Source organism: Cebidichthys violaceus, unplaced genomic scaffold (assembly GCF_023349555.1).
Source record: "Cebidichthys violaceus isolate CVI_PGR_0920_01 unplaced genomic scaffold, fCebVio1.0.p SCAF_23, whole genome shotgun sequence".
Lineage (NCBI taxonomy): Eukaryota > Metazoa > Chordata > Actinopteri > Perciformes > Stichaeidae > Cebidichthys > Cebidichthys violaceus.
In genome coordinates this window covers 5,138,793-5,278,548 of record NW_027176406.1, presented here as the reverse complement: position 1 = coordinate 5,278,548, position 139,756 = coordinate 5,138,793, and the positions used below count along the sequence as shown (strand labels likewise).

The 139,756-nt window shown below is 41.2% G+C and overlaps 8 protein-coding genes and 1 long non-coding RNA gene across 13 annotated transcripts in view; 4 read left to right on the top strand and 5 right to left on the bottom strand.

The window, feature by feature from the left end:
* LOC137878443 (myosin heavy chain, fast skeletal muscle) overlaps nt 1-5,281 on the bottom strand; it is a 12,743-nt gene extending 7,462 nt beyond the window's left edge. Inside the window, exons 1-16 of the mRNA XM_068718744.1 lie at nt 5,063-5,281; nt 4,730-4,873; nt 4,486-4,642; nt 4,366-4,393; nt 4,171-4,276; nt 3,994-4,086; nt 3,841-3,904; nt 3,633-3,731; nt 3,449-3,552; nt 3,222-3,360; nt 1,341-1,459; nt 1,106-1,255; nt 856-1,026; nt 456-762; nt 142-212; nt 1-58 (exon numbers count right to left, since the gene is read on the bottom strand). The exon at nt 1-58 is cut by the window's left edge and continues 30 nt beyond it. Of these exons, the coding sequence (XP_068574845.1) occupies nt 1-58; nt 142-212; nt 456-762; nt 856-1,026; nt 1,106-1,255; nt 1,341-1,459; nt 3,222-3,360; nt 3,449-3,552; nt 3,633-3,731; nt 3,841-3,904; nt 3,994-4,086; nt 4,171-4,276; nt 4,366-4,393; nt 4,486-4,642; nt 4,730-4,873; nt 5,063-5,281 (2,029 nt within the window). The remainder of the gene's footprint in view (nt 59-141; nt 213-455; nt 763-855; nt 1,027-1,105; nt 1,256-1,340; nt 1,460-3,221; nt 3,361-3,448; nt 3,553-3,632; nt 3,732-3,840; nt 3,905-3,993; nt 4,087-4,170; nt 4,277-4,365; nt 4,394-4,485; nt 4,643-4,729; nt 4,874-5,062) is intronic.
* A 13,933-nt stretch (nt 5,282-19,214) lies between these two features.
* On the bottom strand, nt 19,215-30,368 carry LOC137878442 (myosin heavy chain, fast skeletal muscle-like). Its single transcript, XM_068718743.1, has 40 exons — nt 30,320-30,368; nt 29,959-30,196; nt 29,536-29,679; nt 29,242-29,398; nt 29,082-29,109; nt 28,821-28,932; nt 28,635-28,727; nt 28,486-28,549; nt 28,002-28,100; nt 27,808-27,911; nt 27,590-27,728; nt 27,363-27,481; nt 27,108-27,257; nt 26,850-27,020; nt 26,453-26,756; nt 26,131-26,201; nt 25,960-26,047; nt 25,754-25,871; nt 25,539-25,662; nt 25,303-25,439; nt 24,930-25,185; nt 24,457-24,699; nt 24,170-24,346; nt 23,925-24,070; nt 23,721-23,811; nt 23,238-23,627; nt 22,923-23,049; nt 22,719-22,837; nt 22,356-22,552; nt 22,069-22,252; nt 21,824-21,989; nt 21,604-21,728; nt 20,958-21,266; nt 20,663-20,866; nt 20,444-20,569; nt 20,164-20,334; nt 19,930-20,034; nt 19,766-19,861; nt 19,529-19,660; nt 19,215-19,334 (listed from the first exon to the last, which is right to left on the bottom strand). The coding sequence occupies exons 2-40, from the start codon at nt 30,175-30,177 to the stop codon at nt 19,317-19,319; spliced, it is 5,823 nt and encodes a 1,940-aa protein (XP_068574844.1). The 5' UTR covers nt 30,178-30,196; nt 30,320-30,368; the 3' UTR covers nt 19,215-19,316.
* Nucleotides 30,369-32,583: 2,215 nt separating this feature from the next.
* On the top strand, nt 32,584-39,063 carry xab2 (XPA binding protein 2). Its single transcript, XM_068718749.1, has 19 exons — nt 32,584-32,721; nt 33,082-33,230; nt 33,522-33,645; nt 33,745-33,942; nt 34,201-34,335; nt 34,433-34,597; nt 34,749-34,893; nt 34,974-35,125; nt 35,258-35,377; nt 35,484-35,615; nt 36,142-36,273; nt 36,464-36,577; nt 36,691-36,853; nt 36,976-37,166; nt 37,477-37,599; nt 37,713-37,884; nt 38,083-38,209; nt 38,331-38,443; nt 38,580-39,063. Exons 1-19 carry the CDS (start codon nt 32,686-32,688, stop codon nt 38,639-38,641), a joined length of 2,553 nt encoding a protein of 850 aa, XP_068574850.1. The 5' UTR covers nt 32,584-32,685; the 3' UTR covers nt 38,642-39,063.
* Nucleotides 39,064-41,630: 2,567 nt separating this feature from the next.
* On the top strand, nt 41,631-65,000 carry camsap3 (calmodulin regulated spectrin-associated protein family, member 3). Of its 3 annotated transcripts, none has more exons than XM_068718748.1 (18): nt 41,631-42,103; nt 48,435-48,697; nt 55,420-55,560; nt 55,807-55,893; nt 56,293-56,325; nt 57,128-57,266; nt 57,354-57,493; nt 57,598-57,682; nt 57,795-57,837; nt 57,940-57,995; nt 58,266-58,302; nt 58,388-60,485; nt 60,581-60,705; nt 61,120-61,412; nt 61,515-61,599; nt 62,155-62,273; nt 62,371-62,489; nt 62,596-65,000. In XM_068718748.1, the coding sequence occupies exons 1-18, from the start codon at nt 41,971-41,973 to the stop codon at nt 62,893-62,895; spliced, it is 4,296 nt and encodes a 1,431-aa protein (XP_068574849.1). In that variant the 5' UTR covers nt 41,631-41,970; the 3' UTR covers nt 62,896-65,000. The 3 variants fall into 3 exon arrangements, with proteins under 3 accessions (XP_068574849.1, XP_068574847.1, XP_068574848.1); XM_068718746.1 differs by having other exon boundaries at nt 58,230-58,302; XM_068718747.1 differs by lacking the exon at nt 56,293-56,325 and having other exon boundaries at nt 58,230-58,302.
* A 167-nt stretch (nt 65,001-65,167) lies between these two features.
* nr5a5 (nuclear receptor subfamily 5, group A, member 5) lies at nt 65,168-69,137 on the bottom strand. 2 transcript variants are annotated; one of them, XM_068718751.1, is made up of 8 exons: nt 68,875-69,137; nt 67,958-68,061; nt 67,588-67,729; nt 67,199-67,281; nt 66,527-66,778; nt 66,237-66,356; nt 65,971-66,118; nt 65,168-65,824 (listed from the first exon to the last, which is right to left on the bottom strand). In XM_068718751.1, exons 1-8 carry the CDS (start codon nt 68,966-68,968, stop codon nt 65,577-65,579), a joined length of 1,191 nt encoding a protein of 396 aa, XP_068574852.1. In that variant the 5' UTR covers nt 68,969-69,137; the 3' UTR covers nt 65,168-65,576. The 2 variants fall into 2 exon arrangements, with proteins under 2 accessions (XP_068574852.1, XP_068574851.1); XM_068718750.1 differs by having other exon boundaries at nt 66,527-67,281.
* A 1,589-nt stretch (nt 69,138-70,726) lies between these two features.
* soul5 (heme-binding protein soul5) lies at nt 70,727-72,803 on the bottom strand. Its single transcript, XM_068718752.1, has 7 exons — nt 72,751-72,803; nt 72,535-72,594; nt 72,359-72,440; nt 72,150-72,255; nt 71,548-71,687; nt 71,245-71,408; nt 70,727-71,129 (listed from the first exon to the last, which is right to left on the bottom strand). Coding segments are annotated over exons 1-7 (642 nt in total). The 5' UTR covers nt 72,753-72,803; the 3' UTR covers nt 70,727-71,041.
* A 3,094-nt stretch (nt 72,804-75,897) lies between these two features.
* Nucleotides 75,898-77,338, top strand: LOC137878452 (uncharacterized). Its single transcript, XR_011103615.1, has 3 exons — nt 75,898-75,978; nt 76,273-76,303; nt 77,152-77,338. It is a non-coding gene; the product is annotated as an uncharacterized lncRNA (long non-coding RNA).
* A 2,472-nt stretch (nt 77,339-79,810) lies between these two features.
* Nucleotides 79,811-82,836, top strand: zmp:0000001048 (retinol dehydrogenase 8). 2 transcript variants are annotated; one of them, XM_068718578.1, is made up of 7 exons: nt 79,811-79,978; nt 81,008-81,141; nt 81,237-81,398; nt 81,495-81,674; nt 81,763-81,856; nt 81,970-82,153; nt 82,275-82,836. In XM_068718578.1, exons 1-7 carry the CDS (start codon nt 79,974-79,976, stop codon nt 82,482-82,484), a joined length of 969 nt encoding a protein of 322 aa, XP_068574679.1. In that variant the 5' UTR covers nt 79,811-79,973; the 3' UTR covers nt 82,485-82,836. The 2 variants fall into 2 exon arrangements, with proteins under 2 accessions (XP_068574679.1, XP_068574680.1); XM_068718579.1 differs by having other exon boundaries at nt 81,233-81,398.
* A 3,373-nt stretch (nt 82,837-86,209) lies between these two features.
* notch3 (notch receptor 3) lies at nt 86,210-115,156 on the bottom strand. Its single transcript, XM_068718266.1, has 32 exons — nt 114,884-115,156; nt 113,724-113,796; nt 102,754-102,896; nt 102,317-102,652; nt 101,478-101,600; nt 101,149-101,382; nt 100,892-101,047; nt 100,590-100,775; nt 99,448-99,561; nt 98,204-98,317; nt 97,031-97,264; nt 96,740-96,850; nt 96,437-96,629; nt 96,122-96,267; nt 95,559-95,792; nt 95,256-95,408; nt 94,910-95,138; nt 94,586-94,787; nt 94,311-94,467; nt 94,033-94,217; nt 93,779-93,911; nt 93,309-93,679; nt 92,656-93,179; nt 92,234-92,560; nt 91,993-92,141; nt 91,680-91,905; nt 91,482-91,572; nt 91,158-91,326; nt 90,714-91,018; nt 90,455-90,602; nt 90,256-90,353; nt 86,210-90,157 (listed from the first exon to the last, which is right to left on the bottom strand). Exons 1-32 carry the CDS (start codon nt 114,942-114,944, stop codon nt 88,592-88,594), a joined length of 7,491 nt encoding a protein of 2,496 aa, XP_068574367.1. The 5' UTR covers nt 114,945-115,156; the 3' UTR covers nt 86,210-88,591.
* Nucleotides 115,157-139,756: the final 24,600 nt, after the last annotated feature.

Genomic DNA, 139,756 nt, shown 5'->3' with positions numbered 1-139,756 from the left:
AACGGACAAAATGAGGGTGGGTGCTCCTCAAGTTGGTCATCAGCTTTCCCAAGTTCTCCTGTGGAGCATCATAACAAGATAATAGGTCAACATTATTTGAGGTTTTTGAATTGTTATCCAAAGATATGAAACAATACATACTCTGAAAAGGGCAGACACAGTCTGGAAGGAACCTCCCTTCTTCTTTCCAGCCTTCTTGCCAGCAGCACCCTCTGTTTTGCAAAATATTTGAATTTCATTAATGGGACTGAATAAGTAACGTTTTATCAGTGTTTAAGCATTTTTCTTTGTGAAAAATGGATTTTGTAGTTCAGAGACGGTCTGAAAGGAACCATCCTGCCCGCCAGTTGGTTGTTCCAGAGAAGTTACAACAATACCACTGAATCATTGCCTTTGTTTCTGCTCAGGTTTTATCTCTTTACTAACATAAATTACCAGTTTGTATAACGTCTTACCTTCAGGTGCATTGTGGCTTAAATACAGTAATGCTAGCAGTTTGTTTGCAGATTTCTGGTAGAGCTGAATAACTGAGTCATTCAGGGGGTCCTTGTTCTTGTCCAGCCAGCCATTGATATTGTAGTCCACTGTACCAGCATAGTGAATCAGAGCGAAGTGAGCATCGGCCTTGCCCTTTCCAGGCTTTGGCTTCTCAAAGGCCTTGGTCTTGCCAAGATGCTGATCATGCAGCTTGTTCTTGAAAGATGTGTCTGTAGCCTTGGGGAACATGCACTCCTCTTCAAGGATGGAGAAGATGCCCATCGGCTGAAGAGACATTTTGTCATATTAGAAAGAATCAATAATTTAGCACACACTCAGAAAACAGGAATTTCGTTCTACCTGACAGATTTGTCTTACCTTCTCGATAAGCTCAATGCAGGCAGCCAAGTCCATACCGAAGTCAATGAACTCCCATTCAATGCCTTCTTTCTTGTACTCCTCTTGCTCCAGGACGAACATGTGGTGGTTGAAGAACTGTTGCAGTTTCTCATTGGTGAAGTTGATGCAGAGTTGCTCCAAGCTGTTAAACTATAATTACAGAAATATTTGATTTTATAGCAAAATGGGGTTGAAATTAAAACTGCTCAGATACTTTTCCGCAACTCACATCAAAGATCTCAAATCCAGCGATATCCAACACTCCAATGAAGAACTGTCTTGGCTGCCTTGTGTCCAGCATCTCATTAATACGGATGACCATCCACAAGAACATTTTCTCATAGACGGACTTGCACAGAGCACTGACAGCATTGTTGACCTAGAAATAAGGATTTTAGTGTGGTAATCTATCAGAATAGCCTAATATTTTCATATCAAAATGCAAAACTTTTTATTTTTGTTACCTGTGGCACTGTCTGACCTTTGGTCACCATCTCATTTCCAACCTTGACTCTTGGGTAGCACAGAGCTTTCAGCATGTCTGCTGAGTTCAGGCCCATGAGGTAGGCAATTTTATCAGCCTCTGAGTGAAAGAAATTTTTTTTTCCATTTATGCAAAGAAATGCACAGGATCTAACAAAACAATGTTAACACTATGAAGCAAGAATATGAGCTGTAACATTATTAAAATCCACATTGAAAACACTCCTAAAAACGTAGGCAAAATGTACTTAAAGTATCAAAAGTTGTCATAGTGCAGAAAAATGGTCCCAGGTAGTATTTTACTATTGTATGTTTTTTTTAAAGACATTATTACTGCTGCATTATTGTCATTTATTTGTCAATATCATTTTTCTGTTGTATGTGTTTACTGTTGTGCTGAGTCTAACTCCTTTATATCCTGTTAGGTATTTTAATCTACAGCAATGTATCATATTCTGTGAGATCATCATATGTTTTTAGCTCTCTCTCCTGTGAGAACCATGTATGCTGCATTCTCCTGGAATCAGGTGGAATCAACTTCTGGACAGCATCGGAAAAACAAACAGTCCGAAGGAATGCCAGGATGGCAAAAATAAATATGTACGACAATATCTTGCTATGGTAATAAATTACATTTTTTTTGGTTAATTATTTTCCGTAATTATTCTAGTAATGCATGTAGCTATATAAGCTTTCTCTGTAAATTTAGTCAAGAAGGACAGTTACCGTTGCCAGTATTCTCTGCCAGCCTCACCCAATTTTACTGTCCTGCTCTCGTCCACTATAATGATATTCGGTTCCAGTCCAAGAGGGATTTATCTAGTTTATAGGTTATGAAGGTGAAAAAGTCACAGTTTAATGCAGTAATTCTACAGCAATATACTACCATACTATATCCTTTTAACTGACTGTGAAGTCACAGTATACAGCTGTTATTCTACTATGATTTACTTTAAAAATGTCACAGTACGTTGCTGTGAAAGTAATATGACTAGAAACCAGTAGTTTACTGTACATTTACAATCAAATATTAAACAGTGAGCTTCTTGTACAAACAATACTATGTACTATAATTGTCTTAACCCGTGAAGGAAAACTTAATCCTTCAGTTTATCAGAATTCAAAGTTAAAATCACCAAATTTGGAGATACATGGTTTTCACTCGACAGGAAGGATGTGAACAATTTTAATCTGAAAAGTATCTAGTAACTACAGCTGTCAGACAAATCCAGTCTCGTAAAAAGTACAATATTTGCCTGTGAGATGTAATTTAGTAGAAATATAAAGTTGCATTATAAGGAAATACTCAAGTAAAGCAAGAGTAACTAGGATTTGTACGTAAGTACATTACTTGAATCAATGTACAGTTACTTTCCACCAGTGCATGTAGAATGTTTGTTGGCACTTAATGTCTTACTTTGGGCTGTTTGTCTGTCATATGACTTTTTGTTAGTGACAGCTTGTGACTGTTTTTTCTCTTTATTCGTGCAATGTGTCTGTTTGGAATATGTTATCATGCTGTTTTAGACTGTTCCCATGACATAGTATATCCTTTAACCGTTTTCATGATTAATGCTATTTTTTGGCCACAGATGAAATGGCATCCATACCGCTCTATAAGTTATCTCATGTTGCTTTAAAATCTCACACATCAGAGTGCCAGACCTTCTTTGTAGGTGAAATATGCATTCCACCAATATAATCCACTGTTGTAGCAGTGTGATTAAGTTGTGATTACATTCTTGCAGTATACGTTTATGCAAAAAAGTGAGGTGTTTGTATTTAAAGTTTACCTGCTTAATATCCTTTGATGTGATATGATGTAGTTTGATTATATAAAATCACACTATTAATACAATTACCCTCAGTGCCATCGGGTTCACCCTGCTCCTCGCGCTGTTTCTGCTTGAATTTCATGTTGCCATGATGCATCACAGCGCCGGTCAGCTTGTAGATGGCAACCTTCTCCTCACCAGTGAAGCCCAAGATATCAATAGCAGTCTGCAATTCATGCACAGCAAATCCTTTTTTGAAAATCAGTTATTCTAACAATCATCTACTGTTATTGTACAAATTACAATTAACTTACATCGGTTGCAATGAACTCCTCCACATCATCGATGCTTTTGACAGTGATTTCACCCTGACTGATCATGTGGTAGTCATAGGGGTTGGTGGTGATCAGGAGAGCCTCTGGAAGAAATGAGAAGAAATTGATAAGTGAGAACACACTCTTACTTTTTCTATTATATGTTTATTGTCTTATAATGTACCCAGGAGCTCAGGCTTGTGGCCAGTCATCAGCTGATAGAAGATATGGTAGCTCCTCTCAGCAGACAACTGGAAGGTGACACGAGACTTCTCCAGCAGATCTGAGAGTATTTGTTAGATATGAAGAATTGAGGATAAAAGCAAATCAAACAATTCAAGACATATTGGGACAATGCTGTCCACTACAACAGGAAAATAACTAGAACTTACATGTTTCAATATCAGCTGAGGACAGCTTCCCACTAGTGCCAAAGTGGATTCTGATGAATTTACCCTAAACATTTACCAGAAAGTGTCAGTTTGACTCGAGGTGACAATAAGCATAAGAAAGGCAATGTGAAGGTCCATAATATGAATACTTACAAAACGAGAGGAGTTGTCATTCCTCACAGTCTTGGCATTACCATAGGCCTCTAGTAGAGGGTTGGCTGCAATGATTTGATCTTCCAGCGAACCCTATGTAGAAACATTATGAGGCTGTATAAATTATTCAACAACAATCAACTGCAGCAAAGATTTTTAGCGAACAACAAATTTTACCTGGATTTTGCTAGTTTCTGCTTTCTTTCCTCCAACCACTGCAATTGTTGCAAAGTACTGGATGACACGCTTGGTGTTGACAGTCTTTCCTGCACCGGATTCTCCACTGGGTTAATTATAGGATATTTAGTTATACTTACGAAGATAGTCACAAAGTTCCTAAAGAATTGTCTTGACAATTTGTGTTGTACTCACGTGATAAGGACAGACTGGTTCTCACGATCTGAAATATAAGCATACACGCTCAAGTTAAACCTATAATTGAGATTCTTCTTCGTCCCATCTCCTCAAATTCTGTGGTAACTTTGATCTTACCAGTGAGCATGAACTGATAGGCATTATCAGATATTGAGAAGATGTGGGGTGGAGCCTCAATCCTCTTCTTGCCTCTGTATGCATTGACAACCTGAGAATCGTACACAGGAAGCCACTTGTAGGGGTTCACGACGACGCAGAACAGGCCAGAGTAGGTCTGTAACACCACAGATAGAAAGATTATCACCTTTGATGCACAGGCTTTACAGATAAACGAGCACTAAGTTATGAGATTGAAGCTTACATAGATCATCCATGATGAAAAACGCTCTTTGAGGTTATACAGCACAGCTGGCTCATTGAGGTGGGTCATCATGGCCATGTCCTCCATTTTATCATACTTGGGTGGATTCATGGGATGGATTTCATCCTCTTTTACAGTTAGAGTCTGAATTGGAAATACAATAAAGAAAAAAAATCTAAGGTAGTCATAAAGTCTCATATAATAGTTTAATAAAATGTATCTTGTTCTCTTTCGCTAAGAAAATATGTGAAGTAAAACAATAATATCTTAATGATTTAGAGAACTGTCTGTTTGTTTGGGGTCATTTGAGTTTCATTGCATGATTACACTTACCTTTGATGTCTTTCCCTCATATTCCAGTGTGTCAACTGTGGCTTTGCCACCCTCTCTTTTAGTGAGTTTACCCTTGGAATACATGTTGTCAGGATCAGTTACAAAGTAGGCTGTTTTGGCATCAAATGGAGAAGTTTGAGCCTCAATCCTCTCCCTCTCTGGTTTTCTGAGGTAAACGGCCGCAGGGCCATAGGCCTCCATCTCTGCGTCTGTGCTCATGATGGCACCTTAAGCGACTGCAAATAAAAAGAGGTCTACTAAATTTCTCTAGTATTTGTTAAAATACATGTTAACATGCTGTTAGTAGGCATTTCAGGTGAGGTATGTTTTGAAATTGTAATCACTTAAAATAAACAATAATTTACCTCCTTTGGTCCCAACAGAAGATGGAGTCAGGTCTGTTCTTTTTTTATCCTATTAATAAACAGTCAAGCATGAGTACATGAATCTATAAAGTAATATATTATTCACTAAACTATCCACAAATTATTGTAAACTATTTTCTGGCATCTAATTTGTGTACAGCACTTCAGTGGGAATAAATAAATTATAATAAATTAAATAATTTTCAATAGTGCTTCTAGGCACTGCAGCAAATACATGATTAATCAATTACTAATTACACAATACTGATCAATTGAAGCTGATGAACTTACCTGAGCTGGAAACCTACCAGTTATCGACAGAGTGCTGAGCAGCCTCTTTTATAGAGGGAGGATTGTCTCCTCGGTAGGTGTGCCCTGCTCAGTTTGGTCATGCATTCTTGTCATGTTGTAGCTAATCCTGTGACACTGACATTTACATTGATTGATATTACCTTGTACTCACATTTGTTGCAGAAGATATTTTTTGCCTGTACCCAAACTGATGGGTAAAAAACATTGCGTTAGTAAAATGATTTCAAATGTTAGCGACTTTTAGACTTTATGTTACAAATATATGTATTATAATGTATATATATATTATATAGTTTTCCAAACACATGACTTAGTTGTTGCATTACACATTTATTAATACAATTGCTTACAATACAGTTTATACATGAACTCAAAGTATAAAAGAGCAGGATTGACGTTTTTTATGTTTTTTAAATCTTGTTAAATATGTTATTGCAATCATTTTAAAAATGTGATACATTTATTTAAAAATGTTTAATATTGCAGCGATTAAGAATGATATACAATAAAGATAATGACTCAATCTGTTTATTTTTATTTTGGAGAAGCACTCAAACGTCACTGATGTAATGTTGAAGGACATTCACAAATGTCAGATTTAGTAGTCCAATAGAACAGGGTCATTCCATTCAGGGTCACAGATATAAAAAGTATCTTAAGACCCGTGGCTCTTATTGTTCTCTTTTCTAAAATGTATTATTAATCTATCTATCATTTCACAGTACAAGTGTAGATCATCAAATATTACTCAGTAATTAGTAGGACATTCGTTGGGGGTATATTTCAAGTGTTTGTATTCTAGAAAATAACAGACAGATCTGTCACCTACTTGTTTCAATAATACAATGTTATTTCCTTGATGATCGTCCATGTTAGTAATACTAATCTTTCTGAAGTGTGCCATGGCAGGCATAGTCTGTGGTCTTGGAGAAGCATGTAAATGTCACTGGTATACGGTTGCAGAACGACTGACCATGATGTCTGAAATAAAATTGAGGCTGACCACCATTCCATAAAAGCTGTGGAACTGCGGAACAGTGCCATCTAGACAAGGATAAGACTTCAAGTCCTGTGCCAATAAACAAGATGTTGGAGATTCCAGAACTGTGTGCTGATAAAAAATATCCTGCTTGATTAACTTCAAAGAATTAATGCAACTTTTTGCTTCAAACTGTATTATTATGTAGATCAAGCAAGACTAGTATTTGTATAAACTACTTAATTTGTTTTTCGTAAAGAATAATTTGCAAGTAAAGCCAACTTCTTTTTATTGTGTAGATCAAGCGAAACTTGTATTTTACAATGATTTAAAGCCGTATTTCTGATAGTATTGTTTGAGAAAATAATTATTTCAAACCAAACCTCAAGTTTCTATTAAGATCATTTTTAACATTGGGACAATTAGTGTTACTACCGCACTTACCTTTTCAGTGGTGCAGTGTTTGAGAGATATTTAACATCTACATCCACTCAGATTTATTTATTTTTTAACCATGAATGAAAAGCGTATCCAAGATTAATATAAGTTAAAATGAGTGAGGGAAAACAAATTTGTAGTTTTATTTTTTTTCCCCAATCCCTTGATAATGTATTTTCCAATCTGTATTGTTGAGTGAAGTTGTTTGAATGCCTGTTACATTTACCGAACATTCTTTCTTCAGAAATGGCGATGTCCTTGAAGAATGACACCTCAATAGATGGGCTATTGTGCAGACATGTGTTGCACACAAGTTATTTGAGTAAGGTCACAGGTCCTCAGTCATTGTTTCTTTTGACAACTTGTTACAGCCTTGGTGTGATGCTATTTTTGCACAACAGAGGGAGAGGATTTATTTGTTTAGTTATGGTTTAGCACTTTGCATCATACAAAGATGAGCCTGTTCTTCCATTATATTCATCTGGTAGCAAATGTTAATTTTTTAAGGCTGGTAGTTTGTAACAGATGGTATGTATGTATGTATGTATGTGTGTATGTGCTATATGTCACCTTAAATGCAGAGCACGTTGTGCACACAGGGCCCATTATACTGTCTCACTGTGACTGTGACAGAATGCATCAGCTGATTTAAGCTGGATTTAAAGCCTTGTTAGAGGTCAACAATGACATCCCAAACTAAGTTTGCCATGTAATTAGTATTGTGTATATGTTTTTGTTGTGCTTCAGTATGATAGTTATAACATTTTTAAAGTATAAGGGACACAATTATACAATTAGAAATAAAATAATTTCACTATGCAGAGTTCTTTGCATTCAACCAGTGTAACTGCCACCAGTGCTACAGGAAAACTCTGACCTGCTTAATTGCAGCATCGAGGTGCTACCTTACATTTTGATCTATTTTAATAATGACATGATTCACTTTATGGTTTACTTGCTATTTACTTGCTGGGGATAGGTTATGCTTCTCTCTGCTTACACTACCTACATTTTTGACGATTTTGATGATTTTGTGTTGCCAATTACATGTTCAATGCCACTTACATAATTTATTGTTTAATAGCTAAAATTCAAATGGAGCATTTGTGGAGTACATGCTAGCATTTGAATAAGAGTAAAAGCTAAAACATGTTTTGCATTATTACTGCAAGTTCTTAGTTAGGCCTCAGTGAAAAGCCCAAACTTCTTTTAGATGTAGGAGACAAATTGTTCTGACTTGTTCTCCTTTGTATGTCCTTGAGTCTAGTAGATGTTTATAGATGAGCCTCTGCACTATGCCCTTGAATTGAAATATGATATGCCTGATGCTTCTGGCAAGGAGGAGCCTGAGAAGGTTTAAAAGAGAGTTAGACTCCTCAACAACTGGGTAGTAACACGAAGAGAACTAAATGTGGTGTGTGTTAAGCTCTCTCTCTTTTTCTTTGATTGATTTGTTTCATGCTTTCAGTAAAAAAAGGTCACAGTCAGACCATGGGAGGATCCCTGGTGTGCTAACTTTTTACTGTTGACTTTACAGGATTTATGTAACTGACATTCTAGCTCGACAGTCTAACATGAAATGCAATGATTTGGGAAGAGATAACGAATTTGGAGGGAAAAGAAAGTTGGAGCGGGTGAGCCTAAGCGTAAAGCTGCCTGTGTGTGCTCCAGCAAAATATACAAGACAATTATAACTCAATGCTAATTAGCATGTTGTAACCAAAGCCTTATTTACATTCAAATGATATTGATTGTTGTGTTTTGATTTGTTATCTTTCATATAAGCACAATGGTTAGCTGGAATATTCTTAAACATAAACAAACAAATGTGTTTTTGATCATGAAAAAAATCTGGCATGAATTGAGGCTGATTAACAACTATGTTATGATTGAGACATGAGACAATATTAAACAGTAGTAATCATATCATTGTAGCATGCCAAAACAGTCATTCATTAAAGACATACAGACAGCTGTGTTGAATGGTCATATGATACTGTCTTTGTCATTCTTTCTTCATTCATTCAAAGGGAATTGTCTTTATGTCACATGCCTTGTTGGCGACTCCCCTGCAGTTGGCAATAAGAACAACAAAGCCAAACTCAACCCCTAAAAATATCTTGGCAGACAAATGGACACCCGGTTAGCCTGCAGTGCCCACATAAATAGCATCTTCTCCAAGGTCCAAGAACACCTGTGCTTCCTGTGCGTTTGGTGCCACAAAGGCAAGAGTACCTTTACCATGCTGTTAATGAATTATTCCTGGTTGTAACAATATATAACCTACTGTACACAATATAAAGTTACATCCATGTCCTTCAAATTGTGATGTTACACTTTGCTGTGCCAAATAAATAAATAAATCACGTAAAATCATATAATGGAAAATAATTATTAAATCAAATACGATGAAGTGGCACATCCTGTTACACAAAACACAACAACAACTTCTATAGTCCTGTAGATTTTTAATTTTTAATTTAATCTTTCACAGAAATCATTTGTATGGTACATCATGGTATGGTATCTTTCCCTCATACTTAACCTGGTCCTATAATCAAGTTAAACTGTGCTGCCTTGGTGCATTGAGTTCGGCTTTGGAGCAAACAAAAAAAGGAAGGCACAGTATATCACAATAGGTTGTTGATGTTTTATGAACTCTGTTAAAGGTTGTCCACCAGATGTTTTCTCGACTTCCTTTCTTCCAGCATTTTCAGATTGTTATGTAGTTAAGAAAAATAAGAAATTAAGTTTTCAAATCACACTGCAAGACTTGAGTTAACCTCTGTTTCATTTCATGTTTATGAATGGGACCTGTTGGCAAAAGGTGAGGATCTCTAATAATTTATTCTGACTATGGCCACTCTGAACACAGCCAAGACAGTACTTGAATACTTGCAATGGTTTTGAATTTATATTAAGCCAATTGTCATTCCATAACAGTGAGTGTCTCACTCTGACAAGTGTCATTGACTCAATGTTAAGTCCTACTATAATCTCAGAGAGCAATTTGCCAATGGTTTCAGATTTACATTCTTAAAGTGATTTGTGTGAGCTTGTAGTATGATGACCCTGGGAGATTGACGCACTACAAATTAAGTCAACATGCTCACTAGCATAGGTAACCGGGGGTGGGGGCTATCACCGTGGTGCAGAGTTTAGTAAGCTGACAGCTGAGGGGAAGAAGCTGTTCCTGAGCTTGTTGGTCCTGGAACGGAGATTCCTATAACGCCTCCCAGAGGGGAGGAGGCCAAACAATGGTAGGGAGCTCCCTCATGTCCTCCTGTCCTCTAAGAGCATCATCAAGATGCAGTTGACCATCCTGAAAACAAAAGGTCAGTCTAGCAAATTGTGATGTGAATGGTAAATCACATAATTATTAGCCTGTGACCTGAATATATCAATAAGAGATCAAGTCAAGTAATTTGTGCACAATTCTAATGTTATTATTGACCATCAACAGACTGAAAAGATACCTTTCTACCATCGTGGCTCTTAGCTCTCAGCTTGTTGACCTGGGACTCAGCGATGTCAGCACGCTCCTGAGTTTCCTAAAGCCCACCCGGAACCTTGGACATGCAAGTGTTGGCCTGCTCCTCGTGTGAAGAGATTGGACTACAACACCTCTACTGATATCAAAACTGTGGTCACTTCTGCTTTAAGCTAAATATTTATTTGTATGATCATGTAACATAAAGCTCAAAAGTATGACTATGGGCTTCTGACCATGAGTCTTTGATTTATTTGGAATCAGGCAACGGACACAATGAGGTGGGTGCTCCTCAAGTTGGTCATCAGTTTGCCCAATTTCTTTGTTTGGATCATCATAACAAGATAATAGGTCAAAATGATTTCAATTTGAGGTTTTTATAGACAGACTTGCACAGAGCATAGATAGCATTGTTGACCTAGAAGTAAGGATTTGAGTGTGTGATTTGCAGTGGTAATTTCTTAAAATAATATTTTCATATCAAAATGCAAACATTTCTCTTATTTTTACCTCAAAATGGAAGCTGATGAATTTACCGTAGAGAATCAGATCCTGATTAGCTTCACATTTGTAGCAAGTAGAAAAAGTCTCAGAATCTTACCTTGATGTACCACTTACAAAATGAGAGTCATTCCTCACAGTCTTTGCATTACCATAGGCCTCCAGTAGAGGGTTGGCTGCAATGATTTGATCCTCAAGAAAGCTCAATAGAAAACTGTAGTTATATAAGCTAAATATCCAAAAAAAATCCAAAAAAAAATTCCTCTCACAAACAGTTTTAACAACAAATTTTACCTGCATTTTGCCATCATTTTAAACTTTATAAAGTTTCAAGTTCAAGCCTATGTACACATTTCAACACATTTTAACATCGTAACTTTGCTCTTACCCGTGAGCATGAACTGATGAACTTGTAAGAGATAGAACAGATGTGGGTTGGAGCCTCAATCCTCTTCTTTCCTTTGTATGCTTCCACAACTACACCATCATGCACAGGAGTAGGTCTGCATTAGAGAATAACCCAAAAAATGCACATACAGATCTAAATGATAAATTTAATACTCATTCAAGCAAAGTAAAACTTTAGTAGATCAACCATGGTGCATGACACTCAGCTTTGGTGGGTTCCTGTGATGGATTCCTCTCGTCTTACAGGGATTGATACATATGTAGTGAAAAGGTTTTGAGATTTTGAGAGACGTTTCCTATACAGTTCACCAGTAACCTTGCATAATAGCATGGGTCTATGTATAGGGTCACCTACCTTTTCTCCATCTTTCTCAACTGTGCCTTTGCTATCCTGTCTTTTGACAAGTTTCCCCTTGACATTCATGTCATCAGGATAAGTCACAAAGAAGGCAGATGGCAGATTCGGCATCAAATGGCACAGTCTGGGCCTTGATCCTCTCCTCGTGGTTTTCAAAGGTAAATGGCCGCAAGGCCAAACTGCTCAATCTCTGCATCTTTACTCATTGTGGCATTTTAATGGAGCAAAGTAATTGTAAAGTGATACATTGAAGCAGCCTTTTATTAATATTATTAGAGACATTGGATGCCATTCAGTTGGAGCTGCTTTTATACACTCAGCTTAAGTGTCCCACACAATTTGGTAAGGGAATGCTTGACCTTGATGCTTGACAGTGATATGTTCACTACGTACTGTATAGATATTATAAAAATATAAATATCTTTTTAGTTATTTATAGTATTACAAAACAAAGTCAGTAAAACAACATCTAATGGGTTTAATTGAAAGTCTTATGATTTGTACCAAAATAAACATGGTACAGTGTCAAATGACTTGTATTTGTTAGTTTACTTTACATAATGCCTACATTGTTGATGTATAGATCTCAACTCAACACAAAATTGGAAATTGATATAATTGTACTCCTCGTGAAAAAGTACTGTCAGTAGCAGATGACAATATTATGAGTTTGACATATTTTGGAACTTGATTGTGCTTATAAATGCTGAGTACACCAGTAATGTCCGAAGTATACCCAGTGGTAAATTGAAAAAGAGCACTGCATCACTTGTGGATTATTTTGTCTAATAAATAAACAGTTTATGATGGGCATATGTGTCCTGTTAATTTTTATATCACAACCAGTGATGAGTTTTAAATGTGGAGAAGCCTTGAAATGTCACTGGTGTATAGTTACTGGATATGCTAATCTCAGATATCCGAAATCAAATTCTGGCCATGGTCTCTCCATTAACACTAGACAAGTGTCATGTATCTCCTGGGATTAGAAGGATTGCCAACTCAGATAATTTAACACCAGAAATATGTTCCTCATAAATAGCATGAATATTTTCCTGTGAGGGGTGAAAAAGAAGCAGTTTTTGAGTGGAAGAGTTTATACTGACTGACTGATTTAATGAAGGCAAACTCTGAGATCATCTCAAAGATTTACTTTCATTTTCAAGTTTGACCAGACTTGGCTCATTATTTGTCATCATACTTGAAGATCACAAGGTATTACCATGGTCAAAAATAAATCCAGCTAAGGGAGGGAGCAGTGATTTGTATTTGGCATAAAGAGAAGGATATATTTATAGGGCAGATTTAGTATGTTATTAACACCATATCAGAAGTTTAAAAAGATTTATTTTCTTAAATAATCTATTTATTTCTCAAATATAATATATATTTATGTATTTTGATCAAAAGAATAATGTATGTGTAGGTAAGATCAGGGCAATATGTTCTGAATGGTAATTGTTGTTGCCCTAGGATCGGGTAGAAGTGCCAGAAATGGGCTGAGCTGGCTCACAGAAAATGACTGACTTGTTTTTGTCCCTGGTATGTTACAGATAATGTATTGCTATAGAGCTCTGCCAGGTGTGCAGCATCAAGCGTTGCTGTAGTTCGACCTCTAATAAGAATAATGAAGGTTCTGCATTGTAGCCCGTGTTCTATGAGAACAGATGGAGTCTCCTTAAGGACTCCAACAGATTCTATCAAGAGAATGAATCTTCTGTTGTTGCATTTCCTTTCAAGAGGACACTGCCATGATAGTCACAGGAATTACGCGAAGACTAAGCAAGGCTGAGGCAGAAGAAAAATATTCAGTTTAAACAACAAATTGACATTAGCAAGGGAAGAATGGATAAATTGACTAGATTCATGTTTATGTTTTATGAGCAAGAGTTGAGAACTGAATAGAAGGCGTGTGGAGCTAGAGAAAACAAATGACTTCCAAGCAAAGCTGAAATAATCTAAGTGTTAAAAAACTGAACAGCATGACTGATCAGGAAGGTTTGGGTTGTCTTTTACTTCTGTCTTAATACTTAAGTATTAGTGTATGAAGTGGGCCTAACTCATATTTATGAAACACATTCTCCGTAACTTTTTGTTGTCCGTTAACAACTTTTTTTGTAATAATTAGATTTTAATTACTGGCTTTACTTTATTTACTAGATGGCTTTATTTATTATTAAAATAGAACTTCTTCAACTTCTTCAATCTCTTTACGTTTAACATACTGTTACTTAATATGGGTATGAGCTATGCTGTGAGGGGGATATCAGATCTTGTGAGGGGCTTGTGTATTATTTGATGACTGCCCACACTTTCAAGGTTGTACCGCATGATCAAAAATAGAAAGGCATCTGCAAGTCTGTCGTCGTGTGTCAGGAAGCATAAACCGATGACAGAGACAGAGAGAGTACATATAAGGTGGTATAAGGTGCTATATGCCTGTACTTTGCTGATTTCCTCAGTATTGTGTGACTGACTGTTTTAACCACAAGTACATGTCCTGGTTTGCTACATGGCCAATAGCCAAGGAATTTAGAATGTATCGCTTGTACATTTTGAAGAGGCCTTTTTACAATGTATGCACAGAAGTTTTGGCTTACATAATTGAGAGGAAAAAATCACTCAACTGATCCACGTAATCACATGTAAAGTGGTGATTAAGTAGTCGATTATTAAGTAGCCGATTAAGGTACCCATATCGCATCTTCAAAAACAGAGAGAGAAGGCTCTCTGTATTAAGCTAGTTCTAAGTGGACACAACAGAAAACAACCCTCTGATGACTGACAAGTAGATTAACGATGTCTATCTGAAAAAATTATAAATTGCTGTATTTCTGGGGTTTTGCAACCTGCTTTTTACAGTTAACCAAGCCAAGATTATTCATGATACCTACTCTTGTTCGATATGGTCAGTGAAGAAAAATGAGAGCTGCTTTGTTCTGAGCTACCTGTTGTTTTGATTACATGTACAGAAATCACTAAACAATGATTTAACTCTGATAGCATGCTTGCACTAATCATTTAGTTAAATAGCTAGGCATACATTTTCTACAATGTTTTATATCAGCCATGCCTCTGCCCATTTTTACCACGTGATTAATTTGGCTTTTCCAAGAAATTTTACTATCAACAGTGATCCCTAATAGCTTTGCATCTGTTACTTGTTCATCATCATATCGTCTATTGTTAAGTGTAAAAATGGTGTGACTCAAATACCATACATTTTGTCTTTTATATCAAGAACCGGTTTATTAATTATTGTTACCCATTCTTCTATTAACTTAATTCTTCATTTAAAATCCTACAACCTCCAGGTGAGTTTGCTGATGTATACATTGTATAATTGTTTGCATACATTCAGTGATTGCATCATTTTAGAGGTATATCATTTGTAAAAATGTCCTGAAACAACTTCCTTGAGGTACTCCTCAATTCTCTTACCCCAGAATATCTACCTTTAAAATGTACAGCTAATTGGTGTGCTATTTTTTTTTTTAATCTGAGAATGGTTCTTTACTGTTAGTGCTAGTGGAACAATCTTGGCTACTTTCCATTCTGAAGAACAGACACATTTTTCTAAACTTAAATTAATATTGTAAGAAATAGCTACAGGTCTCGGTAGCTTCACATCAAGGTTATCTGGCTTGGTTTCTTTGCACTATATATTCTTTAAGTTCGGGATCCAGCCATGGAACCATAACATTTTTCACGGTTTGCTCTCTTACAGGGGCGAGTTTGTCAATAACTGGCATTAACAAGTTAATAAAAACATCCAAAGCCAAATCAAGATCCTCCTCCCGAACTGCTGACCAGTCAATATTTCTTTCTTCATTACATTACAATAATTATTTTCATTAAAATATTTAAACATTCGCTTTGATAAAATTTCTTTGACCAAGTTTCAGAACGTTAGTCCTCCTTGCAATTGCAGTTAGATTTTGATCAATGCAGTCTACTGGAATCAATCAATTAGATCATTGCATGTTGATGATTTTGAACACTAATACACATTTAAGTCAACCAGGAAGTAAATCTCATTATTTATAATATATTTATATCACCACTTTGGAATCAGCCTCCGCTACTAGATGATCCGTGATTTTTTTATTCTTCCCTTTCTTACTCTCTTGCTGTTATAACAGTGACATGGTGTTTCAGATTGTTTCCATTGATAAAGAAGTCTGTAAGTTTATCTGTACAGTTCCTGCTTGCTGACTGCTCTGAAATTGCTTTGGTTCAAAGAAGAGATAGTACAGCATGCTTACAGAAATGGAAGGCCATTATTGTCAAAGTTCCAAAGATTGTTTATTTATCCTAAATTAGCTATAGACGCCACAATTGGTATTTTCACTGTGAAATGCAAAACATAAAAGTCTGTCAGTATTTTATATATATTTTATATATATATATTAACAATTCAGATTTTTGGCTGTAATTACACAATATGAGCTGATTCTTTTCTTTCTAGCATATGCATGCATTTATAATAAATGTGTATTGTTTTCCGATTTTAGCACAAACTGAATACCAGTGCAAAGTGACAATGCAGCTTTGGGGGACACTGTCCACATGGATCATGTGGTGTTATTGTGGCTATGGGGAACTTTAAGTAGAAAGCTCTCCTTGCCCTCTGTGAGCATGACTCATGGTTATTCAGAGTGAAGGAAAATGTTTAGCTGTAAGAGCTCACCCACCCAGCTAACCAAATACGCAGTCTACTGCCAAACGAGTCAACTGATGCTGCTTGACCTAACTGCTGGGTGACTTTTATAAATAAAATAGAGAGTGAATAAAGCGTAAATATTATTATTATATGAGGATACAGTTTTTGACATCACAAGAAAACATTTCAACAGCGAGTTCAAATTTCATGAATGCTGTCAAAATGCTCCAGAAGGATGTTGTTTCTTATTCAACTATATACGTCCTAAACTTCATATATGATGAGCATTTAAAGTATAAAATACATACCCTGGACTCCAGTTTCTGGAGCTGCTTCTTGCCACCCTTCATGGCGAGGCTCTCAGCCTCTTCCAGACGGTGCTGCAGGTCCTTGACTGTGACCTCCAGGTTCTTCTTCATCCTCTCCAAGTGAGCACTGGTGTCCTGCTCCTTCTTCAGCTCCTCTGCCATCATGGCAGCCTGAAATGATACGATGGTCTCGAATTCTTTCAGAATCTAAGTGTAATGGCAACTTATTTTACCGCCCTTCTTGGCCACTTCTTGCAGGATGTAAAGGGTTCTGACTCGTGTAGACTACCGTGTCCAATTTACGTGCTCTTGCAGGCTAAACTTTTCTTGTTAGCTGTCCAATGATGAGGCTCGTAGCTTGTAGTTAAAAGTAGTTTTATTCCATGTCAACAAAAAATAAACAAAATCCTTATGTAATAAATGGAATACCAAAACACTGACCTTCTGCTAGCTATAACTAAAAAGTCTATAATCTGCGTCTACAATCTGTGGTCTATAATCTGCAGAAAAATTGTTGCTCCACATCCTGCTTCATCAAAGCCTTACTAGCACTGAAAACCTACTTAAAGGAGTCAACCAAAAATTATCCAATAGCAGGACAGTGGAGCCTTTATCTTAATAGGGCAAAGCACATATGTCAAAGCACATTTTGCAACATGACCAATTACCTTAACTATATTGTATAGTAAACATTCTAAAGGACATAACAAATATACTTTTGCAATAAACATAAAATACAAAAAACTGTTAACAATATATAATGGCTCTTACACTAAAACTTAAGACCTCATTCTGCTCCAAGATTCCAAGTCAAGCTTTAATTTCTTCCAAGAGATAGGATGCAAAGACTTGCATGACTTGGCACCCTACATCTATTTATCGCCTGTGACATCCCAAATAGAGCATTGCATGGATGCAGTACAGGACACATCCTTTTTTGAGTCCTAAGCAGAATTTGATTTGCTCTGATCTGAGATAAAATAACCAGGTCATTTTTCTTTTTCTTTTTTTGATGTCTTTTAAATTGAAAATACTGTGGTCTATGGTTCAGGTAAATCTAGATTTTGAGGGTTAAGGAGGCATTAATAACACCATCCTTGGAACTCAAAATATGTGAATAATTTAGTCTAACAGCTGCACACATTATAATGGAGATTGCCATGTAGGATGGATGTAATAGAAAATCATAATGTAAAATTCAGCCAAAAATTGAAGAAAAATGTTCACATGATGTCTCTTACAGATAATAATTTTATCATAATATTATCCTTGCACCATATTGCAAATCTAAGGTTCCACTTCCCAAACACATGTATTTCCATTTTGTGCAGGTTTATACTCAACAACATTTCAGAAGAACGTATTGTACACCGAGTGTAAAGTGGTCGGGATTAGTCAGTACCTCCAATTCTGAAGCCATGCTTCACTGTCGGAAATCATGGGATCGCTACCTCTAGGTTGGGAGTGAGTCACTGCCCCATGCTAGGGAGTTTAAGTATCTTAGGGTCTCATCCGTGATGTAGGGGTTTACTGGACGCTGTGGTGAAGAGGGAGCTGAGCTGAAAGGCAAAACTCTTGATTTTCCATGTCTATCTACATTCTTACCCTCACCTATGGTCATGAGCTTTGGAAAGTGACCGAAATGAGCTTCTTTTGTTGGGGTGCTGGGCTCAGCCTTAGAAATGGGTATACCCAGAACACACTGGAAGGATCGTATATATCGTCTGGCCTGGGAATGCCTTAGAGTTCCCCAGGAAGAGCTAGACAACGTTGTTGGGGAGAGGGACGTCTGGAATACCCTGCTGAGCCTGATGAAGCTCTACCGTAAGTTCAGTCAGGAAGACTATACTCTTGTATACCTAAGCCCGTAGTTTTGCTGCTGTCTCTTTTTAAATATGATTGTCTCTCTACCTTCAGTACGTTCATGCTGCTGTTACGCACCCCTCTACCTCCCTATCAATGCCCAGTCTTCGCAGACTTCATCAACTCATCATTCTATCAGCCTTATCAGCCATCTTCTATCTTGCTGCTGCTCAGGGCAGACGCCCCTCAATTACACATCTCCCTGTAGAGTCCAAGCACCAAAGACTCTGTCAGGACTTTATCATCACATATCATCTGTATAATAATAAACTATTATCTTTTCTGTTATCTGACTTGTCTTTCCTGATTGAAATTCCCCTGCAACCCGGCCCGGATAAGTGGAAAGAAAATGGATGAATGGTATTGTTCTTACACACTCATAGTGCTGCCGATACAATAAGATAATACAAATTGTCTTATTGCTTGAAAGAGTTTAGTTGTCAGAAAGGAAATGACAGGATTCTGGATTGTGATGGCAATTATCATCTTTATTAATAAGTTAAAGATCCCCCAGCCACTGGTTCATATTTAATGAACTTTGTTGGAAGGCCTCAACTTGATGATGACTCTTACTCAGCAGAATCAGACTAAAGAAAAAGAGAGGAAAATCAATTAGCATAGTTATTCTCAGGTGGAAATTCAAATATGTAATGATTGGGTACAATATAAGCTGTGCTATTGATTTACACTGTCAATGGTGAAAGTGCACAGCATCAAATAATTTTACTGACTTCTTGTGTCAGTACAATTGATACTGTGATCATGCAAAGAGCCAAGATACCTTTACAACTTCACGGCTTTTGGCTCTCAGCTTGTTGACCTGGGACTCAGCGATGTCAGCGCGCTCCTGAGCTTCCTCCATCTCATGCTGGACCTTTCTGTGCCTGGACATGTGAGTGTTGGCCTGCTCCTCCTGTGAAAGGTTTGAAATTATATTGACATAGCTACAAGGCAGTTAAGAGTGATGTTATTATTATATCAACTGTAAATTATGTGTCACATTATCTATTTCACTCACAGCGTCCTCGGCCTGTCTCTTGTAAGCCTTGACTTTGAGCTGCAGCTTGTCCACCAGATTCTGAAGTCTGGTCACATTCTTCTTGTCCTCCTCAGTCTGTTCAAATAAATATTTTTTACCGACGGATTCAAACCATGATAGTTACCAGTTAAATAATAATTTACCTGGTAGGTCAGCTCCTTCACTCTCCTCTCATATTTGCGAACACCTTTCACAGCATCAGCGCCACGTCTCTGCTCGCTTTCAACTTCAGCTTCCAGCTCTCGCACCTGTAATGTGATGAGAAATAATTCATCAAAAATATTAGTGAAAAAGGCTGAATTCATTCTACTCATTGAATGTACAATATACGTCCTAAACTTCATATATGATGAGCATTTAAAGTATAAAATGTATACCCTGGACTCCAGTTTCTGGAGCTGCTTCTTGCCACCCTTCATGGCGAGGTTCTCAGCCTCATCCAGACGGTGCTGCAGGTCCTTGACTGTGACGTCCAGGTTCTTCTTCATCCTCTCCAAGTGAGCACTGGTGTCCTGCTCCTTCTTCAGCTCCTCTGCCATCATGGCAGCCTGAAATGATACAATGGTCTCTAATTCTTTCACAATCTATAATACATATTGTCAGTGCATGGAGGTAGAAAAAAAACACAACATAGGTGAGTTAGAGATGTAAACTCACGTCAGTGATAGCCTTTTTGGCTTTCTCCTCAGCATTTCTTGCTTCCTGAACTGAATCATCCACTTCACCCTGAACCTGGACAAGATCAGCCTCCAGCTTCTTCTTGGTGTTCATAAGACTGGTGTTCTGAATGTTAAAAATAAGGAAGCCATGTTTAATATAATGTTTTTTTATTGTATTTTTTAAATATGAATTTCTTGTGAATTATTAAAAACAAACCTGTGAGTGAAGCAGTCCCACACGCTCACTAGCATCAACCAACTCCTGCTCAGCCACTTTGCGTCCTCTCTCTGTCTGCTCTAGAGCGGCTCTCAGCTCCTCAATCTCAGCCAGCATCAGGCCATTTCTGCGCTCCACCATGGCAACCTGCTCCCTCATGTCTTCCTGTCCTCTGAGAGCATCATCAAGGTGCAGTTGGGCATCCTGAAAACAAAAAATAAAAAGACATTTTTTTTACTTTTTTGTTTCGTCTTCAACCTTGTTTTTTTTCATTCAGAAATCCAACCAAACCCACCTTGAACTGTCCCTGGATGTTCCTCAGTTGTTTCTGGGCCTCAGCCGACTGCCTGTTGGCATGGCTCAGCTGAACCTCCATCTCATTCAGGTCTCCCTCCATCTTCTTCTTGATTCTCAAGGCATCGTTCCTGCTCCTGATCTCAGCATCGAGAGTGCTCTGCATGGAGTCAATCACCCTCTGGCTGTTCCTCTTGATCTGCTCCATCTCCTCATCCTTCTCTGCCAGCTTCCTGTCAACCTCACCTTTGATCTGGCTGAGCTCAAGTTGAATACGGAGAATCTTGGACTCCTCATGCTCCAGTGCACCCTTGGTGTAATTTCAACAGTTAAATTATGAAAGTTAATAACTCATAAAAGATTTCCTCTAAACATAATATCTCTTTTGTTGTGTGATGAAAGAAAAAAAATTCTTGAGAATTACTTGAACAAATCAGCATTCCAAAAGGTCACCCAGACATGAAAATGACAAAATTATCAACTTTCTTCTGTAGGAGCAAGCATATTCGTTTTAGTTTTGTATATGTGCCAAACCAAAGTAAACTTGAAGAGCCAATGTCTTTTAACATTGTCAGTATGTTTGATTACCCACACTAAAAAACTGACTGTTTTTTGTGAGTCCCTGTCAACTTCTGATGTTGTTGTACCTCAGCTTCCTCCAGGGCTGTCTGAATTTCAGACTTCTCAGTCTCCAGAGTCTTCTTTGCTTTTTCCAGCTCGTGGATAGTTTTTCCAGTCTCACCAATCTGTTCAGTCAGGTCTGAGATCTCCTCTACAGGAAAGATAATACAAAACAAAACAAATTACACTTTTAGAAGCTGCTCTACAATCAGTAGTATTTTCCCTCAAGTATAACTGTTCACATACGTTGCAAGTTCTTGTTCTCTCTCTTCATGGTCTCCAAATGATCCAGAGCCTCCTCATAAGAGTTCTTCATCTTGAACAGCTCAGTGCTGAGAGAGCGAGCCTCTTTCAGGGATCCTTCCAGCTCTGCCTGGCTCTCCTCATACTTCTGCTTCCATTCTGACAGGACCTAGAATTATATACATGAGGAAACATTATTGGTTTCATTTTAATAAATCTGGATTTGTTTTTTTCTAACATTTACGTACCTTATCAAAGTTCCTCTGCTTCTTGTCAAGGCTGGCAGCCAGAGAATTAGCTCTCTCCACATCAATCATGAGGTCCTCCACCTCACCCTGCAGCCTCTGCTTGGTCTTCTCCAGAGAGGCACACTTGGAGTTCACAGCTTCAATGGATTCCTCAGCATCCTGAAGGCGCTGGGCAAGCTTTTTCCTGTAAAAGAAGTGTATTTGATTTTGCCAAACTATCTAAAAAGTGGTAAAATATTGAATTTAAAACATATATACATTTGAAGACATAGAAAGGTTTTATGTACTTTGCCTCCTCCAGCTCCTCAGTGCGCTGGATAGCATCAGTCTCATATTTGGATCTCCACTGAGCCACCTCACTGTTGGCCTTGGACATTCCTCGCTGCAGCTCAGCCTTGGCCTCTTGCTCCTCCTCAAACTGCTCTCTGAGCAGATCACAGTCATGGCGGGCGGACTGAACAGCATGAGCCAGAGCGTTCTTGGCCTGTTTAACATGAGAAGAGACCTTATTTACTGACCTACATATACACTGCAAATAGGAACTCTCGGTACTAGGGATAAAAGATTCTTGGTAACTTCCACAAGATGTTTGTTTCACTATTAGTCTTAAGTTGTGGCGTATTTTGTTGAGAGAATGGGTATTATAATACCTTCACTTCCTCGTCAATGTGCCGCTTAAACTCCTCAATCTGCTGAGTGAAGGCCTGCTTGCCCCTGGTCAGCTGGGAAACCAGAGCTTCTTTCTCCTCAACTTGACGGGAATACTCACCTGAAGGACAATGTATGAACTACTTTTTGAAAATGGTTAACCCACCTACGAAGTGCTTTTCATTACAGGTGTACAGGTGACTTACCATTCTCCGTCTGCAGTCTGGCCCTCTGTGTATTGATGTCATTCAGTTGGCGAACATTCTCATCATTTTTGGATTTGAGCTCACTCAGCTGGTCCTCAAAAGTTCTGCACATTTTCTCCAAGTTGCCCTATGAATAATAAATGTGGTACATTTGTATTCAAGCAACACAGACATTTACTGCTTGTCAATAGATCATTTTTGTATAACTATTCTTGGTATTATCCTGTCATATTCATCTAAAGATAGTAAATATGTTAATATCTTTAAACCTAAGGCTACAATGCTAAAACATTGACTTATAAACAAACCCCACACCTTTGCTTTGGCAACAGACTCCATGTTGCTTGAGAGGTCATCAATCTCCATCTTGTACTCGCTCTTCTCCTTCTCCAGCTTCTGCTTGACACGCTGGAGGTTGTCGATCTGCTCTCCCAGCTCTGCAACAGTGTCAGCCTGCTTCTTGCGGAGAGCTGCTGCGGTAGCTTCATGCTGCAGGGTTGACTCTTCAAGATCCCGACGCAGCTTCTGAAACTCAGCCTCCCGCTTCTTGTTCATCTCAATCTGAGCTGATGTTGCTCCACCAGCTTCCTCGAGCCGCTCACTGATCTCCTCGAGCTCCCTGGAGAGGTCAGCCCTCTGCTTCTCTACCTTAGCCCGAGCTGCCCTCTCAGCCTCAATCTCTTCCTCCAGCTCCTCAATACGAGCCTGGATTTGATGATAGTAATATCAATGCAACATATTAACCTTAACATGTTTGTTTTGATTCACTGAGTGTAATATTCATGTCAAATACATTACCTGGAGTTCCTTGATTTTCTTCTGAAGCTGGGCACCAAGAGACTGTTCATCCTCAATCTTGCTGAGGAGCTGACTGGTCTCAAAGTCCTTCCTGGAAGAGGAGACCAAGAAAAATGTCACTGTCATAGTTTTACTGTTGTTTGAGTGTAATGTGTGGTATGCTGATACGAGGATTAATAAACTTACAAACAAACAAAAACTTACTTTTTGATTTTCTCGTCAGATTGCTGCTTGTCATTCTCCAGATCCATTATGGATTCCTGGGCCAGTTTCAGATCTCCCTCAAGCTTCCTCTTGGCTCTCTCAAGGTCCATGCGAAGCTTCTTCTCTTGCTCCAGTGATCCCTCAAGCTTTTGAAATAAAATGTTTTGTATTTATACAATGGAACATCAATCCTAAAACCCAAACTGATTTATAGTTTCATAACTTTGAAAGCAATGTTTCCTCACATCGTCCACTTGCTGTTCCAGCTTTGTCTTGGCCTTGCTCAGAGTGTTGACTTTGTCTTCCTCTGCCTGGAGATCATCAAGTGTTTGCTGGTGAGACTCTTGGAGGGCTTTCTTCTCCTTGGTTAACTTGGCAATGGTCTCATCTTGAGATGCCATCTCCTCCGTCAGGTTTTTCACCTTAAAAAAGGAATGAAGGATACACTTTAGTATAACTTAATCCATGCATATGTGATTTTGTAGACATATTTCATCAGTTTGTATCAGTGTATATTTCAAGTTATGTGAACCTTGTTTTCTGTGGCATGTTTCTCCTTCTCCACTTTAGCCAAGGTGAGCTCCAAGTCATCAATGTCTTTCTTCAGCTCAGAGCATTCATCCTCCAGCTTCCTCTTCTTGGCAGTCAGCTCAGCATTCATTTCCTCTTCATCCTCCAGTCTCTCAGCTGTCTCTTTGGCTTTGGCCTCAAGCTGGATTTTGCTCTTAATGAGCCCTTCACACCTTTCTTCAGCATCAGCGAGATTGTCCCCTTCCTATATTTTTAACATACATGTGGTAACACATTTTAGATTATCCATGAAAATATGAGTTTATTATTTAGTTTTTGTTTAATGTATAATATCAATTATTTATATAGTAGATTGACTATGCAGAAAGGTTAGATATTTGGTAAAGCAGGTACATAATGCAAACCCTGCATTTGGTCTCCCAGTATCTCCTGAGAGATCTGATTGATGAATTCAGTCCAAATAACTTCACTTACCGAAGCCATTTGCAATTGCAGGTCATTCTTTTCCTGCAGCAGAGAAACCATCTTCTCCTCCAGTTCCTTCTTCTTGGCTAATGCAGCAGCCAGGTCTGTTTTCATCTTATCATAGTTCTCCTTCATCTGTTGCAGCTCCTTCTCAGTCTCAGCACTCTTAAGAAGAGGCTTGACCTTGAAGTACAGTTTCAGCCATGGCCAGTTCTTAACATTCATGAATGAACGGACATTGTACTGGATGGAAAAGATTGCCTCTCTAAAAAAAAAATATATATATATATATATATATTAACAAAACTTGTATTGTAATATGATTATGTAGAAATGGGGAGGATATCAATATATCACTTAGGATAGTGCATGTTAATTGTACCTTCTCTCCATCATCTTAACAAACTCCTTTCTCATAACATATCCTCTGCAGAGAGCCTGAGTCATGGTCACCAGCGTAGCCAGTTTGTCATCTCTCATCTCCTCCAGGGTACCCAGCAGACCAGCTTTGAAGAACACCTATTATGTCAAGTGAAGGAAATTAGTCATTAGCACACATGGATGAAACAGGACAACTGCATTCGTGAAAGTCTGTTAATATTGTCCAAAATAATGTACCTTTGTGTGCCCAAACTTGTACTGAGTGTGGTCCACATCAATGGACCCCAGCAGCTTCTCTGAAGCTTTTTTGTTGTCAATGAACTGTCCCTCAGGGATGACACTAGCATTCAATACTTTGTATCTACAATAGAATTAATGGTGTTACTTATACCTCACTCATCAGCCCCATGTATTACTTCATAATCACTTGAATTACTTCTACAGCCAATTACCTCTGCTTAAAGTCACCATAGAGGACTCTGCTGGGGAAGCCCTTTCTGCAGATTCTGATGCCTTCCAGCACACCGTTACACCTCAGCTGGTGGATGACCAAGTGGTTCTCCATAAGACCTGGTAATTGCAAACACATATTGGGTAGAATTTCTCTTTTTTTATTATGTTTCACAAAGTGCAGAAAGAAGTATTATGAATGTCTTACCTGGGGTCTTTGATTCATTAGGAATCAAGCAACGGACAAAATGAGGGTGGGTGCTCCTCAAGTTGGTCATCAGCTTTCCCAAGTTCTCCTGTGGAGCATCATAACAAGATAATAGGTCAACATTATTTGAGGTTTTTGAATTGTTATCCAAAGATATGAAACAATACATACTCTGAAAAGAGCAGACACAGTCTGGAAGGAACCTCCCTTCTTCTTTCCAGCCTTCTTGACAGCAGCACCCTCTGTTTTGCAAAATATTTGAATTTCATTAATGGGACTGAATAAGTAACGCTTTATAAGTGTTTAAGCATTCTTCTTTGTGAAAAATTGATTTTGCAGTTCAGAGATGGAACCATTCTTCTTCTTACGCCCACCAGTTGGTTGTTCCAGAGAAGTTACAACAATACCACTGAATCATTGCCTTTGTTTCTGCTTAGGTTTTATCTCCTTATTAACATAAATGTATTAATTACCAGTTTGTGTAACTTCTTACCTTCAGGACCACGGACTAAATACAGTAATGCTAGCAGTTTGTTTGCAGATTTCTGGTAGAGCTGAATAACTGAGTCATTCAGGGGGTCCTTGTTCTTGTCCAGCCAGCCATTGATATTGTAGTCGACTGTACCAGCATAGTGAACCAGAGCGAAGTGAGCGTCGGCCTTGCCCTTTCCAGGCTTTGGCTTCTCAAAGGCCTTGGTCTTGCCAAGATGCTGATCATGCAGCTTGTTCTTGAACGTTGTGTCAGAGGCCTTGGGGAACATGCACTCCTCTTCAAGGATGGAGAAGATGCCCATCGGCTGAAGAGACATTTTGTCATATTAAAAAGAATCAATAATTTAGCACACACTCAGAAAACAGGAATTTAGTTCTACCTGACAGATTTGTCTTACCTTCTCGATAAGCTCAATGCAGGCAGCCAAGTCCATACCGAAGTCAATGAACTCCCATTCAATGCCTTCTTTCTTGTACTCCTCTTGCTCCAGGACAAACATGTGGTGGTTGAAGAACTGTTGCAGTTTCTCATTGGTGAAGTTGATGCAGAGTTGCTCCAAGCTGTTGAACTACAGTAAACAGGTAGATAATCAGTTAAATTGGCATGCAGTGTTCATACTATATATCATCTCTACTTATGTGTTTTTGTAACTTACATCAAAGATCTCAAATCCAGCGATATCCAACACTCCAATGAAGAACTGTCTGGCCTGCTTTGTGTCAAGCATCTCATTGATACGGATGACCATCCACAAGAACATTTTCTCATAGATGGACTTGCACAGAGCACTGACAGCATTGTTGACCTAGAAATAAGGATTTTAGTGTGGTAATTTATTAGAAAAATATTTTCATATCAAAATGCAAACATTCCCCTATTTTTTAAAAACCTGAAATCTTCTATTTATTACCTGTGGCACGGTCTGACCTTTGGTCACCATCTCGTTTCCGACCTTGACTCTTGGGTAGCACAGAGCTTTCAGCATGTCGGCTGAGTTCAGGCCCAGTAGGTAAGCGATTTTATCAGCCTCTGATGGAGAGAAAAAGAAGGAGTACTGATTACATATTCACTGGTATGGTATTTTACACACCAGAAAACTTGCATGATGAGAATAGTATTCTTTTTTTAAACAATTACCCTCATTGCCATCGGGTTCAGCCTGCTCCTCACGCTGCTTCTGCTTAAATTTCATGTTGCCATGATGCATCACAGCTCCAGTCAGCTTGTAGATGCCCAATTTCTCGTCACCAGTGAAGCCCAAGATGTCAATTGCTGTCTGAAATGTAAATTAACCAAAGTTATTTGTATGGGAAACATTTTCCCCAGTATATCTATTTCACTAATTGTTGTCTTACATCTGTTGCAACAAACTCCTCCACATCATCAATGCTTTTGACAGTGATTTCACCCTGACTGATCATGTGGTAGTCATAGGGGTTGGTGGTGATCAGGAGAGCCTCTGGAGGAGAACAACAGAAATACATAGTATTGTTTAGAGTTTTTTCTAGCATTGTTTACATTTCTATCTCAAATTTGAGTTGTAACATACCAAGGAGCTCAGGCTTGTGGCCAGTCATCAGCTGATAGAAGATATGATAGCTCCTCTCAGCAGACAACTGGAAGGTGACACGAGACTTCTCCAGCAGATCTAAGATTAACAAATCAATGTCAGATTACAGTTGACTTTTAATCATACTATTATTATTGATAATATATAAAAAAGGAAATATTTGACACATATAAATGTATGCACATCCTCACCAGGAGGCATCGTATCTTTGTACAATATTGCCAAAAGCATAGAAAAAAAATAAAGCTCAAGATTTTAGGACTCTAGGAATGTTTCCAATAGATAGTTGAGTTTAAGGCTTGTACCTAAAACTATTCCACATAACTGCTGCCTTATATATTACATATTGCATATATTATCATACAGTGACAACAAATATTTTTAAGCTATTTGCAAAACTACCACCATACCAAGAGCAAATTCAAACAAATGTCTTATAGCAAAATGTAGAAAAATGACTTACATGTTTCAATGTCAGCCGAAGCCAGTTTGCCAGTGGTTCCAAAGTGAATTCGGATGAATTTACCCTAAGCATATCAAATTAAAGTTAGCAGGATTTTTGACACTCAGTTCAAAAAGTTAATGCTTATTTGATGCCCTTTTAACACTTACAAAACGAGAGGAGTTGTCATTCCTCACAGTCTTGGCATTACCGTAAGCTTCAAGCAGAGGGTTGGCTGCGATGATTTGATCTTCCAGCGAACCCTACAAAAATATAAAAAACATATTGTAGATTGCAAAGAATCTATTAACAAACAATTACTTTTCCATTTTTTCATTGAAAGTGACCATATATACCTTTATTTTACTAGCTGCTGCCTCGGTTTTCTTTCCTCCAGCCACTGCAATTGTTGCAAAGTACTGGATGACACGCTTGGTGTTGACAGTCTTTCCTGCACCGGATTCTCCACTGGGGGAAAGAAGAGGGGAGGGAGAAAACTTGAGTCATATCAATGTCCTATAATATATTATATAGATACATAAAATATAATATTATATAATATTATATATTTTATATATATACATATATATTATTCTGTTATATGTGTATTCACTCACGTGATAAGGATAGACTGGTTCTCACGATCTGAAATGAACAAACAAATACCATACATTGTCGAACTACAGTCACTTTTGAGGTCATAAATGCTATGTCTTGTTTAGGGTTTTCACATGAAGATAAATTCATCTGTCGTCTTCTCAAAATACGATATCTTACCAGTGAGCATGGCCTGATAGGCATTATCAGAGATTGAGAAGATGTGGGGTGGAGCCTCAACTCTCTTCTTGCCTCTGTATGCATTGACAACCTGAGCATCGTACACAGGAAGCCACTTGTAGGGGTTCACGACGACGCAGAACAGGCCAGAGTAGGTCTGGAAAGGGAAGACGGTTCACTTTTGACTTCATTGCTTCTACATCTGACATACTGTATACATAAATTCAATCTGAATTTCATTTAGAGCAGTGGCTGTAGAGATAGAAAAGTTTTAATGCAGATCTAAACACTCACATAGATCATCCATGATGCAAAACGCTCTTTGAGGTTATACAGCACACAGGGTTCATTGAGGTGGGTCATCATGGCCATGTCCTCAATTTTATCATACTTGGGAGGATTCATTGGATCGACTTGATCTTCTTTTACGGTGAGAACCTAAAAAGAAAACGCAGTAAAAAAATAAATTAGGATGGATTTCATCCAATTTAATTTTTAACAAGAAATGTATAGAAAGCATGTATTCACCTACCTTTAATTTAAATAATATTAGTCAAGTCACATAGTCATAGTCTCATATAATAGTTAAATAAAAAGTATCTCATTCTCTTTTGCTAAGAAAGTCTGTGAAGCAAAACAGTAATACCTTAATGATTTGAAAGAACTGTCATCAGTTTGTTTGGGGTCATTTGAGTTTCATTGCATGATTACACTTACCTTTGGTGGCTTTCCTTCATATGCGAGTGTCTCAACTGTGGCTTTGCCACCCTCTTTTTTAGTGAGTTTACCCTTTAGATACATTTCAACTTGATCGACCACAAAGTAGGCTGTCTTGGCATCAAATGGAGTAGTTTGAGCCTCAATCCTCTCCCTCTCAGGCTTGCGGAGGTATATGGACGCAGGCCCATACTGCGCCATCTCTGCGTCTGTACTCATGGTTGCACTTTATTTGGGGCTGAAAAGATAAGAAAGAATATGGATTACTTTCAATAATTTCACTGTGATAGTATTTGGTGGTATTATATGGTAGTATTTGTATCTGACTGTTGTGGAGGTTGTGTTATTGATGATGTCTTACCTCAGTTTATCCCAAATGAGTGCCACAGCTTGTTGCCTTAGAATGCTGTTAAAGGCAGATTGACTTGATCATTGAAGAGGTAAGACAATTTTAATATTTTCCACTATCTAAACAGCAGTCACGCTACATGAATTTTAACCTGTTACAGCAAACCTGCATGGCTCCATAAGCTTTTATTGCTGCATTGTAGCATTTTTTCTTCTTCTTTTTTTCTCCCATTCTTTTTGGTCTATCTTGATTGATTTTATTTTGCTTTTTGTTGTCCCTTTAATAACTTTATTTGCCTATAACACCCTTTGAATTGCCTCTGTGTTTAAATTGTGCTATATGAATAAATCTGCTTTGTCTTTACAATAACGTCAGTTATATAAGCTCCTACACGACTGTTTCATAGTATCTCCAGTGATCCAAAGCTATTTGGATCATTAAAATAATATCAAATAACCAACTTTTCTAAATTCACTATTATTAGTTGCAAAATATATTTAGCAGCTTGCTTTACAAAAGAAAATAACATATTCGTGTATCCCTTATCATTTCAAGACTATTTGACATGAAAAAACATGCAGACAAAGAGTCACATTACATTAATGCAATTTTGATTGTAAGCAAATTAGATGAGCATAAACACACACAAAGCACTAACCTGTGATGCCTGTCAGTTCTTAGAAGAATCTGAAGCTGCTGCTGCTTTTATAGAGGCTGGAACTGCCCAGTCAGCAGCAGTCCCCCTCTCGATTTGGTCAAGCATCCCTCTCATCTGAGACCTATCTTAGTAAGCTTTTTACATGTTTAAGATTCAACATTGGTTAACTGTCAAAAAATAAATAAAACAAGAAAAATTAAATGTTAAATGAATCCAGCACGATGGGATCAAAACTGTTATACAATTATTTACAAAACATAGCTAATTCGACAAATACATATTCATCTATTTAGTAAATCTTTTGACTTTCTTTTGTGAACCCATTAGCTCTTTGCCCTTAGTGAGATGAACTCAAATGTCATTGGTGTTTAGTGTCGGAGCTTGTCCACATTTCAAATCTTTGAAATGCAATTAAATTTAATATCATTGGAGAGTATTACAAATATAAGTAAAATAAAACTTAGCATTGTAGCTTACAGTCCCTCACACACCATACAAACATTTTGAAGAGTATGACATGTAGTATTAATAATGTCATGCACATGTTTTAAAGAGAACTAATGGACTTAACCAAAGTCCAAAGTATGTCCCAAAATAGATGCTGTGCAACATGTTTGTGTTTATGTTATTTGTTTCAACAAATAATTTAGTCAAATAATTAAATAACAAATGATTTAGATTGCAACTTAGCCTACTTGAGAAGGATTTCATAATTTTATAATAGAGCTTGTTTCTATGTGCCCTCGCAATTAAACATGACCATAGCCAGAAATGGAACTTAATTTTGGAGAAGCACCCAAGGGGTGCTGGTATACAGTTGCAGGACATTTGCACGGCTCATGTTGCTCTGGTAAAATTGAATGTAAGGCCCTTTCCATAAAGTTCAAGTGATATTACACCTTGCCTTAAAAGGAATACAAAAGTGTTTGCCAACAAGGCTGAGATAAGACCTATAATAAGTTCCACTCAGATGTCAAATTTCTTTATCCTCGTGCTACATTTGATAGGATGTTGTTGCTGTTATGGAAACACAATGTCCTTAAAAACTATGTCACTGTGGTTTTGAGACAGCAAATTATACACTAATAGGGTTTTTTTTACAAAGTAAAAAAGGTTTACCTTATAACTTTAAAACTGACTTTACAGCATTCTTAACTTTTGGAAATTCGCTATGATATTTAATTTACATAATGTTGTATATGTTGTCATTTGAGCCACACTAACTTTCTTACTGTAAGTTTTATACTAGACCAAACTGTCTCATTAAGACTGGGTCTGTTCTGGCTTCAGGTTATCACAACAGTCACTCCAGTATCATGCTGTATGATATACCCTACCAGATACCTATCTATTACGACCTTTACCAAAATCAAAATATACATAAATTAGTGTGCACTACTGTATATTTCAGATGTAAACCTGATGTCAGCAGTATGCTCAAACAACTGGCCAATTTTGTCAGTGGTAAGTTGACACAATATGATTTATAATACTGACTTTGTAATACGCAGATCAAGCACAACTACGACATTTGTTACAATATCCATATTTTTGCGCACAAGCTAATGGGATCTGACGTTACTGTGACGTAATATGACGAAGCCGGAAGTATCCCACCTCCACCCGACACGCTTTGAGTTGTCTGCAACCGAAGTGTTAGCTACAGTTAGCATTACTTTTCTTTTTAAAACTATTGAGCGGCTATTCTCCCCTGGAAGAAATGCCTTCACTAAACGGAAAACCCGATGTTATGTTCGTAAGTTACACCACTACATATTATTATCTAATCGCATTTATTGACAGGGAGTGTTAGCTAGTTAGCCAACATTAGCTAACTTTTACTGAAGCGCTAACGTTAGCTTGGCCGTGTGTATGTGTGTAACAAGTTAGCTTGTTATGGCTCGTAAGCTATGAATCATAGAGATTTGTTGTCAGGCATTCTTGGCTCCCAACTAGTGGCTATTTATTTATGTTTAACTTACAATCTGTAAACGGATGTATTGTTAACGTTATAGTGACGTCGTGCTAATGCTAGCTTTATCAAACTCTTTCCAAGTTAGTCATGTTTATAGTTGTTACGTTACTCGACGTGTTATGTGCTTTGTGGCTCTAATAGGAGGACGATGATCTGCCGTACGAAGAGGAGATCATCAGGAACCCATACTCGGTCAAGTGCTGGATGCGTTACATCGAATTCAAACAGAATGGAGCCAAATCCACCCTCAACATGATCTACGAGCGCGCTCTGAAAGAGCTGCCTGGCAGGTAGTTAACATGACAGGGGATCATTATAAACAATAACAACATTGTACTGAAAAGCAGTTGGGTACGATTACCTGCAAATCCAAATTATAGCAATCACATTAAAACATGCATGAATATTTTGCCTTTGCGATTGAGACTATATGAGACTAAAGACTATTGTTATAATAATTTTATACCTTGTTTTTTTATTTAGGTGATGAGTGGCCTGATGGCTATACCAGGTTTTAAATTGTGCACAACTACTACTTGCTTATGGTCTAACCTTTTTCTTTATTTCTTTCCATTTTACAGCTACAAGCTGTGGTACAATTATCTGAGAGAGAGACGGAAACAAATCAAAGGGAAATGTGTCACTGAACCAGGATATGAAGAGATCAATAACTGCCATGAAAGAGCATTGGTGTTCATGCATAAGGTAATACTGAACCACTTGACAGTACAAAATAACATTCCATTGTGGTCTGTGTGTTGTCAGCTGTGCGTGAAACTTAACACATGTCTTTCCTTAAACTAGATGCCCAGAATATGGCTTGATTACTGCCAGTTCCTTGTATCTCAATGCAAGATCACAAGAAGCCGGCAAACATTCGACCGGGCACTCAGAGCTCTTCCTGTTACTCAGCACCCACGTATCTGGCCTCTGTATCTCCGCTTTGTCCGTAACCTTCCCCTGCCTGAGACAGCAATCCGAGTGTACCGCAGGTACCTTAAGGTGAGCGCATGGTACCAAAGCTAGTCCCATAAAACAGCTGTTATTTAGGAGGAACACTAATAGTTGTATTTGTGCACTGTCAGTGGCAACTAATGGAAGTGAAAGGCAGCTGGATTTACTGATTTTTGTCTTGAGAATGTTTTACCAATTATCCAAAAAGCTTTAACAGCATCAGATGTTGATAAAGAAGCAAAACACACTTATTTAGAAGAATGAAAATGTCCTTCACATGTGCTGTCTGCTATTTGTACCATGCAGCTTTCTCCAGAAAATGCAGAGGAGTACATAGACTACTTACGGTCTGTTGGCCGCTTGGATGAAGCAGCTGTGCGACTAGCAGCTGTTGTCAATGACGAAAGCTTTGTGTCCAAAGAGGGCAAATCAAACTATCAAGTAAGATTTTAATATCCTAGGCACTTCCAAATTTGCCTGTTTTTTCTTAAGCTGACTAGCAAAATTGATCTTGTTTCTACGTGTATTTGTTGGACAGCTGTGGCATGAGCTGTGTGACCTGATCTCCCAGAACCCTGATAAAGTGACGTCACTCAATGTAGGGGCCATCATCCGAGGAGGCCTCACTCGCTTCACAGACCAACTTGGAAAACTCTGGTGCTCTTTAGCCGACTATTACATTAGGAGTGGTCACTTTGAGAAGGTGTGTATCGTCTGAATAGCTTCAATTTCTACATATCACACAGCACTTCATCGTATTGAAATATATTTAAACAAAATACGAGATACCGCTGCTTAATATTAAGCTAGTTGACTGACTGTCTATGACGATTTACGTGTCTTTACTTTCTCAGGCCCGTGATGTGTATGAGGAGGCCATCCTTACAGTGGTAACAGTACGGGATTTCACACAAGTGTTTGACAGCTATGCCCAGTTTGAGGAGAGCATGATCGCAGCAAAGATGGAGACCACAGCTGAGATGGGGAAGGATGAAGATGGTGTGTGTGGATTCATTAATATTGCAGAAGTTTCACTTTTCTTGTCATGCATGCCTTACTCTCTGTCCCTCTCCTCCCAGAGGACATAGACATGGAGCTCAGACTGGCCCGCTTTGAGCAGCTGATAGCCCGGCGGCCCCTCCTGTTGAACAGTGTTCTACTGCGGCAGAACCCTCATAATGTTCATGAGTGGCACAAGCGGGTAAAATTGTATGAGGGCAACCCACGGCAGGTACGTTTTAGGTCTTTTTATTTTGTATACACAATTCATACTGGTATAACATTTAACAAATGTTACACAGGTAAAATTGCATTTATTTTGTACTATAATAATATATCTGTACTCGCTGTATACCTTCTGCAGATTATCAACACATACACTGAGGCGGTGCAGACTATAGATCCAATGAAGGCCACAGGGAAGCCTCACTCTCTCTGGGTTTCCTTCGCTAAATTCTATGAGGAAAATGAGCAGCTAGATGATGTAAGTCATTGAGGGTTTTCCACGGGCATTATGGAATCCCTCTACAATTCTGAGATGCTCTTTTTTTATTCCTGATATTTCTTAACGTTTACCGACTGTCACTCAGGCCAGGACCATTTTTGAGAAGGCTACCAAGGTGAACTACAAGCAGGTGGATGACCTTGCTGCAGTGTGGTGTGAATATGGAGAGATGGAGCTACGCCATGAGAACTATGAACAGGCACTGCGCATACTGAGGGTGAGACGCATAAGTTATTATTACCGGTGCCATCAGTAAAATAGTAGCACTATTTACACTAGATGTTCGGGGACATCTAGTGGCAGGACTGAGAAACTACAACAACATTGGCATATTTTTACTTCCTCAAAATGTTTTTTGAAAGCATATTCTCTGTCTTGGTTTATCTTATGATTTTCAAACTTAACACTTGGTAACAGATACAGCAGTCCATAGATTTTACCCGAGGCTGCATGTCATAATGGTGTTTAGTGTAGTGTTCGTCATTAAACTTGAACAATAGCTTGACTTGTGACTAGAAAAATCATTACATACTGTTGGTCGCAGAAGAGATTTGGGGCAAAGTTGAAATCTGAGCAACAGATAAATGACGAGCATGATTTGAGTCCCTGCCAATGAATTATGGCAATTCTGAGCAAGGACTGGAATATTACTGATTGCATGTGAGACCACTTGTGTATTTGTGTATACATGTTTTGTGGATATAGAGGTAAGACGTGTTTTTCTTTCAATTATTTGAATTTAGAAAGCTACAGCAATCCCATCCAAGAAGGCGGAGTACTTTGATGTATCTGAGCCGGTCCAAAACCGAGTTTACAAGTCTTTGAAGGTCTGGTCCATGCTGGCGGACCTGGAGGAGAGTCTCGGCACTTTCCAGGTAAATTCACTGTTTACAGGTGTATGTTACTACACATGAGCCAATACAGAAGGTAACATGACAGGTGAATTCTAAGATATTAAGTATTGGGTTAGAATTTGGATCCCCTGGGTCTTTGAAACCATTCATCTCTGTGAGTGGTATATGTTTAGTTTAATTCTTCCTCCATTTTCCTTTTTTTTTTTCTCAGTCTACCAAAGCAGTTTACGATCGCATCATTGACCTCCGCATCGCCACGCCGCAGATCATCATCAATTATGCCATGTTCCTCGAAGAGCACAACTACTTTGAGGAAAGCTTCAAAGTAATAACATGCCACTAATGAACTAATTCAATATTGTCAAAATGTATTCTAGCCTTGATCAACGTACCACCTGTTTAAACAATTTTTCCATGTCTTTGTTGATACCTCTTTAGGCATACGAGCGCGGTATTGCTCTCTTCAGGTGGCCAAATGTTTATGACATCTGGAACACTTACCTCACCAAGTTCATTGATCGTTATGGGGGCAAGAAGCTGGAGAGAGCCAGAGATTTATTTGAACAAGCCCTGGATGGCTGCCCTGCCAAGTTTGCCAAGAGTAAGTACCTTTGTCAAAATGTATTGACAACGTGTATACAGCATAGTCTTCATTGTTTCTAAAAAATGTTTCCTTTATTAAATGTATTGATGCTGAATGTACCACTGTGTTTTGCTTTCCAGCCATTTACCTGTTGTATGCCAAATTGGAGGAGGGATATGGATTAGCACGACACGCCATGGCTGTCTATGAAAGAGCAACGCAGGCAGTAGACACTGTTGAGAGACATCACATGTTCAATATCTACATCAAGAGAGCAGCGGAAATTTATGGAGTCACGTATACCAGAGCCATTTACCAGAAAGCTATCGAGGTACATGTGATAAACATCGATGCGTATGACAACATGTGGTGTTGACGTTTTTTTTTTCTGTTGAAATAAAGGAACAGTGTGTAGCATTTAGGAGAATATCGGCAGAAATGAAATATAATGTTAATATTGATGACAAATCCTACACAATAGACCTTTTAATAAGATTTCTTTCAATACGTTCAAGTTATTATCTATGCATTACAACACAAATTCTTTTACTATTTCTTACTCATCAAAATTACAACGTTTGCTGTTGTATTCATTATTGAAATAACTCAAATCTGAATTATACCTTTTTGATTTTAACCAGGTCCTTCCTGATGAGCATGCAAGGGACATGTGTCAGCGATTTGCTGACATGGAGAGTAAACTTGGTGAGATTGATCGGGCCAGAGCAATCTACTCCTACTGCTCGCAGATTTGCGACCCGCGGGTAAGATAAACCACCTCCTGCCGTTGCCCGTTTCTGAGTGAAATGCCACATTTCCATCAGTGATGTGCACATTGTAATTCCTCTTGATATATTTTTTAACTTGGGTCTTTCAGGTGACTGCAAATTTCTGGCAGGCCTGGAAAGAATTTGAGATCCGCCATGGAAATGAGGACACGATCAGAGAAATGCTGAGGATCAAACGTAGTGTCCAAGCCACATACAACACCCAGGTCAACTTTATGTCCTCTCAGATGATGAAGGCAACAACAAGCTCCACAGGCACTGGTGAGGGAGCTTGCACTAACTTGTTAGCCGTGAGCTGAATAGGCAGTACGGAACTTTGGGAGGGGATGTTTCATAATATGGATATGGTAGCCATGCATGCTATTTTTCCAATATCCTGAGGTTTCCCCTAAGAACAGCACACAAATGAATGTTCTCATGCTATGTTTCTGTTTGTCCAACCATTTGTTTTGTAACCAGTGTCAGATCTTGCTCCAGGCCAAATGGGAATCGATGACATGAAGATGCTGGAGCAGAAAGCACAGCTGCTTGCTGCAGAGGCCGAGCAGGACAAACCTAAGCCCAAAGAGAAGATTCTCTTCGTCAGGTCGGTCTTTTGACTTTTTGTTTTCTCTTCTGAAAAGTTATGCCTTTTTAATCAAATTGGACTTCACGCTCCAACCTAAATGGAGACACATGAATCTTATTCTCTTCGTGTGCCTTTGCAGGAGTGACACCTCTCGCAGCGAGTTGGCTGAGCTGTCCAAACGAGCCAATCCGGATGAGATTGACATTGACGATGATGACGAGGATGAAGGTGATGAAGACCAGGGACCAGAAGGTGAGTGACGGACACAACAGGCCTAGCCTCAGCAGTAAAACAGGAATATGTGGTGTTTGTTTAAACATTCATGCAGACGTGTTTTATTCATGAACATGCATTTGTAAATTGTTGTTTTCCTCCTGTCCTTTTGCAGAGGTGCAGCTTGAACAGAAGAGTGTCCCCACGGCCGTCTTTGGAGGCCTTAAAGAGGACTAAAAGATTGCTCCCTCGCTGTATCTCTCAAAGATGCAATCTTCTGATTTCTCTTGTAGATATTGAATGTCATTTTTTTCAAATTTGTGTAATTGCTTAGTTGTATCAATTTACTTTATAGAATGGCAGCATTTTTGCCTTTCTTCCATCCTGGTGGATTTTTGTAGTACAGTACACAAATACAGGAACTTGTATTACTTTTGGCCATATGGTGTCAGTCTTTCTCAAGTATGGAGCTCAAGATAATTGTGCAAATGAGCAGTCTTCTGTTACAAAATACCAATATGTGGTTACATGATAACTGTAACTGAAGTCTGGTGAAGTTCTTGTTTCCGAATAACATTTTGTAAAAGAATTAACACTTTTGTACACTTAATAAATGCAGAACTCTTTTTCTGACAGGAAGCTCTGCCCTAGAAAACAAAGGGGAGGAGCATTGTTTTGTTTTTTTTCAACGGGAGGCATTCATTTGAAAGTGGAGCTGAGCATTCAAGCCTCACATTGTTGGCTCGACGATCTCTAGTATGCGAGTGTCTGGCAAAACCCAATGATCCTGAAAAGATTTCAAAATTAGCAAAAGTTCACCATCCAAATATTAAAATAAGTTTCTGGTTGTACATGTATTGTACTAGTACACTAAAGGAACAGCTTGTATGACTGAATTGAATAATAGGAGGGCCGTAAAGCATTTAAAACGTATAATTTAATAGCCCTGCAGTCAGTTCGTCATGCCCACTTTTGGTGACAGGTGCAGGTGTTTACTTTCCCACTGATCATTTTAGACGCTGTAGGTATTAATGCTGTAGTTTCTGTCAGTCGGTGCTGTCTAGGGTCTGCTTGTGACCCAATGCAGTATGATAGTTTTTGGTATAGACTGTTACCAAAAACTGTTATTGTCACTGCATAAGAGTTTGCGAATTATACACCATCAATTCTAACTGACAAGCTGGTGTCTTCGAATGTCTGAAACTTTATTTACATGTCTTGAAATTGCAGTTGTAATAAAAATTGATTTATATCTGTGCAAAGCAGTGACTTTCATCTGACGGGAAATTCTGCACTAGAGTAATTTGTTTTTCTTTCAGAAGGCACATTTCATTTATAGAGGAGCATTCAAGTCTCACAGTCACTGAATAGTGGATGCCTTGCAAAACTCCTTTCTTTAGTCGGACACTAAACACATTAAGATTGATGTGCTCCAATAATAGATGTGCAAAATATTTGTCTTTTGAGATTAAATATGATGTACATCTAGTTCAGTATTTAATGTAAAAGGCCTTTTAATTGTTTTCATCCCACCATAAGAGTTAAATGAAATAAGGGATAAATTGCTTCTTTCATAATTAGATTGAAATAGCTGAGAGGTAATCCTCTTACAAAGTTACTGCAGCCGGGCACTGAGTGCTCTTGGAACATCATGTGATGAGGCTCTCTTGAGATTTCAGTTGTTCAGTGGGATGGTGCTTCTGGAAACAACACTTCAAAACCAATTGAAAAGAAACTGTTCTGAGTCAAAATTCTAATTCAAATTAGAGGCAAATTGCACTATTTTCATAACTATTTCCATTTTCCCCTCCTGTATAGATTTATCTACAATACTATATTTACTCTGTTCCTCTCGTTTCAGCCTTTCTGTTTATACACCAGGCTGCTTTTAAAGTGCAGCAAGGTATGTAAACAACTGAACATATTTGCAGTTTTTTGACATTTCTGCTAATCTATAACTATTATTGTTAAATCAGGAGCTGATGTATCCTACTGATAACCCAGCATTGTAATGTGTCATATGCCTAGCTCTTTATTTATTTTTTGCATGTTGTTGGGCTCTGGAGAAGAAGAAATAAAGGACCAATTAATGTGTTCAATTTACATTGCATGCTGACATATGACCTTATATTGTACTTTAATTCAGGACAAACTTAAAAGAATTGACTAATACAAGCTGCTTTGGTTATGGTGGTTTCTAAATGTCTTCATCTCAGCAATAATTGGTCCAAATATTTTTTTGTCAGAACACAATGGGATAAAATGTCATATTTCTATGGTAATCAAAGTCATTAAAATAGCTTTCCAAAGATTGTTAATGTGCTTCAGTGATCTTGGGTCAGAGTTTATCTTTTTCTTTTCTGTCTGCAAGAGGTCAGGGTCCTTTACAGCAGCACCCCTAAGGCTGATGGAGTTTGCCCAGGTCACTGCAGCACGGCTGGTGTTTTATGGTGTTTAACCGGGGTCATCACATCTGAGACACTCATAAACAGAAAGCTAAAGACCTACATTTTTGCTGTGTATCTTGACCCTGAATTTACCGCCTTCCAAGTGTGAGAAAATAAAACGTGAGACTTTTCAAGTGTAAATACAGCCAGTTTAGGGACCACAATGTCAACTTCAGAGGTGGAAAGTATGTATATTCAGTTTAGTACTGTACATATGTACAATTTTGAGGGTACTTGAGTATTTCCAATGTATGCTTCTTTATACTTTTACTGCATTACATTTCAGAGACTTTTTACTCAACAACATTTATCTGACTGCTATATTGCTAAATTGTTTTTTACATTAAAAACATGACATCAACTTTTAAAAAAATGCATAATGCATACCCACACAGGTGTTAGCAGATGTGTTTACTCGTGTACATTCTGAATCCAGGACTTTACTTGTTGTGGAGCATTTTCACATTGTGGTTTATATATAAAAGATGAAATCTTTAATTTTTGTGTCACAGTAATATTTGTATTATGAGGTCACTTTTAGCTGTTTGACGTTTCCAGCCAGAGGGTGTCCGGTCAGGCGTTCACCTGATTGAGCAGATGAACCTGTAGCAGAAGCCACACCAATACCTCCACCTGCTGTCTGTGTTCACACAGGGAGGTCCCGCCCTCATGGTTCAAGCTCGTTTTCTATTGGACGGAGAGATGAGCGAGTGATGCCGGTGTGGAGCACCTGGTAGTCAGTCATCGGCCCGGGCTTCAGTGGAGCTGCGCATAGTGAACCGAGAGTACACAGCAATGCGGACGAAGAAGGGCAAAAACGAGGGGAATAGTCCGTTTTTCCTCTAACATCCCGGCGGATCGGGGCTTTGCTCGGTCGTACGGAATGATTTAACGGGGATTACGCACACGAAACCGCACAGAAAAGGGACATTAACTGGCTGGGAAGCAGCTCCGTGGCGGATATTTTCCCGACAAAACCTTAACCTACATTTGTATTCCCAGCCCCCGGGTCCTGTGGAACAGTCCGCTATAAATAATGATTGCTTGAATAATTTTTGTCTTGTAGCGTTTTTTTGCCAGCAACGCTTCACGTTTTTTTTTTTTTTTTGCAAACTCGCTATGGTGGACTCCCCTACCATGAGGAAGACTTTTGTGGTCCCAGACATAAAGCCATTGGATTTGTATGACTGTACTAAAGCAAGAATATGCGCAAGTGTCGGATGGCTGTTGGCAAAGTCCTACGGCAGTGCAGGTAGGTTCGTCCCAGGCTGCGGGCCTGGTGAGTGTCAATGTTATGTAGAGAAGTCATGTGAAGACCACTATCCCTCTGTTGACCATCAATATTTATATCCTGCTCAGCAGTGTAGCGAAAAGCACATGCATGTAGGGAAACTAGAGTGTGTGTGTGTGTGTGTGTGTGTGTGTGTGTGTGTGTGTGTGTGTGTGTGTGTGTGTGTGTGTGTGTGTGTATAGCTCAGCGGTTTTCAGCACAAAGAGCAGCAGATGAAAGGGGGACCATGCACGGTGCGGGTTTTTGTGACTCTGACACATGTCATTTGTTCTCACTCAGTGAGTGGTCACATTTTAAAGGTGAGCTGTGTGTGAGTCAGAGGAACGGGCCTCCTCCCTAGGCCTTATCACGATAACCCCATTTTGCCGTATTTCTAGCCGCCAGACTTCAGACACAAATTGCAGGCTTACTGGGTATGTTTTTTAATCCGGTTACATATAGCACATGGGGCGTAGATGATGGCTTTCAGTAGCCTATACCCGGTCCTCACTCTCCGCGTTGACAGCCACGAGGAGCCAATGTGAACACCAGTTTTTAGTGCAGTTCATATTCAGGATCAAATAGCTGCGTGTAAATAGCTCATTGTTCACTTTAGTGAAAAGAGTGAAATACCTTAGCAATTTGTCAGTGGCTTTCTTATATTCTCAGTCAACAAACGCTTGTGAGAAAACCAGCCAGCCACTGTGGTGCACAACACACCCACCTAAGAAATGAATTGTGTTGTGTAGACCACACGTATCATAAGACATAGACTTGCCTCAGGTTTCCAGAGACAAGGAGAAGGACAGCGCCAGCTTCTGACCCTGAGGTGATAAGAAGTCTTCTTTTGTTTTAGAGCACTCTCTAGTAAAGATTAGATCTCTCATAGAAGACACCAAAAACACTATGCTCCTTTGTTTCATTTTGAGTGCACACAGTAGTCTAATGATGGATGTCTTGGACTGTTTTTCCTAAAGTACTTTGGTTACGTTTACTTAAGTGACACAAGATAAAAGGCAGTATATAGAAGCACATTCTTATTCCTGGGATGTGCATGTAAGTAAATACTCAAGGTTTGGATCACAGATGGCTAGAAGGATGTGTGAGGTTTACTCTATTTTACTATATTCTACACGGTCCCAGGCCGGCCTTGTGTCCAGAACTACAGGCTGCTGCAGCTCTGTTTAGCACCTCAACCACGCCCCTCTGGTCAAAGTCACTCTCCATGCCGAGATACAAGAACATGAAGAACATTTCTGCAAAGTCAAGATGACATCATCTAGTCCCCTCCCAAAAAGCTCAGATGGGTGGAACAACAGATAGCACAACAGGAGGCAGACCGGGTCATCTGGTCCTCAGCTCTTCCAGGTCAATTAACCTAATGATAACAATAGGCGACATTTTTAATCTCTGAGTCTTTACACTACAAAATGGACTTTCACATAGACGGCACACTGTTTGCGTCTCAAAACTTTATTTAGATAGAGTAATGCTAAGGTTAGACAGTAGCTTTTAATGGGAACTGGTAAGCGCTAAATTATAACTAAATAAAAAAAGATCTCTAGTCTTTATATAGGTTACCCTAAATTGAATCCATGTGCAATCACGATAATCTGAAAGCTGCTTATAGGCTTGGCTTGGACTGAAATACCTATGCTAGCATGAAAACCCCCCAGGAAAAACCAATGCACAGAAACCAGTTTTAAACATAGTCACTACAATATTATGAGCCTCATCTTCACCACTATTAAACCCATAGTGTAAACATCTCAAAAGACTCTATAAATATATCAATTTACAACAGTGCCTAACATTAACAGTTTCTCTAAATGCTAAAGAAAAGAGCTGCTGCAATTATTTATCTGTCTCCTTTCGCTAAGGAAACACAGAAGCATCCTTTTTATGAGAGGAAAGGAGATCTAGCATCCCCACAATTCTTTGCACCAGCGATAGAAAGCACACAATGTGGGTGTTCCCTATAGGCTGTTTGATCCACCTAGTGACATCATGTTTGGACTTTCATAATAACATCAAGAACCAGCATAATATCTCATTACTTGCTCTAATGCGCTGTAAATAGTTAGTGCTGGTTCATCACAGTTATAGATGTCAAAAAGTACTTTACTCTTTTACTCCTTTTTTTTTTTTTTTTTGCACATATTGGTCTATTCATATTTCCACATTTACTTTATGAGGCTTTATGCGTTTTAAGACGTGCATTGTAGATGTTTGGCTGCTCAGTACCCAAACACAGAGACTGTCTTATGATCTTTTATAATGCCTTGACAAGTCATTTATGTATAATGTTATAATCAAGGTGAAAGAAAAGAGGTTGGGCAAGGTTGACATTTATGATCTTCCCCTGTAGTCGTTGTGACAGATGAATCATTAAAGCGTGACTCAAACTAGTTTGTAACTTTACTTCGGAATGAGACCAGAAACTCTTGATTCACAAGTTTGGAGGCTTGGGAGGAACTAGTTCACATAAACTGTCCATACTTTTTACCTCATCTGTTAATAAGTATATTCCCACTGATGAAACGGCTTATTGCCCATATGTTTTGGCCATCAGTCTCTTTGTTACCCTCCCCTGATTTTTGGGGCAGTGAAACCAAACCACCTTGTACCTGCATGTTTCAAAACGTGTTTCTTTTACATATTAGTTCCACCTAGCTACAAAGCTGCATGGATCAAACTGAAAACCTATAGGAATTATTACTCATCATCTCACCAACCATGTAACTATGGTGAGTCAACAAGGGACAAGGACCTGAGGAGGATGTTTAATTGCTTTTAGTGTTTACTCAAGATGTAGGAAATCCTATTGGTTCACTATATGAAACTCCCAGACACGGGTTAACCCCTTGATACAGTTACTGAGTCGCATTGTGTTACTGGATAATGTGAGACTTTATTGAAAAATAAGTAATTTCACAGGGAATACGCTACATAACGTTATACAAAGATTTGATTGGTAGATGGTGTCTAACTTGAGGACACTTCCCAAAGGCAGATGCATCCTGCACACTTTGTTACTCTGTTAGGCTCTCAAGCACCCATAATGTAATCACTATCTCCGTCTATAGGATGTGCGTCTGTGTACTCTGGCCCTTTAATGCAATTTAAAGCGACTGTTTCTCATGTTATGCTAGAGCACTGTCAGTGAGGATGTAGTACAGGATACACAGGGCTGTTAGGGACGGCATATTTGTGGCAAGTTGACCTGTGCATGTATTGGGGGTTGGGAGACGCCTCGTGTGTATTGCTTGGTGTGTGCTTTTTCCTTCTGAGCACAGCCTATCAGATGTTGGTTATTGATTCATTGATTTGTGTGCATGCATATTTTTTCCGTTTCAGCGATTGACCAAGGGAGTGGAACAGATGAACTGTCACATTAGCTGAAGATGCAATGCAATGGAAGTTTATTGATGATTTAAGAGATTCCTTCGAGCAAGAAGATGATGCATACGTACATCTGATAAATGCATCATCTCTTCCAGTCTTGTCGTAGATGTCTAAGCTGTAGTGTTTGTGTCAGCTTTACCATTTCACTCAGAACTGGTGGTCACAAGTAGGTTAGGGTGTTAACATAGCCCCTGTCATTACTTCTTGATTTTGGGGCAACAAAACAGAACCTGCTTTGTTGTATGAGAGTGGATAATCATCTGTGTTTGATCCACCACGTGATGAGTGTTTATAGCTCAGTTCTCCAAGGAGGTTTTGGAAGTCCCAGTCAACAGCCTTATCGAAACACGTAATGCTGAGTGAATACTTTTGTTCTCCTGAAGTAGCATTCTAAAAAAACAAAATTGTCACTAAATGGGTATTTTGATTGGGCAGCTATGCATGCACTGATGCCTAAACATGACGGAGGGGGGGGGGGGGGGGGGGGGGGGGGTTAAGTATGGCTGATCTTAAACTTCCTGTCTGTATGCTTACCTTGCACACTTCTGCATATCTGAGCTCTTATGAATTATTTAATCTGTGACAGGGTTCCTGAAGGGTTCCAGTAAGCAGCCGGTTAGTTAGGTTTTGCAACCTGCTGTGCCATGTCATTAATAGAGCGGGTTAATTCATATTAACTGTGACAACCTTCTTGCAATCCAATGCTGATTGTTCCACTTAAATGTAAAGTGAGAAGGGATGCATGGTGGGGGTCTTGTCTGGTTTAAGCTGTGGCTGATTTTCACCAACCTCTGTTTGGACATGTTTATGCTGCTCTGTGACATCACCAGCACGCTAGCTCAGTCAGCCAATGAAGCAGAAGGACACATGGCTCCTGTTATCAGTAGGCGATCAAGCAATGTCAGTCAGGACAGACGGGAGCTAAACACGGCTGAACTGCTGCAGCCATGACGGCAAAGCTGCAGCAGTCCCACTATACTTTTTATTGGCTTATCTTTCTTACAGTTTTACACACCAGCTCACCACTGAAATGGTGCTGTTGTCTTACTCGATTTGTTTTTTTTTTTATTTTGAGGATAATAATAACAACGTGGCACTGCTGTAGAGGAATTCTCATTTTGTTTTCCGCCTACAGTTACTGTACAGAACACCTGCAGGTGGTGGGGATTAAGTCTCTTGGTCAAAATCTTCTCAGTATGCTCCCTGGAACCTCTCCACTTTATGACTGATCGTCCTGCTCACCCACCATGATAATGTGGTAACGTGTTAATAAACTTTGCCTGCGTTTGACTTCCTACTTGGAATAGACGATAAGCACTGACCCCATGACCTGTGACAGAGAGGCTGTTGCTCCAGTTTGTGCGCACACACACACACACACACACACACACACACACACACACACACACACACACACACACACACACACACACACACACACACACGCTTGTGTTTTTAATCAAAATATTTCCCTGGAGGTCTATTGATGTCAACATTATGGAGGCATCACAGTCCTTTTGGCTTGGGTGACCCTTAAGGCTGCCAACTGGTCATTATTTGTTGTACATTCTATTCCTTTTAGTTAATTAACATTAGGTGTGTGCTCTCTGATGATTGTTACAGTTTTGGAAAATTGTGTAAGGATACACAACCTTGAGTTTGTTTCTGTGACACTAAGTCATTGTTCACGGCCAGACTGTCTCATATGGAAATCATGCTCATATCGATCTCTCTCATCTCACATCTCACTTAGTTGTGGCATTTGCATCCTGCTTTGCCTTCTGGGGGGAAGTTTTTTTTTTTTTTATATATATGTCATTGTGGGAGGAGTTTATTTTCTTTTACATGTATTATGTAAGTACAAGGGACTAGAGCTAGAGATGGGCGTGTCACAGTAAATACAGCAGTAAAGTGTAGCATTGTAGTTCTGGCAACCAGGAGCTTATTTACAACAAAATGGACCGTGTGTGTGGCATGACTGACAATACCGTCCGACAACTATAGTCATCATGGTGTGAGAGTGAGAGACGGAGAACAGGGCATTGTCAAATCTTTGAAGCTGGGCGTTTTGTTATGTTGATCTCAGTGGATTCATTACATGACTTTATAATGATACAGCAACATACTGACACCTCCCTTGTAATAACCCGTTTGTTTTCTGTTTGGCACATCTGTAGGCATGCATAAGTTTCTCTTTTCAGACAGAGAGCTTGTCAACTTGTTTCCCCAGAAGGCCCTTTAACACTTATTCCAGTGTGTTTGCACAGAGATGAGGCTGTTGAGTGTGGTGCTCTGGATGCAGAGAAACCAGTTTCACAGGGGGTGTGTCCAGCATATGTTTTTATAATTACGTTTGTTTGTTATTTACAGAAAGACCAGTTAGAACAGATTCTTTAAAAATCGTCAGCTAGCTACTAATAGAGAGTGCTACATATTGCTTCACTACACTTTCCTTGAGTTGAGACATAGTTTGAGTTTTCTCATTTGCTGTTAGTTTTTCATCTGGTTGCTTATCTCTGCTTCTGAGATTGACAAAGTCTCTAAACAAGTGGCAGAGCGTCTTGTAATCTGCAGATGCCAACCTCTGAGCTCATCATGCCCCACTGCCCTTGATGCTTGCTCTGCTCTACTCACTCGTATGATTACAGCTCGAGGGTATTTGGTCTTAATCTGCCGGCAAACCTGGCAGAAAGCAGGTTTCCATGCCATCAACAACAAAAAAAAAAAAACATGCTCAAGATGATCATTTACGACTAATTAGAGAAAATTCCTCCTATTTTCAAACATTCGGAATTTCACCTATACATCTCCCTCAACATGTTTGTACAATTTTGCAACCAGTTCTCTCCAAGCTCCACTGTTCAATGAACTTATCTAACTGTGTCTGTATGTTTTTGTCTCTTGGTAGAGAGTGTCCCTGCAGAGCTGCGTGACCCCTTCTACTGTGACCAGTATGAGCAGGAGCACCTTAAACCGCCAGTCACGCGCCTCCTGCAGTCCTCGGAGCTCTACTGCCGGACGTACGGCCTATTATTGGGGGGCACCGGCGCCGAGGCACAGCCCAAAGACAACGTCGCCCTGCTGCAGCTCCTCTCTCAGAGAGGCATCGTCTCCAAAGACCAGGACACACCGGTGACCGATGCAGACCTCCGACACAAACCCATCAAAATGGTAACGTTATGCTTCGGTCATAGGAACCGTAAACACATAGGTGATGAAGCCACACAAGTCTGGCATGCAGTGTTGTTGGTAGTGGAAGGGATTGAGTCAAAGAAATGTCAGAACTGTTGTTTGTCTATCGCCCTAAGGAGTGAATGTCTCCTCCTGTGGAACCGGATGCTTGTGCGTTTCTACAGACTCCTGGATAGCAAAGGGGTCGAGTAGGCTCGGTTGTTGATATAGGGGCTTGTTTACGCTTTGATTCTAGGGATTAAAGGACATCAAAAAGACCCCACTCATTCAATCCTGTCCCCATCCCCCCATGCTGCCCCCCAGCTGATCCCAGAGGATGAGTGGATCCAGATGCTAAGACAAGGGGCAGTCATGGTGACACAAGGGAGGACTACTTTGAGAAGGAGGGAGTGTCAATAGATGTTCCAGATCCGGACAATGGCTAAATCGTTCTAGTGAAACTTTAGATTCTGTGTTGAGAGAGTGCTCAGGGCTGGCCCAGTGAGTTAAATCAAGAGAAACTGGTTTGTCCTCTTTCCCCTTGAAAATGGATCTCTCTCTCTCTCTCTCTCTCTCTCTCTCTCTCTCTCTCTCTCTCTCTCTCTCTCTCTCTCTCTCTCTCTCTCTCTCTCTCTCTCTCTCTCTCTCTCTCTCTCTCTGTGTGTGTCTGTGTGTGTGTGTGTTGTACACACATAATATAGTACTGAATTCTTCAGCCTGAAGACCTAGAGATAACTAGTCTATATTCAAACTAGGAATCTTAACAGTCTGAAAGGAGAGGGATGCTTTTAGGTTTGTTAGAACATATACTTCTTTCTTGCTTCAGCCGACTCAACAATGACTCATTGTAACTACATTTTAGTATTGATACAAAACCTCTCTCTATACAGATTATTATCTTCCTCAAAAAGTGGCATACAACTGCATTTGCCCGGCTATCTTGGTTCATGCATTTACAGGCTGTTAAAGCTAAGTAGGGAGTCTCCAGGGATCTGGGTGGATAGTGTTGTTTTTAGGTGAAAGCTGTTTGTTCCGCCGCTGCTGTCTCCTGGCCTCTGTAGCAGGTGCAGCACTGCTGGTGATGATTAGCTTAATTGTATGTAGGAAAAGGTGTGCATGCACTTGTAACATTTTCTAAATTAAATAACATAATTGTGTGACCATAAGCAGTAAAGCCTGGTGATATGAGCATTTGGATGTTAGTTAATGTAATATTGTGGTACAGCTACATCTAGTATGAAAAAATGAATGTAAATACTTGTTGTTGTACTTTGGAACCAGACAGATTGTTTTGTACAGATAAAGATGAAAGACTCAGCACAGGAAGAGCGCTGGTAAAGTGGAGAAGGTTGCTTTAATGGGGATTTCCTTTCTATTTATAAATACCAAGTGTTTTGCCCTATCCTGTACCTACCTACCTCTATTTCCAAAAAGTAATTACATAACAATGTAAGTCTCAGTATCTATTTCAATCTTTTGCCATCAATTTCAGTGCTTCTATTGTGCTTTGGTTTAGTCTTTTGATAACATCTCATCAATCATTAGCCTAAAGCATGTCACATGCACTCTCCTTATGCATTGAATGTGTGGTCATATAGTCCACCTACTAGACAGGATCACATACCTACTTGCCCTGGATGGATTTCTGACAATAACCACCTGCACTGACAGATATGCCATTGTATACCGTGGCAACAACAAGGCATTCAACGGAAAACATTTTTTATGCTAGCATGAAAGATTAAAAATTGTAGTTTGTAGACTACATCATCATCATTACAGCACCAGCATTAATGGGCTGATGACACAGTAGATCTCCTTCATGCATGATGTTGCTGTACTTTGTGTGTGCGTGAGTCTGTCTGCTTGCGTGCTTCTCAGTTCTGGGTGATGCATTCAGGCCAGACCATGGACCATCTCAGCTGTAAATCCTAACCTTTAAACTCATATTTCGAATGGTACTGTTAATGCTGCATTGCCTGTTTGATGCTTCGGTATATGAGCCTTCCAGTCGCTGCTTGGCCCTGGGCTCCACTCTGAGCTCGTCTGTCACTGACTGGCACTGTAGCTACAGTGTGGCAAGCAAAGAAAGTGGGTCACGCTGCAGCAGCATTAGAAGGATGGAGCATCAATGTGGGTCTTGGCTAGTAAATGGCTTTGGAGCAGCAGCAATCTGCTGCAACACTGCTGTATATTAAATCTTTAAACGTCCATGTCAAACCAGAGGATAAGATGTACTGCATGTACAGAAAAGTATGTTGAGTCACGTTTGTCGCTGACAAGTTAACACTACTGCCAGTTAATCTGCCAAGCCTTAAACTGTTGATGGCGTTTCACTTTGTTATTGATACATCACACATATGACATTTGTTGTTCATTGCCGGTAATTATGAAATTTGGCCCATGTATAAATCCAGGGATGTAGGCTTACACTAACCCATAGATGCTGGTACTGGCTTGAGTTGCTGGACCGGCATCAGTGCAGAGCGCCAATGACCCACTCTATATAAAACTACACTGTCGGTGCTCTGATCAAAGTAGGGCAACAAAAAAAAAGACACATCAAACTGTAAGCTTCTGCTACATGATGAAGAAGCGTTTACTGTTTCTAGACCTTGAAATTCCTTAGTAAATAATTTGATAAACAAATATTCACGAAGAAAATGGTATGAGCCGCGTGATCTGGGACAAGAGGAAGGTCCCTCTGAACTGTAGGTAATATGAGGAATGAGGTCACATCTAAAAATGAATTAGTTTGACAAAATAAGCTCAGAAAAGAAGGCAAAATGTATTTATTTACTTATCTTGTTTTTTTGCATGCTGCTGTTACCACTATATCTATAAACTTTTTAATTTAGCTGGAAACATGGTCTAAAAGTCAATCTCAGTAACGTAAATATGCATTATTGATTTATATGTGTATTGTAAACCAACGCACGCTGGACATATCTGTAAAAAAAGGTACTGACAATAATTTTTGAAATGTTATGTTATTTACCATTGACATTATCTTGTAATAGTTTCCACAAAACCCCAAAAATGTTGAACCTTGAGAAAATAGGTACATGGATTTGGTTAATTTAACACATAGATGTGTATTGATGCAACTTGAAACAATAAATCAATGTCACTTCTCCTGCTACCCAAGCTAGCATCAGTGTCTTTACAGGCTGGAGTTGTCATAAAAGGGAAGCTTTGTAGATGGCACATCCTTGGGGCTAAGCAGAGGAACCCCCAGCTGTGTGTGTGTGTGTGTGTGTGTGTGTGTGTGTGTGTGTGCGCGCTCCCACCCTACTGGTAACTGTCCTTCTGGTGGTGGCCCAGCCCAGATTAGAGATAATCTCCCATGCAGACTGAACGTCATCATCGACGATTGGATGACACGCCAGAGATGACCACCATTGCATCTACCATGTCTCACAACATCAAACTGATTCGTTACATTTCTTGGTTGAGACAGTAGAATATAATCCTAATTATCCATTTCAAATATACTGATATTGATTACACTAGAGATGGGGTTAAGCATTTGTTCCCACAGTGACAAAGTAAGTCATGTAGCTATAATGCAGCTAACCCTCTTCCCGGTCCCCTGTTGGTTTTGGATAGGCGCTGACACTTTGTCTTAAATCATACTGCTGTGTTGGCAGGTTTCTGGTCAAGTGAGCATCAGTCAGGAGATTAGTTGAAAATAGAAGTGGCACACTATCAGAAATGCTTTCCATCATTTTACACCATTTGTTCTGCTTTGGGCCTTCACTGATTGTAGAGTAGTAATTGAACGTATCTACCGTATGTTAAACAAGTTTGGTGTAAAGCTGGTTTTCCTTGCTGAAACGTACAGTTCTTATACATATAACCATTTGCTTTGAGAGAACTTCTTGTCTAAGATCCCCTGCTGGGCCTCAGACCTGGCTGATCCCCTTGTTTGTCTCCCCCTCGGTAGGCACCAGGCAGGAAGGGGGGGATGGGGTTAAGTCATATTTCAGACATAATCAGATTTTGCTCTCATCGTAATCTCGCTTAATGATCCACAAGATGCCTTTGCCTTCTTTGTACGACTGGTTGTTGACATGATTATGCAAGCAAATTCGCCACATAGAGCCTTTAAAGATTTTATGTCTATGGGGTTACTTGATGGGGTATTACTTTTTCCTCTCTCTGTTGCATTGTTTTGATGAGTGCTAACTAGTTTGCTGGTTGGATTTTTCAGAGTAGAGGGCCGGTACTAAGCCAGTGGCACGGAGCAATGCTGTGGTCAGGCTTGTGTTGAGATGCATTGTGGGTCAGCTGGTTGGTTGTTATGGTGATCTGGCAGGCACCTCTCTCCCCTCTCATTAGGGAGACTTGTGATTTAGCTTAGCGAGCTCTCCTGGGTCTGCAGCGGGAAATCCACTAGCAACCCCCCTTCTTCCCGTTTATGCTGCACTTTTTTGTCATGAATCACCCTCTACTCTCTCCTCTGTTGTACAGTAGGACCACAGGGCTGGCCACTTTCACTAGGGCTGTCATTCTTTCTGCTTCATTTCCTTTTTTCTCTCTCTCTCTCTCTGTCATCCTGTCTCCTTTCACACTGTGACAATAGCTCCAACCTATGATTACACTTTGTGGCTAAATGCAAAAATATGTGACTACATTAAATCGCTTTGAGTGTTTGAAACACAGCCACTGGCACAATTCTGCAGCAGTCTGTTTCTTTTGTTCTCAGTCCTACTGTACCTTTACAGAGAAAATAATGCTGCTGAGTTTTGTAGTTGAGTATAATCTCAACACAGTTGAGTTGAGTATAATCACAGAAACACAGGTCAATATAATGCTGCCCAGTACAACCCCACCACTAACAAAGACCCTATTAAAAAACGAAGTTGAATTAACAACTCTTACATTTTGTATTAATATTGCAAATGCACGCAAAACAACAACAGTGGTTTGTCTGTTTGCATCAGAAAGAACTCATGCGAAACAGTATCTTACATTTGCTCAGGATTCTTATTTTGGGCTAAGTATTTTTTTGTTTTAAATGATAACATAATATATTGATAACATAAATTAAAGTGCCAATCCCTACCATGTTTTAATAATCTATGTCAGATTGTGGCTAGCCTTGAGAAGCCCCAGTCCCTGTAGCAGGCCATTTGTCCCCTTCTGTACTGCAGACATTTCCTCTGGACAGACAAGTCATGCCACAGACGCACAAGCAGCATCATTCTGGCAACAGTGTTGGGGAGGGCAGGCCAGCAGTGACTGACTGCAGCACATCCAGAGAGCCTGGACCAATGCTATCTGACAAGCCTTTGCTGGCATAGCCCGCCCTGCCTGCCACAGCACCGGGTCTGACCAGGTCAGCACTTTACGTCAGGGTTGAGTAGGCAGACATGCAGACAGGGCTCATGCACGCAGCTGGACTGCCACCAGCACCCATCTGGGACAACGTAAGAGGTTAAAGGAAGAATGTCTGGCCTCTAAAGTGGAATTCATAAGTAGTAAAAGGGAACAGGCACTGATTTCCACAGATTAGGCTCAAAACTGAAGGTTTGAGATTGAAGGAGTGGCCCCATGACAGGAATGTGTTGTTTTCAACCTGCCTGTCCTCTCTGTTGTCCAGAATTGATTATCATAACAAGGTGCTGTTGCAATTAGCCGATAGCCAAAAATACAAGGATCATGCGCTACATTTCTTTACCATAAACAAAGGAGTTATTAGAAAATTATTATTATCTTAATAATTGCAAAAGAAAAGAAATGGATGAAAACCTGGACAAATGAAAGGAGTACTTGATCAAGCATAAACCCCCTCTATAAATTAACAGTACTTAAAGTGGTTTAAATATCCAAATCATTTACAACAATGTGGAGGTCAGACATATAAAGTGCTGTTGGTTGTTGATCCATGGCACATACCCAGCAAAACTTCTAATGAGCTAACAGGTTTATAGAGTTAAGGCGCTCTGTTGGACTGAGCTGACAATGTTGATGGTGCATTTTAATGGGCTCTAGTCATTAGAAAGGGCTCTTTGATGTTCTCCTAATTATAATGAAATTCACTTATGTCTGTTGGATGCAAATGCTTGGCAACGTCAAATATGACATTTTTATAGTTTGATTCTTGTATTTGTGTGTTTTAAAAAAAACTATCTTCATTAGATTTTATATCCATTATGTTGTCTGACAAAAACAGATTCATATGCCAAAACTGCAAAAAAAAGACATGGAACACCTGTTTATTACCGGGAATTCATTGTTGTGCTTCCTGGTGATCTAGTAACAACACCTCATCCTGTAGTCTGTTGCACATGAGTCATCCAGCAATATTTCACTGTGCAAAAGGGAAGGGCAGCACGCTGAAGAGAAGGCAAATAAAGGTAAAGCAGCTGAGGAATGACAGTCCTAGGACACGCATGTTATCATATTACGGGTCCATTGCTTATTTAAGGACTTAATGATTGTACAAACATGGGTCCAAAGTTCACCCGCAACTACTGATGTGTGCGTTTGCTTGTTGAAAACTCGCGTTAGTGTTTCTGCTGACTCACAGTTGACTTCTGGGGACCTCTGGAGGATGTTGCTGGTAAATAATGGTCGCGCCGCAGCAGTTAGCTGTGATCTCTGCTCTGCAGTAAGCAGTGCCCTGCTAGAGCAGTAAAAGTGTCAGTGTCCGCCATTATTGTGTTTGCTGTAATTGATTGACGCTGTCTTTTCCTTCTCCCATGTGATTGGTGCAGAGTGCTCACCTGGCAGTGATAGATGCCTTGATGGCCATGGGAGCTATGGAGACGGTGACTGCGGTGAGGACATGTGGTTCTGCCGAGCTCCTGGGTGGAGCCTCCAACTGGGAGGAGGCTCTGCTTCTTTGGGTTAATGGGGTAAGGAAGCTAAACAGAAACAATGCTCGTTTCAAACACACATCTTTGTATCAGTTTGGAAAATTACTTGTTCAGAATTTTACCTTCTTAAAACCACTGTTGTAGATAATCCAGTGTCTTAGCTCCATAAATAACGATGCTGTAAATATTTAACCCACTGTGTCTTACAAAGGTGATAATGCACAGTATACCGTAGATCTGTGATGTATGCATGGTAACCATTTTGTCGTCTTGGCATGCCCTCAGTTAAACCAGAAGTTAAGAGAATGTACTGAAGGAGCCCAGAATGACGCGTCTCAGGCCATGGCAGAGCCCCAACCTGTTCAACCCTCTGTGAGTATTGCATTACACATCCAACATATTTCTTTCTCTTGTCACACATCATTATAACCAGACATGCATGATAATCTGTCGAGGATTATGCACTCAGTGCTATAAAAAGGCACCCAAAGTACTGTGGATTAAGATCACATTGTTGGTTCTGCTACACTTGTAGGCATCACCCATTCGAATGCTACAAGCACAGCCAGTATTGGTTGACACAATAACACTAAAGGGTAGCGTCATTGCTTTGTCAACAATGTTGTCTTGTCATTACAAGAAAGTACCGTCATCACAGCCCTTTCTCAAGTTTGTCTAGTTCTTCCACTCTAGGCTTAATACCTCTCCTTGTGCTCCTGTTCTCCATTTCCTTGTCTTTCTCTATTTCCTGTCCCTCCTCCTCTCTGACAGTGTCCTACTCGCTGGTACTGGAAACTTGTTCCTGTAAGTTCCTTCCTTTCCTCTGCTCCTTCCCCCTGTCCCTCCATCTCTCCAGTGTCTTCATCAAATTTATCAGCAAATATCTGATGGTCAGGTGTGTTTTTTTTGTTTTTTTTTGTCCATATGCTGGTGTGAGAATACTAATGTGCATCACATCCTAACCTGCATTAAAGTGCACGTCACAGCAGAAATGTCAATAGGGCGGTTCACTGTTTGTTTGACAAACGAGTGGTGCATGAATCACAATTAGTACTCCAGCCGGTCTTGAACCTGCCATGTACAACCGGTTTCTCTGGTCCTGTGATTGTGTGTGAATGTCTGTGGAGGTTAACGGAGACCAGCTTCTAGTCAGCTGGTCCCTGCAGACAGTGAGCTGTTTGTATGTATACCGTAGTTTAACTGTTGCACCTGAAACATTTTTTTCTCCCTCTCTTGCCTTCTGAGATTCTCATTTGTCCCACTTTCTCCTGACAAAACCTTCCTTCTTTCTGCTCTGATTAAGTCACTCACATTGCATCTATCATTTGTTCACCATAGCTCTCTCTTGAACACATTAGCATGACCTTTCTTTGTTTTCCTTTCTTACATTCATACTGCAAGTCTGTTTTTAACATTTTCTGTTATCATTGTCACAGTGTGGATAGACTTTAGGGCGTCCAACCATGTTTGGAAAACCCTGACTTTGATGATGGTCTTAACATTAACTAATATATGAAATATTGTACATATAAACATTAACAAATTACCACTAAGGTCACTCTGCAGTATTTTATTGACTTGCGTGTGTGTTGTTGCTTTTTTTTAGCTCCGTTACAGGAAGGATAAAATGCAGTCTAAACAAAAGCCCATCTTTCCTGTGGTGAATGAAGTAAAAGACCTGTCCAGTGGTTGTGCTGTTGCTGCAGTCATACATTACTATTGTCCTGGCCTGCTAAGACTTGAAGGTACCAGCAAACATTATAACCTTGAACAGCTTTTTAATACTTAATATGCTTCTGTCAGTATAACACTTTTCCCCCACTCTCTGTAAGATGTTTGCATGAAGGAGTCCATGTCTGTAGCAGACGGCCTCTACAACCTGCAGTTCATCCATGAATTCTGTGACAGCTGTCTGAAGAGCTGCTGTCACTTGGCACTGGAGGACATGTTATACACCCCACAGGAGCTTCAGGTGCTTGCATTTAAACTCCTGATCATTAATCGACTGATTGAGACATTAACAAAAATATTCTTCTATCTTCTGTATACCTGATTTATTCTGTCTGATTTATCTAGATCAATTTGCTGAGCTTCCTAGCAGAACTGCTTAGCTGGTTTGAAGTACGAAGGCCAGAATTTGTTCAGCCAATAGACACGTTGGGTAAGTGTCGGCAAATGTTGTGGTCCTGTGTAATACTGTGTAATCCTATCAGTGAGATTATTACAATGAGTATCCGTGACAAAGTCTGATTGAGTGTTTTCTTTTTTGTCAGATGGATCCACACCAGTAACACCAAGTAGCTTGAGTGGTAGCAGGTATAGAAGCTGTCTGAATATGATTTAGCTTTTTTAGTAGTCTGGCATATTGTTTGGATGGTGCATTTGTTTGAACTAAAAGATTGTTTCTCTGTCTTACAGTACCTCCCCTTCTATCTTCAAGAAGCCTTTCCTACCCATCTCCTCTCCTGCGTCAGGTAAGATTGTCATCATTACATCAAGCCACAGTGTTTTGTATATGTTTTTACCATTTTACAATCTGGTTCACCTATTCCCCTCAATCCTTGTTTGTCTTTTAGTTGTTTTTCTTGTTGTGTGTGTATATATATCTTTTTTTCTTATTTTCCTTTTTATTGGTGTATTGCTTGATTTGTGCATCCCTGTGTGGTGTGCATGCCTTTACGAGTCTGTGTGTCCCCCATTGTACTCAGGATCTTTGACTCAGTCTACCTCAATGTCTCATATAGAAGGAGTTGGAAAGACATGGAGCAAAAAACCTCTCAGGTAGAACTCGTATGTTCATTACCATTAAAACACTCTTGTTTTACTTATTTTTATTGTACTTACACACGCTTATTTTTCTTCTTAGCCGCCCCTTGTCAGCGGTGTCCTTCAGCATTCCTTTTGGCCTGGACAGTGATGTGGACATCGTGATGGGCAACCCTGTGATAACCCGCTCTGTGAGCTCAGACCAACTCAACCCAGCAGGCCAAAATATGACCCGTGTGCCCTACTCCCCTCCTGAAGACCTCAGCCATTTGCTGAGCAAACCCCCTGGCTCCAACGGTCCACAAAGAGCTTCTTGGGCCACCCAGACTCCTACTATTCCAAGGTTGGCAGAGGAGAATGGCCTTGTGGCAAGTGAAACGGGAGAGCTGCCTACCATTGAAGAGGCTCTCCAAATTATCCACAACGAGGGCAAGATGGAGCCTCGTTTACACCCTGATGGTGCTCCTGATGGCTTCTACCTCCACTCTCCTGATGACCCTGCTAGTTCCAGACATAACAACTTACCACCCATCAGCTGCTCTGCCCCTACACGCTCAGGAATGATGTACCGGCCCACGGGAGAGTCCAAGGAGCCCACTCGCATCAGAAACGCCTCTGAATGTTCTCGAGATGATGACTCGGTCTTGAGAGATGGCAGTGTAGACTCTGATGCATCAGAAGACCTGCCTAAAGCCCAGTCCACTCCAACCACACCAGCTGCTGGTTCACACTCTGCCAGAGGCCATGGCAAAGAGGTGTCTGATAGTGGTGTGAAGATGACCAGCTTTGCAGAACGTAAAAAGAAGCATATTATGGATTCTCCTAAAGCCAGCGACCCCTCTTCTTCTTCTCAGATGACCACATGGGCTCAAAAGTCTGAAGAAAGCCCCAGCAAGAGCCCTCAACTCAACAATGAGATGTCTGAGCTGGGAACTCGGCTTGAAGAAAAGCGCAAGGCTATTGAAGCCCAGAAAAAACGCATTGAGGCCATTTTTGCAAAGCACCGACAAAGACTGGGGAAGAGTGCCTTTCTGCAGTTAAAGAAGGCGCAGTGTGAGGACGAAGGAGAAGGGGAAGGAGGGGATGGTCAGATCAGCACCTCATCCACAGAAGAAGACCTCTCTCGCTTGACACTTGAAGAAAGGCTAGCTCGAATGGAAGAGGAAGAGCAGCAGGAACAAAATGAACAGCGCCCCTCAGTGGAGGATGACGGTAATGTCAAAGTAGGACTTCAGCTCAACAAACAGGTCAGTCACTCCAAAGAAAAGGCAGGTACACCAGGAGAGAAGGGCTCTGGGACTCATGGTGAGAAAATGGTAGCTCCACTAGGGGACTATAACAATGCCGTGTCCAAGCTGACTGCAGCTCTTAGCTCTCTGCAAAGTGACATGCAGAGGCTGACCGAGCAGCAGAACCACTTAATCAAGAAGAAAGCTGTAGGTTCCAGCCCCAAAACCTCCACTCCAGCTCCTTCACGCCTATCGCGTGAATCCACCAGAGATTTTAATTCAGCCTCCTCTTCTCCATCTCCATCCCACAGACTCATAAACCACACCACTCCTCCTAAATCCCCTAAAGTCCACCGTAGAGCCCAATCTGTGCCCCCTAAAAGCCCCAAACCCCACCAACACAGCCGTTCCGTGGACGTTAAGGTTCCAACCCTATCAAGGGTCATGATGACCGCACCTCAAAACGTGGACCGCATCCCCCACCTTCGTCGTGTCAATCCTTGGCAATCGCATGACCAGTCTTTGTCCTCATTCACCATTGGTAACTCTGACAACCTAGATGAGCTGCGCTCATTTGGACCAACTCCTGTCCCCACGCCAACACTGACCCCTATACCAACTCCTACCCCAACTCCCCGTCATGATGACGCAATGTCAGAGGTCGGCTCCAATGACGATCATAGTATATTTAGCATGGACCTGGAGGCCGGGTCCTCGCATGGTCTTTTGTCAAGCAAGGACAGGCTTGCAGATGGGGGCTGCAGCTCTGGTGCCCCATCAGAGTGCTCCTTCGAGAGTGATGCCACTGCAGGGATGTTGAATGGCAAACGCAGTAGTCTGATAGAGATCTCGCTGTCTGCTATGCGAGGAGATGGGGAGGAGGACGACCAAGTACCGGACGCTTTCTCCGACTCAATGAATGAACGGACGGAGCCAGAGGCAAAAGGAGGGGTTGGTTTCTTTTTCAAGGTAGGCAATTATTATTGCTGTATGTCCTTATCTAAAAATGCTGCGTTTCTAAGGTCAGTGCATTCATGCCTTTTTATTTCGGTCTTAATTATTAGGATGACAAGGAGCGACCAGAAGATGAGATGGCCCAGCGAAGAGCAGCTTTGCTGGAGAAACAGCAGAAGAGAGCAGAAGAGATGAAAAGACGCAAACTTGAGCAGGAAAAAGAAAAGGAATCAAAGTGAGTCCCTTTTTTTGTTTCAGATACCTGCAATCATAACAAATGAAGACTGTAGCATATAATATCATACATTAAGATTGGTCATATTTGGACATTATTGTAGCCATATTTTTTAAGCATATGTCTGATTAGGATTCACTGATTTATTGGTGTGTATTGAATAAAACAAATTGTTGCCATCATTTGTCTGATACACCAGTTATGTTTTTATGCCTTCGCACCAGCAAAAGCCATGGCCATGGTCTGTCCATCTGCCTCATTCTAGTGAACGTGATATCTCAGGAACTCTTTAGGGAGTTTCTTCAAATTTGGTGCAAATGTCTACAAACAAGGCAGTAATTCTAGTCATCATTGGTTTAGCGATAGCAGTGTCACACATTGGACGTTTTACACAGTATCTTCCTGTACTTTTAGCAAGCCTCAGTGGATGATCATCGAAGGCTGGGGCAACAAAAGTGAGGACAGACCCCAGACTCCAGGCACCCCTCCAGCATCACGCACCCCACCAGTTGAGGGGACTCCTCAGCGCAGAGGAGACTTCACTCGGTTGGAGTATGAGAGGAGACACCAGCTGAAGATCATGGAAGACTTAGACAAGGTGCTGAGGCAGAAACCCACCACGGTTCGCGGTGTCAAGAAGCAGAGACCCAAGACTGTGTTCAGAGATGACTCCGTCCTCTCTCATAGCCCTGCCAGGGGTTTCATGGGTAAATAGTTCTTTACCCACCTTGGTCTCAGACTTTGTATGCCATCTTCCTACACACGAATGTATTTAGTTACTCAATATGGTTTATTTTTCTTCCTTCTAGGCACCAAGGTGTACTCCCGCTCAACCATGAACCTGTCCTCCATGGCTAATGACGCTGGAGGCCTGACTGTCAGGAAGTCTCCCAGGTAACTTGCACAGTGACGATGGCTTGTATTTTCTTAATAAATGCTTATAAAGTGGGAGGCACATAATATAGTCTAAATCAGTGTTCTGTGTGGTTATACAACAATAATATTTGAAGTCCCAAAGAAATACAAAAACGTCTTTTACACCTTTTTAATATATTTTTCATAGTAAACTCGGGCTGGGCAATATATCATTAGAAAATGTATATCTTACATATTACATGAGATAAACTATGATTCAGTGTAGTAAAACGAACATGGATGGTGTTTGTTGATTATGTACATATTATTATTGATCATCTATCAAAATGTGTCTGTAAATATCTCCTGCCAGCACCAATTACCTCCCATAAAATATTGTCAAAATATTGGTATCGAAGGTATTCTTTGTGTGCGTGTGTGTGTCTATGTATAATTTTAGATCGACAACTATAGGTTTTGTAGTAACTGTTATCAGTGTTGTCAGGGGCAAAGGTACATGTAACAAACAACATGTGCACACAGCCTCAAGGTCTATAACTGACTTTTCTCACAAAACTCTTTTTTTGCCTCTAGCCGTTCACACTCTCCCTCCAGGCTAATGTCACCAAGACGAGTCAGTGCTCACAACGGAGAGAAGGACTGGGAGAATGGCTCCACTATTTCTTCCCCTGCCTCAATCCCAGAATATACAGGTCAGTGACGTGTTTCCAACTAAACTCGATTATGAAAATGATTTCTATCTCATTGTTTTGTTGGCCTAATAACATTATGAAATGCTCTGTCTTACAGGACCAAAGCTGTACAAGGAGCCTAGCTTTAAGTCCAACAAGTTCATCATCCATAATGCTATCACCCGCTGCTGCCTGGCCGGCAAGGTCAATGAACCACAGAAAAACAAGATTGTAGAGGTAAACCATCCTCCTGTGTCAGAGTCCAAAAAAAAAGGTTCACCCTATCTATGTTATAAGTGACTGTGATTGCTACTGTACTCATCTTGTGTCTCTTCCTCTTCAGGAGATGGAGGCGAGCACGGGCAACCACTTCCTCATCCTCTTCAGAGATGCCAGCTGCCAGTTCAGAGCAGTTTACACCATGAACCCTGAAACTGAGGAGATGGTACGGCTCACTGGTATTGGCCCTCGGATTATTGCACCTGAGATGGTTGAGTCCATTTACAAGTACAGCTCTGACCGCAAGCAGTTCACTGCCATCCCGTCCAAAACTATGTCCATGAGTGTTGACGCCTTCACCATCCCTGGTCACTTTTGGCAAAAGCGCCCAGGAACTCCCAAGAAGCTTGGCACCCCCAAATAATGTCAGAGAGCTGGGTGAAGATAGGTAGAGATGTTACCATTCAGGGAACCAGCTCCCAGCTTGACTAGCTCCTTTTGTCCTCTGTTTTGGCCAATGAGGCACTTGAGATTGTGCAAAATCCAGCTAACTAGCAATGGACAGCGTGACTGATTAGGCTTTTGGCCAGCTATCAACCTGGACCCTCAGAGCAATTCAGTCAACTCTACACGCCAAGAGAAAGGGCCAATCACTCACTCATTCAGCCAATGTAGTTACAATAGTTTCTTTCTTGAGGGCTTCTGATTGGCTCTGCCTCGTCTACCTAGATTGTAAAATGTAATGCGACTGATTCTGTTGGGATGAAGAATTCTGTTTCCCTTGCACCCTGCCTCCTCATGCCTTGCCTTACCCTGCCCCTGGAGTCATTTTTGCAACTCTTAGGTAAGAAAAAGAGGGGACAGCCACACTGCCTTCGCCCACACAGTATTTTGGGCCAGAGTAGTTCCCGCCCCTCTCAATTCTGCTTGCTTTTCCTTTTGCTGCCTTTTCTTCTTCTTCCAGAGCTCACCCTCTCTCCAGTCTAGTGAGACGAGTGGCTCAGCTCTCAGTTCTGATAGGAGATCTTAGCTGAAAATGAATGGCAGGTAATGCTGCTCTCATATGAATGTAGAGCACACACTAACCACTCATTCCATTCAAGGGTGTTTTCACTTGGTTTGTCAGGACCAGAAAAAAAGTGTAGTGGGTGGTTCCTATGTGGGCTGCACTGGTGGTGGCTACTGTGGTTGTCTTTGGACTTGCACACCTAGAAACTGCCTGTGCCCCCATAGTTTGCGCATTCCACTCAATTCCAACTCCTTCAGCTGTAGACATCTGGATGTTTTTTTTATACTATTTTGACATGTTTTTGCTGGACAACTTGCTTCAGCCATTGAGAGCTGAAAGAAGAATGAAATTCATGTGACTTTTTCCTCTAAACTTGCTTTCTCATTTTCAACATGTGATGAATTGAAATGTTATCTGAGCTTATCTTGAAAAAAAATACTGGAAACATGAAGGAGGGCTTTACCATGTTTATTATTTCTTGGATACAGCTATGTGTGAAAATGATAATCAATGCTGATTTAATATATATTGAATGCTGATCACTTAGATTTTTTGACAATGATTTGTAAAAAGTAAGTTGACCTTTGTAAGCTACGAATAAGCTAGCCTGCTGCTTAAGCATTAGTGAGATGTATGTTTGAGATGAGTGTAAGAGAATGAAAAGAAATTGTCAAACAACAAAAAATTGCTGAAACCTTTTGTCTAGGATTAATACATCCTTTAGGTCACTAGGAGTCTGTTTCCTATTATATGATTCCCTGTTTGTGTACACCTGCATATAAACAGTAGGTTTCTTGTCGAAGGATCATTCTGGACTGTAACAGCCCTCATCTTCCCCACAGTCTTGAGAGACTCCTTCATATATAACTGGGGGGAATGTAAGACGCCATTGTAAAACACTTTGTTTGGCAGTGTTTCCACGCTGTTAGGAAAAACACTCGACCCTGCAGTTGCTTATGATCAGGTCAATATCACCACGCACCCTGTTGGAAATTGTGCTTCTTCCCCTCCTTTGCAGTCTTTAGCACTACAGCAGCTGCCGTGGTGCAGCTGTCTTCTTTCAAATCACTGACTGCCTCCAACAAATGTGTTTTGAATGTGATTCAGATGTGGGACAAAAATGTTAAGAGCCACATTCAGGAAATATGATGATTGATTAAAAGTGAGTGTGGAGGAGTGCATATGGAATTGGTGGATGTTTGTATTTATGTGTTTGTAAATAGTAGTATGTGGTAGTTAAACACTATTTTGATTCTGTGCAATTCTCCCCTAGAAATCCCCACGTTACCCAGAGGTGTATTTATTTAGTTTGCATTTGATGTTTAGTTTCAGGTTCTACCTATGTCTTTTTAGTTTAAGGTGGTAAGTCTCGCATTCATTTCATAGAAGTTGTCATAACATTTATGTTGTTTCCTTTCTCTTTTCTTATCAAACCTGTGCCAGCGCATTATGTATGATCATTTCATAAATTGACTATCCTTGGCAACTAGACCAGATGAATAAAAATCCTTTTAAAATCATTGTCATCTATGTTTTGTCATTCCCATTTTTATTTTCCCATTTGCCTTGTTAGTTATTAGAATTTTGATTGGGTGCAGTTGATCAGTTTGTGCTGCAGAAAGGAGCTTTTCTGGCAGATACTGAAAAAGCAACACTGATATGTTAATACATGCTTGAGTCAATTCAGTTATGGGTTTTGAATACACATTGGTTTCTTTATTCAGATATTTTGTTTTTACACAGTTAATCGCTTCTGCCTATTGGTAGTGCTTGGATCTCAAATCTGTCTAACAATACTGACAGCAACATATATTGACTGGACTATTTGGCGGTGGTAATACTGTTAATAATGGACTCTTCGGTAAGTATGACACAGGTTTACAAAAATGTTCCCCTTCAATGCTGATCCTAGATCACATATTTTTGAAGCGGCAAGGGCTTTTAAAGAGAGCGTGCCAGTTCCTATTTGCAACAATCATCCCAAATAAAAGACACGGTTGTGTCTTAAAGGCCTAAAGGCAGGTACCAAAGCTCACAGCAGCACACTCGGACTGCACCACTGTTTGAAGAGGGTTTGAAGATACAGCAGCATCTTCTTAGCTGTGCTTGGTGTGCAGCATCTCAGTGAGTAGAGAGTTGCATGGCAAATCTCCCAGAAGATGGCGCTGGTACAAATACTCCTCAACCTGCAAGCTAATGCTGCGTACTTCAGGAAGTCGTAGCAGCAGCTGGCCAAACTTGTCTGAGTGTCTTGGATGACTCTGTTGGGTGTGCTCCATCAGGGCCCTGTTCACGCTCTCTTGTGTCTGCTCCACCTGCTTGCGGCTCTGCACTGACTTCACATCTACAGCAGAAAGTAGATAATTCATACACAAACAACATGCATGACTGACATGAAAAAGAAAAAGGTCACATTGTTGATCAAAAAGCTACATCTGATGTGTATCTTCTATGAAGAGTCTAACTAGACTTTTAAAAGGAAAAGCTCACCAGGGTTGAATAGCACTAAGTGTTTGAGACAGACAAACTCATGTCTGTCCAACTGGAATGCCTTCAGTTTGGACACTAAGTCCTGGGTCCTTGATACCAGGCTACTCAGTGTCACTCCTGCCTGAGAGATGATGGTCGACACCTCAATCTGCATCAGAATGAGTTCAAAATGTAAAGTTTCTGTGCAACCCAAAACAAGACATGTTCAATCCAAAGACGATGATCGTAAGAATTCCGGATGTTGTGATGTTAACGGTAGACTTTACCTGTTGTCCAGTGACCAGATATATGCAGTCCTCTTTGCTGTAGATCACCTGTCTACAGAGGTGATCCAGGACCAGCAGCTCACTCCAACAGCTCTGCAGCAGCACCATCTGGTCCTCCACCTGAGGGAAGCATAAAAATAGATCTGATGTAGTTGTTAATGAAAGACTACAACCTCCGAGCTCAAGTAAGTACCAATCATATAGCAAAAAGTGTCAAATAGGTCTGCTCACACAGCAGATTTCTACTACTGCGAAAAGGTTACGTAACTTTATAATTCATGATTCATCACCTTGAGCTCCTTGAAGAGTGCACTGTTCCTAGCCCACTCCACAAGCCCAAACAGTGTCTGGTCTGCCATTTTGCACATGATGCTGAATGTATTTAGGCGGTCGTGCTTGCCCCGGTTGGCCTGTTCTCTCTGCAGACTGGCGAGGACCTTAGCGCACAGCTGGCTCTCATCCTGCTCCCCCTCCAGGAGTTGATTGAGGAAGTTGTGTTTAAGAGTGGCCGATAAGGGGGTGTCTGGTGTTTGGGTGGGAGCCTGTGAGAGAGGGGTGGATGAGCTTGGTGTTGAGCAAGGGGATGATGCTGGTGTGCTTCTTGGTGTGATGGAATTGTTTGAAATTTGGTGCACATAGTTTGCTGGAGCCGGGGTGTAGCTGTAAGGCATTTCTCCTTTCTCCTGGAGGTATCCGGGGAAGGTGCGGTGGTACAGTCCAGAGTAGGGCAGCGAGAGAGGGGTGAGCACTCTGTCTGCATTCATAGTGCAGTCCAGAGGCATGGGAGCACCTGACTGCCCCATGCCAGAGGGATATATGTGGGACTGATGTAAAGCATCAGAAGACAATGAAGCAGTTGTGTGACTGCCCATTGGGTGATGCTCATTTGGAGCTGTGGGCCAATGTGTTTGAGTGGTTTCCATCTTAATCCTGTAGGGAGCAGTGTTTGACTGGTGATGCACCTTTTGCTGTTTCATCTGCCTGTCCCGCCGGTACAGCGGGCCAAATTTGTTCCTGCCACCTCTCATACGATCTGCTCTTACTGCTGTTGACAGAAGATGAAACAAACAATCAAGATTTCACAACAAGATTTCAGACATTGCCAGAGATGATTTAATTCATGTAACCGTTTTGTCTTAGTGTTCAGATAGAAAGTCGTCATTTATAATCTGGGGCGTTACAGCACTGCATGGTTTATGACTTCTTAGATAAGTCATATGGAGGAGAAAAGAACATGCATGTCAGTGGAACAAGGCACGTCACAATGGAGCAGAATACAAGTACAAGGCACGAGTGCATGTGTGTATGTTTCTGGGAGGGGTAGCATAACCCCTAACCCTATTTACTGTACCTTCTCTTTTCATGCCCACCGCCAAACACTTTTGGAAGCGGCAGAAAGGACAGCGTTTCCTCTGCGAAAGGTTCATGGGGCAGCTCTGTTGTTCTGCACAGGTGTAATTCTTGTTATTCTGCACTGAGCGTTTAAAGAAGCCCTGCAGAGAGAGACAGAGACTGTAACTCTATTGCTTCATTCCCGGTGGATCACAAGACAATCCTGCGTGTCTTGTGAGTGACAATATAAAAAATAAATCATGATAGTTAATATATTTTAGTTCTATAGTTGACTGTGAGTATTTGGTCAATACAGATGCCAAAGCGCTTTATGGTGCTGTTAGAGAATACATACTTTTTCATGGACTGTCAAAAACTCTATCCCTTACCTTGCAGCTTTCACAAGTGAGCAGTCCGTAGTGGTATCCTGACACTTTGTCTCCACAGATGGGACAGCTCTCTTCTGACACTGGTTCTGCCTTTAATTCCTGAGCTGGAGAATGACACCACCATTAACGCTGAATGTCAAATGTACAGTACGACACAATCTGCTGACGCTGAAGACCGCTAATGTGGCACAAGGTGAGAAAACAAGTGCTGGTATAAAATGGGGTTTTGTTTTGGTGATGTGCCAAGCAAATCCTGCTTCAACCTTCTTTTCTCTTCTTATTTTCTCTTCTCTCTTTTTCTTTTTTACTTTGAGAAAAATACAGAGACGCCAAAGGTAAGTACACTTTACATTGTGTTGTATCTTTTATTGGGAATGATTTGTGTATTTGGTAGTTATAGAAACACCATTACAACTCCATATTCCAGTTTTGCATCAGTGCAGGTTGTTGATAATACGTCTGGAATAGCGACAATAATACTGTCAGTTAAAATAACGTAGATTACTCTGGTTCAGTGCTATGCTGCTGACACAAGTGTGTCATTTAATGGGGTTTATTGCTCAGCATGTTGAGAGAATAGAGAACAGTACAGGACGATCCCTCTCTTACAGACACTACCTTATCACTCAGCTTGATTTGCTTGACTGTGAACACAGATATGACCCTTACGTAACCCCCAGTCTACCAAATTTAAATCTGTAGCAACAACTTTATGCCTTTACTCCTGTGGGGATTTCAACATGGAAATGATCAATATAATTTCCGCACCTCTTCAAAATATACATTTCCAGACACTGTTGTTTCCAACTTTAAAACAAGACATTTAAAAAATTGATACCTTCATAACACTATACAAATTCAAAGATTATTTTCTGAAACCTGTCTACAAGGGCATCATCTAACTAACATATACTCACATGTTGATGATCCTTCCAAAGTTAACAGATCCTCTGGGTAATTGCCAGTGTAGTGGACAAGTGGCTGCTGTGGGTGATAATCAGGTAGGTCCATTATGGCTGATGGGACATGAGCTTCAGTGTCAGCCCAGCCTGATCTTCATTGTTTCAGAGATCAGGAGACCAGACAGACACAGGAGAGCCACAGAATGGCCCGCTGGCAGGCCTAACAGCCCCGGTGGACTGATGGCTGTTCGTGGCCCACAAGTGAACTTCGATCTGTAGTCTGTGTCATAAAACCTCTCCTGACCGGCACTCCTACCCATTCAGTCAGTCAGTCAGCCAGCCAGCCAGCCAGCCAGCCAGCCAGCCAGCCAGCCAGCCAGCCTGCCCGCCCGCCCCTATACGGGGGACAGTCGTGAAATTACTACACTATCTTTGAGCCATCCTGGAGCTCAGCTGATAAGATAAGGGTAAACTGAAGAGTGCAGTTAATCACAATCAAAACTAAAAAAAAATAATTTTAATTTCTGAATTATCATTTTGTATTGCGGCATTGCAATTCATGCAGCGGTGTAAGAATACACATGCTGTTTACTTTAGTAAAATTACCAATGAATCAATGTCAAAAAAGAATCTAATACTTTACAAGTAAAAGTGCCTCATTAAAAATCATAATTAAGTTAAAGCGCAGAGGCATTATTAGCAAAAGTAAAAGTACTCACTGCAGAAAAAAACTGTCCTCTTTGAATGATATGTTGTTATATGACATTATCAGAAAGTTAATAGTGTTGCATCAATGTGTAAGTAGCATTTTACTGTTGTAGCTGGTCAAGGTGCATCTAGTTTTAACTTCTTTATATACAGTATACACACACACATATATACAGTATATACAGTACAGTGGGTCCCATCCTAGGGGTCTGGCCCCTCCAAAGGTTCACAAGATAAACATGAGGCATTGTGAGATGACTGTTCGGCTAAACAAGACAAAATAAAGTTTAGTCTTTTTCTTTTACTTTTCTCCTTTTTTTGTGAAAATGTTGATGATTTTTTCTCTTTGGGTAATTTAAATGAAACCATCTGAGAGTGAGACCTTTAGCAAGAAAGTCACTCTTTCTTTAGTATAACTGGTAACTAATAGACACTGGTTGTTTTTTTATGTAAAATGTTAAGCTGCAAAGTAGCTGTCACATAAATGTAGTGGAATTAAAAAGTATCATATTTCCATCTGACATGTAGAGTTGAAGTATAAAGATGCAGAAACCAACTACAAGTAATCCAAAACTGTAGTAAATTACAGTACTTAAGTAAATGTACTTAATTACTTTCCACCACTGAATTTAAGTTTAACATCAGCTGCTCATTTAATGTATCCTCCTTAATACTCCAATCAAGAACAGGCCAGTAAACCTAACTCAGTATAATACAATGTTAGCCAATTGCTGAAATCAGGGACTGTGATTAAATTGTTCCACTTCCGCAGCCAGTGCTTGATAAGGTGCAGTGGCTGCTTTGATGAAGCTCACAGTGACGTCAAAGCAATAGGGCAGTTCAAGGGTGGATGGTTATGACAGCTGCACATTAGCTTGTAAATGGATTACAACATTCATCAATAAAAAATAGTCCTCACGCTATTTTTACCAGTTTGGCTTCAGACACCTGACACTGTCTCCCCTCATTCATAAGGTAAAGCCTCAAAATCTTCAACAGTCCTTATCATATATCAAGGAAAAGCTTGAAATGTCAGGTAGTATGTGTAATCCGTAATGGTATTCTTGAAGTAAGCAGTGCCATCTAGTGGTATTGTAGAATAATTCTGCTCTAAATTGGAGTTAGACATTGTCTTTTGCAGGCGTCATCTATTGTTAAACCAGCTGCTTTTGACACATTTTAGGATACGTCTAAAGACGAGGCCTTTTATTGGTTAAGAACCACCAAAATGCAATGCAGTAATTTTATTGAATAGAACAAAAAACAACAACAACAAACAAGCCAGTGTACAACCATCTTCACAAGTACTACATGGTGTATTCAATTCATTCAAATCCAACAGCAGTTTTTAAATCTGTGCTCTTGCTGGCAGGTTATTTATATGACACTTTATGACTTGAGGCAATGTCCAGCTACAACATTTCTTTTTATACCATGTTTACTGTAAGCTGTCATTGCACAAGGCTTATAATATTCAATCCAATTCCTCACTGCTGGGACACATTGGCTCATCCTCAACGATGTACCACACCTCATTGTGCCTGTTAAACATCTTCATTGGACTGCAAAAAGCAAAAACAAACACAATGATTTATTGCACAAAATAAAAATGATCAACAAATACTGAAGTTTCTCTTTGAGCTTTTCTTTCTGATTATCGATGATTCATTTGTTTACCTGTTATATCCAGCAGCATAGTGGAGGCCTTTCTTGTACTCTGCACCCACTTTATCAAGGTCATTGCGCAGATTTTTTGCTTCTTTTTTTTCAATCCAGCTCATCATCCATCCTCCGTAGCGGCGTACATACACTTTCATATCTGGCATCTTGTTGATGTACACCTGCAAATTAACAAAGTTTCATTATATGCCAGAGCTGAAGGTAGACTTCACAGAAATAATTCAAACATGGCATCTTGACATCACTAAATTAAGGTTGATGTGTTTCATTGTTCTCCCATGTTTTGTCAAAGAAGCTTACCTTATCATCAGTAGGTTTGGGGGGATTTTTTTGATGTTCAACTGGCAGCAAGAAACTCAATGTGTAGATACTCTTTTGCCAGAATGGGATATCATCTTGGCATTTCACGATAACAGGAGCTGTCATTTCAATATTATTTCCTGTAGGTAAACATTTTGAAAGTACAACAGTTTGGGTTTTTTTAATTGTCAAAAATAGGAAATGCACAGCAAACAAAATGTTCTGGCTTGAATATTCAATAATACCGCCAAACTATTTCTGCTCTCTGAGCACAGCTAAACACAGTAATTATGATGTCAGGTCAAAGGGGCATTTTGACTTTAGCTGCACAACATATTCAAACAGAGGCTGGAAAATCTGCTTTTAAATTCTATGTTCCTTGCAAACTGGCTGAGTAACAAAACGTTTCAAACTTCATACTCATTTTGACTAATTTGATTAATTTCTGTAATATTGCACCACTGTATTTTGTTGGCAAATGGTGTGCTGTTTTGATTGTCTGTGTGTCTCTCTTGAAAAAGACATAGATCTCAAAAAGACTAACTCTTTCAATAATAGATCAAATAAAACATATATAAATAACACTTGATTCTTGTTGGTACCAGCGATGTAGGCAAACAGTCGTCTGAATGCTGTCACTGTTGCAATGTCCATGAACCAGGATGTTTCGTTAGTTGAAACCCAATTGACAGAGTCGTAGTGACGGACCTTGTGGACATGAACAAACATGGTGGAGAAGGCTTTTAGGCTTTTTGAAAGTCTCTTGCACCTCAAATGTGAAAAGGTTTCTCTTCTGCTTAGACACACTCACTTCGTAATCATCGGTGCTACAAATCAGATCAAACAGCAGGCACTGTTCTGTCTCAGTACAGAATTCCAACTGAGATGAGTTTCTGTATAGTAAGAAAGGCAAACATTAAAAAAAGGCACAAATACCAATTTTGGTCAAATGCAACAATCTAATTAAAGTGGGCGTTAATTTCTTACCCAACTCTGGCCTCAGCTGTTAGGACAAACAGGAAGCCAACAAGCACCAAAAGGCAAATCCTGAAACACGCATATAGAGTTTTCACTAAATCATTTTTGTTCACCCAGAAAAAAAAGGATAGTTTTCTCACAGCATTGAAGCTTAGTTCATATACCAAGAACTGTTTATTCATTGAATATCATCCAAGACAATATGAACCATAAAATTGTACTTACATCGTGGCAGAGAGTTGGGTTCTGTGTTTTCGAAAACTGTATCTTTGCAGTCTGGTCCAAAGCAACTATTTATTCCATGTCTGGTTATGAAACGAAAACTGGCCACTCCCAGGACAGACAACACAAACCAGACTTGACCAATGGGAACCAAAAGCAGTAACAGAATTATATATTGATAATGTGAAGAATTATATAACAAACAGAGAAACGTGTCATTTACACATTTTGTAACTTCTGACATATCTTTACTGTAGATGATCTTAAAGAGATCTAGTTTAAACTACTCTGTGTCAGCAGGGACACAAACGTTTAACACAATTCAATAAAACAGCGCTGCAACAAATACGCAACTTTCAATGCTCAGTTCTGGTTGAGGCAGCCAGGGAGGTGTTGATATCTTTTCATTGACTTTTAAAAAACATCATCCAAAGGTCAGCTAGAAGTATGTTAAGTTATGTGTTTGTGTGCATATAGGTGGGTGAATGTGTGCAACATGATTCAGAAGAGGCGTATAGATGAGACACAGGTAATCCTAATCTGGCCGGCTGCAGTGTGATGTAGGATCTCTTTTCATGTTTAAAATCTGATCTCTCAAGTCACTATGGAAAAATATAAAACAGAGAATTCTTGTTATTGACAAATGTCATTTGTCTTTAACCTTAAAAAAAGAATAGATCAAATATAAAAATAAGCTTGTCAGTAGTTGTTGACGCCTTTCCGACTGTGTCAGCATTATACACTTGTAAAGGTAGAATTTAAGACAAAGCTGATTTATTGGATTCCATTACATTTTACAGCTGAAGTGGCCACTGTGAGTACGATACCAGATAGAAAAGAGAACTGCCAATCAATAAGCAAAATACTCCAAATGTCCTTTTGTTTCACTTGTGTCACTTGCAAGTATAAGTCCATGAAAACCTGATTTATTTTCTTTATAATCTAAATATTAGAATAGGTGAATAACCAAGTAGGATTCACCATTTAAAAGTAAAATAACCAACAAACATTGTTGTATTTAACAAGATCATCTGAGTACAAAGCCATATCAGGAGGTATACATTTTGACAAAACAATCACGTGAGGTGGTGGCTCACGTTTCTCAGAACATAAATTAAACTTATTTAGTTCCCACATGGTATTACTTACCACCATGTTGTACAGAATGTCCCAACCTATAGCTCTGGCATGCAGAAACAAAGTGGCTCGTATAGAAATGATGGACTTAATATGTGAGAATCATGTCACAAAAGAAGTTCTTGCTTAGCACCTTTTGTTAGCAAAGATCACATGATACCGTTTTTTGTGCCAGGGGACCACCAAATCTGTACAGATGGTTCCAATTTCAAAAAAATGCATTCAACCACAAAACACGAGTTCCAGTTACACTCAAACAGATAAGAGAGCTTTAGTGCACAATCAGGCTACGTGAAAAAAAAAACTTTTATCAATTAAAATGAAATTGTACACTGAAATGTTATAGTAAGAGCCATTTTGTTGATTTGTTTTTGTACAACCTCCCACCTTTTGGGAGCGTAGTGCCGGTGTGAATCAGGGCACAGGTAATGTAATCAGTGAGGTCATTTGATACAGGTGTTGCTGGACAGAAGGGAGCAAACCGTTTTTGACCGTGCGACATGTAACAAATATGAATGTTAGGTTTTTTGGTCTATGTAAAGAAAATTAACTACAACAGAGAAAGTGGTTGGCTTCTGTTTATGTAGAAATAAAATGCATATAGTGGAAACTGGACTTCGTTATTTAGCACGTGTCTAAACAAACATTTCAGCAACCGTGGTGACTTTGTTAAAGAATGTGATTGTTAAAGAATTATTTGAATTATACACCTGAGCATGAATGCTATTTAAATGATCACTGAAAGAAGGTATAAAAAATACCAATCATGCTAAAAAAAAAGAGAAAAACTGTAAAATTCAAAAAGAAGAAAATACTTTTTTGTTACATATTCTTATCCAACATATTTTATTTTATTTTTTATTATTCCATCCCCTTAGTCAAGTAAGTGACTTTGAAAGAGTTCTTAAACATCTGTGCTTTGCTTTTTTAAAAAGCAATGTTGACCCTGTTGATTGTTTTAAGTGGCATAATTGAACAAGTATGGAGACTATTTTTTGTTGTTGAACATTTATTAGAAGAAATTATTGTGTTGAAATAAAGGTAAATTCACGTGAATGCCTTAAGGTCTAATATTTGACCTCCTGTCGACTGTAACTCACTGAGGAAAGTGTAATATTTCATACTAATGTTTTAGAGAGGTATTTTTAGTATGAACATATATTTATAAAAAACAGTACAGGAATATGTTCCTTATTGTTATGATGACATTTTAATGGCATACTATAATGTCATTTTTAATTTTTTAATAACTTTTTTCTTTCATACTATGAACTTGTTTAATGACATTTTAATGACAAACAATAATATGACTTTTTTGAATTACTTTATTGTCATACTATACTTTGATAATGTTTTGTGAAACACTATACTATTACTTTTCGATGGCATAAAATACTATAACTCTTTGATTAACTTTTAATGGTATACTCTGTGACTTTTTTATGATATTTTTATGGAAAACTATACTATGACTTTTTTTTAATTACTTTTTTTGACATACTATCCAATGAGATTGTTTAATGACACATTATACTATGACTTATCTATGGCATACAATACTATGACTTTTTGATGACATTTTGATGGCATACGACACTAAGACTTTGAATGAATTGTGATGACATACTATACTCTGAAATTTTATGACATGCGACTTTTTACACATTTGAATGGCAGACTATACTGTGATTTTCTATGTGACTTTCTTACAGCATATTTTTTTAAATTATACTATGACTTTTTATGGCATAACTTGTGGCATACTATACAGTGATATATTTACGACATTTTCATGGAATAGTATAATATACGTTTTTACTATTTATGGTATAATATACAATTAACTTTTATGACATTATAATGGCTTACTATGTTATGGCTATTTATGAAACTTTAATGACATACTATACTATGACTTTTTATGATATTTTAATGACTTGCATAAAACCCCCCGTTTCTACCGCGACTTGGAGCATTCCACTTCACCCCTTGCATTTGGAGTGTCAGTACGCGCAGGATTAATCTTACACTAAAGGGATTACGAACTGGTGGTGCGTATTTAAATTGTGGACATTTGTATGCGTACATGAACATGTAAGTAGGCACATGTTCTTGCTGCAGGTAAATTGTTGTCTGTTCATGTCTAAAATACAGCAGTCACCGGTGCAACACAAGGTAGTTATCAACAAATGTAAACTAGCACTGGAGACCACGAGGCACAACAGTGTAGTCGTGTGAATTGCTCGCAACAATATACTTTTAAGTATGTGACCAATTGGTGTTGTATTTGAAGTCAACAGATTATTATTTGTTCAAGATTGTTTGTATGCATTTATAACTATTGCATGGATAGTTTACTGGCATTTCCCCACCTCTATCCTGTATCAGGGTTTCGCCAACAGAGGGCAGCATAAGCAAGGTAATTTGACATTTATCCATCCATTCATACATTGTTGAGGTGGAGAAACTAATACGTTACTTCCTGCATTATTCTTATATATCTGCTCTCACCATTACCAGCAAGTCTGCCTTAACGACTAGTTATTGCATAGTCCAACACTTTGACCCTCTTTTGGTGGCGTGCTGCTACCCAGTGAGAACCAACCGGGATTTCAACGTTGATTTCTGGCTGAAAACTGGTTGAAATTCGGTCTGAACGTCAACGTGTCACAAAACACCATTTTGTTTAAAAATGTTGATGGTTTGTTTAGTTGTTTGTTGATATTGTTACTGTGAATGTATTTCTAAGTCATATTACACTGGTCAGTGAAATGTGGTCTACACGAAGACAAGATTTGAACGCATTTAATGTTTCATATAAAACGTCATAAACATGGAACTATAGACTGTGTGATGTCAACAAGAAGCTCCCAGGACATCGTAATGAGAGCAGAGTACATTCTGTCCGAACATTCTATAAGAGTGTGTGTTTACTGCTGGAACACGCATGCGCAGGAACAAACGTTATAAAATAGAGTTTTTAGGCCATTTTACAAGTAAAATACACGACAGAAAGCGAGTGGGGCTGTACACAGTTTAAATGTGGAGGAAGTGAGTAAAACAAAGTGATGTACAAATAAGAAGACGGTCAAAACATTGTTGTTTGGCATACAGCAATATACAAACAATATAAAGTATAATACTGTGGAATAGTGAGCATCTTTCCGTTGAAAAGACGTTTAAAAAACGACTATGGTCACCGGTGAAAAGACGTAAAAAAATGGTCCAAAAATGAATATTTTTTTCTAATACTTGTTTTATTTACAGATGTCCTCCTTGAAAATATGGCAGACCATCTGAAACCAGCTCCTGGGTGGCTTTGACAACGACATTTAAAGAAGGAAAAGGAGATTTTGTTCAACAATCGAGTATTTTCAGTTGCATTGATGGTATTTAAAGAACACTGTTTGTTATATTTATATTGTTGCTTAATAAATACAAATTAATTATTGTCTGTATTTTCTTTGTCCATTAAGTGGAAACAGTTGATGTGTTACTATGACTCTGGCCAATTCATTTATATAAAATTGTTACATACTATGACTTTTTTATGGCATACTTTACTTGATGTTTTATAGCACTCTATGACTTGTTTAAGACTTTATAAACTATTCATATTTAAGATGTACTATACTATGACATTATGTGACATACTAAACAATGAATTTTATTAGTGTTTTGTAACACTACTATACTATAACGTGTTATATGACATTTGTGTGAATTACAATATTAGAAGTTGTTTTTGTCATAGTGTATGATTTTGATTTTTTTTTTTATTTACTTTGACTATAACTTCTTTTTTTGTATTTGTCTTTTATTGACTTTTTGGACAAACTATGTTTTTTTTAAGTCCTATTTCGATGTACTATACTACTTTTATTGACTTTTTTACTATTTTTACATGCTATAATGTGATTTTTTTTTCAGAACTTTTTCATGACTATTTTTTCTCTTAGAATAAATATACTATGACTTTTTGGACAACTTAATTTGACATACTGTACTTCGAATTTTTGGGGACTTTTTATTAGATATTATACTATGAATATTTTAATGACTTTTTTCAACATGTATTAGGACTTTTTCGTGAATTTTTTCAACATGCTATAGGCCTACTATGACGCTTTTGGACATGCTGTACTATGACTTATTTAACTTGCTATATTATGATTCTTTTTTTTACTTATTATTCTATGACTATTTTTGACATTCTATACGATGACTTTTTTTGACTTGCTATTATATGATTTTTTTCTGGCTTTTTTGTACTTGTGTGGTCGACTTCAGGAGGAAGATGATGGCTCCACAACCGCTGAGAGTTCTGGGAGAGGATGTGGACATGGTGGAGGAGTACAACTTTTTTTGACATGCTATACTATGACTTTTTTATGACTTATTTTAGATACACTATCCTAGGACTTTTTTCGACATGCTATACTAGGATTTTTTTTAATGGCTTTTTTCGACTTATGAAACATTTACTTTTTTGAAATTTTTTGACTTGCTATACTATGAATTTTTAAGACTTCTTTTTGACACACTATGAATTTTTTTCGACTTGCTATTCTATGACATTTTATGACTTTTTTTCATATGCTATACTATGACTTCATGAAAAAGTCATTCTATAGTATAGATTGACTTTTTTAACTTGCTATACTATGAATTCCTAAAAGACCTTTTTTGACACTATCCTATGACTATTTTTCAACATTCTGTACTATTGACTTCTTTATGACTTTTTTTGTGACACACTATGACTTTTTTCGACATACTATACTATGATTTTTTTAATGACATTTTTCAACATACAAAAATCTGACTTTTTTTTTCTACACAATACTTTTGACATAGTATTGTTGTAACGGCTTTACTTTTACTTGGACACACAATGCAGACACAAACGAGGAGACAGAATACAACAAAAAACAGTGAATTTAATGAAGTAATTGTCTGTGATTCCTTGATGCACTAAGTGTTGCTTGGTTGTAGCAGAATTCTTGGTAGCAGAGGGACTGAGGAAAACAGGGATTTCCAGTTAGTTAGATGGCTGGGTCAAACAGAGGAGAAACAGGTGGCTGGGATCTGGAGATCTAGAGGGAAACAGAGTCAGAAAACAGAGCAGTAGGCAAAGAACACAATCCTCAACCACAAGATGTAAACGGATAGTCACGCTATGAGTGGAGAGCCAGGCTTTTATGCAGCAGAGTGGAGTTGGCTTGATTCCAGATGAGCAGCAGATGTGCAGGCTTGAGTGGCAGCAGCCAACCAGGAAACCATGACACCAGACAACACAAACAGGAACATACAAACAAAAAGGGAGAGCATAATGGGGAAAGGGGTGACAAGGACCGCTATACTATGACTTTTTTCAAAATACTATCCTATGACTTAGTGCCAAATTGAATTACTCCTTACTTACTTAAGAACTGAGATACCAGAAATGCAACATTTTGAAGTATCACTACCGGTAATTACTTTCAAAATTAAAAATGAAGTGTCAAAATTAATTAATTAATTAATTAAAACAATCCAATTCTTGACGAGTATTAATAACAATATTCAAACTTTAAGCACTAATGTTAATCATATCTGTATTACTGTATCGTACTTTGTCACCAACTCCCGGGTTGCTGAGCAGGAATAGATGATGGAAGAATGAAAAAAGAAATTATAAAACTATGTATTGCAAAAAGGACCGTATGACTATTGTGACTTAATTAAAATTACATTTTGATAGAAATGTATGGAACGGACATATTTTGTTGTAATGCTGCTACTACTACTACTACTACTACTACTACTACTAATAGATGTGACGAGTCACCTCAAGAACTACAACTCCCACACACTGACTCGCCCTGTGTGACCCATTTAGATAATCACCGAGCTTATGTAGCCGCCTGTACTGCTGTGTCGCATCGCTCCTCTCACACAAGCAGTAACGTTACGCTATCGACCCGCTGGTTTAGTGGGGAAACAGTTTTTATTTCCACTATCTGCCGCTGTGGAGGACGCGCTCCACGCTCTACAGGTTGGTAGAACAACACCTACAAGCGGAAACAGGCCTCCGACTCTGGACTTTGATGAGGTTAACTCGTCCTATAGGGACTTTAAAAAGCAGTCTATGGTGACGTTTTGTAGGCTATATTTCATCCCCGGTGGTGTCACTGTAATTTGGATGACATGCAGTGGTGGGGAGTAACTAAGGACACAAGCCTATAAGTGCTGAGGTTCTTTTTATGGATTCTTCTTCAAAATTAAACTTTTTTTATTTTTTTTTATTTTTATTTTTCCTGCTTTAATGCCAAAAGACTTGTATTTCCATAACCATTAACTCAGAGGCATCCATGTAAATATGTGAAAGTATTAGCATTCATTACATCACACACTGATTGGAATGGGACTGGATTTCCATAATTTTTATTATTTTATTACCATGTTGTGCATGCCATGACACTTCACATAATTGAGTGAGAATGAAGGGCCTCTATAGACACCAAGCTTGCATTTGTAGGCAGCTAAACATTTCAGCATACATAAATCAGATTAGAGCCAATATAATCTTTGAACAAATACCAAAGTGGCTTTATGGGTGGTACATTTTCCAAATCAACAACATAAGGTTTAAACATTTGGATTTGATATCAGCATACGAGGGAACAAAGAGATAACAAAGGCATCTTAGAAGGCTTATTACTTTGCACCAGCACTCAGTGATCATACAGGGGAGTAAAGATAATACATTTAAAAAAGGAACTATACAGTAATGCCATTAAATCATAATCTAATGCAGCTGCAATATTTGTTGCAATTTGAGCATACAATGCTATGTGTTGGTTTTTATTAACTGGACTCTTGTTGTTACTGTGCTTTTCAAAAATTACTCCCTCACATCAAGTATCTTACACATTTTCTGGGTATGTTGAAATAGCATTCAAGGCAAAGAAATAAATCAATAATTTAAATATATATACACATGGCATATTAGGGAAAATGGGTTGACCTTGTTGTAAGTGAAATACAATGCTGAATCACAAAATAACATCTGTATTGTACAGAATGGTGATAATATTGGGAGGATTTTCCTTTAATTAAATTTCCCTGACTGGGCAGCCAGAATCCTTTTAAGCTGTGAAGTCAGAGGTCAAACAGCCATGGGAACCAGGAGGGTGCTGGTGACTGGGTGCTCGTCTGGCATTGGCTTGGCTGTGGCAGCGCGGCTGGCCAAGGATGAGCTCAGACGGTTTAAAGGTCAGCCATTCACTCTCCTCAACCAAAAAAAGAGTGGACGATAGATATAACTACAGCTACTTACTGCCTGTGTATTCATTGTTTATCTGAGGTAGTGGTTGCCACAATGAGGGATCTTGGGAAACGGGGGCCCTTGGAGAAAGCGGCAGGTGACTCCTTAAACAAAACCCTGGAAATCAAACAGTTAGATGCCTGTTGTGAAGCCTCCATCAAAGAGTGTATCAACAGCCTGCCGGACAGACGGGTGGATGTTCTTGGTATGTAACCTCTCCTTCGCATCCTCACAGACCTTTTTTTTAAGTGAATTAAAGATCTCTCCATATATAATGACATAGAATACTCTGCTGTTATAGTGAACAACGCTGGCGTCGGCATGATCGGACCACTGGAGTGCCAAAGTATAGATGCTATGAAGGAGCTCTTTGACACAAACTTCTTTGGCCTGGCACGGCTGGTGAGAGAGCTGCTGCCTGACATGAAGCGGAGGCAGAGCGGCCATATTGTGGTGATGAGCAGTGTCATGGGAATACAGGGTGCGTTTGTTAGTGTCAGTGAAATTACAGAAGAAGCTAACAATTAAAAGAGAGTTACAGAAGCAGGTTTCCTTCTGTTTCCACGCAGGGCTTCTGTTCAATGACGTCTACTCAGCCTCCAAATTTGCTGTGGAAGGATTTTGTGAAAGTCTGGCAGTGCAAGCAATGAAGTTTAACATCAAGTGATTACATGTCCTGAAAAATTTTGACAACTTTATGCAGTCACCCAACAACTTATGTAATGTAACAGTGGTCCAATATGTATGTTTTTTTATTTTTATATCTCTGTCACAAGGACAACTCTGGTGGAACCTGGCCCTGTGGTGACAGAGTTTGAAAGGAAAGTGTATGAGGACGCTGAGAAGATGGATCTATCAGGGACGGACGAGGAGACCGCCAAAATCTTCCGGGAAGTTTACCTGCCATACTCTATAAAGGTCTTCGCCTCGTTAGCCCAGACACCAGAGGAAGTGGCTGAGGCAAGTGATGACAATTTACATTTGAGTTTAAACGGTCGCAAACAAAAAATGTTTTTTGGCAGGGGAAACGCATAATGAACAAACCCCTCACAGTGTTGACATATTTCTGTTTGTATTCTAGCAAACTGTTAAAGTGATCACAGCCAAGGAGCCTCCTCTGCGCCACCAGACCAACCGCCTATACATGCCCATGACAGCACTGAAGCATGCAGATCCGACTGGTCGACTGCCTCTGGACACCTTCTACAAGATGATTTTTAAACACGGCAGCGTGTTCAATGCTACTCTCGGGGTGCTGCGCGTGCTGCAGCGGAGGGCAGGGAAGAAATAAATATTTTACTGTCAGCTACCATAGACTGAATGTTATTCTTAAGGAGACAGTGATTGACGGTGATAGCTACCAGCATCCAACGGTAATGTGACAGAAGTCATGACATGAGCCGTAGGATGTTGTCTGTAAACTGTACATTAACTCTAAAAATAATGTGAATTACTTCTGTACTGTAACTATATGCATGGACCTTCTTTCTTATTGTAGAATCTTTTTTTGTTTGACTTTCTTTTGATCTGTACAGGCAAACACTTTATAATAACAGCAATGTGAAATGTCTTTTTTTCTCTTCTCATTAATTAACTGTACTACTGTAATGAGTCTAACAATAAAGAATTGGTGAAATATTATTATAAAAGTAAAGAAATTGTGGATATTTTTCTCATCAGTCTACAATACATCAGACAGGTAGATGTCATCCAGAGTAGGCTCTCATCCCCACAAACATTTTAAGGGAATACAAGTCTGGTAGTTGACAACAGCATTGCTGCATCGACTCATCGCCAAAACTACTTTCCCTTTATTGATGTCTGCATAAGCAATATCCTGCCCATGTGTTGGACGGGGGAAGGTTAAAAGGGCACGACGGCGATCAACCTTCATTTATTAAGGTATCGCAAACGCTCAGGTTTAGGCAAGGTCGCAAAATAAATATTAGGGTGTATAAAACAAATTGTTGTTTCACAAGAGCTAGATGCATGCAAACATGTCAACATTACCATCCAAACACATCAAATAACATTGACATCTGTAGTATCGATGGATTTTATCCCCCAAAAATGGCGAGGCCTTGACATTTTGAATACTACCAGTATAGACCCTTTTACAGTTTATAAACAATGGAACGGAAGGGGTGTGCAAAATCTTGTCAAGCTACACAAGGCCGAAAACCACCAAAGAACGCGAATGCAACCGAAACATGTTGACTTTCCAGATGGGTGTGAGTGCAGTGGCTCACTATTTAGCGGAGAGAAAATACGAGCATGAGAGTTCCCGTTCAGCTGCTACGAGGATCTTTAATTTGGTGTTTCCAAGCACCAGAGTCCCTTTAGTGAAGAGACTGCCGGGAGGACGGATCTGGGTCAGTCCCGGTGGGCTGGTCGCTGCCGGAGGCCCCGCATGGAGTCTGAGCTGAAGGAGTTTCTAGTGATTTTGTCTAAATCCGACCCAGTGGCACCGATAACAAGCATTAACAGTAACAATGTAGAAATAGCCAATCCATCAGCTTGTTGCTGATGCTCTCGTTATTATAACTAGGTCATATAGAGGCATCAGTATTACATGGAGGCTGTTTCATTACCAGTTACAGGTAGTGATGCTGTGCTGAGTCTTCGGAGCGTGGAAGACTCAGGAAGTTTTCTCTGAAGCACCTATCGAGGCTTGTATCGTTTTAGACCAATTGTGTTACTGATGACACCCGAAGCCCGAACATGTTGGAAAATGATTGTTCCTGGATAAAAGAAGTATCCCCTCTACATCATTTTCATAGTTACACAAGCATATTCACTGGCCTCTGTCCGGTTAAACCACTGCCACTTTACAGTTTTAGAAATTATTATAATATCACTAGTTGAAAGTAGCCTAAGTGAAAAATCAACAAGTTACATTAATACAACAGTATCAGTCTTCTCTCCCCGCTACGGGAATCCCCCTCCAGAGTTGTCCCCACTGAATCGCTCCAATTACAACGAGAACATGACGTCATATTTACACAAGACGGACACGTGTCTTAACTCTGTAAACGGTCCATGTGCCGGACTGATCTACGACGTGTTTAGTTCGCTGGAAAGTACACATTTCGAGCTTTCCAAATGACACAACCGCACCATGACTGGAAACACACAGTGTCCGCTATTAACGAAGGGAAACGAAGGTGTGACACTTCAACGCATACAGTTGCACTTGACAAAAAATCTAGGCATTAGTTATTGATGCCAAAAACACCGGATTGTAGTGACTTACGGTTCAACAGTTTACTTTGTTCCGACAGGAAGTCAGTCGACATGTCATTAGTCAAGTTAGGCTGACTTGCACCGTAGGGCGCAACATCCATGCTCTTTTGTTCTTGGCCAACTGGTGGTTGTATTGGAGAACTCACGCCAACAATTGTTTGTTTTGACGAATCAGTGAATTTTTCATAAAGCCCTCTCCAGTTATCTACCTATACAGCATGGAGCTCTTCAGTCAAATATAAATATTGATCAATATTCATTATGGTTGTTACTATTCCAATGCTTTTAGGAGGTTTATGTTAGTTGTAACATGGCTATGTATGGATATAAATAGTATTTTGCGCCTATTGTTTGCGAGTATGACTATAAATTGTGTCATAAATGTTGTATACCTGTGTATTGTCATCAAACTTGCAGTCCCAGTTTTGGTAGAATACGTTCTCTTGCATCATTACCCATAACATCTTGGTTTAAACAGTGGCATTGCCTTTGAAATTTAGATGATACACTAGGCGAGGATACAAATCGTATTTCTTCCTTTACTGCATCTCAGTTCACTCTGGAATGGTAATCTGAATAGGTTTACTGACATTACTTACATGCCAGTGCCCCTTCAAAGTCTTGTCTACCCCACAGTTCATAGCTCTTCCTCATTCAATCTCTTACAGAGACAGTATTTATACCCTGATGGGACAAAGCAACACAGAGTATTTATACCCTGATGAGACAAAGCAACACAGATGAAAAGTGGTCCTGCTTGTCCTGTACTCGTCCCATCACACTCTTGTAAAGTCTAAATAAACGGAAGTTGTTAGTGCATTAAAACATTTGCTACAACGATATTTGAATTATAAATAACATGTGCCACCATGAGGTTCATCCTCACAGCTCTACACCCCACTATGACTAAAACCCCTGCTGCACATGTCATTGCAATTGACTGGAAGAAAAGCTGAGAAACAAATTGGGATCAGAAGCAGAAAAACAATAAAACCCTGTGATAAAACACAAAACTTTCTCTGAGCTCTATTTTTGCAATGTTATTTTAGTTAAAAATATATGGCATCAGTTAGACCAAACTCACTATTATTACTTAAATGAAGTATCACAGATTTTGCCTACAGTTTTGCACCATAATTGACAGAGTCTGGATTTAATCTCCTGTGCCAAATTTAAAGAGCAAGCTAAACTTCAAGAACGTAGCAACTAAATATAAGATGAGAGATCTCAATTTGTCCTTATTCAGAAAGTGGATTGTGTCCAAGAATGGGTTGTGGCCATTTTAACCATCTTTTCCCATTTTCTTTCTTACCTTATTTGTAATCGTTTCAAATATATTGGGTGGAAATGGACATAATATCACGAGCAGCTACATATTCAGTCTAATACAATAATCCTGCAACTAATGCTACCATTAAGATTATTATAATGTAAACCTTGCTGATCCAGAGAGCTCAGACAGGTGTTCAGTCATCATTTTGGTAATTATTTTAGGTTGTAGCTTGTGTTAGTGTGCAAAAATAATAGGTAATTTATATATAATGCAGTCCAATACCACAATCTCCATTCAAAAATCAAGAATGTATTATCTAACAGGAGTCCCAAAACAGCCCTTATTATTTGGCTATTGTATTGGACAGAAAATGTAACATTTCAGATTATAAAATCGTTGAATAATTCATCTCAGTTTTATTTTAATGATGAGGACCTGAATTAATGAATATCCTCCTTTAAAAATATGAAACGATTACTGAAAACCAGGACACAAAAAAATGTAGTTCCCTACAGTTTTTATTATAAGTAACTTTACAATTTTTGACTGTAGAAAGAATAACCGTGGAAAGGATTATGTACAGTGATTTTGAACTACTTTTAAACAAGTATAGAAATTAATAATGATAGAAAATATCTATGACTGTTCTAATAACACAAGACCAATAAAATATCAGTCACAGCCTCAGCTTCAAATAATGCTAAATGAAGTACATTTTATTTTTGTCCTTTTTAGTACATAATCATTTCAGAAACATAAGACTTCTCAAGCAAAGATCTACCCAGAACAAACATATTTACAAACAGAAGTTGGGAGGTTGAAATGTACAAAACACTTAGTGCGACCTGGTAGGAAAATTGAAAGACCAGTTATATATAAAAATAAAAAAAACAAACAAACAGTTTTTGTAAGTAAAATGTGAACTGGACTGTGAACAACAAAATGTTTCCCAGGTCTGATCAAAACAGTAGCTGGGTCTATAGTGAACAGGATACAACAATGAATGAAAGACAAACTCTATGACACAACTAGGGGCTGCGTTAGGTCACCACAAAAGTAGTAGCTAGGAGTGGTGGCCTACTAATTTCTGTCCATGATGTCACAAGATGAAAATGCAATGGTTACTTTCTCAAAATTCTACTAATATCTACGACTTTATGCTGAAATGTCCACAGTAAGTGAGAGGATGACCTCTATCCTAAACACTCAGGTCATGTGGGGGTAAAGACTTGGTCAAACATAACAAGGTGTAAGCTGAGAACTGGGAGAGTCATCTCAGAATTTTGTAAAAAGTTTAAGGGTGCAGCACTACATAGTAGTGTTCTTTCCTTTCAGTCTCTTCTAACAATCATCTTAAGAAGCATCTCCGCTGCCCCTGGACTGGGAGCCACTGTAGATGCAGGGGAACTGTCCCACTGCATGCCATAAAACACCTCCCTGAGGAGTGACAGGGCATAAGCAGTCACAGCCCAGCAGCCACACCCTCACACTGACCAGTACTCCACCACAGACACTACCAGGGACAAGGTCAGAGTGTCGACGAGACCTCAACTGCCACAGATAGTCCAGGAATGTTTCCGTTTAGTCCAGTGACGGACGTGGACAAATTTAACCTCAATCTGTCTGTCATCTGGCTCTACTCTGTGTCGGATGCTGCTGAAAGGTACAGCATCCATATTCAACAAGACAGGCAAAATGGAGGAATGTTTGCAGGGAAGAGTGACATAAAATAGCAGCTGATGAGCATAGCTTAGTACATCCAAAGTGATTTAAAAAAAACCAAAAAAAAAACGGTATCCATGGTTTTCACAAATATACAGAGTATAAAACAAATTGAAGAAAAAAAAAAACCAATCTAAAAAAGGCAGTGAGAGGCTGATTTTAAAAAGGCAAAACAATACATGTATCAGGGCTAACAGTAGAATGGAGGTAAGATTCCTGTCAGTCAGCGATAAATTGGAGCATTACACCTAAACCTTTACGCTGCTAATTTATTTTGAAAGCTCATAGGGAAAATTACCATGGATTTAATGCCACACATATATTATAAATATCCATTGCAGTTAAATGTTGTATTTGACCCACACTTGCCCTTTGAGGCTGGTCACTTGAAGTGCTTCAGAGACACTCATCTACATTCTTATTCATAATACTCATATGGAAAGTAATCAATAACCACAATTCAATCAAATCAGAACATATCACTACTGCTGAGCAACTTTTAAAATATATATCTGCTAGAACCAGTTTCTCATCTTTACCAGTTGTTGTTGGCCTAAATAAATATCAGTTATTAGAGGTGAACATTTCTCTTTCTGTCTGTTAACTGGTCTGAATGATGAATTATATTCCTTTACCATCACTTGCCACACTGGCTAAATAGAAATGTTGGCGGTCCGTATAAAATAGGAGGGAGTGGCACATTATGTGAGAGGCTAGGACAGAAAGAGGGTGAAAACACCTAAAAAAGCAATTCAGAGAGATAAAAACAATAAATAAAAATAAATGAATTCCCTTCAACATTGAACTTTTTTCTCTTATCTACTTTTTTAAATGTTTGTTAGTTTCCAGGAGAGCATCCCTAAGTCTTTGAAATGAAAGACTTGGTTTTCTTCATATACTTTTTTTTATAATAAAAAACAAGTCCATCTGTGACAGAATTACTTCATTAATTTGTCTGCTGTTTTTTTTCAGACAACACACATTTCCCTTTACTTTTTTTCTCTGCAAAATCACTAGCAGACGGTCCTCGTGATAATCAGTCAATCCAAATCCAATGAAAATCTTGGAAACAGGCTGACACATATAAACAGACGGGCCTAAGAGCCAGTCCACAAATTATTTTACCCCAGGTCCCTTTTCAAGCAGGGGCCGTGAGATCTTCATGCAAACACCTGCATCTTGCCATTGGCCTCTGGGATTTGAGTAATTTGGGTCTGGGCAGGGCCAGCAACTGCTGGGCTGGGTGTGGAATCTGACCAATCAGAGACACAGTGAGGAGAGGGGCTAGACCAGGGCTCTGGGGACTCAGGGGAGGGGGTCAGGTAGGGGTGCTCACTGGGCAAATGGAGGTAATGCTTGGGCGTGGCATCTAGTGCGGATGAGTAGCTGTGCTGAGAAGGAGGGGTTGGGTAATCCTCCGTTCCTGCAGTGCTGCCACTCGGCTGGGAGGGTACAGCCTGAGTGGGCTGGGCTGCTGGCGTGGCTGCCTGTGGGGGCTGAGCAGGAGGCTGGGGCTGAGGAGGTTGCTGAGGCATCTGCTGCTGCTGCTGCTGCTGCTGGAAAAAGGATGGTGGGGGCTGGGAGGTCTGGGGTGTCGGTGGGGTGGAGGTACCCATGCGGGCCATGCTCTGCTGGTTGGCGATGGTGTGGTTGATCAGCTGCTGCTGCTGTTGTTGCTGTTGTTGTTGTTGTTGTTGTTGTTGTTGTTGTTGTTGTTGTTGTTGTTGTTGTTGTTGTTGCTGCTGCTGCTGCTGCTGCTCAGCAATGGAGGGCAGCTTGACTGGGCTGATCGTAGGTGTGGAGGTAACAGGTGTGGGCTGCAGCATGGCATTGCGGTAGAGCTGCTGTTGGTGCATCAGCATGTTCTGCTGCTGCATGGCTGGGCTCTGTGGGTGCATGCCTGCCTGGCTACTCTGCACAAGATTGACCACCTGCTGACCACACTGGGAGGAGGACATCCGGCTGTGCCAGTCAAAGGGTACACTGACAGGACTGACCAAGCCCATGTTGAGCCCCATCTGGCCTGAACTCAGCACATAGCCATGGTTGACATCTGAAGCCATGGAGCGCAAGGACATTCCTCCCACTCCCAGGTCATTGAGTTGTGCTAGAGACACAGCAAAGGGGCCACCTCCATCCAACATGCTACTGTGTACCATTGGGGTGTTTGGGACAGACATGGAGGAGTGGTAGAGCCCTGGTGACTGCATGGCCACAGGGGAAGTGGGGTTGGTTATGTAGCCAGCATTGCTAGCTCCCCCGTGGGGTGAGTCCAGTGAGTCAACTGGGGACAGGGTAACTGAGCTCTCCAGTAAAGCACTCTGCATGTCCAAGGTCAGCTTCTTATTACGGGCCTTGACTGACTCCTTCAGACTGGTAGCATGTTGGCCTCCCAGGCTTGAACCCTTGGCCCCAGGCCGACGGTTCTTCTTGCCCTGTGGGGTGTTCTTCAGACTGGGCAGGAAGGCGCTGGGAGGGCACATGAGTGGAGACAGAGTATGTACTCCAGTGAGGTGGTGTCCAACCCCTCCATGGCCCTGGGGACTCCTTACTGTGTTGTACTCATCAAGAAGCTGCACAATGTCGTGGTGCATACGCTCCTGAGCAATGTCCCTTGGCAACCTGTCCATATGGTCTGTGATCTCTCTGTTTGCAAAGTGAGCCAGCAGCACCTTCACAGCCTCACAGCTGCCCTCACGAGCTGCAAGGAACAGAGGGGTCTCCTCCTGAAAATAAAAACAGCAACAAAACAAACAGATGCTGTGTTAGATACAAACACTCTATTTAAGCCAAGCTGCTGCGAAAGTCTAAGTGGATGTCATACCTTCAGATCTTGCATGTCTTTGTTTGCGCTATTCTTTAGCAGGGCAACAGTGGCCTCCACATTGTTCACGGCAGCAGCCCAGTGCAAGGAAGATTTACCTTAAAGAGACAACAAACAATGAGATTACACATCTATACTTTCAGTGAATATTATCAGAAAACTCTGAACAAAAAAAGAGTCAAAATTTGCACACACTTACCCAATTCATCTACTGCATTGACATCAGCATGGCAAGTGATGAGCTCCTCTACCATGCCCTCTACTGCCAGCCGTGCTGCCAGGATCAGTGCAGTAGAGCCATCATACATACGGGAGTCAAGATCTGTAGCCCGATTTCGGATCAGAATCTAGATGAAAAATTTGATATTATGATTAATACAACACATGTGCTAACATCAGTTATAAGCATTTTTACAAGTGATGTGGCCAAAAAACAGTACTTGTTGATGTTTGTTTACCTGGAAGACACCCTGTGCATCTGCAGCCACTGCAGCATGTAGCGGTGAACGTCCTGTGTTATCCTGAGCGTTGGCATCAGCTCCGGCATCCAGCAGCCTCTTAGCAGCATCAGCACGGGCGTAGCGAGCAGCCAAGTGGAGCGCTGTCTCACCAGTGCGGTCCGTTTGGGCAGCAAGGGAGGCTCCCTGGTAGATTAGGTCAGAGATGATGTTGGCTGAACACTCCTCATTCTCCTCCTCCTCTGCTACCTCGGGCTCTAAGCCGCCTCCACAGAATGATGCCAGCATCAGAGGTGTAAAACCATCTGGAAGGAGATGAGAAAACGGGCATGGATGAGTTTATGTCTATTCAAGCGCTCAACATAACAGATCATAACAAAGAAAGTATAGAAAACCAGCAAATCTTAATTCCAATTTTAGAATTTAGATTATCTCACTACCAACCTGGGCCTCGGACATTAACATCCATGCAGTCGCTTTCAAACTCTCCTTGAGGTGGGGTGAGGGCCATGGTGGGGGGCACACGGATGTCTGCGGCTGCAAGGTGATGCTGTGTCCACTGCCTGCTGTCCACTGCATCTTCACTGTCTGAGAGCATACTCGGTTCCTCAACCTGAACTCACAGAAGGAGAAAACGCTAATTCGTTACTTATTGCAGGCTTTAATACAGGCTAATGTGTTGTTGTAAAAGGTATATACACAAACTCTTGTGCTTGTATGTAAGTTGACTAGAAACATTTATTAATGTAAAGAAGGTGTGTAACTGACCTTAAGCCTTTTTGGCTCGGGGCAGTCTGAGTCCATCCAATGGTCACTGTGATCTCCAAGGAGAGATTCCTCCACGGTTTTTGGCATGTGTCTGTGTACAGATGAATATGTTAAACAATGTAAGCACAAATAGCATTGCTGAAGTAATTCAGTCCCAACAACATCATTAATATTACATTTTGCACACATATAACTTACTTCATTCCCAGAGCATCCTGGCCCACGGGTTCCCTGCGGTTCTTGTTGCTGCTGGGTTCCTTCTTGAGGAAGAAGCCCTCAGGGAACCAAAGGGTACTGTGTTCTCTCTTTCTACGAGCAATCAACATGCCTATCACAAGGATGACCAAAAGGAAAAGAGAAGCTATCCCCACCAGCATCAGCTTGCCCCATTGAGGTATGGGATCATGATCAATAATCTCTTCACCTGTGGTGAGAAGACAAAGTAGTAATCACACATGTGCCAAATTAGTCTTGCAAGTTTATTTTGTGCTCTTTGAGTATCCCTACTCACCACGAACTTCTTTGAGGGGGTAAGGAAAGCGAAGCATTTCTACAGCTGACAGGGCTCCTAGGTAGTCTGCAGCGCTGACAGCTGTAGGGAAACAGTCCTCAAAGCCCTGAGAGCACAGACGGTTGTCTATTTCCAGGTACACTATCGAGCTACAGGAATAGCAGAGAGGCAGGTGTTTAGTTGTATTGTACAACCTACAGGAAACAGTTCAGCTGTTATGTTTATTGTAGGCCTGACTTACCCGATGACTTCCTGATGAGGCTGCAACTCCCGCTTGAGGCGTGCCTCTTTGCGGGTGTAGGGGCGGATCATGGCATCTCCATTGTGGTCCAGTCGGAAGCGGATTGTAGTGTGTAGGATTGCACTCAATTTCTGCAGAAAAGCTGTGCTGGTGCGGAGAAGCTCCTCTGGAGGCAGTAGGACTACCACAACCAAGACACCAGCAGCAAGGTCTTCTGGAACTTTTCCTGCGCAGTCCAAGCCATCCCAGCCACACTCCTCTGTGTTGCAGCCCTGGTCACACTTTCCATCAGCATAGTGGTCTATACAGTAGGCTTCGTATATTGGACTAGAGACAACACAAAAAATGGATCAGCTCAAGTTTTTCTAAGATCAGTAGAGAAACATTTTGAGGAATCCTGTTAGCAGTAAAAATGAACTCACTTGCAAACTTTCCCCTTGTTTTTGCAGTCAAAGTTGTCATACAGACAGTCAAGGTTATTGCAGGACTCATCACACTGGCTGTTGTTGAAGACCTGCCAACAGTCTGCACAACGAGCCCAGGGGTTCACTGCCAGAGAACAGTCACCGCCGTCCCATTGACAAAAGAATGTGTTGCATTCTTTGTCGCAAACACCATCATTGGCTTTGCTCTGACAGTCTGCTAGAGGGCATGAGGGTGTTGGATCCTCAATGGATCTGCTGCTCTGCTCGCACCGTTTACCTGTCCAGCCACTGGGACACTGACAGTGGAAGAAGGGGAAGCTGGTCTCTTCAGTGCACAACCCTCCATTCCGACAGGGCTGGGAAGAGCACCCTTCATTACTGCGATGCTGACACTGGGGCCCACCATAACCTGGCAGGCAGGAGCAACGCGCCCCCCTAGTGGTGAGTGCACAACTGCCTCCATTGTAGCAGGGCAGCTCCCGACAGGACATGCTTCTTTCACAATTGGGCCCAGCATAACCCTAAGGATAAACAATCATTCATGCACTTAGATGTTGATCTTTCAATAAAAAAAAAATAACAAAAGCTCTAATGCACAAACTACAATATTCAATTAGGTGTTTAAATCCTTAATGTGAATGTGTACTTACAAGCTGACACGTGCAAGTGTATCCCAGTGCAGAGCTGCTGGATACAGAACAGACTCCTCCGCTCTGACAAGGCTGAGACTCACAGACACTAAACCTGCTCTGACACCTCCGGCCTGTGAATCCAGGCTTGCAGACACATTGGTAGTCATTGGGCAACTGGATGCAGTCAAGACTGTTGGAGGGACTGCAGGGGTTAGAGAGACACTCATTTATGTCTCCCTCACATCTTTCTCCTGTGAATCCAGGGGGACAATTGCAGCGGTATCCACCCACTCTGTCCACACAGGTGCCATTGTTCAGGCACTTAGGGGGAGCACTGCGCAGCCTCAGAGGTGGCGCACAGTCATCTTCATTGATCTCACAGAGAACACCTTTTAAAAAGAGAGGATTATTAAATACTATACATTTATTATATTTTAGTCCCATAGTGTAATCTCTACTAATAAACTTTTGAATATGTGCTTGCATACCCAGTGTGCCAGGGGGGCAGGAACAGATGTAATGTCCCACCAGATCAATGCAAGTGCCTCCATTCTGGCAAGGATGAGACTGGCACTCATTGATCTCGATCTCGCAGTTCTGTCCAGTAAAGCCGGGCATACACTGTAATGACATGCAGATGACAATTACATTATTTCCACAATTGTGATGAACACTGTGTGAATACTGACTTTGCTCAAATCTGACAGAGAAGCACAAAATATTGTCAAAAAAATTTACTCACGTCACACTGATACCCTCCCACATATCCCCTGCAGGTGGCGCCATTGTGGCAGGGCTTGTCTTCACAGTGGTCCACTTGGCTTTCGCAATAGCTTCCGGTGTAGTCAGCAGGACATTTACAATAGTGGGCATTCCCAGTGTTGACACAGTGACCACCGTGGAGGCAAAGCTCATCTGTCTGGAGCCCTGATTAGAAAGATTTGGAAGAAAAATTTAACCTTGATGACTCAGTTACAACACAATCACAGGCCAAGAGGTTAAATAACAATACCCGCATACCTCTATTGCGAGCAGCTGTCTCACAAGAGACCCTGGAGATGTCACAGTAACGTCCAGACCAGCCGTTAGTACAGTCACAGATGAAGGAAGCATCCTTTTGGCGACAGCGTCCTCCATTTTTGCAGGAAGATGAGCGTCTGCACCAGTCGACTGGTGTCTGGGTAGGCAAGAGGCAAATGGAAAAATTCTCAGGATTAATTAGTCTAAAAACAAATTCATGAAGACACAAGGCCCTTACAAGACCTTTCAAGATTAGTCTGTGAGTGTGTGTGTACCTGGCAGCGGTTGCCAGTGTAACCCTTAGGGCAGGAGCAACGGAAGGACTCCAGAGCATCTTGACAGATGCCTCCGTTGAGGCAGGGCTGGGAGTCACACTCATTGACCTCATATTGGCAGTGGGAGCCAGTGAAGCCTGAGCGGCAGGTACAAGAATAGCCGTTGATTTTATCTGTGCACGTCCCTCCATTGAAGCAAGAGCTGCAGACATGAATGAACACATGGACTTAAGTTATATTGACATATTCAGTAGTTATATAAATGTGTATATGAGTAGGTTGATAAAGTACAATGTGGGATGTCTCCATGACTCAAACACTCACCTTTCAGTGCAATCAGGGATGTTGGTTTCACAGTGGATGCCTGTAAAGCCAGGCCTACAGGTGCAGGTGTAGGAGTTAACATAGTCTGTGCATGTGCCACCATTCTTGCAGGGGGAGCTCTGGCATTCATTGATCTCTAAAGCACAGCGGGGTCCAGTGAAGCCTGCCAGACAGCTACAGTAGAAGGAGTTCACACCATCTGTGCAGGACCCTCCACTTAGGCACGGATCTGATAGCACAAAAGGATAAGATGACTTTGGTTAAGAACAGTATACACTTGGTATTGTGTTGGATAGCAACAGACAGTTATAGTAATTCAGCACGCTAGGTTTACGTGGCCACTCACTAGGAGAACAGTCATTGATGTCCGTTTCACACGTCAGCCCAGTAAATCCAGCTCTGCAGGAGCACACAAACCCTCCAAGTGTGTTGGTGCAGGTCCCACGGTTCTTGCAGGGGTTTGAGATGCATTCATTTACGTCCACATTGCACAACTGTCCTGAAAAAGGCAAAAGAAGTGTACAATAAGGTTTAAGTTCACGGTCAAGATCATAAGCGTTTATGCATTAAGACTTTCTATATGATTCAAGGCCTATTATTTCACAACAGATGAGGAGGCAGTGAGATAATAAGTACAAAATCAGCTTACCTTGCCAACCTGACTGGCAGTTACATTGATAGCCCAAGTAGTCTGGTGTGTGTGTGCACATAGCATGATTTGCACATGGGTTAGGGGAACAAGGGGTGAGGACCTCAGCACAAGTGGGTCCACTGTAAGGAAGCTCACACAGACAGGTGAAACTTGCCACACCATCCACACAAGTGCCCTTGTTCAGACAGGGACTGGATGCACATTCGTTGATGTTCACCTGGCAGAGGTTACCTGTCGAAGGGGCAGAGAAGACATTAACACATATTTCAGAACTCAATTTTGATGAGTCTGAGACTTGGCCTAACACTGGTGAATGAATTTGGCATATTTTTAATACACCACTAGGGGGAGGTAAATGATTGGCATTCAGGAGGAGGAAAATGATGAAGGACATAGTATGAATCATTTAGACAAAAAAAATGTCTATTAAGTCTATAAGCTACTCAGTTACAACTTTACTGCATGTGCTGTACGTGTGTATTCCTCTCTTTGTGTTGTACTTTTTGATGTTGATGACTCCAGCGGTTACTGCATGTTGTGCTACCACGACACACACTTACCTCTGAAGCCTTGGCGACACTTGCAGGTGAAGCCATTGAGCTGGTCGATGCACGTGCCAGCATTCTGGCAGGGACTTGGCAAACAATCGTTCCTGTCCAGGTCACAGTTCTTCCCCACCCATCCGGGCTCACAGTCACAGCGATAACTAGAAATACAGGAGTACAGTCAATACACCAAAAGATGCCACATTCTACATGTACAAGTTGTAACTTGTAGGATTAGCAACAAGCTTGCAAGGTGTTGATGCCAAGTTTCTCCTTGATATCACATAAGATGCCACTTCAAACTGCGACAAAGTCTGAAACAAATCATACCCGTTGATGTCATCCCTGCATGAGCCATGGACACATGGGCTGCTGCCACACTCGTCCACCTGGGAGTAACAGTAAGGGGGCTTAAACCCCTCCGGACACTGGCAGTGAAATCCATTTTCTTCATCCACACATGTCCCCCCATTTCTACAGGGGCTAGATGCACACTCATCTATCTCCACATTACACTTGGAACCTGGCAGGAGAGATTTTAGACACAATCAGAAGAAAGAAAATATGAAACATTTCCAATGAGGACTGATTTACTAATCTCAAATTTGTGCTTTCATTGTCAAAGGGCCTTACCAGTGAAGCCAGGTTTGCAAACACAGTCATAGCGGTTTATGCCATCTTTGCAGATGCCATAGTCACATGGGTTGCTGGCACAATCATCAAAATTGATTTCACAGTTTGTGCCTGTGTTGACAAAAAGTAACTTAAAGTTAGAGTGTTTACATTGATGTGTGAGCATACACCATGATTTAGCCTACAGTTGCAGTAAATTCACTGGAAATTAATTAATCTTATTAAAAAAACAATTCAACATTTTTAAATTAACAAGGTCCGACTATGTGATTTTGAAGGTATTCCTCTTACCAGAGGTTCCATGTTGGCACTGGCAGATGTACTTGTTGACCAGGTCCACACACTTGCCCCCATTCTGACAAGGGTTGCTGTGGCACTCATTGAGCTGGTTCTCACAGCGATAGCCTGTGTAGCCAGCGTCACAGTTACAGGTGTAGCTGGCAATGCCATCTATGCAAGTACCATGGTGGCATGGGTCAGGCTGACAGTTGTTGATATTACTCTCGCAGAGTGTCCCTTCATAACCTAAAGATGAAAAAACAGAATAAATGTAGATTGTATATCTTGTCATTTGATGCAGCAAAGGTTATTTTCTGAATGAAAGCATTTATAATTCTCATGTTCCATTTTTATCCAATGTTCCTCCTTTTCTCAATTGATTAGTGATATTGTTGAACTTCCTCCGTCTGTTTCCCACTTTTTCTTTATAGAAGCTTCTAGAGTTTTGGGTTGCGATTACTGCGGTTTCCATGTCGACAATGTCTGTGTGGTATGTGTGTAGTGCAGTGCTGAGTTGGGCAAAGCAGTAAAGAAGGGCCCTACGCAGGCCTCCCAGTCCTGCTTTTGTTCTCAGTGGCGGAGGGAACAATAGACTGCGCCACGTCAAACAGGGCCACTTCACTCAACAGAAGGGGCCCACAAACAGAAGGAGTACCAAGCAGCTGGTCACTGAAACAATGAAGCAGGCTCCCTTGGTAGGTTTAGGTCCAAACAAACATGTTACATTTCAATGTATACACACAGTCAGCTCATACATGCAGTCTTTGTGACAAACGTTTATGCAGCTCACTGTATTCGGGCTTGTTTTCAAACTTGGACATGACTGAATGTGAAGGAATGAAAGATCAGATGCAGCATGAGGTGGTGTGTGGGGGTTTAACAGATGAACAGATGTCGGGGTGATGACCAAGGCTCCTTTCTTGGCAACTGCTGGTCCTCAGTGACCCCATGATCCTGAGAGCCGACGAGGGAAAGAGGGGGATTAGGGGCCTCAAGTCAGTCTGCTTGGCCAGCAGACATCCAGGGAAATAGCTGACCCCCCCAAAACAACAAACACTTAACAAAGACCAAATACAGCCCAACAAGTGGTTAAGGCTCATCTGCTCTTCTGCCTGGGAAGACATCTTGAGCTGTGTACATCCTCACAAGTATTCACTGCCAACTATTTGGTACAGAAGCCCTTACCTTCAGCACAGCGGCACTCGAACCCATTGGGCCGGTCGTAGCATTTCGCTCCATTCTGGCAGGGGGTGCTGGCGCACTCATCTATGTCGATCTGACACATGGTGCCAGTAAACCCTGGGACATACAAACATAGAGGTGAAGGGTCAGAAAGAAGGTCCAGTGGAATTGTCCATGCTCAGGTCAGAGGGCAGTTCTGTCTCTTTTTAGAAGGGTAGAGGTCTTTAGCTAGGTTAGTGACGTCTGGCTCAGGTTGGGTTTGAGAGCGTCTCGACTGGTTAAGGACATGTCATCTGTGCACTTGGACCAGTGCCAAGATGACCACTACAGAACGCATTGGAAAGCCTGTGACCTTGATAATGTTTATGAGAAGGGACTTACAACGTAGTGCATACAAGGTGGATGTGAAAATAAATGAATATTGCTATCAGGTGGTTTGAAATATCTGGGCAGCAAAATCAAATTTATGCAGCTTTATTTCACTTCAGGTTATGTCACATTTCTGTGTGTTTGTACAATGGCTTCTCTACACTGAAATTCTATAAATTAAATGTGTGGAGAAACAGCTCATTTTAACATCAACCTCAATAACAACAACAATAATGTGAATAATGAATGAATTATGAATGATAACAACAGTAATAATATCTCAAATCTACTGGCTTGAAAAGCTTGAGAAACTGAGCAGGCTTGAAATCAGTGGGCAAAGTGCCCAGACAGGGGTGAATTGGTGCATTCGTAGCACACTGCTCAGTTGATTAACAGTGTCGCGACGGTCTGTGTGTTGGTGCCTGGGCTGCTAAAGGGGGGGGGGGTTAGAGGAGACGGTGGGATTGTTTTCTCTTTTAGGGAACCCCCCCATCCCCTTCCTGCATCAGCTCCACCGGCTCAATAGCTAGATGGGGGGTGGAGAGGGGACGTCTGTCCCAGATGTAAATTGAGGACCTGGAAAAGAATCTCATTAGCAGGACTGCTGTTCCCCACCACCACCAGGGCAGGATGAGGGAGACTGCTGTCCCTTCCACATTCCACAGAGGAGGGGAGCGGGGGTCACAATAGTGTCTTTGTTCAGGCAGGAGGAGAGGACAGGCTGCCTTGTGGGCTCTAAACACCAGCAGGCAGAAGTAGCAAGGCATACCCTCCCTCCTCTGTTTCTGTGGACATTTAAACTTTGGCTCTCCGAGTTGTTAACAGGGATAGAAATAAACACAGGTAATATAAATCACGGCCAGGCAGAACAGTCTTACCTGGCTGGCAGGTGCATGTGAAGCCATTGACCATGTCCCGACAGATGCCATCATTCACACATGGGTTGCTCTCACAGTCATCTACGTCAACCTCACAGTAAGTCCCCATGTAACCTGGAAGAGAGAAGTTCAAACTGAATCACATACGTTTTTGCAGTTGAAGCAGATTCATTATGTTCTGTTTTTATGTACGGGTATGTCAGTAGTAGTGGGTATTCTTTGCTACGGGGAAAGGATCTGTGGGAAACTTTTCTCTCATGGGAGGCCTCAAAGACTTTGACACTTGTCTCTGCTGAACCACAGAATGGATAAAAGATCCCTAGAGCATCCCCAGTGTTCCCACTCTACTGAACTCAAATCAGAGCATTTTCCCTCCCTGGGTCAGTGTCCCATTCAACAGATGTGTGTTATACATTCTGCGTTAGCAAACTATGGAGGGTTCCTTCATTGAGGTGAAACAGAGTGTGGATCAGAGTGCTGGGGGAGAGGCTAGCGTGGAATCAGAAATAATCAGCAGCTCCACATGAGCTTTGCCAGGCTGGCTGATGATGAGGAGGGTTATGAGGAAGGGCCTGTCTCTGGAAAAGAAGGGGGAGGGGGAGAGGCTCTGGGAAAAGGCCTCTTTCCCTCTCTGTGTATGAGGGGTGCAAAGTGGAGCACAGAGGGGCCCTATTGTTCCGCTCCATTCCCACCACTCTACCACTCATTAGTATTCACAGCACACTCCTCCCCCTAACTGCTCGCCCTCTCTCACATACAGTCCTATAGACCCGACTCCCAGCTCTAATTTGTATAGTTCCCAAAACCCCAGGATGCATGTAGAACTGTGCGTGAGAGTTTCACTGTGTTTTTGTCACTGAGTGTTCAAACCATCACTTAGTCCAAACTAATACCCTGTCTGGCTGTATAGTGCACTGAGAGTAGAGCAGACCCTCCACACCCCCAACTTCAATGGGAATGCATTACATAACAGTCTACACTGGCAGTCAGTCTGGCAGAATTGTAGATGATGCTTCAAGTTTAAATAATAAGTTGTTCCACTCTGCTATGGGTTTGTGGCTGTCTTAAGTGGATGATCAGGGTGAAGTGAGGTGTTCTGTATACTTTTATTGGCAGTGCTGAAATACAACAGGCCTGAATACCTGGCATGCAGATGCAGGTGAACTCTCCAATGCGGTCCAGGCAAGTGGCGTCATTCTGGCAGGGCATGGACAGGCATTCGTTGATGTCAATCTCACATCGCGGGCCGGCATATCCCCGGCCGCACTGACACTGGAAGGAGCCCTCTGTGTTCACACATTTACCAAAATGTTCACATGGGTTGGCACCTGTGGGCAGAAGGGTGAAGTTCAGTATATGAAACACACTAAAAAGGGAAAAAGACCAAACGGAGAGGTTATGACCACAGTAACTGACAAATGGTTAGAAAAAAAGGCAGACTTACCAATCGAACACTCATCCATGTCCTGGTTGCAGGCACCTCCTACAAAGCCGGCAGGACATGTGCAAATGGCACGGCCATTAAGGGGGTTGGTGTCGCACACTGCCCCCTCGTTGCAAGGGTTACTTACACATGCATCATCAAGGTGGCACAGCAAACCTGTGGGGACGGCACAGAAAGACACACACAAAAACATGAAATAAACTATTCAGCAGCCAGAACTTAGAGGCACACAGGGGCCATTTGACGAACCCACGTACCTGTCTTTCCAACTGGGCACTCGCAGAAGAAGGATGCTACACGGTCATGGCAAGTGGCACCATTGAAACAAACGGCTATGGCACAGTCATCGATGTTCTCACTGCAATCATCTCCAGTCCAACCGTTAACACAGACACAGGTATGACCACCGATGGTGTTGAAGCAAGTACCCCCATTATGGCAGGCATTTGGTTGCATGAGACACTCGTTGACATCCTCAGCACAGTATTGCCCTAGAGTGATTAGATGATATATTTGCTTGTACATACTCACCATGAGATATATACATTTAAAGTTGATTTAAAATATTATGTTAATAGATATGTACCTGTCCATTCTGGTGGGCACTGGCAATTGTAGGTGTTGACTCCATCCACACATATTCCTCCATTCATACACTTGTGACCTGGACAGTCATCCACATTATTCTCACAGTTGTGTCCCTCAAACCCTGAGACAGAAGGAGAGAAAAAAAGAGTTATGATACACAGACAGAGTAACATACACCAACTGAGCATTTACTAAACATTCAGTGGTTCCTGTTCCAGAAACAGAGCATCTCCACTCATGACGTTGAGTTATATTTCCCACACTAGAAACGTTGTGGGTTAACGTGGGCAGTAAAAAGGTTCAGAGGGTGTCTGAGTGTTTACGTCTTCTCATGATGGTTCCCATACGATGCCAGCAACAGCCGTGACTCCTGCCTGCTTCAGAGGTCCGCACTCCCCGCAGTGTTTGCTTGTTTTATAATCTCTCACAGTTTCAATGACTTCCTCTCTGGCAAGAGACATTTCCTGTCAGCTCCCCAGTGGGAAACCAGGAGGCCCATAAAGTAAATTCCTTCTGTTGTGAAAAGAGCAGAGTGGAGTAGAGTGACGGCGGGCTGCCTCTACAACTCTCCCACCATCCCATCTCCCATCATTAGCTATTAATAGCAGACAGGAAGCTGACCTGGGAGAGAGGAGTTAATCCCAGAAACAGCACTAACAGCTACATCATCAGGCTGGGAAAATCCGTATGCCTGTGCTAAGGGCCTGGGAAAAAACGGGGTCTGCACACTAACTTTTTTATTTTGTGTGTGTGTGTGTGTGTGTGTGTGTGTGTGTGTGTGTGTGTGTGTGTGTGTGTGTGTGTGGGGGGTCTATTACAGATAAAGAGTTATTCTACCTGGTAGGCAAGCACACTCGTAGGAATGGTCGCTGGTCTGGCGACAGGTGCCCCCATTAAGACACTGAGATGGGGCACAGGGAAGGGTGGACACCTCACATGTGCGCCCGCTGTATCCAGGTTGGCACTGACAGCGGAAGGACCCGTGGGTGTTAATGCAGAGGCCACCATTGAGGCACACGCCAGGCTTGCGGCACTCATCAATGTCATTGCGGCAGTTCTTTCCCTGGAAGCCAGGTGGGCAGGAACAGTTGTAGTGGTTATTCCAATTGGCACAACGGGCCCCATTGGCACAGGGACTTGTGGCACAGGCATCAATGAGGGAGCAGTCTTGGCCTGGAAATTAAATAGTGAATTGTATTAAGTTAAAATAGGAACTTTCAATCTCCTTTCTCAGATCCAATCTCTCTAATTAAGACAAACTCTGATAGATGTACCTCTGAACCCTCTCTGGCACACACAGGTGTATTGTGGGATACCATTGACCACCTGGCTCTTGCAAGCTGCTCCGTTCAGACATGGCGATCGATGACAGGGATCCAGGTGCTGACAGAGAGGACCAATGAATCCCAGACGACATCTGGACAAACAAATTCACACACACATTAGGATGTCTTTGACCTGGAGGTCAAAACAGGTCACAAGATGACAAACTAAGGTATTCAAGACCGAGCTGTGACACTCAAACTCCAGTGTAGCCCAAATCCCATCAAGTTCTGGGTTTGGCAATGAGGGCCCCTGACACCTTGGCAAGGCCTGCTGGCTGACTCATACATTGGCTTGAGTAATTCTTCTGCACCCTGGAACAAATTTGTAATAACATAGCTTACCCCATAAGTACTTACCATGCAGTACATATACACACACACACACACACACACACACACACACACACACACACACACACACACACACACACACACACACACACACACACACACACACACACACACACACACACACACACACACAAAGTGAGACATACATACACTCAAACAATTTCAAAATGAAGATGGAGGGAGGCTATCTCTTTTTGTCTTACGGGCTTCACAAGGCACATCCTGTTATTTCCAACTAAAAAGCCTCAGTTTGTCCATGTCAGCTAACATTCTTCTTACACTGTTACAGTTTTCCGCACCTCAGCTCTTGCTCTGTTCTCATATATGAAAAAGAACACACCCAGAAACAGCACTCTGGAAACGTATTACTGCCAACAATTACTGACATGAGAAAAAACGGAGGACTACACACAGCACACAAGAACCGAAGAGGAGAAGCAGCTGTGGTATCTAAATGAAACAACATATTTTCGGTCATCCATCTCACATGCAACTTATGGAACAGACAGGCTTCTTTCTATATTAATCAATACAGCAACTTACAAACAGTGGCAAAACACAGGTGACATAAACTTAATAATGTGCCTGAACGCATCCTGTGTAGACACACGTGAGGAAATGAAGCTTCTGCTTCTGCACTGCTTTCGCCATGTTGGCTGTGAAGACGTTTTGTAAGACCTAAACCTGCTCCACTCAGAAATTGAGATAAACATATAAACATGGCTTCCTATAGCTCTCTGCAAAGGTCCTATGGGAGTTTAGACAAGGTTTGGACTTACTAAGGAGTACAGTATGAGCTGGTAACTCTATACCCACAATGGAGCCCCTGGCTGGGGACAAGCCCCCTCTTCAAACAGGTTGTTTGATGCTGATGACAGGGCAGTGACGGCTGGGTTTTGGCCCGCCCTTGGGCTCTGTCTTCTCTTTCATTGGAAAGGAACCCCTGGGTAGGATCAACAAAGGGTTTTCATCTATTCTCTTTAACAGGAGCATCACCACTACACTAATGTTAGTTCATCGTTTACTGTTTTGATGTACCTTCCCCCCTTAATAAACTATATGTCTCCAAAATAATAGTTTGTTTGTCAATAAAAATAATCAATTATCTGTATCAACTATAAATGCTGTTGGGAATGACGATTTTTCCCATGATCAGCACTAAGGCACTGGAAGTTGGTGTGAACGTTAAAGTGAAGCTGCACTAGAGCACCACTGTTGAGCGAGGTTATTCAGATAGTTATTACAGCTTCTCTTCCATCTCCTAAAGCCCCCCTGAACGCCAGCTTGGCTCCCCCCCCCTCGGCAACCCCCTTCTCTCACGCGCTGAGAGGTCAAATGTCAGAGGTCCCCCATCTAATTGTGATGATAATGTCACTCAGGCTGCAGGGAATGGGTTGGGGCTTCTCTGCAGGAGAGAATGTCTTTAGAAGGTAGAATTGGTGGAGAGGGCAACTAAGAGGAGGAGAGAGCGGTCTGGTCTAGCAAGAATGTCATGTCATATTTCCTGTAATCCCTCGTCCCTTGCTATGAAAACACTGGACCCACTCCGAATGCACAATCTCTGTTGTCCTAGCAACCGCATAGACGAACAAGCAAGCCTGACACCCGACTCAACACCCCCCCCCCCCCCCACCCCACACACACACACACACACACACACACACACACACACACACACTTTTTGGTCACCATGGCTATTTGTCATGGCTTGGCTGGGTTTATTTAGAGGCAAATTAACTATGTCTGGAATCTAGGGTGTCACTAAAAAATGAAACACAAATGTGGCACAAAGAGGGCTTTGAAAGGGCCAGGGAAGAAAGTTGCTTATAGAGCTGAAAAGTACAACACAGACTGACAGTCAAATTCTTCTGGAGCCACTCTGTATTGCGGGCATTCGACTGCTCATGAAAGCCAAAGAGCTACAGTCTTAACAGACTGTTGTTCTCGGCAGACCATCGTGACTCTGTGTAGACAGAGAATAATTCAAAACTCATTCCAGAAAGTATTGTGTGTTCAAGTGCATGTTGGTGTTGCACTACAGAGACTGAAATACTAGATATTTGGATTAAAGTGTGTTCAGCTATGTGTTCATTTGTGTGTGTCTTAACATAGATGTGTGGGTGTAAGAATGCCAATAGTAGTTGTGTCTGATAAATAATTTGTCCTCCCGTACAAATGCACACTGAACTGAGCAGCCAAAACACACAGTCTTTTGTCTAGGTCTGACTCATAGCCTACATGCTACTCCCATAATACACAAATCAGAGTGCTATCAGTGTGGACACTGTGAGAGACATGCAACTTTGTCCTGGTGCACCTGAGAGTCTCCTTATCAGGCTCTTTACAACCTTGCGGATTCCATTACCTCTGGGAACAGCAAGGCAGGAACTATGCCTGCGCCTAGGCCCAGCCTTATTTGTGGCGGATGTGGAAGGCAGGTGCTAGCTGCTGTTGCGCAATGGGCCCGAGTCATATTTAGTGAGTGTCGACTTCTGACCTTTGAGGAAGAGAGTGGAGCAGATGAGGAGAAGGTCTTTGAGTACACTGGAGGGATGGCCAGAATGGGTAATCTCCCCGTGTCAACACATATGAGGACTTTTGCCAGCTGCAGCCCTGGCACCATGCATCTGTCCACATATGTCAGTGAACCTCTGGGTGTCTGGCATCTACATCTCCTGCCAGACTTTAAGCCAAAACAACTGTACTGTTTTACTCATGGGAAATTCCCAGTAACCAACGCACACGCACACGCACACGCACACACACACACACACACACACACACACACACACACACACACACACACACACACACACACACACCATTTCACAACACTCAAGAGATGTGGTCATCGTTCACAAACACATGCATTAACAGTTCCTCTTAACAAACTTTACAGCTGACACGAAGGCACCACTGCAACAATGCAAACACATGCAACAATCACTACACACCCAAACACAAAGAAAAGAAACTTACAACCAGCCTCAGCCTCTGAGGAAGGGTAGTATCGTGAACCCATAAAAGAGAAGATACACAGAGAAAGTAATAAAAGAAAGAAGAAAGACAATGGCAATTGTTAAACATTGTTTGAAGTGCAAATTACCCTCCAAAACATTTCTTTAATATGAAATAAGACGTTACAGCAGTGCACTGTGATTTCTCAGTTGTTCTACATCAAGTATGAGGATCATCTGACTAAAACAGTTTGATTTATGGAAGTGAGTTCTGTCACCTTTATGTGTGTAACACAATGCCATTTTTCCTGCCTTCTGGGTCACTGAAGCAGGGTAACCTGAGCTCATCCTCTCCTATACAATAGCAGCTATTCTGCCAGAGGTCAGAAGGTGACTCACCTGTGAACAAAGAGGCTGTAATCTCTGACACGGTTCATACACACAGTCATGCTCCACAAAGCAACAAGTATAAAGGAGTCTTCCTATCTCAGAGGGCATTTCCTAAAACTAATGGAGAGGAAGAGCAACAACAAGACAACCACTATCTTTTGGCTTTGGGCAAGAATTCAACATATATTGCATGAGAAAAGCTGCTAAAATACAATATCAGGATCTTTGGGAAACAGTGTCTCCTTCCTTCTCTCAACACAGACGTCTTTCCCTCACCCCCTCCTTTCTACAAGCAAGCAGCAACCAGATCTTCTACTTAATGCGAGTCCATACTGACACCACACTGCCAACAGGATCCCATCCACATCCCCCCCTCCTTCCAACAGCCTCCTCTGCTCTGCTCTCCCCAGCTTGGCTCTCCCTTTCTCAGCAAAGAGCCAGATTGGGGGTTGGGGAGTGTTTTGTGGCCCAAATAAAAGAGCTAAAGTAGTCAGAACTCCTTTGTATGAAAGTGCTGGGGGGGAGCAGTGACCCAAACAGCTAGTCTTTCAGGCCTGGGCTTACATGGACCAACAGGCCTGGGCTGTAGCCTGGCAACAGTAACCCATGGTGAGAGAGACCAGAGTGAGAAAAAGGGGGTGTTGGGAGACAGGGTTTCGTAAGGACAGTTGGGGCACTTCAGAGGACTGATCCCCTTCATATGCAGGTAGCACTGAGCGCTGTGCGGCACCAATTCAGTCTGGTAATTAAGTATGATCATGTCTAAAAAGGATGCGTGTTTCACAGTTTAAAGTGCAAAGTTTGTTCCAACAATTGTGCTTTGACACACAATGGAGGTATTGAAATCTCCAGAAGGAGGTTTCCAGAGCCCCCCCAGAGCATGAATATTAAACATGTGAATATAAGGACATTTAACTATCTCTTGAGAAAAAGCAGTAATGAATCTGACTAGAAAGCTAGGAAGGCTGCCAGTGCGTCCTTCTCACCTCTGATTCAGATTCACATGTATACGACCATAAATCCAGAAATGTCTGGCATTTGCCTGGCAGTGGGGACTGCACAGATCTTCTGCACCAAGTGAATAAAAAAAATGTAGCCTTGTTGCTAAGTGCTCTTTAATGCTGCTATGAAAAGGACCCAATGAGAGATGGAAGTTTTTGTCTGTACACTATCCGAACCAATTTGCCTCAAGTGTCAACAGATTTTTGGAAGACTACTCCTTGACATTTTTCAAATAGCAACGCATTTGCCCATAACCACATTGCATGAATCCCAGGGTCGAGGTCTTTCAAAGCATTCTCCGCTGAACTCAACCACAAAAACCCCACCCAACCACCTAAACTGAACCAGATTCCATTAAACTTTGAAAGTCAAATTTTAAAAAGGACCCCATCCCCAACCTAACATGAAAGTTCAACTTCAATGCCTTGTCCAATGCTTCTCATATTAGCCTTAACAGTAAAAATATGACGTGACAAAAATGATCTCAGAACTTCTAATGGCCTGTATTGCTATTCATTTCACAGCATTTGCTGCACAATTAAAGTGAGTTAAACAGAACTATAACTGATCAACCACACTCCAATTTAACAATGTTGACTGAAATAATTAAATTGTTTACGTTGCACTGGCAAAGGCTCTTATTAATAAGCAAAAGATAACAGCCAGAAAATGTCTATTACCTTAACTGCTGTCACCCAAAGAAGTACTAGTTAAAGAAGACTGTGGGCCAGTCATACATAATAAAACTACAAAGAATAACAATAATGTAGGAAGTTTGTCTTATATCCATGTGGAAAGGTATTTAAGTCCCAAAACCTTAAATATAGAGAAGGTAAACATTGAAATCAAGATGTCTGTGGAAAATGTGCTTAGTGGAGAAGTGAATGCCTTTTCCTGAATCATTTAATGATGGACCCATCCCTTCCTCTTCTAAAGGGGAGGGAGAGACTGGGGAAATTTTGCTGGCGGGCCTCAGTTATTCCAATCACGCCTGCCCGAATGTCTCTTCAGAAGTCATCTTCTCACGGATAAGAACAAACAACCAGGGGATGAGACTTCAGAAGCAGGCTTATCCCTACAAAAGCATGTGGTTCGGACATACATTGACTCCAAAAAGAAGAAGAATACACAAATTCCAGATGTTCCTGTGCCAACTCACAATAACGCAAAAATATGAAATCAATTAGCACACTGGGTTTGTTTTCTGCAAATGTGTGACGGGTTAGCTCTCAAATTTTTTTTTTCTTTTCCACATACTCAGATATAAGTTCCAAGTAGTAAATGATAAAACGAGTTTTAGCATATGTGAGGAGGGTGAAATAAAATGACTCAAAAGACGAGAAAGTGAAGGAGCATGGAGACCTGGCTGGACTGAGTAAGCTGCTTAAGCTTCTCTGATAAGACAGGATGTGCGTAGCAGGGAGGTCAGAAGGCACAACTTCCTGTGACGGGGCCTGGGAACCACAGCTCAGTCTCAAGTCATGACCCAGAGAAAAGAAAAGACAACAAACCCAAATCTTCCTCCCTATGGTGTAACCTCTTGGTCAGACAGTACTCATCTCCTTATAGATATGACAACTGCTCTCCTTAAGTCATTTCAAACTACTGGGTCTGTAATGCATTAGCTTTCCTGGATAATGACATGACAATGGCTCCATCTGCCTGTCAGGACAGCATGAGTGATATGGGCTACATGTCGCCTCACAAAATTGCAAAGTAATTGCAAATCAAACAAGTCATTCCAAACATCCCATTTCCAATGAGACTAGGCTGACAGTATTGTTGAAGGCATTCCTGAAGGGGCTACCAGAGTGAATGGATGGGAGGTACGGACAATAACCTGAAAGCACAGAGGGACAGGAGGAATCTTACTAAGCATTCCTTTCTAATCCACCATAAAGATGCCAAAGAAAACACTAGCCCCGAGGTGCTCTGAACTAAGCCAACAATATAAGCTGTCTCTTTACTATGGTCCGTCAGTAAATATGTGCATTGGCATTTGTGTATATTTCTGCTTCTTAGTGAATTGCAGACCTCAAAAATGCATTTCTTTTGTAAATTAACTTGTATTTGCCCCATTTCACATTTGGAAAGGTTGTACCCTCTCCCTTGTGAAAATTGAATTTGTCCTTATTGAAAACATCTAAAAGAAGATGTGTCCTTTCTCTTCTCTCTGGACCCTGAGTCTGAAATAAAGTATATCATATCATATCTTCAAACAAATTAACAGTTCTTGGTATTTTTAAGTGAAATAAAATTGCCATATGGAATCTTTTTACGAGAGAAACAGCAGTCTGCTCCCTCGCTGGACAGTCTGCTCCCAATCAAAGTCAAAGATGTCCTCTTCATCATGTTCTAAGAGGCTGGGAGTTGCCGGATCATAACAAAACACTCACAATTTATATGCTAACTCTGCTACTGAGGCCAAGGGCAAAGCATTAATAACATAAAGGGGACCACTGTATCCATCCATGGGCCTCACGCAGCGAAGAAGCCACACATTTATTTCCATTCAGCTCAGAGGAAAGAGTTGGACGTAATCTGTGATCTGCCACTGTGTTGAGACACAGAGGCAGAGGATGAGCCGCCAGAGCTGGGACGACACGCAGAGAAAGAAAGAGTGGACTTGGTTGCCATTGCGCTGTGAGAGAAGCAACATGTGCTAGAGGGACTGTGAGCTACCGGCTTCATTCCTCCACGAGCTTGTCTCTCACAGTATGGGGGCGGCTGACTGCTCAATGGCAGCACCTGGCCCTATGCTTCCCCTTTGTCAAGATCTGACTTCACTGGATTACCATCACAACATCCACCAGCTGTCCTCTACGCAGACCACCCCCCTTCCCCCACTCCCTCGCTTCAACCCAGCCTCCCTCTACCCACTCCCTGCCCCCAGTCCGATCCCTCCAGCTGGATCCTCTCTGAATGACACCCTCTCAATCTGCCTAATTATCTCTCCTCCGGCCACGCCGCTGTGGCCCTCGCAAGGCAGCACTTTCTGCTCACAGGGTGGAGCTGAGGGGCCCAAGGCTCTTCAACTGGACTTCCTGATTGCTCACCTAGAAGGCTGCACTCTCTGTGACACTATCAACCCTTCACTGTCAAGTTCAAAACTCTGGCCACAGTAAGATCATAGAAAGAAGACTTATTGGTCACTACTTAAAATTAATTGTTAAGGAGAACAGTGTGTCAGAAAATGTAGATAAAACCTCATATTACAACACAGTATTTTGAATGTAAGCCATGTTGAGTAGCGCCATTTTGAACCTAGCAAAGGCTGGATTGCAGAGCTGACGTTACGGAGCATCTTTATCTCTGGAAGTACTATAAAATCTCACCTACATGCTGTGCTTATCTGCAGCCCTCAAACAAAGCCAACTGGTTGAAGATGGAAGTGTATGCTTTGGGATTGGATGAACATCCAATAGTAATTAAATTATGCAGCAGTTTATAAACCCCAAACAATCTAAATTGATTTTACCCATTGGGTTTATGTTTTGGGGTTTTACTATGCAACTTTTACATTCTGGTTTAGTAAAAGCCACACTCCCACCAGTGCATGTGTGAATAAAACTGTGTTTGCAGACTCAGACAAAAAGGCACGTTTCAGTGCAGATTCATATGGTGATGAAGTGCATCAATTTCAATGGTAATCATCTTCATCAAACGCATTCTACCTGCTTTAATTATACCATTTCTCACATAAACCCACATCTGACATGGATTCTGAGCTGAACACAAGTTGACTCATACCAGATTGCTGGTCATAGGTAAATATTGGATTTCCCTATCCACCCTATTTACTGATTTACAATTGTAGTTGCAATTCTTTGTTACTGCAGTGTTTGTACACTGGAGTTTCAAATTGGCACATGCATCTGCAAATTATTTTGTGTACCGGTAACGTCAAAACAAATGTGATCACTTTAGCAATAGTGAATGCAACCAGTCATTCTACATCATGTTCAACCATTGTTGCAATCACAAAGAAAGGAATTTATGGCTGACTAACAGTTGCAGTCAATCTCTGATGGAAGTTAGTACCTAGGATGGAATGCTCAACCCATTCAGACTAAAAGCATTGACTGATTTTTACTGGCCAACTGAAAGAGGTGAAATGGAAATCAGTATGTTCACTTGAACAGTTTACTACTGTAATCTCCTATCAGCATCTCTGGCCTGCAACCTCTACTATGCCAACTGAGGACTAGCCACCACACTCAGAGGCACATAAATGGCTAAGAGGCTAGAGAACCTTTCTTTCATGTTCGAGCTATAGTGCGTTTGTGTTTGCCAACAAGAGAGATGATACATTGGTATCTGGCACAATAACAATGGTAGCTGCCATAAACTCAGTTTTACTGTCACTTGAGAAGATAACCGCCATAAGAAAAATGAAACAGGCAAGTGTCTGGATAACAAGCAGGAACAGATGAACATTCTCTACAAAGTGCGTGTGGTTCTGTAGAACAGTAGTGATTTCAAGCAAAGTTATTTCCTACTGGTTCTCCGAATTCCTTTCAAATGCCAAAACATGTAGGCCTATCCGTTTGTATCTGCATTTTGTTTCTGTCTTTCTACTCTGTTTATCGGCTTAATTTTGCTGTGGCCTTTCTTCTCTCCCTCTCTACGCCCTGTTCTGATGGTGCCAGGTTACAGGCAGGTATCTGGTAGAAGAAAGGATCTTTTCTGCTGTTTGCAATCTCCCGTTTCTGTGGGCTCCCAGGGGAAGGGGTGGGGTGGCTCCACCACTCACCTCTGTCTAGGACTGGTCTGACCACTCTCAAGTGTCCACGCTCCGCTCCACTGCTCTGCCCTGCCATGGGACTCTTTCTACGCTGTGTGGTATGACATTTGATGTCCCCTTCTATTAGAAATCATTTCCCTTTGCACTTTAAGTGCTTCATTTTGTTGGCACTGTACCAGCATAGTGATTACACGTGCCCGACTTTTACACCCCTAACGCATGTGCACAGCACAAAAGGATTGAAGGAGCACAAAGGATGAAGAAATGGTATCTTCCATAAGAAAACATTTGGAGACTACTGTTGAAACTAAGTAAAACATTGAGTGTGTGTTACTTTTCACTTGTGGTAGGGAAGTGCTATTTCTGTGTGGTGTTGACACAAAATGATTTGCTTAGAAAAGCAATGTTGGATATGCTGAAGAAAGAAAAAAAAAAGAAAAGATGGCTGCATATAAAATTATACATTGACTCACTTAATGACACTCACCCATCTTGGCTCCAGCTAATGATTGAAAAAATGTGGGAGGTAGTTACTTGTTCCACATGCAGTCGAGTTACACATTGTCTAGTGTGCAATGGCGACTACTGGCAGAATAAACATTTTATAGAACTATGTTGTTACTTTCATGTATGAAAAAGAAATATGTATAGTAAAAATTCCCTCATGTTTGCTTGTAAAAAGTGCATTCCTGGTAATGGCTCAACTTTGAACCCTGCAGTATTGTTAAGTCCATGCCAATAAAATAATAAATGTACTGTTTTGGAGGGAAGCAGCCGGCAACCCAGGAGTTTTTGTTCTATCAATGAATGTATCTCCTCCATCTAAGACACACAGGCACGTTTCCTAAGCTAAAGGGTTCTTAAAAAGGACAGATGAGCCCAGGCAAGACACTGTAGGCCATTTAACTTGACTATTGTAATAGGTTCCTACACAACCCCCCTCTCCAATTTGAAAAACAAAAGCCTTATCACTGTCAAAAGATGTGAAAGCTCAAAAATGCCCGAAGCAGGCACCAAACAAAGACAGTTTATCAAAAAAATGTTTTAAAGCCTTGAAATTTACTCACATAACAAACAATGAAAAACACAGATTAAAAACTTGACTTGCTATGTGCAGCATAATGATGTGATACATGTCTGACAAAGCTCTTTAACAGGTGCAAAACATGAGTCTAGCTGCACAACATGTTGAGGCTTGATGGTGCTCATCTGTGTAGGCCTAGTCAATGTGTCCCATCTTTCACCACTTTTATGTAAATGTTGTAAATTAAATGCAACAAGATATAATGAGAGCAAATTCACTTAATTGTTTAAGACTAAGTATTAGACTAGAAACTTTTTCCCTGAACCTTTGAAGAACCAACTGACAAATAACAGCCTGTCAATTTACAAACAAGTAGTTTGAATGCCTTCCAAAAGCTGAGTTTAAGAAGTATTAATGCAGGAGAAAAGACCTTTAAATATGTTCCACTTACATGCACCGAGAAGCTGAATCTAAGCATGTCCCTCCATTTTCACAAGATCTGTATTTATCCACGCAACGGGACCCTGTGGAAATTAGAGAATTTTGTTAGAGAACCACACAACCACAAATTAATTTTTGTCATCCACTTCAACCTAAGGGGGGAACATATAACCCTACAAAAAACTAATCTCACCAATACTATCACTAATGTTCCTTTGAAACAGCATGTGATCTTTATAAACTATATGTAAAGTATTATGAAGATAGTCAAATTGATGTAACCTCCTTAAATCTTAAAACTCACTGATACAGAATTCAAGCACGTCTTTAGCAGGCCTTTGGCCACTTGTGGCATCTTGCAGACACAGGCCTGTTTGTTGTTTACTTTGTCAAAAAGCACATACACTTTTGTGATCCCTTGATAGAAGTACATGCTGACATGAGATTGTTTCTGCTTGGAAACAAGTTTGTCTAAGAGACGTTAATTTATCATATCTGACAGTCATTGCTCAACCGCTTCCAGGGGGGAAAAAAAATCAGTTGTTTAAAAGGTCTTTGTTTAGAAAGGGAGGGGGTAACTTCGGTGCATCACCCCCTAATTTAGCTTAAACAAATTGTTACCCTGCCCCCTCCCCACATACAATAAATACATTTTTGGAAAGTCGGCTATTATGTTAGGCATCATTTCACAAGCCCACGCTCCTCAGCCAAACATTTAAAGTGCTGCTGATGTTGGAGCCACTTCTGCAATTCGGGTTTTGTTAACTTGGTGGAGCAGCAGCGCTCATTTACCAGGTAACATAGCCCACCACCAGACTTCTCTAACAGACGAAACTAAGAGGGATCAATTATTATTTGTAAAAAAAAACCCTAAAAAACACTCTCACCTATCCAGAAGTAAGACATGTATACTCACACAATACTAATTGTGTGTACTATGGTATTTAGAGAAAAACGTCTTCGGTATCTATCACCACCCTATCTTTTGCGGTAACTCAAACTAAAATACAATACAAATAAAAAGTACAACATCCGTTTTGCACAAACTCATGTCAGAGCTCATTAGCGCTAGTCTCCCGATTTCATTTGGATCTAATTTTATTTGGTTGTCCAGATATGTCCAGTCTAGCTCTGGATGCATAGCTACGACATTTAATTAATTTGACTTACCTTCACAAATATGAATAAACAATAAAAATGACAAAATAATCCATGGAATATTCCCTTCCATTTCGGTGAAAAACTTCCAACGTTTCAAGTTGGGCTTTTAGTAGAAATACATCCTTTATAAAGTTCACTTAAAAATAAAGGCTCCAAAATTGATAGGGACTTTTTCATAAAGTCAGCCGGAAAGTGTAGCGTTAGGTCCCAATCCCGTATTATCCTCCGCAGCTCGGCCACGGCTGCTGTGATTCTCGGTTAACCTCCTGAAACTTTTGAAAAACTTTTGCTTCCCGATCTGTCCCAGCGTCTGATATTACTCCGCCTCCTCTCTCTCTCTCTCTCTCTCTCTCTCTCTCTCTCTCTCTCTCTCTCTCTCTCTCTCTCTCTCTCGCTCTCTCTCTCACACACACACACACACACACACACACACACACACACACACACGAGATAGTCCATGCGCAGAGCTTCCAAACATTGAGACTTTTACGCACCGACACAATAACCCCCATAACACACACACACACGCACACACACACACACGCACACACGCACACACACACGCGCACACACACACACACACACACACACACACACACACACACACACACACACACACGCACAAAAAACGACCAATACAAATTAATACTTTGCTGAGACATTAATTGAAAAGCTGCTTTTATCAAAACACATTTAGTAGATTTTACAGAAAAGAAACTCTCTGTCTCTTGTTCCAGAATCAGCATTCAATCAACATGGGATTTCTGTGGGTTATTTTAGAGCCACGTAGAGCCAAAAATTACAAAAAAAATTGTACTCATTCACTTTTATGTTAATTCTGGTGGGTGTTTTATATGCTGGTAAAATAACTAATGGAACTGTGGGTGAATATCAAAAAGCACTGTGAATTTCTGCTAATGCATTGACAAAAAGATAATTACATATCATTAGTTTCGAGTAAAAAAACAAATAAGACTCCTAAATTATGTTTTGAAAGAAGTAGCTGCTGTATTATGGCAGTTGACTAGAGTGTGTCCAGTCCTGTGCAGGCTTACTTGTGTGTTTGTTTGTGTGTTTACATTTGATGAATTGCAGATAAGAGAGTGAATTGTGTTTACATGATAGCAGAGAGTGCAGACATTCCTGTTATCCCCACGGCCCATGGTACTGAGTTGCAATCCTGCTGTCTCAGCCTGCACCTCCTCAGCCTATTGCAGTGGACTCATTTTCTCCAGCCGGCGTATAGTGCCTCGGTTGTTCTGCGGCACAGAGCGGAGCCGGTCGCTTACAGAGACAATAGCCTTGATTTGAATCATAAAAGGACTCCGGCATTATGACACAGTTTCTCTCTGCAGGGGAGGGCAGCACACTAATATTCAAGCACACTGCCCATAGACCACCGTCTCCCCCTCTCCATCACACTATTCCTGGTCCTGGGCCTTGAATAAATTACAGGCAGGGCCATGAATGTAGCTGGCTGGTTTGGAGTGAAGTTCGTTAGTGCATGTGACGTCATCTATAGGGGTCAGTGAAAAGAGCTTGTTAGGCCTCACAAACACCTGCTTCATTTGGCAGCCACCATGTGATGAAAGTTGGGCAGTGCAAACTTTTCAATAGCTGGATGCAGCTTTTTGTGCACAATTCCATGATTACTTAGTCCTGTATTCTTCATCAGCACTTGGATACTACTGCAACTGATTGAAAATCCTCTTTAAAATCTCACCCAATCATGCCATCTTAATGAAGGCTTGTATCCAAGATTATAGTTGCATTTCTGACTACGCCTCCAGATGAAAGTGAAAAAGATAGAGACAAGGAGGGAGGTGCACTATGCTTTATATATATATTACAAGTAGGTGTAATAAGCTGTATTTTTGTGTTTTCATCTGGCTGTGAAATTTCTCTTTCACCCTCTGGAGATGTGCACTCGCAGCTCATTCTGGCAGGTGTTGGCAGTATTTTGGCTTCCACTTGGAGAAGGTCCCAGGGAGATATTTCTCAGTGTGCTCAGGGACAGACAGTTGTATTTACAGTATTTTGCTATCTAGGCACTCAGTCTACAAATGCCCCATTCGCCATGTTTCTCTAAAAAAAAACGGAAGACCTTGATCATTTCATGAAAAACAAAGGCTGGCTTCTACATCTCTGATGGTCGAGGCTGTTATCAGTCACATTGTAACAAAACTGCTCAACATTGTATTTAATATCCTATCCAAACATGATCAGGATTGCATCACGTGTATCTTCCCGTTTCTTTAAAGAGCACAAAATAACAATTATAATAGTCACTTAAAATGAAATACAAAGAAACAGGCATCCAATCAAAAATAAAATATAATTCTTTTAATGATGTCAGGTATTTCATCAATGCTTCATTCTCCTATTAATGAATTCCCAAACCCCTGTATGTAATTAAACTTGTTGCATCCAACCTTGAAAGAGTGCTGTTGAAAAATCCACAAGAGTTCCAGTGTTCTTCACTCACAAGCTAAAATGCTTTGTTCGAGAGGATTACAATCTGTGCCGCTTGACTCCAGAAAATAAAGAGCCAATGAGAAAATTCCAGTTTGTCTTCTTTCTCTCTGATCTTATTAGTGGAGGTGGCTGCTCTAGCCCTTCCCTCTGGAAATATGACCTTTCCTTGATTGTTTCAGCAATAAAAGAACAGTGGACTACGTCTTGTGTGAACAACAGCAGTATAGGACAGCCTCTGGTTTCTCTGTGGAACATTTCATACGATAGTCTGTAAATTGTGATTTTAATGAATTCCTAATCATTTTACATCTTTGTCTTGTTATCTCTTCTGTCTCTCAACCCCAACACACACACACACACACACACACACACACACACACCACCCCCCTCACACACACACACACACACACACACACACACACACACACACACACACACAAACAGAGGAAATAAGTCAGTGTTTTGTTTGTATTGGAGAGAAAGTGTGAGAGTGGAAGCCTTGGCGACAAAGTTCTCGCGCAGGACTCAGGGGGAATCTCCAAGCGCACAAACATAGAGGAGACAGGTCAGGATTTATAACTCTGTGCTTTGTTGGAAATAGAGTGGCTCTCTTTGAACAGTTGTGAGCATTGCTCATAGTTTTTTTCAATTGCTAACACACTAAAATGACACATAAAAAACAATTATTGAGACTGACTCCTGCCAAACACCTAATTGCTTCATTTTCATCAATCATGTTAGCACTATCAAAAGACCACAGGTTGAGTTCTTGTTTACAACAGCAATGGAAGCCAATATAGCAGCGAAAGCATTAGCAATTGAATTGAACTGTATTCATGCTTTGTTTTTTGTCTCCATAAATGTTTTTGATTTTTATGTCCTATATTCTTTTTAGAATATGCTCTGTTCTGAATTTCAGTGACTGATTACAATAAGAGAAATAACTATTTCTATCAGTGTGCAGTAAGTACTTGTCTTGTCTGTTGAGTTTGGTCAATATATTCATGAACTACACTCTAACATTACTGTAAATCTACTATAGATCGACTATATCATTAGAAAAGTAGAAATGTTAAAAGTGTTTTAGATTGAGCACAGCAATGTTTCAAATGAGTCAGACCGAATGAACTGCATACGTGTGCCATATGTCATAAATTATTGAAAGTTTTCAATGATGTGTTTTATTTTGCAAAAGATCTGAGGTGTGCTGCTACTTGTGTGTGTGGTTGTGTGAATTGTGTGTAGTACTTTGACAAACAGCCCATTGTTTTTAATTGTGCTTAAGCAATCATAAAAAAAACTGCTAATCAGGACATCATAGTGTACACATTTATTGTAGAACCTGTCTTTCAAGCACCGTCTTTCTGCTTTTGTATACCCAGCTGTACAAAGTACTCTGTAATTCCTTCCATTGAGCATTTGATACCTTGGGATAACAAGCACTATTGTGAAGCACATTGCCAACAGAAAGGCTTTTATCCAGAACTGCATGTGAATGATACTATACGTTTGCAGTGTCAAGAGGGAAAAGCTGACCAAAGCCGTTTAAGGGAAGACCACCCATGGGTCTGAGGCAAAATGGTATAGACTGCTCATGCTGTCGTTCTTGACCCAGCCTTGCTTTGCACTCACACGGCAGGGGAGTGTGTCCATACACTGCAGGGGTCAGTGAGACCAACATCAAATAATATTTCTATAAAAAATAGTTTCATACTCATGAGCAGCCTGGTAGCTGCATAGCTGGTTGAGGTTACGCATTAACTTTGAGTGGTTAAGGTCAGGATAGCCCATTGGTTATAGGCATGGGACCTGAACAAAAAAAGGGGTTACCAGTGCCTCAGGTCATGGACGCCTGGCCAATCCTCAGGCTTGAATGCTACACAGGGCTTGTCTTGCCAAGAATAGCAGTGGGAATCATAATAACATGATCACTTCCTAAACCTACCAAGTAGTTTCATTGACTAAACACAACCAAGTAGTATTATATAAATTCACAAAGTTATCCATATGTTTAAAATTTCGACCATGTACTCTGTGAGTAGTTAGGCATTATTTAAAATTACGTACGAAAAGCTTGAAATGCTTATACATGAAAAGTGAAATGTTCTTAAAAGTGCCGTGCTATTGATATGCCTTCCCATGAGATCATGTTGCCATGAAAGACAAAGCTCATGGTAGCTTTTTTCCAACAGTGACAACGTCTTTTTTTATTTATTACAGTAGAGTGTTAAGTGGAGTTACCAGTAATGGCCTACATATAGTATAGCGTGGTCAGCCAGCGCCCTCCTTTCATGCTCGGTGGCCTTTCAGAGCTAGCACGCTCCATGTGATAGGGGTGCTAACAGGCAGTGTTTGTGGACACAGTGGACGTGATGACTTTACCACCCAGGCCAGACTGATTTATGTGGGAAAAGCCCTGAGAGCACCCACAGAGAGTGTGGAGAGGATTAGAAGCCCCTCTACAAAACCGGTCATGGCCAATCAGCAGCTGAGACCCCCTACAGACAGACGTCAGGGCCAATTGCAGCGCAGCGTTCAGGTCGATGATCTGTTTTGTCTCCTTTATGGCTGCTTCATAATTGTATGATCTCTTTATCATTCAGGGGTTGTGGGTAAGCTCTTCAGCTTCAAGTGTAGTGGGCTTCTGAGGTTTGAAGAGATCATAGGCACACTTCTGATGTTGTCTCAATGTGTGACAATAGCACAAGCAGCCCCAATGAACACATGCACGCAACTCACACACAACAGTGTCCCACAGTGATAAGAGAACTTATCTTTGTTTCTGCTCTGTTATGGGATGTTTGGATCTAAAGGAACACCTCTGCTTTTCCCAGGATTCCTACACTTTCGGAAACAGCTAAGACATTTCTGTGGCATTTGTGTTTATGTAGGTTTTAATCTTCTACATTTGCAATACTAATTGAAAGTAGCAAGGAAGTATTTGTATTTATGCCTTTTAATTTAATGTGAAAAGTTTGTATTTATATAACTACATTCTTATCTTCTGGTTTTGTCCTAATTGTAACTGTTGTCAAGTCAAAAGGTTTTGAATAAACTATTCAAAACACATTGTGCTTTGCTAGTCCCTGATTAATTAATTTCTCACCAAGCTTACATAAAAAACAGAGGTTTCTAATCGAGTTGTGTTCATACTTTCAGTATCCTCTTTCACCGTGATTCTTTTCTTCTTTTCCTTGCACCTACTCTCTGTGACACACACACACACACACACACACACCTATACACACAGTGACCGAGAGGTTGGGGCTTTTTGCCTAAAGTAAACACATGTGAATGATGGATCTCTTTTTGGATTGTGGGAAAACGTGTTTGACTTTCACACAAGCTCTCTAAATGGCCATTAAATCCTGTATGTGTACACATGACTTGTCTCTGCAGGGGACAGGGTCAGATAAAAGGAAGGAAATCGATTTTTTACCTATGGGAATCTTTTCCTGTCTCACTGTCCCGTGTATCTTGCTAAATTGTTCTCCCAGAAGACAGTGGGACAAGACACAGAGATCTTATGGAATTACAGAGATCTTATGGAACCTTTCTCTCCAAAATCAGGGTAATATGTCCCTAATCAAGATGGGATAGCTGTTGTCTCTTCCATCTGAGGTGTAAATCTGCAGAGGGGTGGACAGTGGACTGAGACTCAGTGGAAGGTCTGGAGGCATTTTCATCTACAGAGCAGTGAGAATGGAGGGCAGAGAGTGCAAAGGCATCTCTGTGCGGGAATGTATTTCAGACCAGGCTGGAGACTGGCCAGCTGGAGGAATTCAGAAAGCTATGACTCTGTTTCCGTGTGAAATAGCTACTTAAGACCACTGTGAACAGCTGCCGGACAGTGCCCCCCCCCTCCTTCCACCTCCTCTATCCCTCCGCGGGGCTGTAAATCTTGAAGGAGAACGGAGGTGCTGGCAACTTGCTGAAAGGCATCCAGGGAGGATCCTGGGGTTTAGTGCAAAAGGTCAGGTCTGTGTTAGCAGGCCCCGGTGCTGAGACTTTGGGCTGATACCCACTGATGACCGGACACACACGCTTGAGGCCGTGGCGCTGTCCACCCTGGAAGCACCATGTATCTCCGCTCTGTTGTTAGGATTAATTTAACTGGCGTAAGGAAAAGGGCACTGAAGGCCTGCTGCAACATGAAGGCTTATCTTAACGAAATGCAGAGGGTCATTGAAGCCATTTGACAAATAAAGCAGAAAATAACTTGAGTCTGTCTGCAGAATTGTTGCAGTGGCAGTCTTGAAACGTGTTTAGAGTGGCATATGCTGCACTAAAAATGTCAAATAAAAGACATATTGAGAAAAATGACTGAATTATAATTGCGACTGATCCCACATTTGCCTCTGAAAACCAGAGGAGAAAGACGTGGAGGGGTCCCGAGCTCTCTGTTCATCCTCTGTCCCTCCTGAGTCAATTGTTGGGGAAGCATGGTGTCAACCCTGCGCCATCAATCACCCCCTTTCAGAGGAGGGCAGACAAGGCGGGGACCCGCCCCCCAGGCCAGGGGGGTGGAAGTTCTCATGCCCTCCCCGCCTCCTGAAGCCCCGCGCCCCTACAGACAGAACTCCGACAGCTGGTCTGGCCATTAGGGGTAGGCCGAGACCTGAGGGCCCCCGCACACCAGCAACAGCTGCCAGCCCACTGCCCCCAACCGCCCCACCAACACAGCTCTATAAAATCTGTATTAAAACAGCAATTTATTGTCATTCCTTTACATTCCTTCACAGAGATGGCCACATTACACCGCAAAATCAATTATTTTCCCTTGAGCACAGCATACACTGGTGAATATGTGTAAAAATGCACGTATATACTTTTCTGCGGCAAATGGTTTTGCAAATTGTATTCATTTAGGGAAACATCTATTTTTTCCTGGGCACTAAACTAGCAATTATGTCATTTAGTTCTCAGTGGGTGGCTGAGTTTTAGTTGTTTTGAAGCCATATTTCACCACTCTACCCAAAGCTGAAGATGATAGTGAAATTTGATAGGCGTTATTTAGAATTGTCATCAAGTGTTTTAATCCACCATCTATTGTATATACCAGTTTATCCTTTGCAGGGTCTCAGGGGGCTGAAGTCTTTCCTAGCTGTCTGCATTGGACAAGAGGTGGTGTTATTACCATATCTGTGTGTTCACAGTATTTGTATTGTGAACTGCTTTTGAAAATGATTAAACTTGGTCAAATGCATTTAAATTCTGGTATTAACGATTCATTTTTATTAATACTCATGTAATTACTGTATGTCTCACTTTCATTTCCATTGGAGTTAATGATTCCCTCATTCAAACCAAACCAAGCTCCAAATTTGTGACACATACTTGTCTAACTGGTTAGTTTCATAATGTGATTTGTTATGCAAGCTCCTTCAGAAAAGTTCAGTAAATTTGGTCCAACAATGGAACCAAAGGTGTTATTTACCAGGCTGTGACTGTATTTACAATACAAATATGTCTGTGTCTATGTGATTTCAGGATGAGCTTTCAGTTGAAGATTGCTGTTTTTATTGCATGCTGATCGAGATAAATGCATGAATGTGCTCAGTCTTCTGAGTGAACGTGTGTGTTCCGCCGAGTGAGAGAAAGAGACTAGAGTATTAGGTGGAGATTACGCCACACTCCCTCAGGGTCCTTGTTACTCATGCACTACTGCCGGCTGAGTGGTTCCCACACTTACACACCGAGGTGAGAGAGGCTGTACCCACAGCCTCACCTGTGCCTCTACGTGTCCCAGCAGAGCCCTCCTGAGCCAGGATCTTCCTTAAGAAAAGAACAGGGAAAAAACACTAAACCTGACTGGTGCGCAATCAAAACAACAGCCAGTGAGCAACAATGACAGTGTACCTCTGAGGTATAATTACTACTAAAAAAAACAAGAATGGGATAATTAGCCTGTACCGGCCTACCCACCAAACCCAGCCATCTACACATACACATGCACAACATGAGGGTTTTTGCCACAAACACATAAATCTCCGTATAATCTACATCAGAGATGTCATACAGTACAGTTTGATTCTTGCAAGGTCTTACTGTAAAAAACAAACGATGGATGTATTTGTTGCATGAGTGTTCTTGTGAACTTGACTCATTATGGCTTTGTAGATGGACAGCAGCTATTTCAGTGTCTGGCATGAATCTCGCCAACACTGTCCAACGTGAGACTAAATCCTTGCCAAAATCAACAGGCCTGCTTGCTTTGTCGGCCAAGCAGTCTCTGATCGCAAAATCTGTCATGGAAGCCCTTTTGTCCCAGCCCACTGAAGTGGTTTGAGATTACATGTGTGGTTACTACCCCAGCCATCCTCCTCTTCATCACATTGGATTGGTTGTGGAAGGCAGCAGCAGAGCCAGATCCGGTCAAAGATGTTATCATACACAGACACGCCACAGCAGCTGTTGTACTTCATTAAAAAGTGTCTGACGATGCTCTGTGGTCAGTTTAGGATCAAGTCAAGAAAAATGGGTGAATTTGGGAAATGGCAGGTTTACTGGACACAGATTGAAAGGTGCACGCCACATTCCTTCCTCTGGCTAAGGCTAGCCTGAAGGCACACTTGAGTGATAAGGAAGGCAGTAATGGAATAAGACAGGGTGGGACTAAAGTGAAGTGTTCGGGGTCGATATGGCTTAAGTGCTCGGTGCCTGAGGGCTGACTACCCTGCTTTAAAAAGGAAACTCTTAAAGGTTTGTTGACCACGCTGATTGAAGTTTATTCCAAATACATACACAGACTATCTGTTGTGACAGGGCCTTCTAAGCCTCTCTCATTGAGAATAAATTATTGGATATGTGAATAATTCTCATTTCATTGCTTCGTTCTCATATAGAGATAAAACGTGGTTCATTGGAATTTTAAGTCTTGCTTACTGTTATTGTGTTGCGGTTATTATTTTGCTCTTTGTATATGGGTCACATGGGTCAAGTGTATTGTTTGAAGCTAGTAGTAGCCCTGTTCAGAAAGACTTGGTTGCGGTGCAGAGTGGGTAGAGAAGGTGACTGAAAGCAGCAGACATTCCACATCACACCACCCAGGGGCAGAGGAGAGAGGAGGGCTTGCAGTAATTCCACTTTTATTAAAACATATTGAAGAAAAACAACACACTGGTATATGGCAGGAGGAGGAGAAAATCAGCATGACGGCTGGATCCAATCTCCTTCTCACTATCTGGAAGCTTGTGCCTCTAAGCTCAGCCAACTCCTTTAATCTCTCTTCCTTCGTCTGTTCTATCCTGCCCATCCTCTCGTCCCCCACTCTATCAATCTCTTGTTTTCCTCTCCCATGGCCTTACTATCTATGTTCGTCCACCTCATGTGAGCCCCTCACGGCTGCAAGATTTTGCTGTTTGGAAACTCTGTGATGCTCCTCCCTCACTGCCTGTCTTGTCCTGTGTTTTGCCTGGTGTCCTGCAGCTTTAGGTAAAGGTTGTGTTCCTGGGTGGATCCCAGGCTGTGTAGTGCTAATCTCTCCTGAATGGTCACTACACCCTTATTGAGGCTGACTTTATTGTCCGGGCAATTTTACAACCATGGCTCTGGCCACACTGACCCCCATGACCTGGTCACTGTCTCCCCAGCAACTAATGAAGGAGGTGTGATAATGCATGAGAGGACGTTTCACCTCAGGATGGCCTGACTATTGGGCCCAGGGCAGACACCATGAGACTGTCACCAATATCTGACATGTTCAATTCCTCCGTCCCTGCTGTTCAGATCTATTAATCTTCTAATATCCACTGCTTCCAACACTTTGACTTAGCTGCAGCCATCTTCCCAGGACTCTGCGGAAGAGAAAGGCAATCCAGACAATCCAGACATTCCAGGGTCCTGTTGTGTTCTCTCCTACTCTCTAATTTAAGAGCAGCTGTCAGGCCCTGCAAACTCTCAACCATCAAAGCTGGGGAGGTGGGGGCGGGGCACATGAGGAGCACCGATGCCCCCTATCACAGTTTCCAAGGTTGTGGCACTGACTCTCAACAGAACACCTATGACAGGTAGGATGAAGGCTAGATTACAGGATAGGGGATAGTCACTGCAGGCCCCTGCAGTAAAAACAGAAGTCAGTTAAGTGATGGTCCTTATAAGAGAAACGCACCTATGCCCTTTAAGACCTGGTCCACACTAATGTGTATACTTATCTCCCAATTTTTTTCTTTTCCCTCAGTTATTAACCAACCTTTCCTCAGAATTTATCGATCAATTAAAAACTGACTCAACTGTGTCTTGTCTCACCTTTCCTGTGCTTCTGCTGGCACCGTCACTTGCTCTGGAAACAACAAAATACTATGGAAACAGAGGGGATATAACTGGTGAAAATAGAGCAAGATCTAAACATTTTTTTACTTTACTAGAATAGGTTAAAAGAGTGTTGGAAATGCCAGAAGGAGGTCTCATCTGTACTTGGACCTTCTTTGTTGTTCTCACACTGGAAAGTAAAAGCTCCTGCTGGGTTGTTTGGACTGAGGCAGGCACCTGCTGCTTTGAGGAGAAAACACGTCTTGAAATCACCTGTTGCTTGAGTCATTCATATTCTTTTAGTCAAAGGAAAGAGTAATGATTGCACTGTGTGTCATGAGATCCCATACGTCAGAGGCTTCTCACAGTGCCATGGCCTCCTCCCAACATAGCCAAAGTTGATAGAAAAAAAGGAGTATCTGGAGTGCCAATGAAATGTTATAAATATGTGTGAAAATTTAGATTAAACATTTAAACATTTTTGCAAATGAATCATTTGATATAAAACTTGTCATGTAAGATTATGATGTGGTGGAGTATTTGGAGCAACTCTATGTGTTTAGGTGAGTTCATGAGCTGGGGTTCTCACACTCTGGTGAACATGTTGAGGCACACAGTCCCTGGGGGATCGTAGATGTGGTACACACTCTGCTCCGTAGTAACCCCTAATTACACTATTGGCTCCCTTATGGGACATAATTACTGGGAATCGTTCTGTGAATCAAGCTAGTGGATACCAACTGATTTATTTTCCTTCTCCTGTCTCCAATTCACATGCATGCTGTTAGATACGTTACTACAATAACATGTTGAGTATACAGTGAACAGCACAGATTGTGTCAACACATCAGTCAACACTGTTTTGTGAGAGGTAACTAATGTAATCATGTATGTTGCTATGCTGGCCCGAACCATTAAATTGTCCTTTATACATGTTGCATTTGCTGTTGTCAGATCAGTAACATTGAATTTCCTCTCAGTCTATGGGCTGATTTTTTTTTAATAATCTTTGTGAATAGTTGGGACACAGACTTCTTCCTGTTTAGCAGTGGGTTTGGAGGTGGATTTCCCACATATATGAGAAAGGCCATCTTGGGGGTCTCCTTGACCTGCGCTCCCACGGAAATGCTGTTTCGACAGCTTGTTCTAATTCCCTGGTCTCTCCAAGCTCCTCTAGTACAAACGCAGGGAGGAGGAAGCACTGGAGTCCCACATTGCTACAATAAGAGCAGCCTTAGGGGCACAAGAAGGAAGAGGGTCAATGCAATCACAGTGGGGCTTGAGGCACAGGAGTGAGGGGGTCACAAATAAGGGTAGTGGGTTGCCCACGCCCTCATATACTGGGGAATTTCTCTCCTTCACATGGGGTCGCCTTATTTAGTGGTTTTACGCAAACTGGCCTCCAGTCCCAGACTGTTTGAAGTTCCTCTGAAACCTGAGTCCAGAGTCCTACCCTCAACTTTAATGTTTCCATGTGAAGTTTTAATCCCAGTGACAGAATGATCTGGAATAGGCAGTGAGAGTTCATTTTCAAACATCGAAGACAATAAAGAAGATTGTATAGAAACACTGAACTGAATTCCTGGATCTGTCATAATTCCTTTACAAAACAAACCACATCTCACACACCACAATTAGGCACCACCACCCCTGTGGTTTCAAAAATCAAGGCTACATGAATGAATGCAGGGGCACTGTTTGAATAGTAATCAGATGTGATGCTCAAGAAGGAGACATCAAAGAAGAGCAAAATGTGGCAAGTCCCTAGGAATCCTTTCGTTTACTTGAAGTCAGAAAGTCCCTCCTGTGACAGCACTGAAGGGGCCCGAGTGACTAATGCCTGGATTTCCTTTTCCGTACAGCCCTCACAAAATACATTTTCCATCATGTCATGTCTTGGGCAAAGGAGCGTTGAGTGGAGAGTTGTATTTAGCCAGTATTACTGACTGACTGAGTAAGATGACAAATACCAGGTCTGACGTTTGCACTAATTACAAATAAGGTTTCCCATTTTGTAAATGGGAGTACAATATATAACTTGAGCATAAATCTGGTTGTAATACCGCCAAATGCAGTTTTCAAAATGTAAGTTACTGTGATATTTGGAAAGGATAGGTTTGACCTGGACTGAGTTGAGTGAAACCTTTGAACAGGTGGGGGCTTCATTGTTGCATACGCAATACTAGATTTTGAGTTATTCGGATGTTTGGTCTTCTCTACTCACATGTGTTGCTCACACAAGATATTTACCCATGCTTTAACAAGGCTGAAACCTGTTTCATCTGTATGTCCTGATGGGGGCTGTGGCCTGAACGCTGGCATGTTCAAAGCAACAAAAAACTCCTAAAGTGATCGGCACTCAGGGCATACAATCCTCCTGATGACAGAAACACATGCTCTGTGTGGGCAAATGGCTTTGGCTTTATGAACCTAAATGACTCAGCCTGGCACCCTCCACATCCTAATGTGTTCCATCGTTTGGTCCCCTCCAACTCTCTACATCCTTCCTCAAACTACTCCTCTCATACCCTGATGAGACTTGTTCTTTATTCTCCTTTCTCTACCAGACATAGCACAGCTAGGCCACTGTGAGCAGGTTTCAGTAGCTCTGATGTTAGTGAATGAGCCCTCAGTGTGTCCCATGTAAGCTCTGCTGCTCCACATGCAGATGGCAGGCTGTGTGTATTTGTTTATGCTGCTGAGTGAGGGGACTCTGTGTGGGAAAAGCTGCTTTCTGAGGTTCGGGATCGATGAGGGAGAGATAAGAGTGCTCAGTGGCCTTGGCTGAGCATGCATGAAAATCCTTTTCTTGTGTGAGAACTTCCTCATTATTGTAATTTCTCCACGAGCACCATTAAGGTCACCCTGGGAATTGCTCACTATGCTGCAAATATTAGAACAGCATTTAGGGGCTACGGTGAAATGAGCAAAATTTTGCAATTTTAACATTATGTGAGCACCCTCATATTAGTTAAAGCACTGGTGAAGTTGTGTGTCACTGTTACATGTAGTGTTTTAGCTGCTGCTATATTTGCTGCCTACTCCAAAACAACAGATGTGGACAGCAGAGGTCCAAAAATGCCATTAAACTACTCCATCATCTGGATATTTCCACTCTCACAGTAAAACACTGTGTATTACAGCACTCAGGTGGAGTAGTCTCAATATGTTCTTGTGAGGAAGAACGTTGTTTACAATTTGTCACCAATAATGAACAGAAAAAATACCAATATGCATACCAGGTTGATGTTTTGCTTTAGAGGTAATTGGGCTATAAAATAAGAATGAACTGAATACTTAATACTCTAAATAAGGCAAATCTAGTATAAAGTAAATATTGGGCAAAATACAATCATCTTGAGTTTAGAAGAGCGGAATTATTTTGCCCTCTTTGAAATTCTAAAAACACAGGTCCTTTGGTATTTTAGAGAAGGCTGAAACAAAGCTGTTGTTGTACATTCATCATCATCCATTATGGTCCAATTTACAATTTCATCAACACAGCCCAAAACCGACACTAGTGGGATACGGAGCACTATTTGAAGTGTAGGGCCACTGACGAATAAAAATATGTTGCCTAAAATCAACTGCACTGTGTATTTGCCATGTTCAGCATTCTCTGTGATTTAAGTACAATAGGATTCTAAGACTGAAAATTTACATTTTTGCAGTGCGCCAGTTTGTCCTTTTTTCAGTTCTTTATTTTTAAGACAGACAGATGTGTTTTTGAATTGTTCCCATCAGTGCTGGTGCTTAGCGTGGGAATCAAGGGCAACGATAGGAGGATGTGGGAGAATAAGAACATGTAACACATAACATTTAAAGGAAAGGGACTCAGATAGGGAATGCACCATGACCTCCTCTACTCTTCTTCCCTCAAGTCACAACTTTAATAACAAATCTCCCGTACCGTACGTGTGTCAGCCTTGAGTGCCAATAAGTCTCTGGGAACCCAACGGTAGATGTAGGGATAAGACAGCAACCTGTCCATACCTGATCTTCCTTCCACACCTTCCACTCAAACTTATCAAGCTGATCATTATCTCTCACTTATCACACTCACTCTCTAAAAACACCACCACACGTGTGTGTGCATACTACCCACTGTATTCTACTGTTATGTTGTTATATGATTTAGCAGTAGGAGTCTTAACTGTACAAATCTCAGATACCATTCCTGCACCCAGAGTGAAGGCTGATGAAGAATGCCTCAGGGTAGTGGTGTTCAACCTCAGCTTTTCCCTTCTATCTGTATCAAGCAGTAATGAAGGCCTTCTCTCTCTACCCAATAGCAAATATATATCACCTTTAACAGGCACACATTCCAGTGCTAGCGCCATGGGAAAACACAGAGCAGTAGCAGTACATTGTTCTCAGAGTGAGTATAGTGACAGAAAGAAAGAAAGGCAAGGGGTTGGTGAGGGGAGCTATATGTGACCATAAGACATCATGGACTAAAACTAAAGTAAAGGTCAAGAGAGAGAGAAATTCTTTCTTAGAGCTGTATAATCTTTACAGATACTAACTAAGTGACTTGAAGAAGTCATAAAGAGAGCATATGCGCAGTGAGTGTGTCTGCCTTCTTCCTCACTCTCCTTTGTGGCGGTTGAAGCGCCCCTGTGTGTGGTCTGAATAGTTCCCGTCTTCGAGGGGTGAGCAGATCTCTCAGACACTTCAGACTGCTGCAGTCTCACACACAGCCTCTGAGGAGCGCAGAGCAAAGAGGGAGAGGTCCAATAAACAAGGCCTGTTTGATCCAACCGCAGCCCAGCAGCCTGCCAAGTTCCCTTTGTCTTAGAGAGGACACCACAGCCGTCACACAGACAGCCGTCTACCCGCTGCTCTTAGCTGCGGTGAGGGGCATCATTCACATGCTGCAGTGCCAGCACAGCCAGAAACAGAGAAAGACACAAAGACATAGCTTGGAGAGAAATGCACATAAGACAATCTGCATGCGCATTGCTTTACTGTGCAACCAAATGTTAATGTCTTAACATTTTGGTTTCTGGTTTCTGTTTGTTTCCATCACCCCCACGTTCTCTAAACAGCTGCATGAAGTTGTTGTGCAACACATAGGTGATGAGGTGGTGATACTTTTCAGAGTTCCACATGGTACTCATCATTCTGTGATTGAGTCAGCCCATTGCTGCTGGGGAGACACTGGAGGACTGAGTTTGCGGATCCTTGCGAAACACGCAAGAGGAGAAAGCCAAATCCAGTAAACTTGATATTGCAGATAAGTGGAACCAGAATATTTGTGCTATTGTTCTTTTAAACAGTGACCTCGTCTACTTACTGAAAAAAAACAATAGGATCCCATTGTTTCATCTTCAGTGGTATGTCAACTTTAAAGAAACAGGCACATATTTACTGTAATATAATTATACTTTCCCTGATGTTCTTTTTTGCAAAAATAAAATAGAAAAAAAAATGTAATCAAAATAGAAATGTGTTCCATGTTTCTTTCTTTTTTCATCATTATCAAATAACAGACCAGCGTACAATTTGTGTCCAAATTCAGTTTTCTGCAGGTTTAGGATTTTGTACATCATGGACATCAGTAATGAATTCATACAACCAGGCCAAGGAATTCACCTTACCTGACCCTTATGCATGCACATAATAACTGCCGGCATGCCTCCTCAGTTTCACAGAGAGGGTGAGCCAAACTGTCATATTGTATAATGGAAATGGGGTTTTTGGGCAGAGAAATAGCCGGGCAAACTTGAGCTCTATGCCCCTTGGCCCAGTACTGGTTGGAGAGGCTCCAGCTGAGTGGCAGAGCTATGCTTTTCTTAATGAAATACCATTTTGTAGAGTCAATCTTCTAAGTCTTGTTTTGTGTGTGCTAGATCCCTGTGTTCCTCTTAGATAGGAGGAAACTCTAAACTGAGCCCTGGATCAGGTGCAACCAGCAAGACTATTTCCCACAGTTGAGGCCCAGGCGGCAACAGCCAGATATCTGACACTAATCACCCATTAAAAGCATCAGGCAGTTTTGTGCCAGGCTAGAGAGAGAGAGAGAGAGAGAGAGAGAGACAGTGACAGCTGCTGCTACCACGTCCAACTGGGGGATTCTAGGAACACAGACAAAACTTCTAGAAGACTGGGCAATTGTACTTTGTTCTTTTTCTCATTCCGAAGCTGCCATGCTGCTTTTGTTTTTTCAAGTCAAAGTTTGAGTAAATGAGACTGTGAATAAGTGAAAACAGAGGCAGGCATTTGAAAATTGGGACTTCTGAATGATATAAATCATACACATGAAGAGTGCACTGTCAGTCATCCAAAAGAAGAGACAGGAAAAGGGAGTAAGGATGATCCTCAGATCAAAGTTTTGCTCAAGCATAAGTTTTCTTCTCAATGTTTCATTCTTTCTTTCACTTCTGCCACTCAGTAGAATCTTCCTCTTTCCTATAGTGACCTTCTAGAGGGCTGATGTTTTGCCGGCCTGTGCTTTGGTCACAGATCGGCGTTTGGTTTAACAGCATGCCAATGAAAGGGCCATTACACGAGGCGTCTGCAAGAGGGGATCAACGTTAAGCCAAAGAGAGCGGTTTCAGGGCAGTTTTAATGCAGCACCTGTCAGGGCTCAGCTCAGACCCAGGATTCTGCAGGACCCTGCCTGTGCAGCTGTGGGTCCAATCTGAACCTTGGCCAGGAACATAGGCCAGGACCCACTCTATCCCCTCCTACTGGCTTCTGATCTGACACCACACATAACAATGAAGCTCCTCTGTGGGTGCTCTGACCTCAGCGGGCCTGTAATCTAATGATATGGAATATGTCCGTGGTGATATAATGGGTCCAGGAATGCAACTTGCACAAGAATGCTTGGTTGCAAAACAGTCTTATGGAGTTGTTTCAGACTGTGCATGTGTGCAACAGGCGGAACATGTGTCAAAACAAATTGTAAGCTGCATCTGACTTTCCTTTTCGTTATCTTACTACCCCTTCTTGTTCCCTTTATCTCGTTATATGCTGGACATAAATGGGAGAAGGCAGACAATCAAAAAATGAGAGAAGGAGACAAAAAAGACCCCAGTAAAATAGAAATCTGACAAGGTCTCTGGGGACTAAATGTTTCAGAGAATCAGTCTAAATTACTACTGTAAACATCTCGGGTTAAACATCCACTCAAAACATACCAGTGGATTTTTTTCTGCTCTGTTGAATGGAAAAATGCATGGCCCTTTGCACCTCGCTCTCAGAACTTTGGTCTCTTGAGATAGGGAATATTAAAGAGGCTAATGTGACTAGAGGGCTCAGGGCTGTGCTTACAGGGCTGCCTGCTTGTGAATGCCCATTTATAACCAGATTGGTCAAAATAAGCAGAGGAAGCGAGAGCCGCACTTTCCCACAGTACTGCAGGAGGCCAAAACGACTTCCCCTTTATAGTTCATGACTGCATGGAAACTGCACTCCCACTAAGAGCTCACAGAATGGGCGGACTGGTGGACCATGGCAGCCCAGATAACACAACACTGACCAACACTGAATCTGATTAGCCAACTTGAAACCAACCATGCACGCTGATAGTGGCAGCGCTGGACAATGTCATGGAAAGATTCAGTCCATCAGCCTGAAAATTAGATTCCCACCACACAAGTGATGAATGCATCAGTATTTACTAACCACAGAGAGTTACAGGCATAGCTCCTTTATTTGATTTTCCAAAAGGTATTTATCATTTGTTGTGTCTGATGTGCATGTGACTTGCATCTAAAATATGCGTTTTTGATCTTTGTGTTTGTCCGCACACTTTTTTTCCTTCTGGTTAATAGTTAACAATCAATTAACCAGCGTAGTCCAATCATTTTTACTTACGTACTCCAGGTAATCAAATATATCAAATCTGCTGGCCACCTGCTACCACCCAGTTGTTCCAGCAAGCCTGTGTGACCTCAACATCAGTCCAACTCACGTTCTCTACTCAACTTGACTCCTCTCAGAATCCTCATCTGCATGCCTGTGTCTTTGAAACCCCCTTTGTTTTTTTCCAGCGGCAGGTCCATTTTGTGGGTATCTTATTTCTTATGCTGCAGCTTGGGGCCTGTGGCTGGGCTGTGACGTTTTCGTTGTGGTTTTTAAAACTTCTGTAGCCAAACCCTCTGGAGGTTGTGACCCCTGTATGTGAGTGAGTGACAGGAAGGAACAAAGTCTTTTAAGAGGATTTACTGTGAATTAGCACGCTGATTTGATGCTCTTTTTCATCGCGCTGTGTTCCGGCAAGAGCAGACTGCTCTAGGCCCCTGTACAGATGGGCAGATTACATTTCAGCCACTCTTTAAAAAGCCATACACGCACAATGGATATATATCGGAAGTGTCATTGGTCAACTGTCACATCTGTCAGCTCTATTCTTTTGAAGTTGAATTTTAAGAATTGTATGTTCAAACACTAAATCTCTCCGCATCATTTTTCACACTAATCCCCTCTGTTTACAAACTCACGGTATTCTAACTTCACAGACGGCAGTCAATTACAGGTATGTCAAGGGTGGGTTGCCTGACCACATTTAATATCCTCAAAGTACAATAGACAGTGAAAAACAGCACCAAAGTATTCTTTCTTGTGCTTTCACATTTTGTTCAAATTCAGATTAAATAGAAGAGCACAATGGTGCTGGTGGAGTTAGCCAGCTCTCTCTAATCAGTTTGGAGGGCAGCTGTGTAGCAAAGACTCAACAGTTACCAACCAGCTGGCGCAGACTCTGGGAACCAGCGAGAAAGGCTAAGATGCACTTTACACCATTACTGGTCTCTGTCTCTCTCCCTATCTTTCTCTTTCACACACACAAAAACACAGCAAGATCACAAGTTTTCGACTGTTGCCCCCTGGTTAAACTATAATCTGTGGTTCTGTTCCAGGCCTTCTTCCAGCGTTTACAGCGTCATGTGGTTCAGGATTCCCACATTACAGAGAACTGCATGTGGTGTGGGCTGCATGTTCCGTTTCCTGCAGATTAACTTTGTATGCCTCCCCCTTTACTGTGACAGACTGAATCAATCTAATGTAAATAAGCATTCCCAAATTTCAACAAGCCTATGGCCCCCTTTAACCAAAAGCCCCCCTTAGCTGAAAGTGAGAGAATTCCACCAGGAGATCTAAACTTCCCACTCTCCCAGATCTCGAGCTTGCCTTCCCACAGACGCCCCAGGCTCAATGACTTTGACTTCCCACATGTAAGAGTCACTAAAAAAAGCATCTTCAAATTGCAACCATAAGTTGTCTCCCTTTTCCTCCTCCCACACACTCGCTCTAACAATCCTATGGGGGCCCAAACACTGGGAAAAGCCAATTCTCCAGTGAGAAAAAAAATAGTCGTATTTCCCATTTCACCTGTCAGTCATCAGCAACACAGTAACTCTCTGAGAAAGGCCAGCAATGTTGTTCTGTGGGATGCATACTGAGCTGGAGCTTACAGTGAGAAAACAAGTGGACTGCGGAGAGATGAAGAAAGAAAAAGAAAAAGAGAACCTCCTGGCTGACTGCACAAAGGGGTCAAAGGTCTGTGCAAGTTTGACTCCTCCACAGAATGAAATAGATCCACTTAGTGAAATCACTTCCTGTCCATGTTTACAGGGTGGTAAGAACTTGGGCAAGTGTGGCACAGCAGGAGAGAAGAAGTTGGACTTTGTGATATACAGCTTGAATAAATATTCAGCAAAGTTTGTCTGTTATTGTACGAGCAATTCATTTAACTGTGAGAATGTAACTTGGTTGTTTACAGATATTGTGGAGTAATTTTCATGTGCATTGTAAATGTATCTACAGCGCAAGCTTTATCTTGCTCAGGGAGTTTTTTTAAGCTTGATGGTGCTGCATGGAACTTGATCTCTGTGAGATAGTCTGACAGTTTATCTTTCACACTCATCCCAGCAGAGAGAGAGAGGGAGAGAGACTGGAGTATGATAGGTGTGTTATTGTTGCATTTTCAGCGAAACTATGCTGGTGCATTCATGGGACCTCTCCGATAAAGTTGACATCAGAAAGGCTGCAATACAACCGCAGTCTTATCTCACTTACCACGTAGTAGGCCTACATCACGGTTCATGGAAGCGTGTAAAAGCTTTAATGTGAGAAGTGTCAGACCAGGAAGCAGAATACACAGCTGTAGTAGACATTACAGAGTGGAGGAGGAAGACTTCATGGTCAACAACATGGGCCACGTGCAGCTGGATAATTCCTAGTAATTTAACTGATTCAGATATGCAATGTGCAGTGGGAATTTAATCATGCATTACTTAAGTACACATTTAAGTTACCTCTACTTTACTTGAGTATTTAGATTTCATGCTACTTTATACTTCTACTCCACTACAGTTCAGTCAGAAATGTTCAACTTTACAACATTTATTTGATAGCTTTAGTGAGCTCCACCTTGACCAACTACAACAGTGAAATGCTTCTTTATGCATCAATATTCCAGTAGTATAATATACGACTATAACACTTCCAGGGGCCATTTTTCTAAATTTTGTTAATATTTTGCTAGTTTCTCCAGTTTTCAATCCAGGACTTTTATTTGTATGCAGGAGTATTTTTATATTGCAGTACTGCAAGTTTACTTTACTAAATGGTGGGCTATGAGAAGGCAATTGGCAGCCACAATGGTGATGTTAAGAGATATGTCAATGGAAAATCTATTAAAACTTAAATGGGCATAAAAATACAACATAGTTACAAACCATATTATGCCCTCTGAGACTCATAAATAAATGTAATCATCAATTGTAGGGTGAGAAACTAGGCTTTATGTTAACTAGTCCCATTGGAAATATTCTGTCAGAGCTTGTAGCTACAGCAGAACTGTCACCAGCCCCAACAGCAGCCAGTCACACACCACTGCTGCTCAAAGCCCCTCGTCTCAAATGGCTGAATGTTTAAAAAAAAAACAACTCTATGAGGGTCTTAGTCAAACAGAAATATTTAATAAAGTCTGTCATGGTCCATAACTCACAGTTCAAATGACCCTCAATGACCCTTTCAATGTTTTCCCTTAAAACATAAATGCACTTTTGCTTTGACACACGCTGCATCATGATGACATAAAAGTCCATAAGGGGAAACTAACTGATGAGGTATGAAGCGTTCGCCCCATCATTCTATTTTTATCCTTTATGTTATATATATGTTATTGTTGTGGCGCTCAGTAGAGGAAAGTTAATGCAGGAGACCCTTTTTGAAACCTCTAATAACTGCCAAACAATCTGAGGACAGCAAATAAATATGCCAAGAACAGTTGTATGACCTTGTTTCAAAGAATAATAGAGCACCCTTCATAGCTGTCATTACAAAAGTGGTAGGAAAACAAAGTCATCATCTCCAAAATGTGGAGCCCACAAAGCATTTCCATGTCCTTGCAGCCTGTTAATGTTTGCAGACAAGTCAGAAGCCATTAATTACAAAAATAGAACAGCGTTTGCTATGTCTGTGTAGTGTTTGGCTTCATCCCTTCATGCTGTACTTTATGTGTGTGTGTGTGTGTGTGTGTGTGTGTGTGTGTGTGTGTGTGTACATTTTTGTGTCACACCCGCATACAGAGAAAAAATGTCTGAACAGAAACTCAGGGTATAACCCCACATTTGGCTCTCTGCAGTGAGAGAGAAGTTTCTTTCCCGAGGATCTCTCCCACGCCATCTCCCCCATTCCCCCATCCCCTCCCCTGTATATGAGAATAACCATAAATCACAGCCACATCAAGCTTTGAGCAGTAAAGAGCTAGAAAGTCACTCTACCAGCCTACCAGGGTTAGGCTCAGTGGTGTTGCAGAACAGACACACCTTTTGCAATAAGTTAGATATTAAGATTGAGTCATAGTGGTGCTTTGGCTCAAAAATACTGAACGCAATGATTATTCAGGCTACAGTCACACACTCACACACTCAGGCACGCAGACACACTCACACCCCTCCTCCTTTTCTCCCAACTTAAAGGCCAAAAACAACTACACGCGTCTCTCTCTTGGGCTTCATTAGATGGAAAACATAAAAGATAAATAAATGAACTAACCCCAAAATTGTTGTGCTTGCGTGGGAGAGTTCAAAATGCCCCAAAATAGTCTTTCGTAAGGCCAGTGGAATGAGGGTCTGCATCATTTCACCATACAAGGGCCTGTTCTCTGTACCCAATTCCCTGCCGAAACCCTCCACCACACTCACCACACTGACCAGTCTGCTTCCACAGGGACCACACTGCTGTGGGTTCCGCACATGTTCTTTGTGCTTTTGTTCTACAGCAATCTCTCTTGTGTGTGCAAACACTTAAATGCACACACAGCCACATTTGTGGGGGCGTATAACTTTTTCTTCTGCCCTTTCAAAGTGTGTATCTGCATTCAGTGCATATGCTCCTGGGTACTGGACAATGTGACTCCTGGTAGACTGGTTATGATGAAGCATGTACATGTTTCCACACGCACACACATGCAGACACACACACTCAGAGGGGGAAAGAGACACACACAGTTAAATAGACAAATAGCAGCAGGTTGCACATGGTATCAGTTTCTTGATAGCTGTAATAAGTCTTTAAGGAGTAATCTGAGGAGTCATTTGACTCTGCAGAAGCAAAACTGAAAAAACACTTTACATTGGCGGCCAAAGACTCACACAACCTTTTAGACAATAGAATGACTCTTAGACACACAAACAAGTACTCGCTGATCAAGTCCAGACACACTTGCCTTCGTCACATCAATCTTGCTGTGGTGTTGCTGCACCCACCTACATTTGTGTGCACACAGTGTGTGTGTGTGTGTGTGTGTGTGTGTGTGTGTGTGTGTGTGTGTGTGTGTGTGTGTGTGTGTGTGCACATGGCATGCATGTCTATAAAACATTGTGTGTGTGTCAGTAATTCAATATTTATATGATGTCAACACTGTCGCCAACATCATCAGTCCACTATGATTTCAGTGTTTATCTGTCATTGGCCCACAGATGGATCCAAGTGACACAAAAGCATACACAGTTGGAGCCAACTGTAATACTTGTCTTGCTCAAGAGTCAGTGGGGATAATCCTGTGTTCCTAGACCCTCTGACCTGCAGACGTTTAGTAGTGTTGGCACGTAGCTGGAGCTGTCAGCCCAGCATCTAAGGGAGATCTGTGTTTAATTTGCAAAAGCGAACTTTGCCAGAATACAGAGAGCGAATGAAGGAGAGAGGGGGAGCGATGGAAATGAAGCCAGAACTTTTGTCTGTGTGTTTGAGTGCCGAGCAGACCTGCGTTTCCTAAATCTGCCGCAGATGATAAGGCTGAGGCTGGACCTCTCTGAGCTATGCATACGTGACAGACAGAGACATTTCGAGCCTTCTAGTAGTTCGGTGCGTCCACTGTGGAAATTGTTGTGCAAGTTGTTGTATGTTTCAGTATATGGGTGTGCGCAAGGTTGCGGGTAAGGGGGGGGGGGGGGGGGGGGGGGGAGTAGTTAATAGTCTGTGTTTGTCTGCAGATTACTCTGGCACGGGCCTGGGCCCACAAGCCTGGGAGAATCCACTGCTCTCCAAGATTACCCAATGTGAGCACAACGCATCTCAAACAACTATTGTACGCAATCACGGAGAGTTGCTCGTCACAAAACCTCACACAAGACCGAGCAACTAATCCTCGCTGGTGGTTTCTTTGTAGGAATAGTTGTTTTGCTCCCAGTTCCTCGGTTTATGTGTCCAGACTTGTGCAAGGGAGTGTGTAGAGCCGGTGGATGACGGTGACAGGTAACGGTGATTTCTGTCAGGTTTTTCTGGTTCTACTCAGTGACTGGAGAAGTCAAGCTAAAGCCTGCCCTATTCCCTCCAGCCTGGGAACCAGAGCAGTGATGCCTGCTTACCTAAGTGCCTGGCTGCTCTTGCTGGGAGCTGTTCCCATCCCACTCATCTGTTTATTATATTCTTGTGTGGGCTTGTGTTGTAAGAAGAGAAAAGGGGGGGGTATGGAGGTCACGATGGAGGGAATATTCTCCCATGTTTCATTGACAATACCTCTAGAGACTGGGCTGGGCTGATGGGTTTTTGAACATGAACAAGTCATATATATATATATTCGAAGGGAACTGGAAAACGTTTTTACCAAGATCCTGCAATGTAATAGTCATGGTAAGCCCTTGATTTTACTAGGCGAGTGGTTTTGTGAGGAGCCCGCGCTGCTCCACTGGTTAGTTT

What these genes read in the sequence shown, in the direction of transcription:
- nr5a5 (XM_068718750.1), bottom strand. Translation starts at nt 68,968, where the DNA reads ATGGACCTACCTGATTATCACCCACAGCAGCCACTTGTCCACTACACT. An exon ending in GGTGGGCATGAAAAGAGAAG is followed by an intron (nt 67,282 to 67,587) that starts GTACAGTAAATA and finishes TTCTGTCAACAG; the next exon opens with CAGTAAGAGCAGATCGTATG. An exon ending in CTTAGTGCTATTCAACCCTG is followed by an intron (nt 65,825 to 65,970) that starts GTGAGCTTTTCC and finishes TTTCTGCTGTAG; the next exon opens with ATGTGAAGTCAGTGCAGAGC.
- soul5 (XM_068718752.1), bottom strand. An exon ending in ACAGCTGAGGCCAGAGTTGG is followed by an intron (nt 72,441 to 72,534) that starts GTAAGAAATTAA and finishes CTTACTATACAG; the next exon opens with AAACTCATCTCAGTTGGAAT. An exon ending in TATGCTGCTGGATATAACAG is followed by an intron (nt 71,130 to 71,244) that starts GTAAACAAATGA and finishes TGCTTTTTGCAG; the next exon opens with TCCAATGAAGATGTTTAACA.
- camsap3 (XM_068718746.1), top strand. Translation starts at nt 41,971, where the DNA reads ATGGTGGACTCCCCTACCATGAGGAAGACTTTTGTGGTCCCAGACATA. An exon ending in TCAGCCAATAGACACGTTGG is followed by an intron (nt 57,683 to 57,794) that starts GTAAGTGTCGGC and finishes CTTTTTTGTCAG; the next exon opens with ATGGATCCACACCAGTAACA. An exon ending in CCCTGCCAGGGGTTTCATGG is followed by an intron (nt 61,413 to 61,514) that starts GTAAATAGTTCT and finishes TCTTCCTTCTAG; the next exon opens with GCACCAAGGTGTACTCCCGC.
- notch3 (XM_068718266.1), bottom strand. Translation starts at nt 114,944, where the DNA reads ATGGAAGGGAATATTCCATGGATTATTTTGTCATTTTTATTGTTTATT. An exon ending in CATCAATGACTGTTCTCCTA is followed by an intron (nt 95,139 to 95,255) that starts GTGAGTGGCCAC and finishes TTGTGCTATCAG; the next exon opens with ATCCGTGCCTAAGTGGAGGG. An exon ending in ATCCCTGATTGCACTGAAAG is followed by an intron (nt 94,788 to 94,909) that starts GTGAGTGTTTGA and finishes TCATGTCTGCAG; the next exon opens with CTCTTGCTTCAATGGAGGGA.
- xab2 (XM_068718749.1), top strand. Translation starts at nt 32,686, where the DNA reads ATGCCTTCACTAAACGGAAAACCCGATGTTATGTTC. An exon ending in AACAAGCTCCACAGGCACTG is followed by an intron (nt 37,885 to 38,082) that starts GTGAGGGAGCTT and finishes TTTTGTAACCAG; the next exon opens with TGTCAGATCTTGCTCCAGGC. An exon ending in TGAAGACCAGGGACCAGAAG is followed by an intron (nt 38,444 to 38,579) that starts GTGAGTGACGGA and finishes GTCCTTTTGCAG; the next exon opens with AGGTGCAGCTTGAACAGAAG.
- zmp:0000001048 (XM_068718578.1), top strand. An exon ending in CAGACGGGTGGATGTTCTTG is followed by an intron (nt 81,399 to 81,494) that starts GTATGTAACCTC and finishes CTGCTGTTATAG; the next exon opens with TGAACAACGCTGGCGTCGGC. An exon ending in GCAATGAAGTTTAACATCAA is followed by an intron (nt 81,857 to 81,969) that starts GTGATTACATGT and finishes CTCTGTCACAAG; the next exon opens with GACAACTCTGGTGGAACCTG.
- LOC137878442 (XM_068718743.1), bottom strand. Translation starts at nt 30,177, where the DNA reads ATGAGTACAGACGCAGAGATGGCGCAGTATGGGCCTGCGTCCATATAC. An exon ending in TGGAACAGCAAGTGGACGAT is followed by an intron (nt 24,071 to 24,169) that starts GTGAGGAAACAT and finishes TTATTTCAAAAG; the next exon opens with CTTGAGGGATCACTGGAGCA. An exon ending in TCTGACGAGAAAATCAAAAA is followed by an intron (nt 23,812 to 23,924) that starts GTAAGTTTTTGT and finishes CTCCTCTTCCAG; the next exon opens with GAAGGACTTTGAGACCAGTC.